The sequence below is a fragment of the Biomphalaria glabrata genome, chromosome 1 (genome assembly GCF_947242115.1).
Source record: "Biomphalaria glabrata chromosome 1, xgBioGlab47.1, whole genome shotgun sequence".
Lineage (NCBI taxonomy): Eukaryota > Metazoa > Mollusca > Gastropoda > Planorbidae > Biomphalaria > Biomphalaria glabrata.
Genome location: NC_074711.1, coordinates 2,419,326 through 2,536,450, shown reverse-complemented (window position 1 = coordinate 2,536,450; position 117,125 = coordinate 2,419,326). Strand labels below are relative to the sequence as shown.

Genomic DNA, 117,125 nt, shown 5'->3' with positions numbered 1-117,125 from the left:
TTTAAAATCTCTTTCTTCGATCCTCCTATAGTTATAGAACCATATAATACTAATAATAAGGCTAGTCTCCGAGTCCAAAGATTAGTGAGGAATGCAGTATTTCCCGTGGCTGCGCAGTCCTAGATTGACCTACATATTTTGCCACATCCAGGGCAAGCATAACCATTGTCCGCAGGTGGTCGATTTAGATTTTCTTTTCACCAACATAAGAGCAAGAAGTTATCTGATTTCTAAAAGAAACGAACTCTTCTATAACTCTTTTATAAAAATCTGCATCACTTTATTAATCTACTTAAGTTCCTATCTGCCTAGTCGGATGGCTTCGATCCATGGTCCTGCGGTAGACGAGCTGGACTGCCATTCGGTAGTCTCGATGGTCCTGTGTTCTTACCCAGCTCGCTACCATCCCCCGTCGTTCTGCGGGAGGTTTGCACTAGAAAGTAAAGTATCCTCAACTCTGAAGGAACATCAAAAAATATATATAACATTTTACAAACATTTTTACAAAGACAGGCTCTTTCCATCCAGACCTTCTAGGCTGACGCATTTTAATCTTGTTTAATTTTATGATAAATGAAATACTATCACGAAATCCTCATAAAACTATTAAAAATTCAAAGCATTAGGGTTTATTAAAAGAAATTTCTATAAATCAAATAAGAACATATAACTAAAATGTTATTTACCCTTGGTTAGGCCGATTATAGAATATGCATCCTCCGTTTGGGACCCCTCAACTCAAGAAAACATTAAGAAACTGGAACAGACACAAAATAGAGCAGTGAGATTCATAATAAACGAATATTCACATTTGACTAGAGTAACACCTTTAGTAAAATCACTCAAATTTGACTTATAAATTAAGTAACAATTATAATGGGTTGCCGGCCAGAAAAACCAATGACTTTGTGGGATTTGCTTGAGTTTTGGGTTGAGTTGCCTGTCTTAGTGTTGCAACAATATGTTACTGTTTTGGTAATTTGGTATGATAGACAATGACAGTTATATCCCTTTGTTTATGTACTCCCAAGTTATGAATGTGAATAGTCTGCATGCGTTATGATTTAGTCTTTCTTGAATTTGAGAGAGAGAGTGTGTTAGTGGGGTCTTGTTTGCGGTCCAGGAAGGTTGGACGGTTACTTCCTGGACTAGTGTTTGTGTATTAATATTTCCTGAGAGTTGCTGTCATTGTGTGCTATTTTTTTTTGGATATTTAAGTTATTCTTATTTCTCATGGATATCTGGAGTTGGAGTTTATTTAGTAATAATTTATTGTAATTAATTGTAATCCCTAATGAGCCAAGCAAGAAAAGAACATGATATCTTTTGGGGCTTCGTCTGGTCAGGTACCGTATCTGTTGTACCAGTCATTCGTCACTTTGGTCAGTCAGTCTACAAGAAAAGAATGACATTTTTGGAGCTTCGACCGGTCAGGTATCGTATCTATTTACCAGTCATTTGTCACTTTGGTCAGCCAGTCTGCAAGAATTCAGCCGGAGGGCATTGAACTAGCCTTATGACATTTTTGGGCAGGTGTCATCATTTTATCCATTTTTTTGCTTGTCGTATGCTTATTGTCACAACAAAATGTACCGTGTTATTAAGAGAGCACACATCGTGTCTTGTTATAAGTAATAACACAACTATTTATTAAAGCTAATTCTTACGTTTCAACAATGATTATCATAAACAACTGGATCTACACTATTATTTGGAGCTAGAAGATACGATTTTTTTTCTTTTCTCGTGAGCCAGCTATAATCTTCTTTTTGGGTACTGGAATTATTTCAGACGTCTTCCAAATGGAAGGTATTTTGTGCGTTTGCCAGGACTTGTTGAATATAGCACAGAAGATATAAGCCAGATGTTCCGCATATAGCTTTACAAGTTTTCCACTTAATTTGTCGGGTCCCGAGGCTTTGGCGGTGTTTATTTTTTTTAAAGTATTTTAGTCAATTCTTGTTTATTAAACAGTTCTTGAGATTGGTTTAGATTGCTGTTGTCAGACGATGCCAATAAATCATGGTGGTCTTTCTCAAAGTTGTGGCAGTCAAGCCGGCTGTAGAAATCATTTAATTCATTGACAAATTTGTTATTGTCAGCAACACACATTGGTTCGCGCTTAGGTACGTAGCCAGTATTTTTTTTCAAGCCAGACCAACAGGCCTTAGGGTTATTTTTCTTGGAAAGCTTTCAATTTTTTCCTTGAATTTCTCTTTTCCTTCAAATAATTTCTTTTTAAGGGCTTTTTTTTTTTTTTGCTGGGATGAATTCAGAAGAACTGCTCTTGAACATTCTTTTCTTGTATATAATCGCCTCCTTAATATCTTTGGTCATCCAGGGTCTTTTGTTACTGAATGTTTTAATTTTCTTCTTTGGTATAATCATGTTTTCACAGAACTGGATGTACGAATTAACGGTTGTGGTAAGTTCATCTATGTCATGGCAGTTGTTTACAAACATGTCCCAATCTGTTTGCCCCAGACAACTTTGTAGCTGTAAAACAGCGTCGTCAGACCGTGACTGGATGGACTGTACTTCGGGTTTTGGTGTTTTTAAAACCGGTTTGTACGTGGGTGTAAGATGGATCATTGTGTGGTCCGACTCTCCGAGGGGAAAATAACGAACGAGATGTGTAGGCCATTTTTATGTTGCTATAACACATGTCCAAGGTTTTATCGTGCCTTGTAGGACAATTAACAAATTGACTATATGTTGGCAAGTGTTGAGCTAACGAAAGATGATTGAAATCTCCCATAACTAGTCGACAGCATCAGGGCTTTTTGTTCCATCCACATGTACAATGTCTAGTATATGTTCTGTTGCTTTCTCTGTGTTGGCTGAGGGTGGTATGTACACAAGTATGACGTAGATTTGTGTAAACTCTCTCGGCAGGTAGTATAGCCTGAGATAGGACGTAGGACGTAATCATCTTCTTTTTTGAAGTAACGTCTGTATTATATAAGATAAGATAAGATTGTTACATAGTAGTTCAATATCAGTCGTTAGGGTTAGGGTTTTGATTGAAATGTTGTTAACACAGCAGTACTGTTTATTGACATAAATGGCCAGTCCTCCTCCTCTTGTTTTGCCACTATCTGTTGTTCTGTCTGATCTGTACAAATGAAACGCATTCAAGTCCACTGATATACAGATGCGGCAGTGCGCGGGGCCCTGGGCGAATGTCAAATGTGGGGCCCTGCGCTGACTAGATATTACGTACCATGTCAGGCTAATTATATCGTCCGCCTCTAGCACTGAATTTTTTTGTTACTAAAAATACTATCTTACGTAAGTACTGTACTATTGGCCTTTTGACTACATACACTCCAAATGTTCTCCAGTTTAACTTCTGGATCTGATAAAAGACATCTGCTCTTTGTGGCTAACATCAAGCGTGCAGTCAAGGATGACGAGAAAATATGCCATCATCGTTTTGAATTCTATATCCGAAGTACTGGTTGTGAGCCTCGAAGTTATAATTCGTCAAAGTTCTTGAATAGCTGGGTCGATTTTGTCAAGCATCTCAAACAAGCCTAAAAATTGGCTGTTGTTCGACGCATAACGTTTCTCTGTTCTCCCACGAAATGGGTTTTTTTTTTGGTCATTTTTTAATGCCAAGGTGAATTATTAAACAGTGATAGCCGCTTAGAATGTACAGGTCATACAATGCTGTCTTCACCGAAACGGTATTTCCAAACCAAAAATGTCATGTTAAGAGCTTACATGGTAATTGGTTTCATAAAGATGCCCAGTAATATTGAGCCACAGGTTGTAGTTTATGAGAACTGGTCTGGTTTTCGAACCTGACGGTGACAAGGAAATCTATCGCGGGGCCCCCCTCAGGAGCGGGGCCTGGGACGGTTGACCCACTTGCCACCCCCGAAGGCCGCTACTGCTGATATATATATACATCTGGAGCCCTTTCCTCATATGTGAGGCATATATTTGCACACATATCTAGAGATTTTGTTTTTTAATTAGTCTGCTTTTGCCAAGATTTAATTTTTCCCACTTGGGTGTCATCCCCAAATGGGTGTCACCCGGTGCGGACCTCGCATCCCCGGCGTGACGCCGCCGGCTTATTTTATCTTATAAATTACAGACGTTACTTCAAAAAGAAGATAATTACGTCCTACGCATTTCATGTGCCAGTCTAGTCATGCATGTTAATCAATGATTTATTATATTAGTAACTCTATGTCATAGCGACATAGACTTACAAATAAGTCTTTGCTGTATGTTTTGTATTGTAGAAGTAATCTGTAGCTTATGTTATTTTAATAACTCTGTTTTGCATTGTTAGAGTAATCTTCCCTGACTTGTGTTGTGGTTTCGTTTTAAAATGACAGCTCTGCTAAATTTAGAATTCAGAGATCTGCTTATAAACTTGTTCGTTATGTTCTAAGATTCTTAGATTTTGTTTGTTCAACATTTATTATTAGACAAAGATTCTAGATCTAGCTTAAACGTTCAAGTAGGCCTATTTTTAAGTTATTAATATTTAGTTAGTTGGAAAAAAAAAAACCCACTTCATAGTATTAATACATGTAATAATGTAACATTGACTTTGACACTCACTACACTTGACTACACTGTCTACAGCCAGTACAGCAAAGGCAACTTTAGTTTTTACTGTCAGTGAAGTCAGTGAGTTTACTTTAACTTAAATTTAAATTATTATAAATATAAAACAACGCTTTAATTAATTTTAAGACAAAAAAGTGACTGTTTAATTTTCTATTAAAATTCGTTTGAGAGAAAAACAAACTTACAAAGCAGGTCAAAAATTCAAAAAATTATGAAGTATCTGTGGCGGTTCTCAGTATCACTGAGTATGAATCCTCTGTGAATAAGGTTGTAACAACGGTTGTTCAAAACAAGGCGAAGCTCCTGTATGGTAAGGTCGCGATTAGGGATCTGATCTGACCTGGATAACATTCTCGAATCGCGACCTCAAACAGTTTAAAATGTACGTTTCAGTTCAGCCTGCTCTGTACCTGGAGAACAGGATGTAGAGTCTATGAAATCTATATTCATAACTGTTGCAGGGGTAATAAGTCTCATCAATGTGTAGCGCCAAGATTGCTTGGTTTCTCAGTTATATAGAAGTCTACCTGTTATGAAGAAAGAACAAAAAAAAGTGTTTAACTCAAGTGATAAAATAACCTAGTTTCTAGATCTGTATAAAAGGGATACTTAACATGTATCGGCTTTGTTTTCTATAAATTAGTATAAATGTAATGCCTTATCTACAACTAGATCTATGCTGATTTGCCCACTAAATACTATTCTATAGATATTAATATTATTTTATGGATTACAGACAGTATTTAAAACAAGTATTATTATTATATGCATTTCGGTCATCAATCTCTAATTGTCGTTTGTTTTCCAAGCTGATTCAGGCAACCCATTTCATTTTCTAAAGGCACGTAAGGAAAGATTAATTAGATCTAGATTCTAGATGTAGTCCTAGCATATGAAATTAGAGTGTGCTTCCATCTTTGTGTCCATCTGGGTATTTAATTAGTCTAGATCTAGGTTTTGTTTTTCTATTAAATTCTATTTGTAAATTATGGTTGGATGTTTTAGTCTATGTATTATTGCTACTTTTACTTTTTATTCTGTCCTGAATTGTATCTAAACTTATTGATTTATACTAATGGTGTTACTCCAATCAAACGTGAAGATCTAGATAATAAAACAAACCAAGTACCGAAAAATGTTGTCACAAAAACAAATTGACCCGTCTGACATAAACAACATTATCTGCACCAAACTAGATATATATAGAGTCTAGATCTAGATCTAAAATAATAATAAGGCTTGTCTTCGAGTCTGAAGAACAATGAGGAATGCATTAGCTCAGGAACAATAGTAAAATTATTTTCAGATGATTGCATAATATAAAGAATAATAAAACAATAAAAGATGCAGAAATTTTATAAAGAGAATTAGAGAAATGGGAATCAAATTGGAGCATGTCTTTCCACACAGAAAAATCTCAATTATTAAGAGTAATAAAAGAAAACTAAAATAAAAAGTACTTTCATCTTATTCATGGTAAACCAATCACACTGACTAAAACACAAAATACCTAGGTGTTTTAATAAATGAAAAGTTATCATAGAATCCCCATATTGATGTAATTGTTAACAATTTAATCAAAGCATTTAAGTTTTATTAAAAGAGATTTTTACAAATCAAACAGGAACATGAAACTAAAATGCTATTTAACCTTGGTCCGACCAATTTTAGGATATGTATCCTCTGTTTGGGACCTTGAACTTAAGAAACCTTAAAGAAACTAGAACAGTTGCAAAATAGAGCCAAGAGACTTATAACAAAAGAATATTTATATTTGACTACAGTAGCACCATTAGTAAAATCACTAAACTTAAGAGGTACTTCTGGACAGAAGACTTAAAAGTAAAGTAGCAAATACATAAAAGACAAAACCATAATTTACAAATAAAAATCATAACCTAAAAAAGTACTCAAAAAGACACAAAGATAAAGGCAAATTTCTTATTCCATATGCTAGGACTAAATCATAACAAGTGCCCCTTATTCCATTGTATAATTAGAGCTTGGGTTGCCTGAATCAGTAAGGTAAACCAATGACTAAGCAGAGTTTAAATCTCTTATTAACAAGCATAACTAGATTAACACCGATAATTCCGATATGTCCGATAGGACATAATTGTCTTCTGTTAAGACGGAACATCAAAAATTTATAAGATAAGATAAAATAAGAAAAGATCATTATATAAGCACTGCTAGTATCTTCATTCTTTGGGCACTATATGTTAGTTCCTTGGGCACTATATGTGAGTTCCTTGGGCACTGCTGGTATGTTCTATCATTGGGCACTAGTAGCATGTTCTATCATTGGGCACTACTAGCATGTTCTATCATTGGGCACTACTAGCATGTTCTATCATTGGGCACTACTAGCATGTTCTATCATTGGGCACTACTCTATGTTCATTCTTTGGGCATTATGTTTGTCCTTTGGGCACTGCTAGTATGTTCAGTATTGTGCACTGCTAGTATGTTTAGTCATTGGGCACTGCTAGTATGTTCAGTCATTGGGCACTGCTAGTATGTTCAGTCATTGGGCACTGCTAGTATGTTCATTCTTTGGGCATTATGTTCATCCTTTGGGCACTGCTAGTATGTTCAGTCATTGGGCACTGCTAGTATGTTCAGTCATTGGGCACTGCTAGTATGTTCAGTCATTGGGCACTGCTAGTATGTTCAGTATTGGGCACTGCTAGTATGTTCAGTCATTGGGCACTGCTAGTATGTTCAGTCATTGGGCACTGCTCTATGTTCATTCTTTGGGCATTATGTTCATCCTTTGGGCACTGCTAGTATGTTCAGTCATTGGGCACTGCTAGTATGTTCAGTCATTGGGCACTGCTAGTATGTTCAGTCATTGGGCACTGCTAGTATGTTCAGTCATTGGGCACTGCTAGTATGTTCAGTCATTGGGCACTGCTAGTATGTTCAGTCATTGGGCACTGCTAGTATGTTCAGTCATTGGGCACTGCTAGTATGTTCAGTCATTGGGCACTGCTAGTATGTTCAGTCATTGGGCACTGCTAGTATGTTCAGTCATTGGGCACTGCTAGTATGTTCAGTCATTGGGCACTGCTAGTATGTTCAGTCATTGGGCACTGCTAGTATGCTAATTCTTTTGGCTAGTATGTTCTATCATTGGGCACTACTAGTATGTTTAATCACTGGGTACTGCTAGTATATTCATTAATTGGTGGAAAGCGTGGTCGAGAGGCTAAGTACGCTTGAACTTGGCTTGGCTACCTATGAAGGGGGCTCGAGGTTCGACACCCAATTGAGCAGAGTAGTGTTTCATCATCATCATTGGCCTTCTTCAGTTGTAGAACGACTATGGTTCATCTCAGAGCACACTTCCTCATGTGGCTGTGGAGCCCTATTTTGTAGAGACACTCCTGTCCACAGATAGCGCAGGCTAAGGTGGCTTTTGCTTCAGTGGTAGAGGAGCTGGCCGTTTTCGGATTTTACGTTTTTCTTCCTGAGCTGAGACCCATGTACTTTCACTGTCCATAGCTTTTTTGGTCACTGTCTCTCTCCATCTGTTGCGGTCTAGAGCTATGGAAAACCTACATATCAGCATGGAAAACCTACTCCCAGATACCCCCTCCCTCACTGGCCCACAAAGGAGATTGGACCATAGCGCTCTGGGCATGCTATAAGCATGAAAGTAGCGCTATATAAAAGCTATAATTAATTGGGCGCTGCTAGTATGTTTTATCATTTTTAGTATGTATTATCATTGAGCCCTACCAGTATTTTACCATGTTTAGATTTAAAGTCAAATATATAATTTACTTCTCAAGCTCATTCTGAAAATGTGGCAAGTGTTTGACTGAGTGTAATTACGTTGAATGCCAGTCCTTTTGGGAAAAGTCATTGACTCTTAACTCGGTGGGGACATTTGAGGGCAACACAGCTTGTTGTGGTCACTGACTCAAAATCTGTACTACAGGCTTTGCAAAGCCCTGGACCATGGCCCCCCAATATTGACACTGTCATCATGGCTTCACACAACATAAAGCAGCGCTGTGGCACCCCTGTCATAATGCAGTGAGTACCGAGTCACATAGGTGTGGCTGGCAACAGTATTGCAGACTCATTGGCCCATGAGAGAGGGCTAATTCCACCCACTGAACAGGCTGTAAGTTTTCATCACGCTCTGGCTATAATTAAAAAAACAGAAATGGATAAGTGGTTTGAGTGCTAGGACAAATGCCAAAAAGCCTGTGGAGTCTGGGAGTGCATGAGGCGCTCTGACAGCACTTCCCCGAGGTGGAGGCTGCCCAGGCCTGAGCAAGCTATTATAGCACAGTGCAGCACAGGCCACTGTCCTGTTGGTTCATTTTTCTCTCGGCTATGGCCAAATTTAGATTCATGTTTATTCTGTTTGACTGCCCCAGACTTGCTGATCTCTGTCTCTACAGATCTGGGAAGCCAAAAATTCTCGAGCTGTATGTTGACTACGCAAGATAGCAGGGTTTCTGTCCAGAGCTTTCGCAAGAGAGGATTTAAGCCTCTCAAGCCTTCACTCAAATGGAGTTTTATGACTTGTTTTTCGAAAGTAAAGGCGGTTGGTCGTTGTGCTGGCCACATGACACCCTTATTTACTTTAGGCCCCAGAAAAAGATGACCTTTACATCATATGCCATATAAATTGCAATGTCTGAAAGGCAGGGGGGGGGGATATACATATAATGTCATAAGGCTAATTAAACTTAAATCTATACTGCTAATTAAGTTATCAGATACGAAGTTACCACTTCACTTCAGCTATCACATAAGTTGAAAACAATATTAATGTTTATGGTTTTAACTCTTCATATTTAAATGTCTCTATTAGATAATGATAATAAGTCTTTAAGTGCAATGACTGACTTATCTCACTATCTTGATAACTTTAAGCACATTTTTTTTTAATTGACATCATAGCAGTTATCTTATCTGGCCGAAATTTAGAACACTTAATGTTCCTGTTCTTATTTGAATTGAAAACTATATTTTAACATTATACTGTCATCTTGAAAGTCATTTTAATTTATCTGTGGCCATTGAGCATTCCTAAAATATATTTAGTTTATAATTGAATGGCTTAGACATCAGTTAGATACATTTATTTACTTCTAAAGTTGAGGAATAATTCTTATTGCGTGAGATATATTAAGCATTCTGAATAAATTAGAATTTTAGTTTTATCTTATAAAATTAGCCTATTATAAAATTAGCCTATTATAAAATCAGTAATCAGTAACTCTTACTGTGCAAGATATAAAATACTTTTGTAACAAAAAAATGTTTTATTGAGTCTTATTCTCTTTCTAAAAACTGAGTTTTAAAAAGGATTTAAAATAAATTGTTTCATGGTTAAAAAAAAATAAAAATGTGTCATATGTCTAGGTCATAGTTCACCTTTAATCAGTTGATTGCTGATGTGTGACAAAATTATGTCATGAGCTAGATTATATCTAAACACATCTCTGTCTTTAGGGTACATTACCAACATACTGTATAGGTTTTGTTTTCTTGTAGAGGTTTCAAACATAATGCTATATTTTGCTCTGTTTCTTAACAAGCATCTGTTTTTGGAAATGCATATTTGATAGAAGGATATTACAAATTTTTTTTGTTCAGCATTTTTGAGCTACCTAGACTTATGTGTAGCTGTTTGTTTGTTTATTCTATGAGTTTTTAGCATAAACCTTCATTACGTTAAGAAATACTCAATTTCATGTTTCATTTATTCATTGATAGATGCTTTCAATTCTAAAGTCGCAGCAATGATAGATGCTTCTAAAGGCATTCTTCTTCTTTATCAAAGTGATCCAAGTCAACCAGTAAAAGGTGATTGAAAATGAATTTTGAGATTTTGTTTTGTATGAATGAGTTTAGATGAAATAGAGTCCATGTTTTGTATGAATGGTTTTAGATGAAATAGAGTCCATGTTTTGTATGAATGGTTTTTAGATGAAATAGAGTCCATGTTTTTTATGAATAGTTTTTAGATGAAATAGAGTCCATGTTTTGTATGAATGGTTTTTAGATGAAATAGAGTCCATGTTTTGTATAAAAGGTTTTAGATGAAATAGAGTCCATGTTTTGTATGAATGGTTTTAGATGAAATAGAGTTCATGTTTTGTATGAATGGTTTTAGATGAAATAGAGTCCATGTTTTGTATGAATGGTTTTAGATGAAATAGAGTTCATGTTTTGTATGAATGGTTTTAGATGAAATAGAGTTCATGTTTTGTATGAATGGTTTTAGATGAAATAGAGTCCATGTTTTGTATGAATGGTTTTAGATGAAATAGAGTTCATGTTTTGTATGAATGGTTTTAGATGAAATAGAGTCCATGTTTTGAATGAATGGTTTTAGATGAAATAGAGTCCATGTTTTGTATGAATGGTTAAGACTAAACATTCGTTATTGTTTCTATGATATTCACTTATTAGAACTTTCTGTCCAATCATTATTAATTACATTATTTAAACAATAAAAAAGAATAATTTAGCTCAATTAAAAAAAAACTTTTTTTGTATTATAATGTGTTAAAAATAGCAAAACACTCTAATATATAAATGAATTATTACATATGCAGGTTTGTATATTGTCAAATGATGACAAACTAAATTGTAGATGTTATTTGAATGAAAGAAACATCATTGAAATCATATAAAGATGTCACTTGCTTATGTTGTTGTTTGAAAAAAAAAATGTTTTAATTAATTAAAAGATGTGACTCCAGCTGACTTTTTTTTTTTTCTCGTCAGGGTATGTTCTCTACCCACAGCGCCATTCCCCAGCTAAAACCGGACACTATCCTAAAATGTATTCAGGTGACTGAAGATCACCAGTGGTCACTGGGAGATTTGGCAGCTGGGCAAGATGGTGCTCATGATACACAGGAACTGGGTTCCTTGCTCCTCAAGTAAAAATTATTGCCTATATAAGTCTATATAAATTTATGCAAACATTGCTTATATTTATAGCACTTAGGGGGTTACCAAAGATTACAATCCAAATAGATATTTCATAAATGATTAACAGTAATAGTCATTCATATTAAAGTGTTGGGGTGTAGCAATGAAGGCATGGATGGTATTTATTATATCCCAATTTTGTGAAATTTAATTTAGCTAGAAATTATTGTTAGTTTTGATGATTTACATCTTAAGAACAGGGGCCAACTGTTGCTGGGCTAGAAGGAACAAAACTTAGAGATGTTGTTAGGCTGGAGGAACACAACTTATAACTGTTGCTAGTTAGGAGGAACACAACTTATAAATGTTGCTAGTTAGGAGGAACACAACTTATAACTGTTGCTAGTTAGGAGGAACACAACTTATAACTGTTGCTAGTTAGGAGGTACACACCTTGTAACTGTTGCTAGTTAGGAGGTACACACCTTGTAACTGTTGCTAGTTAGGAGGTACACACCTTGTAACTGTTGCTAGTTAGGAGGTACACACCTTGTAACTGTTGCTAGTTAGGAGGAACACAACTTGTAACTGTTGCTAGTTAGGAGGTACACAACTTGTAACTGTTGCTAGTTAGGAGGTACACACCTTGTAACTGTTGCTAGTTAGGAGGTACACACCTTGTAACTGTTGCTAGTTAGGAGGTACACACCTTGTAACTGTTGCTAGTTAGGAGGTACACAACTTGTAACTGTTGCTAGTTAGGAGGTACACACCTTGTAACTGTTGCTAGTTAGGAGGTACACACCTTGTAACTGTTGCTAGTTAGGAGGTACACAACTTGTAACTGTTGCTAGTTAGGAGGTGCGCACCTTATAACTGTTGCTAGTTAGGAGGAACACAACTTATAAATGTTGCTAGTCAGGAGGAACAAAACTTATAACTGTTGCTAGTTAGGAGGAACACAACTTATAACTGTTGCTAGTTAGGAGGAACACAACTTATAACTGTTGCTAGTTAGGAGGTACACACCTTGTAACTGTTGCTAGTTAGGAGGTACACACCTTGTAACTGTTGCTAGTTAGGAGGTACACACCTTGTAACTGTTGCTAGTTAGGAGGTACACACCTTGTAACTGTTGCTAGTTAGGAGGTACACACCTTGTAACTGTTGCTAGTTAGGAGGAACACAACTTGTAACTGTTGCTAGTTAGGAGGTACACAACTTGTAACTGTTGCTAGTTAGGAGGTACACACCTTGTAACTGTTGCTAGTTAGGAGGTACACACCTTGTAACTGTTGCTAGTTAGGAGGTACACACCTTGTAACTGTTGCTAGTTAGGAGGTACACAACTTGTAACTGTTGCTAGTTAGGAGGTACACACCTTGTAACTGTTGCTAGTTAGGAGGTACACACCTTGTAACTGTTGCTAGTTAGGAGGTACACAACTTGTAACTGTTGCTAGTTAGGAGGTGCGCACCTTATAACTGTTGCTAGTTAGGAGGAACACAACTTATAAATGTTGCTAGTCAGGAGGAACACAACTTATAACTGTTGCTAGTTAGGAGGAACACAACTTATAACTGTTGCTAGTTAGGAGGTACACACCTTGTAACTGTTGCTAGTTAGGAGGAACACAACTTAAAGCTTTTGAAGCCCAATTGAAATCTGATGCTAGAGAGGCTTTGCTTCTCTGAAACATTTTTACATGTTCTACTTTATCTCTTTGTTCTTTTCTTTGTTCACAGTCAAAGTATCTGCTTGAGAAAGTTACATGGATTCTTCAGCCAGTTAGAGTAAGTCAATAAATACTGTCAATTATATATTCATTCTGACTAATTGCTGCAAGAGGGTTGAATATATTTATATACTACATATAAATATATACAACTTAAATATCTTTTTTTTAAATTTTAGCCTTTCCAACTTTTAGCTTTGAAAATAAGTTACAAACCTGCTTTTTTGGTGAATTAATTTGATTGCATTTTGTCAAATAAATTAGTTTCCCTTCTTTTTTTTTGAAGATCTAGAAAATGCTGTCTTCATCTAACATGCCGTAGATCAACTTTGAACTCAATGAGAGTGGTTCCAGCATCTACAACTGAGGAAGACGGTAACTTTTTTTTTTTTTGTGTATTAAAAAAACATTTATGACTTTTTATATAGATTATATAGATTGAAGAAAAAATTATCCTATTTTCTTTAGGTAAAGGGCTAAGAAAAGAGTTCTATGGGATATCAAACATTTCCACATCCTAAAAAAGTAAAAGTAAATTCCCCTTTCAGACCTTGGAGTCTATAAGGCAGATGATGTAAAGGTCTTCTATTTCTGTGGGCTACGGTTAATGAGGGTGTCATGTGGCCAGCTCAACCACCAACCGCCTTTACTTTTCCCCAACTAATGTCAGGTACCCATTAGAGCTGGGTGGACTCAGAGGCGCCCAGAGATCAATAAAAATCCCAGGATTCAAACCCGGGACCTCCGGTTCAGAAGCTAAGCACTATACTGCTCAGCCACTGCACCTCCTTCCCCATCCTAAATGCTCTTTTATTTGTCAAAAGCTACAAACACATTCCATTATCAAGCAAAAATAGCTTACTTATTGTTTGGTATGTTCTTTGAATGTTGTTCTGATGGCCCTGATTTCAAAGCTAACCTGCCTCGCTGCTGTCATCTCCTGCCACTCTGCAGGAGGTTTGGACCATTCTGTACTATCGTCATGTCTGATATATACTCTGAAACCTTAAAACAAAACAAAATGTATGTGTTTTTTTTCCAGGCTAACAACTTATCATATTTTATTAAACGAAGCAGTATTTTATTTGTAAATCATTTACAAAAACTAAAGAAAGAAATGCACAACATGAATTGTCCAATAGTAGTTTTATAACTCTGCCATGCGCACCGCCATCCAGGCTAGTGCAGAGATGCGCACTGTGAGCGATTTCCGCCCAAGTTGAGAGCCAATATGGAGAGACTGTGCTAAGAGATGTTGTTGTTTTGTGTACCTGTGATGTCGTGTAAATAAATGTCTATGTCTCATTGAGTTGCCTCGCTTAAGTTATTACAATTCCAATTTTTCAAATACAATTTTGTTTTTAAAGACCTAAAATAGAATATAAATTAATTTTTCAGGAGGACTTCAAAGAAGACAGTCTCCTTCTGGCGTGAGCTACCTAGACAATAAGGTAAGGAGTAACGAGTGATCTAAGAGTAAACATTGTTAACCTCTTGTCTTGCTTGTTTTCTTCTGGTTTAGAATTCACAGTCCATTACTTATTTAGTAGGATAGCTATCAGGTCATGTGGTATTGATGGTCCGGGGTTCAAACCCTGCCTTCTGCCATTCCCCGTTGTCCTTTGGGAGGTTTGGGCTAAGATGTCATTATCTTCAAATGTAAAGGAACATCCAAAAGATGTAAAACACACCAACAAACTTATTTCTATGAATTTCTATTCATTTTTGTAAGTAAAGTTCTCCTTTCATATCTTGTGATATATGGGGCAGATGAAGTTTTAAGGTCATCTGTTTCTTTGACCAACAGTTAGCGAGCAGGGTGTCATGCGGCCAACATAAAGAGCAACTGTCTTTACTTTCCCAAACTTAAGTCAGATATCTATTAGAGTTTTGTGGACACAGGGCCATTAAAAATCCTGAAATTCAAAATCCCAATCTTCACCAAGATTTGAACCCAGGAACTCTAGGTTCTGAAGCCAAGTACTTAACCACTCAGTAATGGGTATATAGCATTTTTTTTAGGCAGCCATTGTTTTAGCCTCACTTTGCCGTAACAAGTTATGGTTTTTTATGTGCTTGGTTTGAAGGCAGAGCTTGAAAGAAATTTTAGCTCTAGTCAGACGTTTGACCTTCTCATTTTGCCATGAACACTCACACACACACACTCCATGTTACAGACAATATTCTTTCTTACGAATTACACAGTCAAATTAATTGATGAATAAAATATATAGTTTCATTACAGATCTAGATATTATATATCTTTAGTTCAAAGAAGTACTTGATATTTGAAATATTTTTGTTATCATTTACATGTTACAATAAAGTCATTTATCTAAAGTTAAATCACTAATTATCTCTTGAGCTCTGTCTACAGTTATGAATTACATGGTTGTGTGGTATGGGCTCTGAACTGTCATTTGGTGGTCTCAAAAGTCCCGGGTCCAAACACCTGCTGCCATCTGCAGTCATCTGTTGTGGGAGGTTTGGGCTAGGATGTAATTATCTTCAAATCTGAAGGAACATCCGAAACTTGTAAAACAAGTTTGTAAACAAAACCCTTACTCCTTCTGTCACTGACTTCCTGCAGGTGTTTTGGACCAGGATGTAATAATCTTCATTTCTGAAGTAACAATCAAAACTTATAAAACTAATGCACAAAATAAAAAGGAGCTATTTATATAACCTTGTTTAATAAATAAGTTCTTAGATTCTTCTTGAGTTTTTCATGGACTTTGTAAGGATTAAGAAGCATAAAGATGGCTTACATGTTTTTTTGTCAGAATTTGAGAAGCTTCAAGAATGCGTACATGTGTGCGGTGTATCCTGTACTGGCTGCTCCAGAACCCCCCATCACTCCCTCCCCTGCCTTCATGGAAACATCCGCCAAGGGTCATCTAGACACTGCCTCTCTGTCCAACTCTCTACACTACTCGGACAGCTCTTACCTCCTGCTGTCAGGTCGGCACACATCTTACTCCTCTCATGACAGTGGATGGGAGGAAGCTGAGGAAGCAGCCATCATTCCCATGGAGACTGTCTGTGAGCAGCTGCAGCGGGCGTTTGGGCTGAGCAAGACTCTGTTCCTTCAGTACGAGTCTCTCTTGATGAAATGCTATGCCAAAAAAACTCCTCAGAGGGTAAGATTTGATTATGCACATCTTAATTATCTAAATAGACCTAGCCTCTTTTTCTGTTTAAAAAAACAAAACAAAAGCTTTTCTTTTCCTTGATAGTTATTTTATAGTATATAATTTTTTTGCTGTAGACAAAATGAAGAAATTGAGGCAGTTTAGGCAAGCCCACAGCAAGATGTGGTTGCAAAGTTTCTGCTTTAATGCACAGCCTCCCTACTAATGATAAGAATGGTAATGTCTTCTGAAAATTAAGGATGAATGCAGTGTTTCACATGACTAAGCAGTAACCCAGTTACAATCTGCATATTTTTACGCATCTTGGGCAAAGCTGTTGTCCACCTGCGGTCTATTTAAGTTTTCTTTTTGTCTTTTAAGAAGTTTTCAATAAGTGCTTCAGGGTCTCAAATGTGTGTTCTATGGCCTTTGTGAAAGCTCTCCAATGGTCTTTTTCAGAGGCCATCTATTGCCAGCTACTTTCCTTTATGCCAGTGATGTATAGATCTAGTAGTGATTGGGATGTGTGTACCTCATATTTCAATGTTTTAATGGATGATTTTATTTTATTTTCTTATATTAATGATTACATTTTGATTTATTGAATATAGAAATGATGTATTCTTAATAATATTGCTCTGTATTAAAAAAACTGTTCTCACCAGTTATATTCTTTGCTAATGAACTGTTCTAGATATTAGCCGAAGAGTTTGCAGGTCAGCTGATATTATTAGAAACAAACAGTCATCCTTACTACACACCATCACACTTTCTGGTAGGTAGAATCCCCTTTATACAAATAGAAAGTCTTCTTTATTGGTAAACAATTTTTAAACCACTATTTTATTTATTCTTAATGAAGAAAAGCCATCCACAAGAAATTGTTTTGCGAGTATACTATTAAAATTAAATTAAATTGCTAAATTAAGTTATTATTTTCTCAATAAGTTTGACAGATAACATGGATTAACGTTCTACTCGAAACTTATTTTTGGTTTATATTAATTTTTCTTTAATAGAGCCAAAGCGGATACGATTTGTGGCAGAAACAAGAAAGATCACACATTTCTGAACTGTTAAACAAGTTTTGGCAGTATTCTCTCCCCTTCCCAGTAGATAATCAGGAACTAAGAGCCAACCTCAGTGTTGTACATGATGACTACGAAGTTCTGTTGAGGAAACTTTTAGAGTAAGTATATACGGGTTAGTGCACTCCTAATAGAGCTGGATAACCTTTTCTTTAAAAATCTAAACAAAGAATTTGGAAAACTAGTAACATTTAAAATTGTACAGTCTTAAAGCTGGGAAGGACGTTGGAAGAAAAAAAAAAATCACTTTCAACATTTTTTTTTTTTTTCGAAGGAAGTAAAACTACTGTTTTTCAAATCCTACTAATATCTCTCACTTTTGTCTGAAAATATCAAAACCAAAAGTCAACAACTCAAAACTACAAGTAAAATCTAATTTAATCATTTTGAGCTGTGAGCTGAAATCTGGATCATTCTAATATGTCTGATATGTCTGGATAGCTAAGTTGTTAGAGCATCATCCTAATAATACAAATGTTGAAGGTATGATCCCTGGCCAATTTTTGTTTCTCTTTATATGACAATGATAAATAAATATGAAAGTTTAGTTTGCTGTATTATTTAAAAACTTACTGGTAGGAATTTTTTATTTTTACTGTATGGCAAATACAAACTGATACAATTAACCTACACCATGGAGTGTTTCTATGCACATAACATTAAAGTGTTTATGAAAAAATAGACTTAAAATAGAGTATCATATAACACAGTAATGAGACCTAATTAATGATTAAAAAGTATTATACCGGTACTTAAACAAGATGACTTCATTTGGACATCCTGCAAGACTTCTTATTGGTGATGTACAAAATCAATGAGTCTTTAGATAGTAAAGCACCTCAACATCAGCAGTTTTGCCATTGTTGATAAGATACTAGATCAACATTTCCTCCATTCAGTCACAGTCTTGAAGCATCTCTTTTTAATTGGTGCAGTAGTTCTGGAGTCACATAGGCTCTGGTCCTAAAGATAACAAACAGTAAAACAAACTATATGTAGCTTAATTCCACTCAGTTAGCTATAGCTTCTAAAATACCACAGACAAAAATAAAAGTTAAATTGCCCACTAAAAGTTGATAGAAACCCCTAATAACAAGAGTTAGAAGCACCTACACCATGAATAAGACCAACATACGACATCAACAAACACTATGGCCACCCATTACATTACAGTGCTGCTTGACCTATACAGTCAACTTACACTGGTCAGTTTCACAAATAACAACATCTTCTTTTTTGAAGTAACGTCTGTATTATATAAGATAAGATAAGATAACAACATTGAGGGGTCATCCATGACAAAGGTCAAATGGAGTCATCCATACAATAAGTCACATTCAATATACCATAATAAGATAATAAGTGTGAAAAAACTAACAATTATCTGTTTCTTTTTGTCTTAGAATTGATCTGTTACTCATATGTTAAGAATATAAACAGCACATAAAATAATTTAAGCAGTTATGTCTAAGTATTCCACATTTAAGATTGACTGCTTTAAGCTAATTGAAAAATTCATTCTCTGAACAGATATGAGAGTCAGTTCAGAATAGACCACCAGATCATCGCCTCAGATGTATTTGTTCCTTTGTCGTCTGCATCTAGTCGGCTCTTGCTGGAATTTGCATTGAGATATGGCATTGTGAGTCTAAAAGTTGTACATATTTTTAATCCATATTCCAGATTGCACTCTGTAAAGATTCTTTTAGCTTTAGATGCCTATAATTTAGTTGTCTTTGTAGTTAGTAATTTTGAAGTTGTTTTTTTTTCTATATCTTTTGACCCAAACATAAGTCAGCCCTGTAAAAGTTTCTAACTGCAGCTGTACAGATTTGTCCTGTTAAAAAATATAATTATTCTAATTAGAATTAAAAATCATAAATTGTTTATTTGTTAATAGCTCTATAAAAAATATAGTTATTTTAATTAGAGATTAAATTAAAAATCATAAATTGTTTATTTGTTAACAGCTCTATAAAAAATGTAATGATTTTAATTAGAATTAAATTAAAAATCATAAATGGACCTCATTCACCAATCGTAAACAAACAACATTTAGCCACGTGGTGCTTTATCTCTTCTATATAATTTACGATCTCATGTTTAATTCATGATGGTTGTCACGTGACAGTTTTTTTTCATTGTTTTATCAATAAGATCACGTGACTAAATGTTGTTTGTTTACGATTGGTGAATGAGGTCCATTGTTTACTAGTACCTCTAGTACTTCTTTCACTTTCTGAATCCTACCTCCCCCCCCCCCCTTAATTTATGCTCTGGATATTTAAAAAAAAAAAGTGCATACCTTTGTTTTCATTTCTTTATATTTTCATTAAATGACAGAGTAAGTTTTGCAGGCATCATGTCATCTTCTATTGTATCAAACATGTCAGCATTTATATATTTAGCTAAGGAATTATTAGTCTAGTAATAACTGTTATAAATGTCTATTGCCTAATACTAATAGCAGACACGATATGCATTGATATATATACTGGTACATATATATAATAGCTAATTATCTTATGGCTGTATATTTCCCATGTAACGCTAAGGAGAAACTGGGATATGAACGTATATTTTGTGTGCTATTGACAAATGTCCTCTTTGATAATAATAATTATTATTATTATTATTATTATTGTTGTTGTTTACTAAAAATAAGATATTTTGTTTTCAACTGCAGGGTGAGTTGTATCGCAAGGTCATTCTGTTACATTGTTTGACAAGTGACTTCACACCAAGTATCGGCTACCTGACCTATATAAACAACTTGATGACCAGTATACTGCAAATGTTACCTGCCAATAAATCTTTGCTCATCATGGTGAAAAAAGAGGTTGAACTATTGTATTCTTTGTAATCGTTGTATTTAACTTCATTTAAACTATTAAATCAACCTAATTTAACTTGAATAAAAAAAATGATTTAACTTATTAAATAGACTTTTTTTTTAACCTTTTTAATAAAGATTAATTTACCATTTATATATACCTAATTTAACCTTTTAGATTCAGCTCATAAGACACTGTAGCATTCCTCTCCACTCGATGGAGATCAATGTAGGCCTACTAAGAATAGTTCAAATGGGCTTCTCTGTAAACTGTAAGATAAATATGCATATTAATCTTTCACTGCTTTAGTAATGGGCCAGTGCAATCCACTTCTAGCATAGATTGATGCAGTCATTATAGTAAGCCTGAACACAAACCTGTGATCTGTCAACGAGCTATTAAGTCTCCACAGACAGACGACAGACGATAGGTTGCCTTGTAGACATCACAGATCTCTGTTAAGGCTTACCATAATGATTGGTCTTGCATAGATGGACAATTGATGTTGATGTCCAGCTTCTCTTTGTTACAGTTTAATCTTCTCAACTCATGTCTACAAATTCTAAAAGTTCAAAGCTGCAAAGCATTAAGTCAGATGAAGTTATTGTTTCTAGAAAGCAATCCTGCTCATGGACTTGGTAAGATCAATTTTGTGGCATAGAAAATCATTTGTCTGAAACCATTGAGTACACATATTTTTTTTTATGTCTGAATGGTTTGTGTGTCTATTGATTCTGTATTCATTGATTATCCTTAAATATTTGTACATGTTGAATTAATCTTTTACTATTCACCTATCCCTTATTCTGTTAGACCATTGGGACACCCCACAAGATTTGTTGACCATCTTTCTCCAGTCCAGTCCTCTTAGTATTTTTGCCTTGTATAAAATCTCTTTCAATGGCAGACCAGTCCACGCCTTTATGTTGTTTTTTCATCACTTTCTATGTCTGTCTCTTCCTCTTTTTCCTGGTACTGTTCCCTAAAGGAAGGTCTTTAATGTTAAACTAAACAATGTCACGGACGCCTAATTTGAACTTCCTTGTTGCCATTTAAACCAAAAATTGAGCTACGAATGGAAAAGCTCAGAAAATTGATCCGCAGCGCTAACAAAAGCACACAATTTCTCATTTCACTTTTTGAACACGTTGCTTGTCAACTCTCCTTTATTCTGGATACAAGATTTGTTGACCATCTTTCTCCAGTCCAGTCCTCTTAGTATTTTTGCCTTGTATAAAATCTCTTTCAATGGCAGACCAGTCCACGCCTTTATGTTGTTTTTTCATCACTTTCTATGTCTGTCTCTTCCTCTTTTTCCTGGTACTGTTCCCTAAAGGAAGGTCTTTAATGTTAAACTAAACAATGTCACGGACGCCTAATTTGAACTTCCTTGTTGCCATTTAAACCAAAAATTGAGCTACGAATGGAAAAGCTCAGAAAATTGATCCGCAGCGCTAACAAAAGCACACAATTTCTCATTTCACTTTTTGAACACGTTGCTTGTCAACTCTCCTTTATTCTGGATACAGGATGCATCATCTATGCCTTCTGGGGCGTAGGCCACCAACCAGCTTCCTTCATGCATCTCGGTTCTGGCCGAGTCTCTCCAACTGTTCCCATGTCTTGCCCATCTGCTCCCAAATCACGGCGCCATGTATTCCTGGGCCTTCCCCTCTTCCTCTTTCCTTGGGATTCCAGGTTAGGGCTTGCCTTGTTATGTTGGTTGCAGGCTTGCGAAGGGTGTGACCTATCCATCTCCAGCGTCTCTGAAGGATAGCTACTTCAATGGGCTGCTGCTTTCTTCTTTGCCACAGTTCCTCATTCGAGATCTTGTCTGGCTAGCGGACCATAAATACAGAAAAATGCGAGCTGTTAATTCGTTTTTCCACCAAAGTTGAACAGCTTCAATTCTCTCTTGGCTTAATTTCATATCAAGGCAATTCACTTTTATTCATAATGATCTTGTTGGCCTAATAGCACTCTAAAACAGCGGTTCTCAACTTTTTAGGCTCGGCGACCCCTTTTTACAATTCCACACTCTGCCGCGACCCCCCCCCCCCCCAGCAATAGAAGAATAGACAAAAAAAAAACATTTTTTCGATTCTCTTAGGCGACCCCTGGCAAATTGTCAATTGACCCCCAAAGGGGTCGCGACCCACAGGTTGAGAACCCCTGCTCTAAGAGATATTCAGGTATCAAGGGTTCAAATTCTTTTTCAGCTAAAATTTTTAAAATCTAAAATTAACTAGCAGTGTCCATACAGAAATACTATACTATAAATACTATGAATACGAAACCTTTTATTTTCGAAACAAAGCGGAACACTTAACAATTGACAAAAAAAAGTTAAATAAATAACTTATTAAAAAGTCAACTTATCTAAATTTAAGTGCTTCTACTAAAAAAAATAGATTACTTTGTTTGAAATTTGTTTTAAATAGCTAAGGGCTCTCCACTCATTTTTTTTTTTTTTTAAGTGTTCTGTAATTATTTTCATATTTCCTCAATAACAAATTGAATTTTTTTTGTAATGATCAGACTGCCTGCTCTCTGTTCTGCAAATAGTTCTGTTATTGAAGCATCAACTGGCACCTCCCAACGCTCCACAGGAAACTTTAACTGAATGTGTCACTGCTACAGTGCAGGTGAGTCTGTCATGTCTGATGACATTTTCATTTCAAAATGTCATGGGATGCTAATGACATATTGACCTTGGAGAATCATACTAAACAAATATTGATCCTGAGAATTGTAAAAAAAACAACATATTGACCTCAAGGATTGATTTTGTTTTAAAATTTGAACAAATTTGAATCATATTTTGCTTTGTTTTTGTTTTTTTCGTTGCTTTACAAATATATATTTTTATATTTGTGTGCAGAGTATGTTTCAAAGATCTTATGACATGTTTAAAGTTGTTGCCTTGAAAGAATTGAATAAAAGTAGAACATCAGACATGGATCCAAGATTGGTAAGCCGGACAGAGCTTTCAGGTTTCTTTATTTTCATACTGTGTGGTAACCTGAGCTTTTTGAATTGTTTTGATTTATACATAATTGAAATGTTTAGGCTTTGTAAAGATCTCTCTCTCTCTCTCTATCCTTTAGTCTGTTGGACCGTTGGGGCACCAGGCAAGACTTGTCGACCGTCTTTCTCCATTCCTCTCTTTTTTTTTTTTGCCTTGTTTAGAACCTCTCTCAATGGCAGGCCAGTCCATTCTTTAATGTTGTCCTCCCATCGCTTTTTCTGTCTGCCTCTTCTTTTTTCCTGGCACTGTTCCCTGAAGGAAGGTCTTTGCGTAGATCTTGTAATGTGGCCATAGGTTTTAATCTTTCGTCTTTTTACAATAGTTAGCAGGTCGTCATGGGACAAATGAGGAAAAAACTATTTCTCCTGAGAGTCAACCTCAGTATATTTAAGTTGTTTTTTTAATTTTTAACTGGGAGTACTACAGTTTGATGATACATACATATTAAACATACATGAACAGTAGCACCAGGGACCAAGTTTTTAAATGAGAGAAAGTAGTGTATTAAATGCAACGAAAATAAGGGACTGCGCCGACCAAGGTTCGAACCAGTGACCCTGGAATTGACAACTCCCCCTAGCGATAACGCACTAAGCGAACTTAACCTCTAGACCATCGGAATGTCCAATAAAACATTCTTCTGATCCAGAGTCATTTCGCTCGTATGCAAATTACCACCCCAGTGGTCAATGGTCACATGCCCAAACTAGCTCCTCCCCCACCTCGCCACATCCGTTCACCAACAACTTCAATAGAGCCGACACAGACAAATGATGGCTCTATTTAATTGTGTATCTCTCATAATGACAAGTGAACAACATAAATACATTACATATAGAAGCTTCTATGAGTACTACAGTAACAAATAAAAAAATAAGGACTCAGTGTTTCTAATGTCAAGTAACAGGAAGGGAAATCAGTGCTTCTTTATTGGTTATTGTATTTTTCTGTGTACAGGTCAATGCTGTAATGGAGGATATTCAAGAAGATGTTGCAGGCTTTAAAAATAAATTTGAAGCATGTTTTGTCCAGTAAGTGCTACTGTCAAACTTTAATATGTAGACTCTAAAAATTTGAATAAATTTAGATGTATAAAATTTATATTTTGAGAAAGGAGTAGAAATATATAAGTAACATTTTGTAACAAACTTGGTGTTAATTGTTTTTAATATTTTACTTACTCACTATCAGATTTAACTTCAGATGCAAAATATTTCATACTTAGTTACTAGGATTATCATTTGCTTGTACATTAAGTTTTAGTGTATTATTGCTTAGTTTTTAAGCCTTAGATTTCTAAAAAAAAATTTCTTTATTTTGGCAGATTTTTTAGCATTAGTCAAATGGCAGCAAGGTCATTCTACCACTTACTTATGCTTGATGTAAGGGAGCTAACGCAGCATCGACATCAACATCAAGTAATCTTTTGATATTTTCAGCAGTAATTGAACTTATGATAGTAATTTTTTTGATCATTTATAATGGTGAAATGAGCTGCTAAATGGCTTTCAAGTTTGTTATTTATTCGTTTGCTGTTATGGTCAGATTGAAGTGTGCTTTGATGGTAGAGTGGTGTGACATTTACGTCATCAGAAAGGACGAATCTGACAATTGTAATGATTTGAAAAATATTATGAACATTTGAGTTTTTTGTCAATTATGATTTATGTACTTAAAGTTACTAGAAGGCAGATGTGTTGATTAAGAGATAATAGGAGTCTCATGTCTTAATAGTTGCCTAGATTTTGTTTGTTGTTTTCCAGACGCTAACTCAGATTGATCTCCAAATGCTTGGACTAGTTTATCGTCTGAACAAATTAGACATGCTGTGGAGACAGTACATACCACCACAGTGAGTTCATAGTTCCTCATCATAGCATAATTAGACTTGTTTTTTGTATAGATTGAAATTGAATTTTTTTTTATTCATACATATTGATATCACTACTTCCATTTTTTTTTTCTTTACATTTTCTCTTTCTTCCCTAGTGCTATTAGAGCATTGAATGGGTTGCCTGAGTCAGCCAGGAAAACCAATGACTTGGCAGAATCTTTAAGTCCTTGATTAAAATGCATGACTAGATTGACCTAGGAACATGCGTAGGATGTAATCATTTTTTTAAAAATAAAATACAAAGATGAGAGAAAACAGTGTTTATAGTAGAATGCTCATGTGGCGTGATGTGAATAAAACCTAGCAACAAAATGTTTGACATGTTTCGGATGTTCCTTCAGAGTTGAAGATAATTACTTCCTAGTCCAAACCTCCCGCAGGACGACGGGGGATGGGAGCGGGCAGGGTTTGAACCCGGGACCATCGATAAATCTGAATGACAGTCCAGCGCGCAAACCGCACGATCAGGCAGCCATCCAACAGTTTTGTTAAACTTTCTTTTAAGAAGAGCTTGTCATGTCTCACTTTGAGCAAAGCAACAAACTTGGCAAATTTTTTTAATGTAAGCTTGATGTGTAGGAATGCTTTTTTTATTTTTTGATAAATTTTTTAAATGAAAATGATACTACAGAGTATAAGTTTAATAGTAGCTATTGGTTTCACTTGCATTAGTGACTATATTACTCTATAAAGGAAATAATAGTGCAGGCATAATTGGTACCATACACAAATACCATTTAGTATATTTTATAATGACATTATAAAGGTATATATATATATATAGTGTTATAAACCTGGTGGTGGCACAGATGGGGGTAGTGGTGTGAGTGTAGTCAGCCGACGCAAATCGCCCCAGGCCAGCGCTAGACGAGCGGTCAACCGCGACGAGTTACGACGGTCGGCCGAGACGAGTGTCAACATGATGGTTTGGGAAGGATCGACGTCGTGAACAGAGCTCAGGAGCGTCACGAGGGTTGTAGTCATCTGACCAACCAGAATGGTTCAGCGACGTTCTGCCCGGTTCGAGAAGGCCAGTAGGGACCCTATATAAGAGCGGAGGTATCGCAGTCAAGACGGTTGAGAAAAGGGGCTTAATACAGCATGGTTCACGAGAGAAGGTTCACGACAGGGGTTCATAACACTGTCGACTACAGCACAGTTCAACTGTGTGGTTCTGTACGGAGCATTACGACGGTTCAGTGCGGAGTACTGTCAGGTACAGTTGAGACGGCTGGCGTCTTGATCTTGGTCTGCGATCGAGTCCGACACAACGAGCCTAGTGTGTGAAGTCAGTCCTGAACTGTTGAACCCAGTGCAAGCCCGGAACGAGACGGAAAGGCCAGTGCAAGAGTTAATACGGCAGTACGGTGTTATCGGAGAGATATTTGTACAGTGTACGTGTTGCCAATTCTACAGTATTGGCTGTTATTTATTCAACTATTAAAGTGTTACGTTACTTTGGAGCCCTGAGTTGTCAAGTTCTTTAAGTTGGTGGTGTATGGTGCAGTTTGCAGAGAACCTGGATAGCGAGATTCGTAACAATATATATATATATGAATAGATAAATATGAATTATTTATGTAAGGTAAATATAGAAGATGATTCTGTTCGATTGACAAAATTTGTCACAAAGATTTGAAAAAAAAAAGAAAACATTTTTATTGCCGAATTAAAGAGAATGTGTGTTTTGATTTTTTTTTCTTTTGCAGGATGCAAGTTTGGCGAGGTTATTTCCTCCCTTACTTTTTCCAGTGGCAGGATGCTCTGTCAGAATACCTTCAGGATGTTGTCTTAGATGCTGTGGCTAACGACACTGTAGGCCAATAACTTTTTTTTACTTTCATCACATGCTTAGAGATTTTTAAAAACATTAAATAGATATATTGACATTTCATTATTATAATAATTTTAATAATAATAATAATTTTATTTATAAAGCGCTGTTAACAAACAAAATGTAGGCTCAAGGCGCTGTAACAACATTACAAACATAAACACAATTGCTAGAATAACAGTTAATCTAAAAAAGTTTTAAACAAGTAGGTCTTAATGTTCTTCTTAAAAGTGGTATAGCATGTTGTCTGTCTGAGATCAATGGGGAGTGAGTTCCAAACCTTTGGTCCGTGAACTGAAAAAGCACGCAGACCGTAGCTTTTGAGGGAGAAACGTGGCACTACTAAAAGCGTTGAGTCCATTGAGCGCAGGGTCCTCTGGGGGACATATGGAGTAATCAGTTCGCTAAGGTACAAGGGCATCTCATTGTTATATATACACTGATGACAAAGTGTGGCGACCTTGTAATCGATTCTTGCTTTCACGGGAAGCCAATGGAGCGTGCGCAAGAGCGTAGTAGCAGAATCTTGTCTAGTTTTTTTAAGGACTATTCGAGCGGCGTTGTTCTGTATACGTTGCAGCTTGGCTATTTTGTCATCAGGTATACCTGCTAGCACGGCGTTGCAGTAGTCAAGGCGGGAGAGTATGAATGCCACAGCTATTCCAATTATTATTGAATCTTAAGTTAATTTTTTTTTAAATTAATTAATGCAGTAATACTTTTTTTCACCAATTTATCTTATCTTATCTTTTAAAGATGATTTTGTTTAATAAATATAAATCATATTAGATTAGCAATCTCATTGACAATCTAATGTCATATAGTCATCAATGATGTCATTGCAGTACAGATGTCAGAACTTGCAGCTGGCACACCCACTGTTCACCTACCAGCAAAGTGTTTCCTCATCAGACCGTAAAAGTTGTACATTCTCTTTGATCTCTTTCTCACCATCAGTCAATAGTGCATTTAGCTGTTTCACATCTCCATCTAACACCTCAACTCCACAGCAGGTTAGTTATACAAGTTTTTCTTTTGGACAGTTGTATTCAATTAGTTTAGCAGCCTCCCCTAGTTCTAGTTTCACATCTCCATCCGACACCTCAACTCCACAGCAGGTTAGTTATACAAGTTTATCTTTTGGACAGTTGCATTCAATTAGTTTAGCAGCCTCTCCTAGTTCTCAAAACAAACAAATACATATTCAAATGCTGTATTTAGTCTATATAATATCTATGTAATTAAACCAAAACCAATGCTGTGTTTAGTCTATATAATATCTATATACATAAGCTCCCGTAAGTGCTACAAAGATCAACTCAGGCGCAATTTTGCCCTCACTGGCATAGAGGAAAGTAGTTTGCAGTAGATGGAGCTCTCACCAAGGCTTCGGGACAAACATTCGAGACTCAAAGAAAAGCCATTTTTGAAAACATGTGAAACACTGCACTCATCCTTAATTTTTGGAATGGAAGACATTGCCATTATCTATATACATAAGCCAAAGCCAATGCTATGTTTAGTCTATATACATAAGCTAAAGTCTTGACTGTTACATTCTTTCAATCATAAATCACTGATTCTTTCTAGGCACATAATCTATTCTGATGCCGCTTTTAGTGAGTTATAGCCTTTTACATGAATTAAATTTCCCATCATTCAACTTCCCTTTTTCTCTTACTTTTATCTTAATCACATCAATCCTCTTTGTCGTTTGTTCATCTATAACACTGTAACATCTGTAACACTGTAACATCTGTAACACTGTAACATCTATAAAACTGTAACATTTATGATGATGTAACATCTATGATGATGTAACATCTATGACACTGTAACATCTGTAACACTGTAACATCTATGATGATGTAACATCTATGATGATGTAACATCTATGATGATGTAACATCTATGATGATGTAACATCTATGATGATGTAACATCTATGACACTGTTACATCTGCAACACTGAACATCTATAACACTGTAACATCTATAACACTGTGATATATATAACACTGTGACAACTGTAGCACAGAAATTCTCTCCTACCATAGCAAACTGATCTCTCCATGTATCCCTCAGAGAGCCCTGGACTCTAATTGTGCCCATGTTCCCCACTTACAGTTTGCTGACTTTTAGCACATGCACCCCATTGAGCTCAGGAAAATCAATTTTCACTACATTCAAGAAGAACCGGTTCAAAAGTTATTTTGTTACTTTAACTCTTGTATTATATTCTCATAGCTCTCAATTATTTTTGCTACCACCCCCGGTATAAACGAAATAATCGTTATTATTATTTCTTTTGTTTCAGAATTGCATTTGCTCAATAGAAGAATCCTTAACTCCTTTGTGTAACAGCCCTGAGCAAACCTGTGACCAAAAGCACCAAACATTGAGTGAGGCTGATGGAATGTTGAATGCGATAGATACCCAACACAAAGGCAACTTTGATACCATATCCTTGAACTTGGAAACCAGCCATCCCAAAGAACTCATCAAGTTCTCCATCACTTCCCATAAGTCTCTGCCAGACAATTTACACTTACTCAACAGACCAGACAAAGCAGGAGAGCAGTCACAAGACAATAAATTAGATCCAAGTCTCTTCCATACTCTAGATGCTTTAGATCACTTGGATTTTAGAAGAAGTACCAATGAGCATCAGAGTTACAGACCTGACTTGAACTCTACAACTTTTTTTCTCCCTAGCATAAATTTGGACATTTCTGATGATGATTTGCTGCAAGGTCAAGGTGATTCAGAGCTAGACCAGTCTGACAATGAAGACTTCAAATTCCCGCCTTTAAAAATGGTGACTTCTGGTGTAAAAAAAGATATTTTTAACTCTGATTTGTTGAGACCTGTGTTTTCAAAGTCCATGTCTCAAGACTCTTTAGCTGAACAGAAAGAAGCTCCAATTAATAATACTCAGGAACAAAAAATGACTCAAGATTTAATTGATTCTTCAGAGATGCGAAATATCCTCCATGCTGTAATGCCTATATCAGGATCAACGATCGATATTGTTGTCATCTTCCAACGGCTTTGTTCATTTAGTGGCGTTCTGGCAGCCACATACACAGGAGAAGTGAAACCCGTACAGTCATCGCAGATATTAGTTCAACCTGCGTCTGACCAAACAGAGGCTACCACAGACATACCTATGTATGTTGACTTCAAGAACGTTCAGTCCACAACAGATGACAACTTTCCTACCCAAGAACTTATTGAAACAATTACAATAGAGCAATCCATTTTAAAGCTGAAGTTTGTCATGTATCTGAGAGTTTTGAAGGTAAAAATAATTGCTAGCCATTAATAATCAAAGAATAAAAATAATTAAAGCTATTTCAAATTAATCATTAATACTCTTACTGATAGTGGCTGAGTGGTATAGCACTTGGCTTCTGAAATGAGGGATCTCAGGTTCGAATCTGGGTAAAGGCTGGGATTTTGAATTTGCCTCTGGGTCTACCCAACTCTTATGGGTACCTGACATAAGTTCGGTAAAGTAAAACAGTGGATCATTGTGCTGGCCATATGACATCCTCATTAGCTGTTGGCCATAAAAACAGATGACCTTTACATCATCAGAAGCCAAACCAACCCACACAGCCCCTTTTTGTCACAATGTTAGAGAAATTATGGAAGTCTTGACTTTTAGTTCAATTTTAAAATGGTTTGAATGCAGTAAAAATAAATATTTGATTTCATAACACTTTTTATTTTTCAGTCTGTCTGTCATCTTCTGACTGTCTATGCCACCAACTTGTTGTGTATGGATCTGTGCGCTACACCAAGATGTATTGCTAAAAAACTCATTGGCTTAAAGGTCAGAAAATCCTGTATGGTACAAGATTATGAGAAGAATGATATTCTTATCTTCTTATCTAATAAAATACAGACGTTACTTCAAAAAAGAAGATTACGTCCTTATTGTCAAAAATCTAGTCATGCATGTTAACCAATGACTTAAATTCTGCCAAGTCAGTGGTTTTACTGGCTGGCTCAGGCAACCCATTCCTTGCTCTAATAGCACTAGGGAAGAAGTAGCATTTGTACAAATTTGTCCTAGCATATGGGACGAGGAATATGTATTTATCTTTGTGTCTTTCTGAGTATTTTATTAAATTTTGTATTTGCAGATTATGGTTCAGTGTTTTATGTATAATTGCTACTTTACTTGTAAGTCTTCTATCCTTAAGGCTTTCTAAATGTAATGATTTCACTAAAGGTGTTTTGAAGGAACATATTTCTACTACAAGGCTATGGATCTGGGAGTGAGAAAAAGACATCTCATTAAAAAAGATTATCATCCTTACTTAAAATTTTGTTAATAGGATATTATATTTCCTTGTTCTCATATTCTTAAGATGACCATATTGAGTCAAGTCTTCTTATGATATCTTATATTATCTATTAAATCAGCGGTTCTCAACCTTTTAAGATTGGCGACCCCTTTTTACAATATCCCACTCTGCCCACACATACAGCAATAGAAGACAATAACAATCCTTATTTTTGATGGTCTTAGGCGACCCCTGGCAAATTGTCAATCGGGGTCGCGACCCACAGGTTTAGCACCCCTGTATTAAATGATAGACATTCCTTCAAAAAATAACAAAATTACCCCCGATGCCTATCAGCAGCCTATCCATACGTTAATTTAGTTGTGCATGTTTATTCGAATTCTGCCGTCATTGGTTAACTGGCTGATGATTACATCCTACGCATTTCATGTGTCCATCTAGTCATAGCATGTTAATCAGTGACTTAAACTCTGTCAAGTCGTTGGTTTTCCTGTCTGATTCAGGGAACCCATTTCATTCCCTAATGGCACTAGGGAAGAAGGAGCACTTGCTAAATTTGTTCTAGCGTATGGAATAAGAAATGTGCCTTTATCTTTGTGTCTTTCTGAATATTTTATTAGGTTTTGTTTTTCTAAAATGGAACAAGAGAAAAAAGATCACTTATACTAATTTGTCTTAGCATATGGTATAAAAAAATGTGCCTTTATCTTTGTTTTTATTTTTTATTTTTTTATATATTTTTGTAAGTAATTATGTTTTAGTGTTTTATGAATTATTGCTGTTAATTTTTAGTCTTCTTCCTTGGAATGTCTCCAAGTTTAATGATTTTACTAATGCTGCTACTCAGGCCAAATGTGAATATTCATTTCAAATCAATGCATTGATCCCCAGTTGATGGACATGATCGACAAATTTTACACTTCAGGAATGATCAGGACCTGCCGTCACCAGACAGAGACTGCTAATGACTGTCTGTTTTACTATGGTCACCAAGGGCAGTGGAATGAACGCCATGAGCCGTTGACACAACAGATGTGTACAAGGATTAACAATGTCTCTGCCTGTTTGGATATCCTGGAAGAATACCAGGCCAAACTTTTGGCGTCCATGACTTTGGATAATATTCAGATACCCCCTGCACCAGGGGGAGTTAACTGGGATAAATTTTTTGGGTCAAGTATTCCGCAAGGTAATATGGAAGCTTTTTATTTTTTTAATGCGATTTGGAAAAAATGTTAGTGTCGAACAGCTTTTTCGAGTTTCTGTAAAAGAAGAATGTCTAAAGTATTGATTTTTGTTTATCTAGTTCTGTTTTTAATGTAATAATCTGTATTTTATATGTGATATTTTGGTTATGAGGATTTTTATAAAAATTACCAATGAAAACCAACTCAAACTTATATTTTGATAGCCATAAGTTTTATTTTAATATGAAACTTGACTTACAAAACTTATAAATATACAGAACTACTTGAAAATATAAATGCCAATATTATTTAATTAATGGCATTTATATTTTCATGTAGTTCTGTATATTTATAAGTTTTGTAAGTCAAGTTTCATATTAAAAAACCTTTTTCTGTTTTCCTAAACAATTAACTTCAGATATTGATAGAAAACTTCAAAGTATTGATAGAAAGTATAGGATTAATTACATTATTGGATCTGACAATAATCATAAACATTACGTTAGCAGTAACCAGTTTTCCTGACCTTCTGCTCCTGTTTCATAGTCTGTTGGATCCTCTGGGACCCACAATGATCTGTCAACTGTCTCTTTCTATTCCTCTTGTCTTTTTTCTTTTGCCTTGACAAGAATCTCTCTCGACGACAGGTTCCTGTTCCTTCTCTTTTCCATCCCATTCTCTGTCTGCCTTTTCTTCTTTTGCCTGGTTATTCAATGGCATATCTGTCAAACAGATAAGTTGGAGGGGTTTGCTTTACAAGGTTGGAGAAACAGCCTATTCTGCTGCATCAAGTCAGGTTACTTGTGTTTTTTTGGTGTAAATACCCAGATAAAACTGTTAAATTTGTATTTTGCAAAATTATTTTTTACATTTTAAGATTGTTGTTTCAATTATTTCAATCTACACACATATTGATATCCAGTATTCCTTTTTTAACATTTGATTGGATCAATAAAATTATCTTATCTTATCTTAAATGATAAACAGTGCTATTTGGTAGAGTTTATTGTATTATTGGGAGGGACTTAAATGACCCTGTAGCTTTTCATTTCTCAAGAGATATTTTAAAAATGTTTTACATGTTTGGGATGTTTCTTCTGAGTTGAAGATAATTTACTTCATAGCTCAAACCTCCCACACGATGATGGGGGATGGGAGTGGGCAAGGTTTGAATCCGGGACTATTGATAAGTCTGAACGACAGTCCAGTGCGCTGACTGCATGACCAGGCAGCCATCCAACTAAAGAGGCAGTTCCTTGATACACAGTTGAGGTCACAGGTTGGGCATGTGTGATCACCAGGCGCTGTTGCACTTTCACCCTTCTGGTGTGTATGCCATCTTCAAATCCATGATCCAGCTATTTTGTCCTACCCCTAGAAATAACTTATGTTGGAGTGTTCATATGACTAGACCAATACATGAGATGAACTGCGCAGTGGTTTCCAAATCAGGGAGCTCTCCATATAGTTTTCTTTCTATTGGGGTGATTTGGGGCCAATGTCTTATACGGGCCTCTTGGTAAAGAGAGCAGTTTTGGAGGATGTGGTCGGCATTCTCTGGTGATACTCCACATGGGCAGATTTCACTGGTTCCAATTTTGAGCTTCTGGTACATGTGTTGTCGCATTCTGTTGTGTCCGGTCCTGAGTCGAAAGATTAGACGTTGGTCTTGTTGGGATAGCTTATAGTAAGCATCATCTTTCTTGTGATTTGGATGAGAGCTCGTCCATTTCTCATTTATTTTGTTTACAATTAATTTCTTCATTTCTTCTGGATAGAGTGCAGAGTTTATGACTCCACAACTTCCTGAATCTTCTCAAATACTGCCATTTTGTCATCTCTGCAATAAACCTAACTCTATTTTTGATTTTAAAAAAAAGGCATATGACTTACAATAATTTATATTAGCCATCATATTTTTAAAAATTTGTCTTGACTTCTGAAGAATTCTGGCCTATGTGGGCAGATGAAGAAGATACTAGGAAAGATATCCTAACAGAAAGTGTCAGTAAAGTTCACGTCTGCTGGGTGCAAGAGTGTAAAGAAATATTAGAACTACAGCGGCAACATTTAATGTTGGTATTGACAGCACAGTGTCGGCTCATGGCGTACAAGGTGATTAGTTAATGTTTGAATGCTTTCATTTTACTTTCAAACCCTATCTCCGCTGGCTGCCATTGAAAGTAATGTCTCAAATAATTTGAAAACTAGTAATTTTAGAACATATATTTATCTATGTACACAATTTTGAAAATTTGAAAAAAGTAAAGTACCCCTTGCAGAACTTGTGATCTATGGGGCAGATGATGTAAAGGTCATCTGTTTGTATGGTCGATGTGTCATGTGGCTTAAACGACAACCAACTGCCTTTACTTTTCCCCAACTAATGTCAGGTACCCATTAGAGCTGGTTGGTCTCAGAGGCAAACTGAAGATCCTGAAAGAAATAGTCCCAGTCTTCACCAGGATTTGAACCCAGGACCCCCAGTATGGAAGCCAAGTGCTTTATCACTCAGCCACCATGTCATGTATCCTGTATCCATTGGGGGAACCTAAGATCATCCTAAAAAATGAGGTATTCAAAATCCCAGCCTTGCCCTCAGTTTGGAAGCCACGCATTTACCGCTCAGCCACATTCCCCCCTAGAGAAATCATATAATCAAACTAAAAAAATATTGGCCTATATTATGCCTTACAGTAGGTACATCAAAAGTCAAAGAGATTCTATTACATGCTTATAATGTTGTTGTTTTTACTTATTTGTTTAGACTAATTTGTTCATTAAAGACGGCCTTGAATTCAATCTCCGACATTGGTCCGATAGTATGACTATCTCTTCATGTCTGAGTCCAGTGACAACATTCCTACAAAAATATCTGGATTCATTTAGCACCTGGCTATACCATGACTGCTTTCACAGAGTCTTAGAAAATATTTGGATATTTATTGTTCAGGTGAGTAGTTTACCTCTTAACTCTTTATATATATTTAATGTATTCCTGTTATTATATGTATAACTATTTATTACATATATCATGCATACATCAAATAGTCTAATATGCTATTTAATTCACATCAAACATGTGTTAGATTGTATTTGCAATTATTAAATTAGGAAAGTCTTGCAGTTTGTTCACAATGTCTAAATGTTTCCTTAATTTAAACCATGTTCAACATGTCCTTATATTGGTATATTGGTATTTAACAAGTGTATCAGCATAGCTAAAATAAAATAATAATAAAGCTTGTCCTCAGGTCTGAAGATTAAGGAGGACTGCAGTATTTCACATGGCTGCGCAGTCTAAGCTGTGGTTAGGGTTAGGGTTATGGTTAGGGTTACTACAAAACCGTAGTCTGCCAGTGGTTGGTTTATACGTTTAGGTTATGTCTGTCCTTGGCTATAGATTTACTTTTGGTCTCAAAGATGTATCCTGCAGCTTTTGTAATAAATCTCCAGCTGTCTCATATAGAGGCTGCCTGTTGCCAGGTGCTCTCTTCTATGTTTGTTAGTTAAACCAAGCTGGTACCTAAGTTGGTCTTTAAAAATTGGGGGGGGGGGCACCGAACACCTATCAGCTCACAAAAAAGCACTACCTTTGGCATATGATTTTCTGCTATTCAAAACATGTGCCCTGCACAGCCTAGATGTCAAACTATAAGCAGTCCCTCTATGCTGTCCATACTGGCATTTGCATTCGTTATTAGTATTAACAATCTTGCCAAGGTATGCCCATGATGGATCATTGGTGAAAGCATTCAAGAACCACTGCATGGTAGACGCTTATTGTTTTGGCATGCATTGCGATTTATTCTTTGAATTAAATTAAATTTTGCTTAAGTACATTATTAAAACTCATATTTAGCTTTGAAGTTAAGTGCATTGGTCTTATGAGCATAGGGAAAGAACATTTGATAAATGTCATTGATGTGAGCTGCACATTCAAATAGATTGAATGCCAATTACAATTTACGTCATCCTAATATATAACAGGATTTTGAAAGCCATGCTTCACAGTTAGTGAAGACTGGACATTCCTCTGGACCACAAGCTCATACCTGGATGCTGGCTATCATGGTGAGTGGGATATCTTTTATATATATATATAAATATATCCATAGTCTGTTATGTGATCATAGTTTTTTAAAAGCACTATATAAATTAAATAATTATTATAATGATAGCTGCTTTTTTTTTTACATTTTCTAGAGCTTATTGCTTATAACATCTGTAATCTATAAGATAAGATCGCTAATTTTGCAATTTAACATTCCCATAAGAAATGTATCTATTTTAGTTTGTTGTTTTTTCTAATTTGTTTAAATCACTTTCAGCATTTGATGAAGTTTATTCATAACAATGGTAAAGGCATCAACAGAGATTTACTTCTGTCTCAGGCTGTAAGTTGTTTTTTTTTTCATCCTTATTATTGTGGCTTGCTTGATCTTTTCTGGGTATTTTTCTGAGTAGAAATATAAGTGTTGTTGTATAGCTTAGTTTTATTTTCTGGCAGGATTGACTCATTAGACTTTGTAGACTGTTACCTAAGACGATGGAAAACTCTGAATCCAAACTTCTGCTGCCTTGTACTAAACCAAAGCATGGAAGACATTTCTGGAGTCACTCCAAAGCTTGTTACCCTTAAGTAATTTCTGGCACTCTGTACTACTTACTGGCTGCTTCCCTGATGCTGCTGATACCAAACTGTCTGTCCATGGAAGACATTTCTGGAGTCACTCCAAAGCTTGTTACCCTTAATTAATTTCTGGCACTCTGTTCTACTTTCTGGCTGCTTCCCTGATGCTGCTGATACCAAACTGTCTGTCCATGGGAGACATTTCTGGAGTCACTCCAAAGCTTGTTATCCTTAAGTAATTTCTGGCACTCTGTACTACTTACTGGCTGCTTCCCTGATGCTGCTGATACCAAACTGTCTGTCCATGGGAGACATTTCTGGAGTCACTCCAAAGCTTGTTATCCTTAAGTAATTTCTGGCACTTAGTACTACTTTCTGGCTGCTTCCCTGATGCTGCTGATACCAAACTATCTGTCCATGGGAGACATATCTGGAGTCACTCTAAAGCCTGTTACCCTTAATTAATTTTTGGCACTCAGTACTACTTTCTGGCTGCTTCCCTGATGCTGCTGATACCAAACTGTCTCATTTAACCCTAACCCTAGCCCTGGCTCTCTACTATACGATAGCATTAACTGTATATAAGAAGTCCTTGTATGAAGAGAAACTGCTCTACAATATGATGCTTTGCTGTTCTACTAAATGAAAGCTGCCAACCAAAAAATGTTTTTTGTTCATAATTCTGTGCATTTAGTACGAAAGTTAAAAGTGAGTTAGTTGAAACTTAACGGAACATTCCTCGTTCTAATAAAAGCACATTCCTCGTTCCATACGCTAGGACAAATTTGTTCAAATGCTCCTTCTTCCCTAGTGCTATTAGAGCATGGAATGGGTTGCCTGAGCTAGCCAGGAAAACCAGTGACTTGGCAGAATTTAAGTCATGACTAAATGCATGATATGTAGGACGTAATCATCTTCTTTTTTGAAGTAACGTCTGTATCATACAAGATAAGATAATATAAAAAGATAAAATAAACCTGTCCTATTTTTCAGAATCACGTTTTATTTCAACTGGAGCTCTACACTTTGTCCACCCTGCACCTTTTGGCCCTGTTTCAAAGCCTCATGGATTTTGTAAGTTCTTGAAGGAATTATGAAACTCATACTACTTTCCTTTTTAGTTCTTTTTTTTTATTTTTTTATTTCTAACAGCTGTTAAATAAATTATGTTTTTTTAATAGGGCTACTTTCATGCTTATAGCATGCTCAGAGCACTTTGGTCCAATCTCAGTTGTGGACCAGTGGGGGGGGGGATGTATCTAGGAGAAGGTTTTTCCGTGCTGCCTTTAGGCGCTCAGTAAACACAACTCTGCCCGAGTCGGGTGTCGAACCTTGAGCCTCCTTCATAGGGAGCCAAGCCAGGCCAAGTTCAAGCACACTTAGCCTCTCGACCACACTTCCCACATTTCGATGTATTTAGAAAAAAAAATATTTTATTTTAGCATGGAAATCTCCTCACATCTCAAACAAGCCATAAAAAAACTAGCAAGAGACCATGGAGAGTGGCGTGTTTTTATGGAGGCTCCATGTTCCATTAGAAACTCAAAGGAAAGATGATGATGATGATGATAATGTAGCTTGTGGATGTTAACACGATAATGAAGAAAGATTATAGTTCGTCCATCGTGGTTGGATGATAACCACTTTGTCATCCGAGGGGGCTGAGGACTTTGCACTGGGGTTCTGTTCCTCATCATGTGGCTGGTGAGATCTATGTGATCCCGAAATGTTCGGCTGAGCAGGTTATTAAAGGTGGAGCTAGTGTCATGGGCCTTGTTTTTCTTCTGCCAGTGTTGTTCTCTTTTCCTCAGCAACCTGTGTGCCAGTTTTCACAGCGCGACGCCATGATGCTCTGTCATGTGCCTCTGTCTTCCAGGTGGCTGGGTCTATGCTGAACGCCTTTAGAGAAGCTTTGAGGGTGTCCCTGAAGCACTTTCTTTGACTACCTTGCGAGCGCTTTCCTTCACTTAGTTGGCCATACAAGAGTCAATAGGGATGCGGTGGTTTTCCATTCTGCACACTTGTCCTGCCCATCGCAGCTGAGACTGCATCAGGATTGTATGGATGCTTTGCAGACCTGCTCTTTGAAGGACTTCAGTATCTGGTATTTTGTCTTACCATTTGACATTCAGTATTTTTCTTAGACATCTCATGTGGAAGTGATTCAGTTTCTTTGCATGTTTTCTGTACACTGTCTATGTTTCTGAGGCATAGAGCAATGTAGGGAGGATGATGGCTCGATAGATCCCTAGCTTTGTATTTGTGGTGATACCATGTCTGTTCCAGACATTTTTAGACAGTCTGCCATAGGATGCAATGGCTTTGGCGAAATGCAGGTCGATTTCATTATCAATCTTTCCGTTTCTGGACAATGTTCCATGAGGAACTCAAAGGAAAGATGATGACGATGATAATGTAGCTTGTGGATGTTAACACAATAATGAAGAAAGCATATATAACATTCAATAGCAGTAGAAAAACAGGCACATTATCTTGATCAACTTCACAGGCTCTTACATTTGTTATAAACTGCAGTCTAGTTTTTTTTTCTTTATGTACCTCAACAGCGATCTATCGAAGGTGACAGACTTACAATGGAAGAGAACGCGACTAGGCAGCCGCCTGCCATTACCCATCGGATCATGAAAGAGCTACAGTCCCTGAGGAAGTCATTCAGTGGAGCAGAGTTGATTCACTGGATTATAAAGAACCAAAATGTCCTTCCTGCAGGTACTATAGCACAGCACAAAAACTTCAACTAAATAAAGAAAAAAACTTGTTCAAATTAGTTTTTAAATGTTTTTACTGTAATGAAATATATTGTAAGTTATATCATCTGCATATCTGTTTTAATCAGCAGACTGTTTCCGTTTTAAGCCCAAAGTTAGGTTCCTTAAACACTCCAGATTTTTTTTTTATAGAGGTGCAACACTGAGTCCATGTTGTTGTTTTTTTGTCTATGTACAGTAAATATGTATACATTCCAGATATGCCCATCCCAAGCGAACCTTTGACTAAAAAAACAGCTCAGATTATATGCCAGAATTTGTTGGACCAAAACTTTATTGTGGAGCTTTCCACTGAAGCACTCAGTAAGTCTGTCGCTAGATGAATTAACCAAGTTCCATTTTAAAATTTATTTTTCCAACTGTTGGAAAATGTATTGTTGTTTTTTTTTTAATTCTAGCAAGAAGGACAACTCCTGTCTCATTTGGACAAACTGCCGAATTCACTTCCTATCCTGAACTCAGCATCCACAGTTCTGTCGCTCAGTACAATGATTATCTCTTGGAAGAAGCTCGTTACAGAAGCTTTACAGTTGCAAGTTTGACAACAGGTAAACTAAACGTTTCATGTACAGAAAAACTATAATTGCTAGAGCTACAAAATCTTTATGTGGAATGAATTAGAGATTTATAATTGTTTATCAAAATTAAATAATAATAATAATCAATATTGTTCTTGTAAAGGCACAGTGGCTGAGTGGTTATGCGCTTGGCTTCCGAACCTGGGGTCCTGGGTTTAAATGTCGTTTAAGACTGGAATTTTTAATTTCTGTATTTTTAGGGTGCTCCTGAGTCCACCCAACTCTAATAGGTACCTGACTTTATTTGGGGGAAAGTAAAGGCGGTTGATCTTTGTGCTGGTCACATGACACTCTGCTTGTTAACCCTTGGCCGAAGAAATAGATCACCTAAGCATTATCTGCCTTATAGATCGCAAGTTCTGAAAGGGGAGCTTACTTTCTTTTATTTTTATTGTTCTTGTGGAAATTATCTTGCGAATTGTGCATCACGCATTCCAATACTTTATAAGTGCACAAAATATAGGTTCATACCTCAGTTTCATTTCAGTTTCATTACATGCGAAGTTTACATCAAAAAGTTTTAATTATTTGTTACAAGCAGATGAGACTCTTAATCTTATACCAAACAGACTATACCAGATTATAAGAACTTTAATCTTGATTCAATAAATAATAATATGTCAATAATAACTGTGTTTACGTTACTCTATTTTTGGATCCTTCTCTATCTTCCTCTTTCAACACCCATTCGCACCGTCCCACATTCACACTATGCTGCGCACATAACATTGTTAACGTAATAACAGAGTAGGCCTACTTGTGCCTGTACTTGTTCATATGGTATCGTGTTGTAATCATATTAAGGAACATGGTGATATTTATTAAAGAACTAATGGCTAGTGCTCTTTTTTACCAGGTCAAAATTTCTCTTTGAAATATATCGAAGGGCACAGATCAAGAACTGCAACTCTTGAATCTCTCAACGCCGTGGAAAGCTCATTCGCAGAGAGGACCAAAGTTGTTTCAGATCAGGCAAGAGCTAACAGCGCACTCCGGGGAAGCCCTGAACCAGTCACAGGCATAGAGAGTCAGCAGTTACCTGTACAGTACAGTAACCTCACTCCCTTTTCCAGTCTGACAGATGTTCGGGCAGAGGACCATAAAAATACATTTATACCAAGTTCCAGCGTGTTTTACCTTGTGCGCCAGAGCGTATTCCTCCCAACGCAAGGTAGCCTAAATCAGGGGCCTTGTCAAACGCAAGCTACACTCTCAGAAACTGAGCATAGGATTAATAAACTGAAAGAGTCTTCAGAAAATCTGTCTCTGGTTGAAAAGTGTTTAGCCCACAAGATAAGCCCACTAGTTATTCTCTCTATCATTGCCAGTCGAAAGAAAGTGGACAGACTGGCCAGGGAATATTTAAAGCAGGCTTCTCCTTCGACATTGAACAAATTGAGAACAATATTGGATGAGCCGTCATTAGAATGCACCAGCTAATTGATGAATAAATATGACATGTACATGTAATAGCAGCACTAGAGTAGGCTACAATAGTTATTGAAAATAGAAGGTGATAATATGACAGATCATGTTTATTCATTATTTCTAATTTTTTTTTAAACACTTAAGTTCAAAGTTCACTTCAGTTGGATTATCTAGCTAAATATAGGCCTGTTGTCAGTATATTATTTATTGTAAATATCACTGGTTGTTATAATTATTTTTACATTTTACTGGTATTTTATATTCATTAAATGGTGATATTTTTTTTTTAGAATGCTAACATCTATACTCAAAGCTTTGTGTGATATTTCACTGTTGTTTCACATTGATTATATAAAGAGCTTCTAACAACTCCATTACCCTTACACTGGATACACATTCTCACAGTACTAATAGTTACCACAGATGTAAATTTTAGCCAAAAAAGATACTCTGCTTTGATTGCTATTCAGAGAAATGGGTATTTACTTTGACAAATTATTCATACCAAGTCTTTCTCCAACCGAATGGTTGTCTTTCTCTAGAAGTTGCCAATACAGTGCTGCTCATGCTTTGTAAAGATTTAATCACTGACTGGGTGATGACCATTTTTCACTCATTATCTTGCATCTCATCAGCTTACATCCTCTGATTGTCTTATTCACTTTTACATGTTTCTGTCATTCCTTCAGAAATAAAACCCAAATGTCCTGAACAATGGGGGGGGGGGGGGGGGGGGGTCAGGGTTTGAACAGAAGTGTGAGATATAGGTCCAGGCAGCCAACTGACCACCGGTACTATACTTAGTCTGAAGCAATTATCCAATGCCATGATTCAAATTTTCATCCTCTTAATTGTTTGATAGCTGAAATTGAACAGGTGTAACTTTGATTGCATATCATCAGATGCCATACTTGAGCATCTTGAGATAAGGACTTGAGGTGCTAGAACTGTAGCAAGGCATTTCACTTCTGAATTAGCCTGTAGTCAAATTTTCTTCTCCCAATCAAAGGGGAACAATCCAACACTCTAAGCTGTTTGATATTCTTACTAGTTGGCCACCTGGTTGTGCGGTATACACAATGGACTGCGGTTAGGTCGTCTCGATGGTCCCAGGTTCATACCCTGCCCGCTGCCATCCCATGTCGTCCTGCAGGAGATGTCTTTTAACTAGAAACACTAGACTTAATAACCATAAACAACGCCAGATTCAAATTCACAAGAGAAATTCTATTTACACACTTCGTTAAAACACTCGACACATAACATTGCAACACTCACTTCCCTTAGTCAAGGGGACTCATTCCAGATACCGGTACTCAAGTCAACAATTTGGGCTAGAAAGTGCATTATCATTTCGAAACATGTGAAACAAAACTATTTTAGTCTTTGTTTGGCCATTAATTATCTTAAGTGATGAGTGCAGTAGATCTAAAAAAAAAGAGAAAATGTGTTTGTTTTTTTTTTTTTTTTTCAATTCTTAAAAAAAATATATTTAAAGTGTATTTTTAACATGACCAAGTATTTATGCTTTAATGTGTTCTGTACAGATATTTGAACAAATAATTTATTTGATGTATTGAATGCTGTCTCTATAACTTTTTACTGTACATTTATTATGTCAGAGGATAAAGTGTCATGATATTTACTAGCTCTATATGGAGAGGTAGATGGTATTCTCTATGTGGTTGAATTCACTTTAAATATATTTCACACCAACACTATTTGGCTGAATATTTCTTGTTGATTTAATCCCGGTGTGTTGTTGGACACCATTATATATTTGTTCAATGGTAATTTTAAACAACTGTGATATAAGTTATTTCAAGATCATGTAATTTTGTACTTTTTTATGTACCGTACTTCCATTTTGTTTTTTAAAATAATTTGTTTGTATATAAATTGACAATGATATTAGCGATCAAATGTTATTATCAACTAATTCAAGTTCACTCTTTGTAACTGAATAATGATTAATTGTCAGGTTTGTTTTTAAGCCTTGGGCATGTCTGCTTGGGCCCTTGCCTTTTTTCAAATGTACTCATTCATACCTAAGAATGAGCTGCTGATAAAAAATTCAATATAAAATTTAATATGATGAAATATATACCCATCCCTTAGTCTGTCTCTTTCTCATTCTGCCACTTCTTTTTTCCTAGTACTTTTCCGACTTTTCCCTATAGGAAGGTCTTTGCAAGCCCCAAAGACCTTGTAATATGGCCATAGAGTTTTAGTTTGCGTTTTTTTACAATAGTTAGCAGGTCATCGTGGGGTTCAATTGCTGTAAGACTAAGACTGCTTTATTGATCCTTATGGAAATGTGTTGTGATTACATCGACTCTTTTCTCATAAAAACAACACAACAACTGTCTCTTTGTTTTTGATGCGGTCTTTAAATGTGATGAAATATTTACAATGTACAAAAAAAAAAAGTGAAAACTTATTAAGTTATGATTCACTGGCGGTAAATATATGTAGGTATGTTCAATGGACACACACTATTTCATGGGCTGGTGCTGCTGATACAGGCCAATGTTCCATCTCAACATCACTGGGTAAACAATATGCAACATCTAATGTCCGTTCATTAGCTCCCTGTAGAGACACCAAAGACGAAAGTCCCTTGCAAAACTGCTTACTACAATTAAGCAGGATGGCTGCCTGGTCATGTGGTATGTGCGCTGGACTGTCCTTCCCCTGTTGTCCTGCAGTAGGTCTTGTCTAGATAATCTTCAACTCTGAAGGAACATCCGAAACATGTCAAACAAACTATGGCTGCAAAATGACTACTTAGTTGTAGTCAACAGTTCAAATGTTTACCCTTAGCAGAGGTATAAAAAAGTGATTTTACCAGAAGAGGGAAAAAGGCCCAACAAAGAAATCACAATGTAGTTACCAGACTGTGCACACGAAAAGAATTGTTGTATTCTCTCTCTATTTATATACATTTATTCACTTCATGACTTTAAATCTCGACTTTTTTTTTTTAACATTCAAAAGTAATAGAAGTAAATTCATAGATGTAAATAAAGGAAGAGTGTCACATTAATGTCAAGTTCAATCCCATGGGGACATGTGTTCATGTTGTATTACTTTTTTATTTAGAGGTCATTATCAACTTGTTTGCAGCATCTAATGTATTACAGATGTTACTTCAAAAAAGAAGAATGTCAGTGAATCATAACTTAATATGAATTGACTTAGGAAGACTGTTACTTAGTGGTACATTTCTGTTTTTCTATACATTAAATCTGATCTTGCAGCCCGGAGTTTATGTAAGAGCAGAGCATTTTTATCACTGCTTATTTTGTCCATAACTATCAGTCTTGAAATGTGACCCCGCTAAAATCACTTGTATGTAATTTAGTTTACTTTGGTCAAGATGTCCATGGAATAGTTTGAGTGCAGTGGATGACCAGAGACTTTCTGAGAGTCCAGGCCTGCTCTAGAGTGCTCCACTGTGCTTTGTTGGTATTGCCTTTTTGGCCGATTTATCTAGTTATTGTGACGTTTTGCACAGGCCGCCAAGTATAGTTTACTTAAATCCAAGGAAAAAATAAAATTACACAATAAGAATGAAGCTAGATGATACTAGCGTTAGATTTCATGATTATCCTAGTGAAGAGATAGAACACAAATGACAGAAACTAAATTAAGTACGCTTGAACTAGGCTACAGATGAAGAGGGCTCAAGGCTCAACACCCGACTCGAGCAGAGTTGTGTTTACTGAGGGCCTAAAGGCAGCACAGAAAACCTTCTCCCGTATACCTCCTCCCCCTACTGGTCCACCAATGAGATTGGACCAAAGCGCTCTGAGCATGCTATAAGCATGAAAGTAGCGCTATATGAAAAACTATATTTATTATTATTTATTATGTGATCAAACTGACTCACACTTTTATCTGGTTTACACTGTAAGACCATGACAGACAAACATTTGGGTTAGATTGTATATGTCTTAGGAGATTTGACAAATTCTTTATGACTTTTAAGTTGAGGATCATTTGATTTTTGTTTGGCTTTTTGATATGATAATGACTTTAGCGTTCATAAATAAACCAGAGTAGCCTTTCCTTCATCCAAGAATGAAACAATAATAGAGGAAATATGTTTCATAGTCTTGACTTTGTATATAATTCAGCTTCAGACATTCCTATAGAAATGAAGATTATTATGTCATGGCCCAAGCCTCCTGCAGAGCTGATTTCCAAACCTAAGGTTATCTTGTTGATAGTCTGAAGTGTATCCCTCACATCCAGGGAGTCATTTAACTGGGAGGTGCTTCAAAGTGTTTGACATTTTATTTTTTTTTATTTTTGCTTTCATAGCCAATGTATATACTCTAATTAATGTTAACAAAGTATCTAAATTAAATAATTTTTTTTCAAGATATATTTTGACTGTTTCTTTTTTTATTTTATACACAATTACAATGTGTTTGAAATGTTACAAAATGAAAGATAATGAATGTATTGGGGGAAATCTAAAACATTTCATTAAGAGATCAATTGATTTTATTTCATAGATTGAACACACTTTATTTTCCATGGGATTTATATATACCAGTGATGCCCAACCAAATTTGGCCTGTGGGGCATTTTGATTTCCAACACTCATGTCGCCACATGAGAGAAAATATACACAGAAAATTAAATGAGAATTTCCATTAGAAACCCATGGATCTAGTACATAAACTAATTCCTAAGAGTTTCCATTTCATGTCTTATCAGGTGATGACTGGGATTTAGAATCTTGGGATTTTTGAGGGCGCTTATGAGTACAGCCAACTCTAATGGGTACCTGACTTTAGTTGAGGAAACTAAAGGCAGATGGACATTGTTCTGGCCACATGACACCCTGCTCATTAACCATTGGCCAAAGAAAAAGATGAACTTAACATCATCTGACCTATAGATAGCAAGCTCTGAAAGGGGAACTACTACTTTATATATATATCCTTTAAGTCCTTTTTTAATATCTCATTGGTTCTATTTATACATCATTGGTGCTCAAAGAGTAATAAGAGGTCTTGATGCATTTTTTGTATTAATAATGCTGTACGAAATTTGTTTAGTACTGGGTATGGCTAAATAAATTGAGAACAAGTCTTAACTAAACAGATTCCTGGTTGGAGGTTGTCAATATTTTATTCAAGATTTGACTTGTAAAACATCTCAGCACTGAAACCGCCCAGTCCCCCTCACCCACCCCAAGGATCAGAATTTACTGAGTGTTCTATAGTGTCATTAAAGCCCAACTAAAAATTACACTTTAGAATTATTTTCAGGTATGTTATATCAACAACTTATAAAGATATTTTGCTTGAAATATGCATGTCTTTTATGAACAAAATATTAGTGTTAATTAAATAAAATTGTATAAGGCTGTGTGTAACTGTAATGTATCAGTAGAGCTCTTTAATATTACTAAAACTTGTCTGCAATGAAAAACCTGAAATCATTATACAGGAAAAGTTTTAACAAAACAATTTCATAAATGCTGCTAATTAAAATGCCACTTTGCGACACTGAAAAACGGCCTTCTTGACATGAACTTTCATATGTCTTTTCAGTTTTGCTTTCTCTGCGGTGGCATAGTCGCAAAGAACACACCGCAAAGTTTTGAGAACCACGCCATGGTTGGCCATGTGCTTTTTCAAATTCTCTGCCGATTTGCCAGTGTAGGGACAAAGTTTGCAAAAGAATGGTTTAATATCAGTGTGAACGTAAGAAATGTGGTTGTTAAGTCTGGGCTTAAATTTGCAGCGGTAAGGGCAGTAAGGGCAAGAGAGGGGCTTGTCCTCCGAATGGCGGTGCACATAATGCTTTTGAAGGTCATATTTCTCGACACTGGCGTAGCTGCAGATGGTGCACATGAACTTTTTAACCTTACTGTGTCTTTCAATGTGTCTTTGATATGATGTCTTGAGTCGGCACATGTAGCCGCATACATTGCAGGTGTAGGAGAACTTTCCGAAATGGGTCTGCATGTGAGTCCTCAGCTCTGCTGGGGTCAGGCCAGCGAAATCACAATAGGAGCAGAACTGAGTTCTCTCACTCTTGTGCTCTGCAAGTGCATGTTTCTTTAGTTCAACCACTCTATCGAACTGGCAGTCACACTGCCTGCATTTATAGGACGCCTTGAGTATGTGTTCCTGGGCTTTGTGTTTACGCAAGATAAGCTTGTCATGGGTTGTATACTCACATATGTTGCACACATATTTATTAGGCGTCTCGTGTATATGCATATGCCGCTTCAAGCTCATGCCTGTTTTGCATGCGAAAGGGCAGAGGTTACATTTAAATTCTTTCTCAGAGGAATGTTTAACAAGGTGCTTCTTTAGCTGGTCCTTTGTGCGACATTTGTATGAACAAAGGTCGCATTGGACACGCTTGACTGGATCGTGTATCACCATGTGATTGTTTAAATGGGTGGCCGTCTTGGCCTTGAAGCCACACTGCGTGCACAAGAATGGCCTGTCTTCATTGTGAGTTCTTCGCAAATGTTGCCTAATGTCCTTAGTTGCCGTGCCACACAAGGGACAGTTTGTACGACCCTCTTCATCATGAGCTGACGATGAGAGATGCTGTGCCAGCTCATCTGCCGTTAAGCAAGAATAATAACATTTACAACATAAAAGGTAAGTCTTGCTATCATGCTGGGTTTTCATGTGAGTGTTAAGCTGCCTTTTTCTTTGATACTGGAACTCGCACAGGGGGCAAGTAAAATATTTCAGCACTTTGTAAATGTCATTTGAGCCGACGCTGCACATTTTCTGGCTATGCCCCAGCTTATGAATGGAAAGACTCAGTTCCAGTTGAAAAGCTTTGTTACAGTACCTGCAAATAAAAGGATTTCTTTCTTTATGCTCTTGCTTCTGGTGCCTTTGGTAGTCTCTTTCCGTTTGAGAAATAAAGGCACATTTGTCACAGGGGTAACTACTCAAAATTTCTTCTTCTTCATCTGACATCATTTCCTCTTTCATAGGGAATTCTTCTGTAGGAATTATGGGTAATGTTAAAATAGTCTTATCAGGTGCACTTGCATCAAGAGGTGCATCTGATTTAGGATAAATTTCTTGATTACTTTCATCTTTTATTATCTGTATAGTGTCCACATTTATTACACTTTTGCTGTCTTTTTGATGGCTTGTAAGATCTACAAGCATCTCAGGATTAGCATTCTCTTGTGATAAACTCCCTTCCACCATCTCTTCGGGAGCTCTTGGAAGCTCAACTTTTATTACAGGGATATCCAGCATGCTAGAATCAAGCTGTATGTTCAAGTGTATATCATCAATGGGAAGACAAACGTCAGAATCAGTTTCAGTTGTAATCACAGGATTTTGATTTTGGGTGGCCATTCTTTGTAAACTTAAATGAGTGGAGAGCTCCTCCAGTGTTTTAGCCAGGATCTCCGGTGTGATTTCCTCACCATTGTTGTAGATAATAATTACCTCTCCGTCTGTTCCCTCTGTTGCTTCTTCAACTTGAAATTTATATTGAAAACAATCACTGCCTCCTTCGGCCATGTTTTCAGTTTCTAGGGAAGACTGCCAACTTTAAAATCTGTTGAATAAAATAATAATGTGTCAATTCAGAGCTTTATTTTTGAAAATTAATGTGTGTTATTTTAGACTGAGAATAAAAGTCTGTACCAAATAGTTACGTCACTGGATTATAAAGTAGTAAGTCTGACTATGAGGAATTTAACAGTGTGCATTTACAACATTTTATAAATGACGTTATTTATCATGAAACTAGAACATATCAGGATACTCAGTGCATGTTTCATTTCATGGATTTACACCAGTCCGTGCGTGACCTGTGTTGACATAATAATTACGCATTAAAAAGATTATTATTAGAACTTTTATTCATTGTAAATAAACATCTCTGTGATCAAGTACTGAAGAGTCTAGTTTATTACATTTGCCACAAATATAGATCTAGATCTATAGAAAGTAGTAATTAGAATATCTCTATGTCTCTTAGGTTAGTAGTTCAATCATTCAATCTAGATAAATAATTAATTCTAGACTCGATTTTCCTCCACTACACTACTAAGTGCCACTAGTCTAGTAACTAGTCTATTAGTATTCTAGTATTAGTATCTGTATAGTTATAGTACTCAGTAGTACAGGCATGTCAAACTCATTAAGGTGTATGGGCCACATAACAAACTTACTATGACCTGAGGGGCCGCAGCCCAAAAAATCAGTTGCAAAACAGCCTACTAGTTTTATGTAAATTAGGAATAATGCAATAGAATACAATAATTAATGGCATACACCTGTCCCTTAGTTAAATTTGTAGTACTATTGGCTAATTAAAAAATACTTTGATTACGCATTATTTTCTTTGTCCTAATGCTTGACATCTTTTTTGGGATACCATTTTATTAATGTCAGGTTGAAATTTGTTTGCCACTGACGCTTTCATCACAGATGACAAATTTCGATCAAATAATCTCGAACGGTGAGGTATTTTTGTAGTTTTTATTATGTAAAAGAACTGCTCACAGAGATATGTGCTTGCAAACATAGCTAGAATTCTGGCTGCAAATTTCCACAATTCAACAATAACTGTACAATTTTGGCACAGCCATTTCAATGTACTTTGATTTCAACTAAGAATCTGACTGCTATTCTACCAGCTCTAGTTGCACATTTCCAGCAGCATTTTCAGAATCAAATGAGAATGGAGATACAAAACACGAAAATTCTTGCTCTTATGTAACGAAGTCACGAAAACGGTCATTGAAAGCATCTACTAATGATTCTAGGTGTAAGACATTCACCAAATGTCGCAACGGTATTTAACCTTTTTACTTCATATATATATTTGGTTTATTCACAGTCCTAATTTTGCTTGAAAGCATTTCACATGATTACACGCAGTTGTGACAATTTTGTCTTTACTTTGAAGTTTCAAATTCAAGTCTTGCAGGTGACCAGTGGGATCAACTGCTAATGCCAAATCCAGAACCCATTAGTCAGTATGGAAATGTTTAACAGGTTCAACTTTCATGTTCAGAAGCAATACGATTTCCTCACACAGTGCAAACAATGTCTTCAATATTATATGTCATGAGAACCAGCGGACTTCTGTGTTGTAGGGAACACAATCAAATTCATGTCCAGAAACATAAAAAATTGGCGAGCATTAAAACCACGGGCACGAATAAAATTGAGAAGCGATTGAAAACGGTCTTATGACATGTTGAAATTGTAATTGTTGTGAGCAGAATGTTTCTTGGTGAATGATGCACTGAAAATGAGCAAATTAAAAATTATCATCAGCCTCTCTTATTTTTGCAAGTAACTTTGCATCAAAACCATTTCATTTCATGGTTGGTGCACCATACCTTGTTAGACTAGATAGCTTTACCAAAGATAAATTGTACTGCATTATCACCTCCTGTCATTTCTCAAAAACATCCTCGCTTGTTATCTTCTTATCTTATATAATACAGACGTTACTTCAAAAAAGAAGATGATTACAATGTCCTATGCATCATGCATTTAGTCATGCATATTAACCAATGACTTAAATTCTGCCAAGTCACTGTTTTTTCTGGCTAGCTCAGGCAACCCATTCCATGCTCTAATAGCACTAGGGAAGAAGGTGTATTTGTACAAATTTGTCCTAGTATATGGGACGAGGAATGTGCCTTTATCTTTGTGTATTTTGGAGTATTTTATTAAATTTTGTTTTTGTATTTGAAGATTATGGTTCAATGTTTTATTGTATAATTTCTTTTTTTCTTTTGAGTCTTCTGTCCTGAAGGCTTTCTAAATTTAGTGATTTTACTAAAGGTGTTACTCTGGTTAAATGTGAATATTCGTTTGTTATGAATCTCACTGCTCTATTTTGTGTCTGTTTCAGTTTCAGTTTCTTAATGTTTTCTTGAGTTGAGGGGTTCCAAACGGAGGATGCTTATTCTATTATTGGCCAAACCAAGGTTAAATAACATTTTAGTTTTATGTTCTTATTTGATTTATAGAAATTTCTTTTAATAAAACCTAATTCTTTGTTTGATTTTTTTATAGTTTCATCAATATGTGGATTCCATGACAGTTTTTCAACACCTAGGTATTTTGCATTTTTAGTCTGTGTTACTGGTTTGCCATGAATAAAATAAGTGGAATTAATTTGTTTTAGTATTTTTGTTACTGACATTTTTCTGGGTGGAAAGACATGCTCCAATTTAATTCCCATTTCTGTAATTCATCTTAGAATTCTCTTTGTAAAATATCTGTAGGTGTCTTGTGTTTTTTTATTGTTCTATATATTATGCAATCGTCTGCAAATAATCTGACTTTTGTTCCTGAGGTAATGCAATTTGATAAATCATTTATATAAAAATGTAAATTAAAAATAGTAGTGGACCTAACTCCTAAGACTGTTCCTTGAGGTACACCTTTGTTTACTGTTATCTGTGTTGTCAGTGTTGATTTAGATTTAGAGCCATTTATTATTACAGTTTTTAGTTTAGTATAGTATTACCAGGCTCAGAGTCTTACCTAGACTCCTAACTCCTAGACTATTAGAGCAGAATTCCCTGGCCCTAGATTTACTGATTTAGACATTTTTATGTTAGATTTAGATCTATTGCCATAACTACTAAAGTGTCCAAAGTAAACTAGAATACTAGATCTAGATCTAGTGACTAGTCACTATTATACTATATTTATATAGATCTAGACTACATAAATCTAGTCATAGAATTCATAATCATAGATGTAGTTGTAGACAACGATCATCGATGTCATAATGATAATGTAGACAATCTTAGATGAATCTACTACCTACATCTAGAGTCCCTAGAGTCTAGTCAGTAGGCAGCCTAGTGACTAGTATCATCTACAGATTATCTTATTTTCAACACCGAACTAGGAACATCTAATTCTAGATTTAATCATTTTAGATCTAGACTCTAGAGTAGATCTAGATCTAGAGATTTATCTAGAAGAGATGTCGATTTCATTTATATTTTATTCGTTTGTATTTTTTGCCTCCCTTAGATCTGATTTTTGTTTTTTCAATTATCAATATTCAGTACTGACATTATCTTTTTGACTACCAAAAAAGATTGAGATTTATTCTTGATCTACATAGCGACTAGATCTATATAGACTTTTGTTTAAATGTCTTAAATTTGTTGATATGATTTATTTTAACAAATATGAAAATCAATAGATATAAATTACATTAAAGATGCAAAATTATATCTTTAATTAAGGTATAAATCTAAATTCAGATCTATATTTTTAAAAATCCTATTAATTTTAAAGTTTGTTCTGTGAAATAGTTGACGTTATTTAAAATAGTTTTCTGTATTTTTTGCAGCACAAAATATTGATTTAGATCTAAATACATACAACTCGTTCCCTAAAGTCTATGTGATCTACGTTTACAAGAAACGCCTGGCCTTTACGATAATTCTTCTAAGATCTAGATCTAAATCTAGATTTTTTGATATTCATTCAAGCCTTAAACTACCCAACACTGAGCATGCAATTTGATATACGAAGGTAAATCTAGATATTCTATATGATAGATGTTTACTGTTAGTGTTACTAGATCTATAACTATAATAATTACTTACAGTACAGTTACAGTACACTCAGCCTCAGCACTGTGACAGTCGCTAGAGTCACACTCACAGTCACACTACTCACAGTGTAAAGTAATACTTAGATCTACTATATTAGTACAAATAGTAAGCCTATGGTATGGCCATGGGCTGGCTGTTCAACAAGGCTACAAGGCTGTTGAAAGTGTTGTAGGTTGTAGAGTCTATAAACTATAATAAAATAGAGTAAAGTGCGAAGTTCAAGCGCATTAAGCCCTCTGGCAGCAATTTTCAAGTTTGGATATTTATAGCACCGTAACGGTCTAACCCATGAAAAAACTGATGGTATCTCTGAATTCCTCGTCCTTTTTTCTATAAAAATAGATTGGATTTAATGTATCACTAGGCTTAGTTAAAATTAAATACGAGTTCAAAGAGGTGTAGGGTAGGTATCGCTAAGCGGATTTTTCCCCAGTTAGTAAGTTCGAATGGGTTGATGGAAGGTTCGAACAGATCAAAGAAAATATATCTAAAAACATGTTTTAATATTTAATTTTCACTATAAAGTCATTTTCTTTTTACTCCAGTGCAAGAACATCATCCATTGCACCTTTTCCCACCCTCCACAACTTCAAATAGTCTCTTTAAGCTGATGAGCAATCAGCCTTAAGCTCATTACCCATTTCCTTCACTACCGGGTAGTAAAAAAGAATAATTCCACACCTCTTGAGTTTGACCTCACCATGAACTTAGCCTTTACAAGGAAAAGGAAATAGTATGTGTCTTAAGTAAAGAAAAAAGGTGCATGAGCAGTAGCAATATAGTAGTAATTTGGTAAACATTCAAATAAAAAAGTTTTAGCAATAAAAAGTGAACTGTTCGAACCTCTTGACAAATCGGGGCTGCTTGAACTTCGCACTTTACTCTAGATCCTATAATAATGATGAGACATTCACATTATTTATAAGAAGATCTAGACTAGATATCTAGATTAATTCTAGACTCTATATAGACAATCTAGATAGACCTAGAGTGGATGATCTATACTTTATACTTAATCTATAGTCTTCTTTAGTGATAGTCTAGATCTATTATATATATATAATCTAGATTCTAATATTATTACTACTAGACTTTATATAGATCTAATACTAGTCTAGTCAATTTAGACATACAAGACTTTAACTACACTATCTAGATCTATGTCATAAAATAAACTTGGTAAAGCTAGATTTAGATTTTTCTAGATTTTATTTAGACACTAGATCTAGAAAAATAGACCTTGAATCTAGACTCATAGAGATCTAGATTCTAGATCTAACAAACACATTTAAGAACTATTTGACAATGTTACATGATTCAGTTAGCTGCCTGGTCATGTGGTAGAGGACTAGATCTATCATTCTATGTCAAATTTGTCTATGTACACTGGACTGTTGTTCAATGGTCACAGCGGTCCCAGGTTTGCCACAGGGAAGCCACCATCACCCACTGTTCTCTTGAGGTTGGGGCTAGGATGTAATTGTCTTCATATCTGAAGAAACATCTGAAATGTAATTTTTAAAAATGTCTATTTCTAGATTTTTAACTAGATAATCTATTATACTAGAATAATAAAGAAACTAGTTTTAGATCTTGTCTAGTTTCTATCTAGATCTAAACTTACCAGACTTGTTTGGTTAGATCTAGTATATCCCAGTACATCACATTTATTCCACAGACATTATCAGGCTGAATGATGATCAATATTCAGTGATCATAGTTATATTATTATTGAAATATAATATATATCATGTTGTAGAGTAGAATTCTTAATCTAGTCTAGATCTAGATCTTAAAAATAAATTTTTAGGTGGGCATATATAATATATATATATATATATAATATATTGAATTAGGCACTAGGTCTAGATCTTAGATTTATTAGTTTTAAGAATTAGTAAGTAGTCTTTTAGATTCCATTCTTAGAAGATCTATAATCTATGAATTAAAGGTTAAAGGTAATTCTATCTAGATCTAGATATAACCATAGTGTTATGGCAATGCTTTCTGAATGGGGTGAACGAGACAGCTGAAGAAAGCTACAAGCGTCGTCGAAGGTGAAAAGATAACTCAATGGTTTTGTCTGTGTGTGATTTGATAAAATATGTAGGTCACTTCTAGGTGTGCTTAGCCTCATAAAATACTGCACTCCTTCATAATCTTCATACTCAAAGACTAGCCTTTTTATCAGTAGTGTTAAAGCTTATTAAGGACACATAACTTGGGCGAGGCAGTCTGATGAAACTTTCAATACACTTAGAAAAATCTACATTGTATAAAATGAGCATGACAACACGTTTATCACATCGTCAAACTAATTGTTGTACGAACATAGATTTAAAAAAAAAATATTTTTTTGCTGTCAATAAATTTACTTTTGAAATAATTGGAAAATTTGTGAAAATGTTGTTGTTACTCATTTGATTGAACTCAATTATTATAAACAAACACAAAAAAACCCATTAAAAATGCTTTTTTTTAATAAAAAAAAGGATACAAAGCTTATACGAAGTGTAATTGTATCAATTAGTTTGGATCAGTCATGTAATTAAATTTGTAATAGATATAGACTAACAGCAATAAATCTGTGTGATTAAAGATATTTTTACAATGCTTTTAGCATTCTCAATGCGCTATGATCCTATCACTTTGTCTAAACGAATAGGGAATGTGGTATCTGGATGAATTTTACCATGTTCACTTTTCAAATGCATAAAAACGTGGTACAACTTGAATTATACAACTCAGGGCTCAAGCCTCCTCGACGGGACTAAATCAACTTATACCACCACATCTGTCAAGTGCAATTTCTTTTCGTTGTTCGATACCAAACAAAATAATTAATTACCAATAGTTAATTAACTACTTGGTTAACTGTTTTATTGATTCTTGTTTTATCAGGTACCAGAAATAATTTTGCAAAATTTCAGCTTGATCCGATATTGGGTGTGGGAGAAATAACATGTACAAACTTTAAACCAGATAGAGTTAGTTAATGTCACGATCATCAATGGTGTTGATGTCACAATCTAAGATGATGCTACTGTCACGATCAGACTTGAACTATATTGCACCATCAATGACCGTGATTGCCGAGGATCTTGAAATGATCTTTCGATAAGATGATCATATAGAAGTAGACAGATCTATGTTGATGATACGATCATATAGAATGTTGCCAATTGATAAGAGGATCATCTAGGTCTAGGAGTTACAACTTGACAAATATGATCTAAGTACGATCTAAATTCAATGAAGAAACTTCTCTTCGTTCAAAAACAATTACTTTAATTAATAACTTGAAAACACTATACACAAATAGTTACAATAGTTAAATGTACTTGAATAACTGATCTATTCAATAATATATCTGAGTCTTGATACGAATAAAATATATATTCTTAACTACATACAAGTTAGATCCTATCTCTACAAATATTTACAACCGACTTTAGTACATCTTTACACTAACACCTTCCGTACAAGACTGACTGGGAGCTACACGCTTCATCCGGGCTTTAGAGCGTCATCACGTGATCAACAACCTTCTCTTGCAAGACCAACCAATAAATGCAGCCCAACATAATAATTAATATTTTGAAACCAATGAAGTTCATTTCGAAACTGAAAGTAATACAAGGCTGGTTTTTCCCGAGGTAATTGACCTTGCCGGCAGACCTTGGCTGATACAGTGTACGTGACAGTTAAGCTTTGTAAAAAAAAACCATAGAATATACATGACATTTTATTATCAAACGCAAAATATAATAATATAATATAATAGACCTATGCTAATGCCGATTGTCTACTATATAAGAGAAAATGAGACCTTTATCTTGATATGCACTAGCCAATCATTAACTGCCTAGCAAAAAATAAGATTTGTATTTGTTGTTTTGTTTTTTGGATAAAAATGTTCCCTCTGTTAACTTAGGGTTATACGTTTTCTGTTGTTGACATGGTGCTACTGTCGAAATGAATTTGGAAAGCTTTTGATTACTGCGCTGAAAAATAAAAAAGAAACATTTTTACTCTTCTTCTAACTTTATCATCATTGTAATGGATGTGACCCCCATATTGTTTTTCTGCAAGTTGTTGCTAAACGTGTGGCTGTGTTGGCTGGTAGAGAGAGGTGTGCTTTATGAGTTCAGAGTTTTGTCATCAATTGTTTGTAACATATACAAGTTCCAATTAGTAGACACAAATGGTATTGATTGCTTATGAGGAACTGAATAATTAATCCACTTTAGTAAGCCAGTGACTAGGACTAAATGGGTTTCACTAACTTAGATCACAACTGTATCTGACTATATATGTAGATATAGATTTCTTTAGATGTGTTTTACAGCTAGTCAAGTGTTTCCAGCTTAAACTCTACATTTATGTTCAATCTGATATTCTTGAGCTGAATAAGTGTAGGCGTATGTTTTTTTTTTTTAGAAACCATTTTTTACATATAAAAATCTGTATGCTTTAGAAGGCTTGCAACAAATGCAACTTTTTTTCTCTGGACTTATAGAAATCAGGATATAATCGCTAATAGAAATCAGGATATAATCGCTAATGTACTATGCTTATGAAACAAATGCAGTTTTTTATCTCAAGACTTATAGAAATCAGGATTTAATCGCTAATGTACTATGCTTATGAAACAAATGCAACTTTTTATCTCTAGACTTATAGAAATTAGAATTTAATCCCTAATGTACTATGTTTATGAATGAAATTTGACACTGGTATTTAGTAAATATACCATTGAATTTCATTCCCACTTCTTTACTTGGATTTTTTTTTTTTTTGAGATCTTCTATATTTGTTCTGCACACACTCTTCATTGTTTTGATATTACCGATACAATGTTATTTCGTTTTTTCGCCTGATGATTAAGTTGATATTGCTGATAAAGTTAACAGGTATGTAAAAAAAAATTTTTTTAACTACCCAGGGAACAAACACCATAATACTAATCTAAGTCATGACTAATTATTATTTTTTTATTCTGTATATCTTCTAAATCACCCTTTTCATGGTCTATGATGTTTATTAATTTAAAGTAAAGGGGAAGGGTGTTTTTTTAATTTTTGCTTATAATCAGTTTAAAAAATGTTTAAGCATGAGCTAGAATTTAACGAAATCTGCATTTTTAAATCTACTACAGACATCCTGAGATCTAGATCTAGATAGATTATAAAGAAAATAGATTATAAAGAAAATAGATTATAAAATGTGTATTACATGAAATTTAAGAGATGTAGATCTAGAGTCGATTACTGTGTGGATAATGTTTTAAAATTTCTTTTCTCTAGATTTTTCATTACTCTTTTCACTCAGAGCTGTTAAGATCAGTGTAATCACCTCGACGACTAGATTTCCAATCATCGACTATGTCAAAGAAATGCAAGCGCATTGTTCATGACCTGGAGGTTGTGAAAGCTGCTATACATGACATCAAAGTCAATGGAATATCAATAAGACAGGCAGCAAAAATTCACAACATACCTTCGTCCACCCTGAATGACAAAGTGTCAGGAAGGCAACCGCTTGTTCCTAATAGGTCCCTGTTGACCAAGGAAGAAGAGAACAAGCTGGTCCTATGGGTTATAGAGCTATTTAAATGTGGCTTTAGAAAAAGTAATGAGGAGGTGCGGGAGACTGCAAGGGCCATCATTGCTGCCCGAAAAATTAATTCTGAAAGTCAAGAACAGATACAGCTACCAACCAGACAATGGTTGCATGGATTTTACGCAAGGCATCCGGAAATTCCACGAATAACCATCATGGACCTTCAAAGAAAAATGGAGACTATTTCACCGTCTTCAGTGGAATTATGGTTCAAGAAACTCCAAGAAACAATCAATTCTATTGATCCCAGCATCTTGTCCAGCCCCAACAGAATTTTCAATGCTGATGAGATGGGCTTTCAGTTTGACACAAAAAGTAACAATGTTAAGGCTTGCAAGGGAAGTAAAAATGTTTACAAAATCAAATCCGATACCCAAACCCAGGTCACTGTACTAGCTTGTTGTAATGCAGTGGGGCAGTACATCCCCCCTTTATTAATATATCCCTGCAAAGAAACTCCCACACATAATTTACTTGAAAACTTCCCAGAGGCACTCCTTCAATTGTCAGATAATGGATGGATCACATCTGCCTTTTTCTTCTCCTGGTTAAAACATATTTTTATTCCATCAACAAACCACCTTCCCAAACCTATCATACTTCTTGTTGATGCACATACCAGTCATACTTCCTTTTTGGAAATCTCCCCCATCTGTTCCCAGAACAACATCATCCTGCACTGCCTCCTGCCTCATGCTAGTGACATTATACAGCCACTGAACCAGGCATTTCTTAGCATTTTTAAACCAGCTTGGTCTGATGCTCTCAAGCAACATGTTGCAAACACTGGCAAAGGTGTTAAACTGGAATCTTTTGCTGGAGTCCTGAAGTCTGTATGGAACAAAGTGACAACACCAGAGATAGCCGCAGACAGTTTCAAAGCAGCTGGGATTTTCCCTTTAAATCCAAGCAAGATAATAAACAATAAAAATCTTTGGTTAAAACAAGCTTACTCATCTGAAGCAACAGAAGATGACATTCCAAAGTCTCCTTGTACATCTCTATTTCAAGCTCCAAGTGAAGCCTTCACTTTTTCAGAAGCACAGGAGTCTACATCTCCTGTACTGCAAGAGTCCTCTACACCTACTGTACCACCAGAGACCTCTACACCTACTGTCCCACCAGAGACCTCTACATCTTCTATCTCACTAGAGTCCTCTACGTCTCCAGTCCCACCCGAATCCACCACAGACTGCTTACCATTAAAATTGGAAGACTCATGTGAGATCTCTGCATCCTTAGCTCTAGCTGAGACCTCAACATCTCACTTTGCCTCTAAATTATCTCTCGATGACTCTACATCCCTAGTCTCACCTGATTCCTTCACTTCTGAAGCCTCCTTGGAGAACCCTATCTCTACCCCTATGACAATCAATGTTCAGCAAATAGATGCACTGAAAGAGCATTCTTATTTTATTTTTGAGGAGATGACAAAAGCTGAACTGTCCATGTTTTTTTCTAGACTCACCAATCCCCAAACTCAGATATTCTCTAATCCCTACCATGAAGAGAAATTTAAACATTTTCTATCTTTGACTCACGCAATTATTCAGGCCTGTAAAGATTCAGAAGATCCACTACCTAAAACCACACTAACTCAAGAGAGCATTTTCAAAGTGCCCACATTGAAAGAAAAGGGGAAAGGAGAAAGCAGGAGCCCTGTAACAACCCCAACCTTACCCAGCAGTGTCAATGGTGAAGAGCTCAGACTTGCCTCAAAACGAAAATCGCCAGAAAAAGAAGAAATGGATAAAAAGCGGCTTGCTAACAAGCCGGGAGAGAAGAAACAGAGAAGAGCGGAAAAGGAAGACAGAAGACTGTTAAAAGAACTTAGAAAGATGGAGAAAAAGAAAAGAAAGGCAGAGCGAGCGAGAAAGAAAGCCAAACGGAAACAATTGAAGAGGGCCACATCGCCGCAAGATAAAAACTGTGGCTCTGATCTAATAGTTCAGAGAGATATGGAGAGTAAAGTGGATGTTTTGAAGGATGCGCTACTAAACAAATCTGATCTGAATAATCTAGCAAATGTAGACAAAAAACACTTAAGTTGTACATAAATCTCTCATTATTTTTTGACATTTAATATCTGTTTTATGGGTTATACATTTGTAAATATATGCTTTATATATAAACAAACCATGGGTTCTATTTTTTTGTTTGCTTATATTCTTTTTTTTTGTTGTTTAAATACTAATAAATAAGTGTTGTTTTTTTTTGTTGACTTGATCAGTTAAAATTCACCTTCACTGACAGTAACTTTGCTTTACTTAGATCCAGATATCATGCTAGGTATTTTGTTTTACACAGATATAGATACTATGCTAGGTATTTTGTTTTACACAGTTCTAGATACTATGCTAGGAGTAAACCTGATCGCTCTAGATCAGTGATTCCTAAAATGATCTGTGGTTAAAATTAATTTGGCAGTACCTGAGCATAGATCTAGATATTACGCTAAATATTTTGCTTTACACAGATCTAGATACAATGCTAGGAGTTAACCTGATCTCTCTAGATCAGTGATTCCTAAAGTGGTATGTGGTTAAAATTAATTTGGCAGTACCTGAGCATAGATCTAGATATTACGCTAAATATTTTGCTTTACACAGATCTAGATACAATGCTAGGAGTTAACCTGATCTCTCTAGATCAGTGATTCCTAAAGTGGTATGTGGTTAATTAAAATTAATTTGGCAGTTTCTGAACAAATGTCCGCACAAAGTTTGGTATAGAATAATAACACTGGGAAGTGTGATGCTGGTTTCAATTCTGTATCTCTAAACCCTGTATTGAAATAAGACGACATTGGACTGCATGTTCCCATAACATTTTTTAAAATTTATTAACAAGTCCAATAGGCTGTACAAATCATAGTAAAAAGAATTCCACTGAGCTTTATACTGTACAAAGATTGACCAAAAGGCTCATTGTCTAGAAAATTCTTAATGCTGATTGCTTAAATGCATCTGAATTTTCCATACAGATGACGAGTCTCTAGGAAATGCAGCGTTACTTTTTGCTTATCTTTATGTCATATGTGTAGAAGAAATATATTGCCAAGAATTTATTTGCTAAATGTTTGGAAACCAATACAGAGAGGGAAACATTGTCTACTCAACTGAAAAGATTTTTAAATGCAGAAGGTATACCCTCGGCCAATTCCACTAATGCTCTGGCAATGGTAGAAAGTTACAAAGGCTTTTTAAAAATAGCTTGAACAAACTACACCAAATGTTTTGGTACATTGCATTATTTTTGAAAATCATGTAGTTAAAAAAAAATTTTGGTGAACATTCGTACAAATCACTAGATTATGTCATAAGAGCAGTTAACAAAAGACAAAAGTGAAAGACATGCCACCAATGAGAGATGCTCAATGTCATGAATATGTAATGGTTGGTTTTCTAAAAGTGCAAGATTAAATCAATTTCATGCATCTTAGATTCAGTGTTGGAATTTCTGCATATTGCAGCACAAATTAGTTTTAGTGAAGGATCTCTTAAGGATGTCTTTATAGTGCTTGTATTGACCCCCTGGGGGTGCTGTCCTGCACACATCTCCCAGTACAAAAAGTTTTTGGGAAGGCGATTGTCTGGCGTGCAGACTACATGTTCCGCCCATCGAAATTGGGACCTTTTTATGTGGCATTGATCTGTTCATGTTTGACAGCTGTAGGATTTCAGCATCTGGTATGTGGTCAGACCAATGCACCTTATGAATTTGGAAATAGGGGCTATATCAATGGTGACAGGTCAAAATGAAAAGCCGATAGGGCTAAGAAAACGAGCATTATGTTTTGAAAACAAAAGTAATTTTTAAAAATTTTTTTGACTCGTGTAAGAAAAAAGCAACAAAGTGAAACATCAACTTTATTATATTATACAGACGTTACTTCAAAAAAAGAAAATGATTACATCCAGGTTTAGAAGTTCAAAGAGTTCACAATGCATTTGGTTTCAATTAATACATTAGGATTGTCTGACTGCAAGATGTCACTACGAGGGTGGCTGTGTAGCTGTTTAGAGAAGTGGACTTTGTGCTGTTGCACTTAAGAAGCTTGTATGTCTGCCTGTCGTGTGAAGTCTGGCTGCCTGAATGGTCCTGGTTTCCAAATCTACCAAGCTCCCACCATGCCCCACGATTCCTCGGGGAGGTTTGAGCAAGGATGTAATTACTCTCAGTTCTGAAGGAACTTCCGTAACATGTAAAAAAAAAAAAATTTTTACAAAACACACACACACTCAAATGAGTAGACACAAGCAAAGATTATAGAAATAGGCATTGGATTGCTTGACGCGTAGGACGTAATCATCTTCTTTTTTGAAGTAACGTCTGTATTAGATAAGAAGAAAATCAAACTGAATAATTCATCAACTTGAACTAGCTAGGGTTTACAAAACAAACTGAACTACTGCCTGGCTGAGTATAGTGTCCCGTGAACACCTCATCTTATTGCTTTAAATGAATTCCTTTGAGATGGATTTTTTTTATTTAGTGGATTGCCCTTGACCAATGTATGCGCAGCTTTTTACTTTATGTTCAAGAAGTGATGGCCCATGAAATAATACAATATTTTTACAGCCATTTGTCGGAATCTAGACTGACATTCTTCGATATAAATCTTTAACTCTGAACTCAATAGAAATCAAGATAAATTGTCAATAAACAGTATAGATTTATGATATTTTACACTAGTACTTAGTCAAATATTTTGAAAAATTCATCATATAATATGATCCATTCATCTTTTCGTTTATTTTTTTCTGCTTAACTACTGTAAACTGACATTCGTGATATTACCGGTACAATGATAATTCATTTTTACTTTGACGACTAAGTTCTACTTGCAGATTAAGTCAGCAGGTATGTACATTCTTTTTAACTCCAGAGAAAGTAAAGCACTTTGGTCATTGCCTAGTGTATAATAACCTGTTTATGCTTAAAAAAAATAAAGGTTATTGGTTGATTTTACACATTTCAATTTAATGGTTTTTAAAATAATCTGGGCTTTTTATGTCTAATGTAGACATTTAAATATTTAGAAAGCTTCTATAGATCTAGATCTAGATAGAATTTAAAGAATATAGTAGATTTTAAAACCTGATAGAAAGTAGGGAGATAAGTAATTTAGAATAGATTAAGGTATGGATAATCTTAAATATATTTTTTGTTCTAACTTTAGATAATTCAACGTCGTATCCAATAAGAGCCATCGAGATCATTATAATAATCTGGCAATCTGTATTGGTCCAAGTCTACCATGTCTTCAAAGAAATCTAGAAAACGCATTGTTCATGATCCCGAAGTTTTAAAGGCTGCTATGGACGATGTCAAAATCAAGGGGTTCTCAATGAGAAAGGCAGCCAAATTTCACAACATTCCTTTGACTACCCTGCATGACAAACTGACCGGAAAGCGACCTATTGTTCCTAACAGGTCCCTTTTAACTATTGGTGAAGAGAAAAGGCTGGTCAAATGGCTTTTAGAGCTATTTAAATGTGGTTTTAGAAAAAGTAATGAGGAGATTCGGGAGACTGCAAGGGCCATCATTGCTGCCCGAGACAATAGTTCTGAAAGTCAAGAACAGGTTGAGCTACCAACCAGACAATGGTTAAATGGATTTTACAGTAGACATCCCGAACTGCCATCAATAACCACCATAGACCTTCGAAGAAAAAAAGAAATTATTTCACCTTCTGCAGTGGAATTATGGTTCAAGAAATTCCAAGCAACAATCACTTCTATTGATCTCACCATTTTTTCCAGCCCCAGCAGAATTTTCAATGCTGACGAGATGGGCTTTGACTTTGACATGAAAAGTAACAATGTTAAGGCTTGCAAGGGAAGTAAACATTCATACTATAACGCATGCATCGCCCAAGCCCAGGTCACTGTGCTAACTTGTTGCAATGCAGCTGGGCAGTACATCCCCCCTTTATTAATATATCCCTTCAAAGACACTCCCAGACACAGCCTTCTAGAAAACTTCCCAGAGGCCTTCCTCCAATTATCAGATAATGGATTGATCACATCTGCATTTTTTTCTTACTGGCTAAAGCATATCTTTATTCCTTCTACAAACCACCTACCCAAACCTATCCTACTTCTTGTAGATGCACATATCAGCCATACTTCCTTTTTGGAAATCTCCCCCATCTGTTCCCAGAACAACATCATCCTGTACTGTCTCCTGCCTCATGCTAGTGACATAATACAGCCACTGAACCAGGCATTTCTTAGCACTTTTAAACCAGCTTGGTCTGATGCTCTCAGGCAACATGTTGCAAACACTGGCAAAGGTGTTAACCTGGAATCTTTTGCTGGGGTCCTGAAGTCTGTATGGAACAAAGTGACAACACCAGAGATAGCCTCAGACAGCTTCAAAGCAGCTGGGATTTTCCCTTTAAATCCAAGCAAAGTAATAAAGTCTAAAAAGCGTTGGTTAAAACAAGCTTACTCATCTAAAGCAGAGGATGACATTCCCAAGTCCCCTTGTACATTTCAAGTTCCAAGTGAAGCCTTCACTTCTTCAGAAGCACACGAGTCTGCATCTCCTGAACTGCAACAGTCCTCTACAACTCCTTTTCCTCCTGAGTCGATTACATTTCCTGACCCAACTGAGTTTTCTACACCCTGCTTACCATTTAAATTTGAAGCTACTTGCGAGACCTCTGCATATAACGCAACATCTCAATTAACCTCTACATACATATTCTCACTTGACGGCTCTACATCCCTAGCTTCACCTGAGGTAACGGCATCCCCAAGCCCTATCTCAGCCCCTGGGTCGTATAGTGATGAACAAATAGATGCGCTGAAAGAACATTCTTATTTCATTTTTGAGGAGATGACTAAAACAGAGTTGTCCATGTTTTTTTCTAGACTGGCTCACTCTGGAAACCAAATATTTCCTGATTCCCTACGCGAAGAAAAATTTCAACAATTTAAAGCCTTAACTCATGCCATCGCACAAGCTTTTAAAGTTCCAGAAGATCCATCCCATAAAGCCGCACAACACCATGATACCATTTTCATAGTGCCGACACTGGAGGAAAATGAGCTAGAAGAAAACTTGAGCCCTGAAACAACCCCGACCTTACCCAGCACACTGAATGGACGACATGCATCAAAAGAAAAATTGTCAGAAAAAGAAGAAAAGGAGAAGAAAAAGACGCACACTTTTCATGATATTGAAGTTTTGAAGGCCGCTATAGAGGATGTCAAAACTAAGGGATTGTCAATAAGAAAAGCAGCCAAACTTCACAAAATACCTTTAACCACCCTCCATGACAAACTGACAGGAAAGCAACCTCTTGTTCCTAGAAGATCGCTGTTAACTCAGGGGGAAGAGAACAGGCTGGTCAAATGGCTTAATGAGCTTTTCAAATGTGGCTTTAGAAAAAGTAATGAGGAGGTGCGGGAGACTGCACGGGCCATCATTGCTGCCCGAAATAGTAATTCTGGAAGTCAAGATGAGATAGAGCTACCAACCAGAGAATGGTTGATTGGATTTGTCACAAGGCATCCAGAGCTCTCACTTGCAACACCCATGTCCGTTGTAACTAAAAGGCCCCTTGTTTCACCGTCTGCAGTGGAATTATGGTTCAATAAATTCCGAGAGACAATCAATTCTATTGATCCCAGCATCTTATCCAGCCCCAACAGAGTTTTCAATGCTGATGAGATGGGCTTTGACTTTGACACAAAAAGTAACAATGTTAAGGCTTGCGAGGGAAGTAAAAATGTTTACGAATTCCAAACCAGTAACAAAGCCCAGGTCACTGTGTTGGCTTGTTGTAATGCGGCTGGGCAGTACATCCCCCCTTTATTAATATATCCCTGCAAAGACACTCCCACACATAACTTACTTGAACACTTCCCAGAGGCACTCCTTCAATTGTCGGATAATGGATTGATCACATCTGCCTTTTTCTTCTCCTGGCTAAAACATATTTTTATTCCATCTACAAAGCAACTTCCCAAACCTATCCTACTGCTTGTGGATGATCACATCAGCCATACATCCTTTTTGGAAATCTCCCCCATCTGTTCCCAGAACAACATCATCCTGTACTGTCTCCTGCCTCATGCTAGTGACATTATACAGCCACTGAACCAGACATTTCTTAGCACTTTTAAACCAGCTTGGTCTGATGCTCTCAAGCAACATGTTGCAAACACTGGCAAAGGTGTTAAACTGGAATCTTTTGCTGGAGTCCTGAAGTCTGTATGGAACAAAGTGGCAACACCAGAGATAGCCTCAGACAGCTTCAGAGCAGCTGGGATTTTCCCTTTCAATCCAAGCAAGATAATAAGCAATGAAAATCTTTGGTTAAAACAAGCTTGTTCATCTGAAGCAACAGGGGATGGCACTCCAAAGTTACCTAAAGCAGCACAGGACCAGGATAGCATCTTAATAGTGCCTACATTGGTAGAAAAGGGGCAAATAGAAAAGAGCAGCCATGTAACAACCGCAACCTTACCCAGTGGGGAAGAGCTCAGACTTGCCTTAAAACGAAAATTGACAGAAAGAGATGAACTAGAAAAAAAGGGACTGGCTAAGACGTTAAGAGATAACGAAGAGAAAAGAGAAGAAAAGAGACATAGAAGACTTTTTAAAGAACTTAGAAAGATCGAGAAAAAGAAAAGGAAGAAAGAGCGAGAAAAAAAGGAAGTAGAAGGAGAACAATCCAACAAGGTCACACGTCAGTAACACTGATCCCATGGTTAATAGATAAATGAAGAGTGAAGCTGATGTTTAGGTGATGTGTCACCCATCGTAGACCTGCAAAATGTTTTATCTACATTATGTAACATAGTATGATAGCAACTTATTTACACTATCCATTCTATGTAGTAGCAAAACTCAGCTAAAATATTGTTTATGAAAAAATATGAATAAATATGAGTTTTATGTATATCTCAAGCTAAATGTTGTAGATAAAAATGAAAATATCTGTTGTATATAAATCTACACATTCTGTGTTCATGTCTTTTATTACTATATAGAGAATGAAATCAAAATGTCTCTTGTATGGGTCATAAATAATGTAAATATCTGATGTATATTAAAATAAATGTTTTGTTGTTTGTTTTCTTTGTTCTCTTTTTATTATTCAAAATTACAATTGAATTATCAAGCAGTTTATTAATTTATCAAATATAATTCTCCCTTAATATGTGTGCTCTTTGCTTGACACAAGTCTAGATGATAATAATAATAATAATCTTTATTTATCCATAAGGAAATTTGTCTTACAGTTTGTGCATTACACCAAACAAAACATGGTAACTAAAGAAAACCAAAATATACATTCACATCCGACTCACTCATAATGTACATGGGAATTGTTTATATAAATAAAGTTGCATTGTATTTAATGATTTGATTTCCAGGGGAACAAAAGAGTGTTTGTGTCTGTTTGTCTTTGCTATCGGTGTCTTGTATCTCTTTTGTGATGGTAAAATCCTGACCTTAAGGTGATTTTTTATTTCTAAAGTCCTTTTTTTTTTTACTTTCTTATGAATGTTTTTCTCAAACAGCGGCCCAAATGGGGTTAGTATTTTTGCCAATGACCTTACCAGAAGCATTTAGGATTTTTTTTTATATGTTCAGATTGCCATTCCAGGCAGTGATATTAAAACTTAAAGTGTTGCAGATGTGAGCCTGATGATAAAACACTAAAGCCTTTTTGCAAAAATTAAATGAGGACAGTTATCTCAGTAATCGTAATCTTTGCTGCCCTTTTTTGCTGATATAATCAGTATTTGTTGCAGAATTTTATTAATTGTCCAAGATAGTGCCAAGAATTTATGTGGTGCTATAAAGATGTGGATTGGATAGTACCAAGAATTTATGTGGTGCTATAAGGATGTGGATTGGATAGTACCAAGAATTTATGTGGTGCTATAAGGATGTGGATTGGATAGTACCTAGAATTTATGTGGTGCTATAAGGATGTGGATTGGATAGTACCAAGAATTTATGTGGTGCTATAAGGATGTGGATTGGATAGTACCAAGAATTTATGTGGTGCTGTAAGGATGTGGATTGGATAGTACCAAGAATTTATGTGGTGCTATAAGGATGTGAATTGGATAGTACCAAGATTTTATGTGGTGCTATAAGGATGTGGATTGAAAGCCTATCATAACCCAGGTGCTATGTCTAGATTGAAGTATTGTTAATTATTGCAAGTTTCATCAAAGTAGCCAGCTTTACTTTTTTTATAGAGATAAATTTAATTATTTTATATTCAAATTATACTATAGACAGTTTATTGCTGAGCACCAATTACAGAGAGTAGTCTTAGCTAATAGATCTAGCCCATTAATTATATATATGGCAATTATAAATTAAAGCAAAAAAAAAATTGTGTTGTCTTATTTGACTGCAAAAGGAATATATATGGAAACAAAAGGTAACCAAGACTACTCCATTTGAATGGCTGGTTATGCTGCACTCTGAAAGTTCATTGTAAGAATCTAGTGGTAGTGGGTTATGGTTATGGATAAAATGGCAATGGGTTAAGAAAGCGTGAACTGGCATCATGTTTGGAAAACAAATCTTAAAAGTGCATCATCTTTTCCCTTTAACCTAAATTTTTTTTTTTTTTACTCTGGTGTAAGAAAAACAAAATTTAAACTATGTATAACATTAACATCCAGATTTACAATTTCAGAGAATATAGTTTTTTTTTTATTAAATGTATTACAATTGACTGCTCATTGTTAATTTAAGGGTGGCTGTGTAGCTCTTAAGAGATGTGTGCTTTGTAAGTTGTTGCACTTGAGACGCTTTGATGGGTGTCTGGTTGAGATGTATGAGGTCTGGCTGTGAGCTTGATGGTGCTGGGTTCCAACCCACTATCCCCTGCCCTACTGCGAAACGTTTGGGCAAGTGTGGAATTATTTTTTAATTCTGAAGGTATGTCCAGAATATGTAAAATAAGGCTGACGCACGCTCAATTGACTGGACACAAATAGTTCGGATTGGAGTTCATATTGTATCGACAAGTAAACTCTGCACTCTATCCAGAAGAAATGAAGAAATTAATTGTAGATAAAATAAATGAGAAATGGACGAGCTCCCATCCAAATCACAAGAAAGATGATGCTTACTATAAGCTATCCCGACAAGACCAACGTCTAATCTTTCGACTCAGGACCGGACACAACAGAATGCGACAACACATGTTCCGGAAGCTCAAAATTGGAACCAGTGAAATCTGCCCATGTGGAGTATCACCAGAAAATGCCGACCACGTCCTCCAAAACTGCTCTCTCTACCAAGAGGCCCGTATAAGACATTGGCCCCAAATCACCCCAATAGAAAGAAAACTATATGGAGAGCTCCCTGATTTGGAAACCACTGCGCAGTTCATCTCATGTATTGGTTTAGTCATATGAACACTCCAACATAACAATGAGAACGATGAAGAAGAAGAAGTATCGACTGGAATAATTAATTCACTTGAACAAGCTGCTCAATATGAAATCAGTTTATCAGTCACTTAAATCGAAACTGGAGAGCTGACTAAAACTGCTTTACTAAGTTTTTTATTTTAATGAATGTATTCTTAACATATATGAACACCAATTAGAAAACACGATTTGTTTTTATAAATAAACAGCTATTTACACATTAATAGACCAGACTACACATTTCGCTTTTCTCCCTGCTATCTATATATTATATGTAATAATAATAATGCAAGACACATAGACTGCATGAGCAGATTTACAGAGAAGTGATATTTACATTTTTATTTAGGACAAGATAAATAGACATTCAAATACAGCTAATATTTTATCTACAACATTATAGCAGACTTTTGCTATTACATAATATTTCTTTGCATTTATAAGTTTCTATGATACTTTGATACAATCTAACAAGGAGTTTCTTTGTTGATTTATTCAATTAAAATTCACCTTCCACAAATATTCTTGACATTAGTCTAGATCTTAGGATAGGTGTTTACCTGATGCCCTTTGTTTATTTAGAGTGATAGTGCTAACATTACACTAGGGGCCCTGTCCTGGTCCAATGATAAATGATGGCAAGTTTGGTCAAATGGTTTTGATGAATCCACACCCAGGTCAGCTTTGGATGGCTGCTTGGTCGCGCGGTTTGCGCGCTGGACTGTCGTTCAGATTTATTGATGGTCCCGGGTTCAAACCCTGCCCGCTCCCATCCCCCGTCGTCATGCAGGAGGTTTGGACTAGGAAGTAATTATCTTCAACTCTGAAAGAACATCCGAAACATGTCAAACATTTAACAAGCTTTACTTTGTCTCTAGAGCTAATTGTAATAATTTCCTATTCAAATGTTAGTGTAGCCCCAATAACAGAGAGTATCCTCTAGCTGATAGATATAGGTAGAGAGCCCAGTAGTTATCTATTGTGCAATTTATGAATTATAGATGGAAACAATAAGGAAGCTAAGGCTAATCCGTTGGAATGGCTGTTAATACTGCCCCCTGATTGGAAGAAAGCTTGAACTGGCATTATGTCTTAGGAAAGGAAACTAAAATGTATAACATCCCTTCGCATACATTTGTTTGACTCCGATGTAAACAAATGAAAACTACCTAGATGTCCATGTTTAAAATTTCAGTTAGCTGAAGATGAATTTAGTTTTTTTTACTGCATTTACAATGAACTGCAAGATGTCACAACAAAGGTGGTTGTGTAGATCTTTAGAGAGTTTGCTGTGTACGTTGTTGCACTTGAGATGCCTGGAAGGCTGCCTGGTTGTGTGATATGATGTCTGTCAAGACTCATTTTCTCTCTAATATACGTATGTGTAATACTAAATGTACCCAAGTCCTGGGCAATACCATGACGACACATACAACGACAAAATAAGATTCAGAATGCCAATTCACAGACATATAACATGTTTAATCACATTATCTGCACTATAATACAGAATCAGTTCAGACATTTGAAATATCCAGTATCGATTAAAAATATACCAGCTTAATATTCCATAGACTGAATAGTGACAACACAGAAAAATAATTAGAGTCTACACTTAGACTATATCTATATCCAAAAGTCCAACTGTCCTGGACTAGGAACAAAACCACACTGCCTTATTATGAGTTACATTATCTTCAACAAAAACATTTCACCAAGTAAAAACAACCCAAAAACAATAACAGTTTTGAAGTCAACAACCTGAATTGCCCCCCCTTCTCCTCTACAGTAAACAGGAGACCCAGGCTGACCAGAACTCAGTCCTGACAGGAGTTTGCTGTGTAAGTTGTTGCACTTGAGATGCTTGGAAGGCTGCCTGGTTGTGTGATATGATGTCTGACATGTGATCTGGGTGGTCCAGGGTCTGCTCACCCCCATAGCCTGCCATCTTATTGGAGGGTTGGGCTAAAATATAATAATTTTCAATTCTGAATTTGCATAAACAAACACACATGCTCCAATGAGTAGACTCAAATAGTATGGGAATAGATAGGGATTGGATTGCATGTTATATCAAACTGAATACCATAATCAATCCACTTGAACAAGCAAGTGAATATAAAACAAAAAGCATTCCTAACTTTGATCAAAGCTGTATATCTGTATAAAATTGCTTGACTGACTATATTGTACTATATAGACCTATTTTTTAAAACTTATCTTCTTATCTTTTATCTTATCTTGAATGATACAGACGTTACTTCAAAAAAGAAGATGATTACGTCCTACAAATCATGCATTTAGTCATGCATATTAACCAATGACTTAAATTCTGCCAAGTTACTGGTTTTCCTGGCTAGCTCAGGCAACCCATTCCATGCTCTAATAGCACTAGGGAAGAAGGAGTATTTGTACAAATTTGTCCTAGCATATGGAACGAGAAATGTGCCTTTATCTTTGTGTCTTTCTGAGTATTTTATTAAATTTTGTTTTTGTATTTGAAGATTATGGTTCAGTGTTTTATGTATAATTGCTACTTTACTTTTGAGTCTTCTATCCTGAAGGCTTTCTAAATTTAGCAATTTTACTAAAGGTGTTACTCTAGTCAAGTGTGAATATTCGTTTGTTATGAATCTCACTGCTCTATTTTGTGTCTGTTCCAGTTTCTTAATGTTTTCTTGAGTTGAGGGGTCCCAAACGGAGGAGGCATATTCTATTATTGGCCTAACCAAGGTTAAATAACATTTTAGTTTAATGTTCTTATTTGATTGATAGAAATTTTCTTTTAATAAACCCTAATGCTTTGTTTGATTTTTTTATAGTTTCATCAATATGGGGGTTCCATGATGTTTTTCATGTATTATTACAACTAAGTATTTTGCGTTTTTAGTCTCTGTTACTGGTTTTACCATGAATAAGATAAGTGGAATTTGTTATAGTTTTTTTGTTACTCTTAATAACTGACATTTTTCTGGGTGGAAAGACATGCTTCCAATTTGATCACCAATTTCTGTAATTCATGTAATTCTCTTGGTAAAATTTATGTATCTTGTGTTGTTTTTATTGTTCTATATATTATGCAATCGTCTGCAAATAATCTGACTTTTGTTCCTGAGCTAATGCAATTTGGCAAATCATTTATGTGAACTTGATTCCTTGCACCCTTTTTCTTTCTGTGGCATTTTACGTCTCGAGAGACGATCTTTTCCCTTTGCAACTTCTTGTGTGACTAAAGAGGCCAATCCTTGATACACAGCTGCGATTGCAGGTTGGGCATATATAATCAACAGGCGCCGTTGCATTTTCACCCTTCTTTCTGCTTCTGTTGTGTATGACATCTGCAATCTGTGACCCTTTCTTTATGCTCTCTCTCCATGTGGATCTGTCCAGTGCCACCTCTTCCCAGTTGCCAGTGTCGATTTTGAAGAGCTTCATGTCGCGTTTGCATACATCCGTATAACGTAAAAGTGGGCGACCAGCGGCTCTCCTGCCTTCTATTATTCACTGCTTAACCCTTAAGGTGCTGAGCTGTGTTACATTTTTGACATAGCGATACAATGCTATTTTGTTTTAACTTGGGCGACTAAGTTCAAGTTGCCGATACAGTCAACAGGTATGTAAATTCTTTTTAAATTTCCTGCAGTAAAAAGCACCTTTGTCAATGCTTAGTACCATATTGTAGGCTATTTATGCATCTACTTAAAAGAATCTTAGTCTATGCTGTTTATTCTTGTAAAATAAATGGATGGTTTTCGTTGATTTTTTACTTTTTTTTTTCCTTTTCAATGAAGATGTTTTAAATTCATACAGGATTTTGGGAAACTTCATTCTTATGGTTATTATAAACATTTAGATGGCTGCTTGAGATCTAGATCTAGATAGAATATAAAGAAAATAGTAGATATAAAAATGTGATTGTTATCCTAGATTCAGATATGGATAATTGTTAAAAAAAAATATTTTTTTTAAACTCTAGATTATTCATCATCATATCAGACAAGAGCTATTAAGATCATTGCTTACCTGGAAATCTAAATTGATCTAAGACTACTATGTCTTCGAAGAAATCTGCTAAACGCATTGTTCGTGACCATGACCCTGAAATTTTGAAGGCTGCTATTGACGATGTCAAAATCAAGGGAATCTCAATGAGACGGGCAGCTAAATTATACAACATACCTATGACCACTCTGTATGACAAAGTGACAGGAAAGCAACCTCTTATTTATAATAGGACCCTATTAACTAAAGATGAAGAAAAAAAGCTAGCCATGTGGCTTTTAGAGTTGGTCAGATTTGGTTTCAGTAAAACCAGCTTAGAGATTCGTGAGACTGTACAGGCCATTGTTGCTGCGAGAAAAAATAATTCTGAAAATGAAGGGCAGATAGGGCTACCACACAGACAATGGTTGTATGGATTTATGAATAGGCATCCAGAACTACCACCAAGCATTGACACTCGAAGAAAAAAGGAAATTGTATCCCCTTCTGCCGTGGAATTATGGTTCAAGAAATTCCAAGAATCAATGGACTCTATTGATCCCACCATCTTTACAAGCCCCAACAGAATTTTCAATGCTGACGAGATGGCTTTTGAGTTTGACACTAAAAGTAAAAATGTTAAAACCTGCAAGGGAAGTAAACATGCTTACAAAATGACACCCAATACGCAAACCCAGGTCACTGTGTTGGCTTGTTGTAATGCAGTGGGGCAGTACATCCCCCCTTTATTAATATATCCCTGCAAAGACACTCCCACACATAACTTACTTGAAAACTTCCCAGAGGCACTCCTTCAATTGTCTGATAATGGATGGATCACATCTGCCTTTTTCTTCAACTGGTTAAAACATATCTTTATTCCATCAACAAACCACCTTCCCAAACCTATCCTACTTCTTGTAGATGCTCATACCAGCCATACATCCTTTTTGGAAATCTCCCCCATCTGTTCCCAGAACAACATCATCCTGTACTGCCTTTTACCTAATGCCAGTTGCATTATACAGCCACTGAACCAGACATTTCTAAGCTCTTTTAAATCAGCTTGGTACAAAGCTCTCAAGCAACACCTTGCAAACACTGACAAAGGTGTTAATCTCAAATCTTTTGCTGGAGTCCTGAAGTCTGTATGGAACAAAGTGACAACACCAGAGATAGCCTCAGACAGCTTCAAAGCAGCTGGGATTTTCCCTTTAAATCCAAGCAAAATAATCAAGTCTAAAAAGCTTTGGTTAAAACAAGCTTGTTCATCTGAAGCAACAGAGGATGACATTCTAAAATCCCCTTGTACATCCCAATTTCAAGGCCCATCTGACGGCTATGTTTCTTCTCTAGCACCAGATTCTACATCCCCGGACTCTTCCAAGTTATCTACAACTCTTGACCAACCTGAGTCCACTACATCCCCTGCTCCCTCCAAGTACACTGCCTCTCTTGACTCACCAGAGTCGTCCACACCACTAAAATTGGAAGACTCATGCGAGACCTCTGCATCCCTGGCTCTAGCTGAGACCTCAACATCTCACTTTGCCTCTAAATTATCTTTGGATGACTTTAACTCCTTAGTCTCACCTGATGCCATCACAACTGAAGCCTCATTGGAGAACCCTAGCTCTACCTCTATGACATATAGTGTTCAACAAGTAACTGCCCTGAAAGAACATTCTTATTTTATTTGTAATGAACTGCCAGAGTCCTCTTCATCCAGCTCACCATCAAAAGCCCCAGCCTCTGCTTCCTACCCAATACTGACTTCGTTAATTCTACCCAAGACCTCGGAGAGCTCTACAGTCTCACAGAGCTGTATCCCTACCTCTCTAGCTGAAACCTCAACATCTCACTCAGCCTCTACACATATATTCTCCCTCGATGATGTATTCTCACTCAATGGCTCTACGTCCTTAGTCTCACTTGAGACCTCCACAAGCCAAGGCTTATCGGAGAACCCTATTTTATCCTCTCCATCCTATGATGATCAACAGATAACTGCACTGAAAGAACATTCTTTGTTTATGTGCAAAGAGATGACAGAAGGTGAGCTGTCAATTTTTTTTGCTAGACTCACCAATCCCCAAACCCAGATCCTCTTTGATCCCCACAATGAAAAGAAATTTCAGCGCTTTAAAGCCTTAACTCGCTTCATTGCACAAGCTTTTAAAACTCCAGTAGATCCATCCCCTAAAACCTCACAAGCTCATGATAACATTTTCATCCTGCCGACACTGAATGAGAAGGGGAAAATGGAAAACGGAAGCCATACCCTAGCCAGCCCAGTGAAAGGAAAAGAGTTCAGACTTTCCTTATTAAAGAGAAAATCATCAGTGGAAGAAGACATAGAAAGAAAAGAGGCTGGCTATAAAGGGAAGTGGAAAGAAACAGAGAAGAGAAGAAAAAAGAACACAGAAGACTGAGCAAAGAACTTTCAGAGATAGAGAGAACGGGAAGGAAGGAAAAGCAAGCAAGAGAGAAAGCTGAACTAGAACAAATTAAAGATCACCAGATTGAGACAAGTGTCAAAGATACAGGGACATTAGTTCAGAGAGAGGTGGAGACTGAAGTGTCTGTTTCGAGAGTGCATTGGACAAATTGGACTTGATTACTGTGACAGTTGCTTAGAGCTTGTAACATAGAAACACAATGCAAAATATGTACTAGCAGTCACTACATTGTTGTTGTTGTTTTTTACATGTAAATAATTATTAGTTGTATTTAAATCTTGAGTTGCCGTATCTTTTGTAAACAATAATATAAGTTGCATATAAATCAGCACATTATGTGTACATTACTTTTTCTGTTGTGTATTTATTAAAAAAAATTTTTAATCTTTGCAAAAAAGGGCAGCAAAGATTACGATTACTGAGAAAACTGTCCTCGTTTAATTTTAGCAAAAAGCCCTTGGCTATGTTTTATCACGCTCACATCTGCAATATTTTAAGTTTTAATATCACTGCCTGGTATGGCAATCAGAACATTAAAAATCAAAATAAACTTCAAAGAATCCTAAATGCTGCTGGTAAAGTCATTGGCAAAAAAAAACAACCCATTTGGGCAGCTGTTTAAGACAAACATCAAATAAAAAAAAAGATTCTAGAAATAAAAAATCACCCTTTGGGTCAGGATTTTTTTTTTATCATCACAAAAGAGATACGAGACACCGATAGCAAAGACAAACAGACACAAAAACTCTTTTGTTCCCCTGGAAATCAAATTATTAAATAGAAACTATCTGATATAGCCTTTTTCACCTGTAAATTATGAGTGAGTCTGGTGTGAATGTACATTTTTTTTTAAAATTATGTTTTGTTTGCTGTATTGCACAAATTGTAAGAAAATGTCCTTAAGGACAATAAAGATTATTATTATTTTTATAGTTCATAAATGTACAAAGATCTGCTGCACCCTTAAGTAGAGAAAAAAAAGGTTAAGGTTCAATTTTCTTTTGGACTGGTATTCTCTTTCTTTGATTCCCATAAAAAATACACTCTAATTACAAGGCAGTCTCTTCTGTTGATTTAGTTTATTAAAATAACTTTATTCAGAAATAGCTTGGAAAAAGGCATATTTAGTTAGGTCAATATTAAATATGCATTCTCTGTTTAGGATCCATCAACTCAAGAAACCTAAAAGAAACTAGTGTAAATGCAAAAAGAGCAGTAAGTTATATAACAAAATCATACTCACATTTGATTAGAGTAAAATCACTAAATTTAGAAAACACTCCGGGACATAAGAATAAAAAGTAAAGTAGCAATAATACATAAAACACAGAGCCATAACTTACTCATAGGAAAATAAAACCTATTGAAATACTTAGTAAGACATAAAGATATAGACACATTTCTTATTCCATGTGCCAGAACAAATTTGTACAAGTTCTACTTCATCACTAGCGCTATTAGAGAATGAAATGGGTTGCCTGAATCAGCCAGGAAAATCAATGACTTGGCAGATTCTAAGTCACCGATTAACATGCATGACTAGATTGACACATGAAATGCGTTGGATGTTATTTTCTTTTAAAGTAGGATTGTAATCTATTGGAAGAAGGAATTTACCTTATACAAATAAGTCATTGAAAACAATTTGCAATGGTAGGCTACTTAAAACATTAGTCTGAGTTATTACAAAGATCATGATAATTGAACTTGTAATGATTAATATAATCTTATCTTATATAATACAGATGTTACTTCAAATAAGAAGATGATTATGTCCTACACAATGGTAGGCTACTTAAAACATTAGTCTGAGTGCTTATAAAGATCATGATAATTGAACTTGTAATGATTAATATAATCTTATCTTATATAATACAGATGTTACTTCAAATAAGAAGATGATTATGTCCTACGCATCATGCATTTAGTCATGCATATTAACCAATGACTTAAATTCTGCCAAGTCACTGGTTTTCCTGGCTAGCTCAGGCAACCCATTCCATGCTCTAATAGCACTAGGGAAGGAGTATTTGTACAAATTTGTCCAAGCATATGGGATGAGGAATGTGCCTTTATTTTTGTGTCTTTCTGAATATTTTATTAAATTTTGTTTTTGTATTTAAAGATTATGGTTAAGTGTTTTATGTATAATTGCTACTTTACTTATAAGTCTTCTATTCTGAAGGCTTTCTAAATTTAGTGATTTAACTAAAGGTGTTACTCTAGTCAAGTGTGAATATTCGTTTGTTATGAATCTCACTGCTCTATTTTGTGTCTGTTCCAGTTTCTTAATGTTTTCTCGAGTTGGGGGGTCCCAAACAGAGGATGCATATTCTATTATTGGCCTAACCAAGGTTAAATAACATATTAGTTTTATGTTCTTATTTGATTTATAGAAATTTCTTTTAATAAACCCTAATGCTTTGTTTGATTTTTTGATAGTTTCGTCAATATGGGTTAGGGCAGTTTTTCATTTATTATAACACCTAGGTATTTTGCCTTTTTTAGTTTGTGTTACTGGTTTACCATGAATATGATAAGTGGAATTTGTTTGTTTTAGTTTTTTTGTTACTCTTGATAACTGACATTTTTCTGGGTGGAATGACATGCTCCAATTTGATTCCCATTTCTGTAATTCATGTAATTCTCTTTGTAAAATATCTGTGTCTTGTGTTGTTTTTATTGTTCTATATATTATGCAATCATCTGCGAATAATCTGACTTTTGTTCCTGAACTAATGCAATTTGGTAAATCGTTTATGTAAATTAAAAATAGTAGTGGACCTAAGACTGTTCCTTGAGGTATGCCTGAGTTTACTGTTATTGGTGTTGATTTAGAGCCATTTATTATTACAGTTTGTTCTCTCCCTATCAGAAAATCTTTAATCCACTGATGCAATGGACCATCAATGCCAAAATATTTTAATTTTTTTTAAGCAAGCTATGGTGGTGACTTTTATCAAAAGGTTTTAAAAAATCTAGTAAGATAGCATCTACTTGCTCACTGTTATCTAAACCTTTTAAAAATCATCAATTAGTCCTATTAGTTGTGTTTCACATGATCTATATTTCCTAAAGTCATGTTGGTATGAAGTAAGGACATTATGTTTGTCTAAGTGGTTTATGATGTTGCTACATATTATGTGTTCTAGGATTTTACATGTGATGCTGGTCTGTAATTTCCTGGGTCTGATTTTCCTCCTTTTTTAAATAGAGGGGTGACATTAGCTTCTTTCCAGTCCCTTGGTACTCTGCCCTGGTTAAGAGATGCCTGAAAGAGTATTTTGAACACTGGTGCTAGCTCATTGCTTAGTTCTTTTGAGTAATTTAGCTGGAATACCATCAGGTCCAGATGCTTTAGTAGGTTTGATGTTGGCTAATAGTTTTTGGATTCCCTTTTCTTGTACTTCTATATCTCCTATGTTGTCTACTTGGTTCAAATTAAGTATGCATGCCAAGTCTCATAAATATTGGTCCAGGCCAGCTTTAAAGTTTCTATAGAGATAGTTTTCATTCTGAAGAGTTGAAAATGAATTTAGTTTCAGTTACTGCATTACAATTGAATGCAAGATGTCTCTACATAGGTGTCTGTGTAGCAGTTTTAAGAAGTGTACTTTGTAAGCTGTTGCACTTCTTGGAAGGCTGCCTGGTTGTGTGGTATGAGATCTGGCTGTGATCTCAAAGGTCCTGTGTTCCAAACCTCTCCGCCATCATCAGGATGGTTGGGCTAATAATTTTTTATTCTGAAGGAAAATTTAAAACATTTGAAACAAAACTAAACACACATGTGCTTCAAGGGGTAGACACAATTAGTATAGGGATAGTATTCATGATTATATCTATTCATATGCTAGGACAACATTTCTACAAATACTCCTTCTTCCCTAGTGCTATTAGAGCATGGAAAGGGTTGCCTGAGCCAGGCAGGAAAACCGACTTGGCAGAATTTAAGTCATTGGTTGACGTGCATGACTAGATGCATGACGTTTAGGACTGTAACACAACTGCTGGTGGGTTTCATGAGTGTGTAGTTATATTGTATTAATAGACATGTTCAAATCTCTCTTGGTGTTTCTTACTTCCGCTAGAGCAAATGTCTCTCAGAGCTTGTTACAAACACACTGCACTAAATACATTGAATGAAGCCATTTGAAGGCAGACAATACCTTTATTGAGTAAACATAATTTGGCTAATCCAGCCCCAAAGGCATAAATATCGTAATCATAAAATATAGTTAAATCACGACTCCAAGTCAGAATAAACTCGTTGTTTCTACAACATGCAAACTAGCATATGCTGTGCGTCCTTACTCTACGAGGACCAAAAAAACTATTGTTCATTTTCTTTTGCGTCTTGACCTATTTATTCACTTTTTTTTTAGCTCTGTTCAATCTTAATGTGAAGAAATGTTGATTTCAACATTTTTTTTTTTTTGGAAATTATAGTTTAACATTATAAACATGTGTCTGTACCTAGACTATGTGAAACAGATGACTTAATTGCCAAACTCAATCAATCAAGATAAAAATGTCAATAAACAATATGGGTGAATGATATTTTACAATAGAATTTTGTCAAATATTTAGAAAGTTTTACATAATAGTCAATCATGTTGTTGGGTTTTTTTTTAAAACTACATCTTGGTACATTTATCACAATACCGATACAATGCTATTTCGTTTTAACTTGGGCGACTAAGTTCAACTTGCAGATAAAGTCAACAGGTATGTACATTCTTTTTAACTTCCTGGAGAAAAAAATCACTTACTATATTTTAGCCCGTTTTTATGCGACTAGTAAAGAAGCCTTTATTCTTCTTAGTCTATGCTGTTTATTTATTTAAAATAAATGGAAGATTATTCACTGACTTTTAAAACTTTCAACTTAAATAAAATGTTTTAAAACCAGCCACAATATTTTGAGAGTCCATTCATATACCGTATATAAAGCTTGTAGAGATCTGGATCTAGATAGATGATTATAAAGAAATTTAGATTTAAAAATATAGAAGCAATCTAAGAGATGTAGACCTAGATTTAAGATACTTTTTTTTTTTTTCTATCTCTAGATCCTCCATCGTCATATCAGACAAGAGGCGTTAAAATTTCTCAGAATTCTAAATTGATGTTAGTCTACCATGGCTCCAAAGAAACGTGTTTATGACCATGATACTGACGTTTTGAAGGCTGCTATAGACAAGGTCAAAGTCAACGGAATGTCCTATAGAAAGGCAGCCGAATTACACAACATACCTATGGCCACCCTGTATGACAAGGCAACAGGAAAGCATCCTGTTGTTTTTTGTAGGTCCCTATTGACTAAAACGGAGGAAAAAGGGCTGGCCAAGTGGCTTTTAGAGTTGTTCAGATTTGGCTTCACTAAAAACAGCATGGAGATTCGTGAGACTGCACAGGCCATTATTGTTGCAAGAGATAATAATTCTGAAAGTGAAGGCCAGACAGTGATTCCAAACAGATCTGAAAGTGAAGGCCAGACAGTGCTACCAAATAGATCTGAAAGTGATAGCCAAACAGAGCTACCAAACAGATCTGAAAGTGAAGGCCAGACAGTGCTACCAAATAGATCTGAAAGTGATGGCCAAACAGTGCTACCAAACAGATCTGAAAGTAAAGGGAAGGTAGAGCTACCAAACAGACAATGGTTGAGTTCATTTTGGGCTAGGCATCCAGAACTGCCCCCTAACACAGACCTTCGAAGAAAAATTGACCTTATTACACCTTGTGCAGTTGACTTGTGGTTCCAGAAATTCCACAAAGCAATCGATGCTATTGATCCCAGCATCTTGTCCAGCCCCAACAGAATTTTCAATGCTGATGAGATGGGCTTTCAGTTTGACACAAAAAGTAAAACTGTCAAGACTTGTAAAGGAAGTAAAAATTCTTACAAAATCACTTCTGATAACAGTACCCAGGTCACTGTGTTAGCTTGTTGTAATGCTGCGGGGCAGTACATCCCCCCTTTATTAATATATCCATGCAAAGAAACTCCAACACATAACTTAATTGAGAACTTCCCAGAGGCACTCCTTCAATTGTCAGATAATGGATGGAACACATCTGCCTTTTTCTTCTCCTGGCTAAAACATATTTTTATTCCATCAACAAACCACCTTCCCAAACCTATCATACTTCTTGTTGATGCACATACCAGCCATACTTCCTTTTTGGAAATCTCCCCCATCTGTTCCCAGAACAAGATCATCCTGTACTGTCTCCTGCCTCATGCTAGCGACATTATACAGCCACTGAACCAGGCATTTCTTAGCACTTTTAAACCAGCTTGGTCTGATGCTCTCAAGCAACATGTTGCAAACACTGGCAAAGGTGTTAAACTGGAATCTTTTGCTGGAGTCCTGAAGTCTGTATGGAACAAAGTGGCTACACCAGAGATAGCCTCAGACAGCTTCGAAGCAGCTGGGATTTTCCCTTTAAATCCAAGCAAGATAAGCTCTAAAATTCCATGGTTAAAAAAAGATTCTTCAAAAGTTTCAAAATCCAACTGTACCTCCCTATTACAAGTCCCACCTGAAGGCTTCATTTCCTCTGTTGCACTTGAGTCTACATCTCCTGTCCTATCCAAGTCTTCTGCGTCACCTGAATCCACTACATCCCCTGTCCCACCAAGGTCCCCTACATCATGCTTACCATTAAAATTGGAAGACTCTAGTGAGACCTCTTCATCCTTAGCTCTAGCTGAGACCTCAACATCTCACTCAGCCTCTATATACATAGTATCTCTCGATGACTCTACATCCTTAGTCTCACCTGAGGCCTCCACATGCCAAGGTTCATCGGAGAACCCTATCGCAGCCCCTACGACATACAATGACCAACAAATAACTGCACTGAAAGAGCATTCTTTTTTTATTTGTAATGAGATGTCAGGAGGTGAACTGTCCATGTTTTTTTCTAGACTCGCCAATCCCCAAACCCAGATACTCTTTGATCCCCTCCATGAGAAGAAATTTCAACAATTTGAAGCCTTGACTCGCTTCATGGTACAAACCTTTAAAGCCCCAGAAGATCTATCACCTAAAACCCCACAGAGGCCTGATAACATTGTTATGGTGCCCACATTGAAAGAAAAGGAACAAGGAAAAAGAGGGTGCCCTGTGGCGACCACAAACTTACCCGGCAGAGTCAGCGGCGAAGAGCTCAAAGACGCCCTGAAACGAAAATTGTCAGAGAAAGTGAACAGGTTAAGAGAAAAGAAACAAAGAAGAGAAGAAAAAGAACAGAGGAGACTGTTTAAAGAACTTTTAAGGATAGAGAAAAAGAAAAGGAAGGAAAAGCGAGCACGAAAGAGAGCTGAACAAGAACAATTAAAGATCGCCACATTGTCACACGTCCTAGATGGTAGCACTGATCCAATAGTTAAGAGAGATAGTGAATTTGAAATGGTAGTTTTTGAGGAAGCAATTGACAATTTGGACCTGATTAACGTGACAGTTGCATAGAGCATGACATAGAAACTTCATTTACTTGGAAACACAATGCAGAACATATACTGGCAATCACTACTTGTATGTTGTAAATAGAAATGTAAATAAAAATTAGTATATAAAAATTAGTATAGAAATCTTTAGTTCTCTTTTGTAAATACGAATGGAAATATCAATCCCTTGAATATAAATCAGCACCTTCTGTTATCAGTTTTTTTCTAATCTGTTGTATATTTATAAAGAAATATAAATGACTTTTGTATGGGTTATAAATGTATAATGATCTTTATATAAAAACAAAGTGAGACATTGTTGGCATTCTATCAAGAAAAGAGTAAAATTTGATGTTTTCTTGATGATGGAAACACTAAGTTAAATATGACAACCTCATTTGAATGTCTGCTCCTGTGTAGCAGAAAGTTGATTGGAGCAAATATCTTAGGCCTTTGGAAACAGGGGTCTCTATCAAGTGGCGGTAGTTCAGTGATGATAAGGCAAATCTGGTTAAGAAAACTTTGACTTTCGGTCGTAGGGGTGCTGTGAGAGTTTGCTTAACCAAATCCCCCCCCCCCCCCACCACTTTTCACAGTCAGCAGCTTATTTTAGGTGAATATATAGAGATAGGCCAGTCATTCTCCCATCAAGTTGATACTTTAAACAATTATTTATTGTAGCTAACAAACAATGCTCAATTAGTAAATTAATTCTTGGTAATTAATTATTTCGTTTGATATTAAATAAGGGAAATAGCTTTTACATTATTGGTAGATATAGTTTAAAGGACGGAGTTCTTCCACTTTAAATAAGCGTTGTTGGTTTTTTTTTTAAAGTGATTTTTTTTTTTTATTTTGCTTGTTTTGTATTTTATGTTGTACAGCCCTCTCTCTCCACTGTACCTTGAAGGATGACTTGATAGTGAGACATTACTGTTTCCCTAATTTTTATGTTAGCTAGAAACAAAACAATATGTACAGCATCCTGGTTTTAAAATATAGTTGTGAATTGATTTTTGGTTCAATCACTGCATTAAACTTAAAGGGTTGAGTTCAACTTTTTTTTTCTTTTAGCTGCTTGTAAAACACACAGATTGATTGAACTTATGTGGTATATAAATTCGTATAATATATATATAAATTAGATGCATCGGTATATAAATCTCAATTTAATTTTTGCAAATAAAAATGGAAATATCTGTAGTATGTAAATTACCGGTACCATATTTGTATTTTATTTTGTTGTAAATTTATAAAGGAATGCATTAAATCTTTTGTATGAGTTGTAAAAGTATACATATCTGCTTTATATTAATGTGTAAATAAAACATGCATTCAAATATTTTTGTGTGTTATTATTTTTTACATAGCTTATATCAACTCACTCTGTCTGTCTGAATGGCCGAAATCTCAAATCAAGTTGATATTTCACACAATTACTTCTTTTACCACAAGAATCAATAAAAAAAAATTAGTTAATTTAACTATTGGTAATAAATTACTTTGTATGGTATCTCAAACAAGGAAATAAATAGTACTTGATTGAAGTGGTGGAATAAGCTGAAATAGTTACTTGTATATTAGGCTGCCATCCAAGGCTTAGAAAACACAAACGTGACAGAAACAATAGATAACTATACAATCTTCAGGGACACTTTGCTAGCTGAGTTGTTACCGCGTTGGCTGAGAAGGCTTTGGCCCACAAGTTAGAATTCAGGTCGTTCCCTTTTTTTAAAATACTTTTACAACATGATCACCCAGATACCCAGTTCTTTCTCTCACTTTCAAACTGGTCCAGACAAGTGATAGAATCATAGCGTATTCAGAGAGCTAAAAGCATGAAATTGGGCTAAGCAAAAACAAATTGGAACCGGTAAAAAAATATTTCTAATTGCACAAATTATTATTGTTAGTCTAAATCTATTACAAATTGAATTACATGACTGATCCAAACTAATTAACTCTTTCTCTCCTAATTGACGATACCAGCGTTGATTCCACCAGAATGTGGTAAATAATTACGGAGAGAAAGAGTTAATACACATTTATATAAGCTTTGTTTTTTAAAAAGTATTTTTTGAATTTTGCTTGTTTTTAAATGTTATGTCTTCCACGACCAATCACGTATCAAGCTTAAATTTTGCACAATCATTTCTTGTACCCGGTACCTGACAAAACAAGAATCAATTTTTAAAATTAACCTATTAATTAATTATTGGTAATTAATTATTTTCTTTTGTGTCAAACAAGGGAAAGAAATATTACTTGACAGACGTGACAGTAAAAGTTGCATTAGTCCTCTTTATACTTTTGTGTTGAGAATCAGCTCATCTCTTAAAGGTTTGAGACTAGAAATAGCCATGAAACCTATTTTCATAAGCACTTAGCTGTTTAGATCCATTACAAATTTAATGACATTACTGACCCAAACTGATTGATACATTTAATGTAAGCTTTGTTTTAAAAAAAAAATTATTTGTTTATATTTGTTAATAACCTAATTATTTAATTCCACACTGGCTCTTAGCACCTCCTCCACTAAAGAGTTGGTTGTGAAGTACTGCACTCCTCCTTCCAATTTGTGGCCAAGCAAATACCATATAAGCTCTCTTTTCCATTTAGTACAGTCTGAAGTGCAAACTTAAGGAGGAAAAAGAACTCCACATGATTTAAATATTGATTCCATAATAAAAAAAAAAACAACAATTTTAACAAGAAATTACATGAACTTAGGTGCCTCACAGAGTAGCAGTAAAGAAATTAGTATGAAATGTTGATTACCCAATACCTAATTGCACTCAATGAAACATTATTAGCACATGCACATGCTAAACCACTTAGATAAGCATAATATCCGTAATGCAAACCCTGAGCCAATATCATCAAATAGAAAAGCAAAACCTAATAAAATACTCAGACACAATGATAAAGACAGATTTCGTATTTCTTATGCTAGGACAAATTTCTACAAGTGCTCTTCCCTCTTGCTATTATTGCATATTATAAGGTACAAGTACACCATAGGAATGATGAAAAATGTCAAAGTAGATTTTTTTTTATACATTAACCATTTCTCTGTAGTTTAAAATTTATTAATTTCATGCAAATAACTCAACATAAGAACTTCAATATATTTTTACACGTTGGTCGGTGTGTATTGTTTACCTTAGTAACCCTTACTAAGAAAAAAAACGAAAAATTAAACTAAAATTGCGATACGGTAGCTTGTAGAATCATATATAATGTATAAATCATGCATAATAATAATGATAAGACTTGTCTTCAAGTCCGAAGATTATTGAGGAATGCAGTATTTCCCGTGGCTGCGCAGCCCCAGGGCAAGCATAACCATTGTGATTGTCATTGTCCGCAGGTGGTCGATTTAGATTTTTTTAGATCTGCGTTTGTCCTCGGCAGCAGATTTTCTTTTGGTCTCTAATGTGTATACCGCGGCCTTAGTGAGTGACCTCCAGCTGTGTGATACGGTATATTGTGTAGGTAAACCATGGAACAACCATTCAAATAATCATTGCAAAGAGACGCTACTCTTAAAATATTGGCGAGTTTTGGTGGTTTACGTTAGTGACCTGGAATCTGAGTATAGATCTAGCTCTAGCTCTAGAGACTAGAATCTAGATCTAGATCTAATATTTTTTTCGGTGCCAATGGTGTGTTTGGAAATTTAGCATCATTATATCGGAATTTTTCATTTGTTTTAAATGATAAAGCAGATACATCTAGATATAGATCTAGAAAGAAAAGAAAGCTTTATAAGACGATATAATGATATACTTGAGATAGCCTAAGCCAGGCTTAAGGCTAAGCGGCTAAGAGTAGCTCTGACTGAGTAAGACTAGAAATACTAGATCTAGAATAAGTTTTGAAAATAATGTTAGCGCCTAGCCTCTAGGTTAGAATGAGTAGATATACAATAATATTACTGTGATATGATGTAACGATCTAGATCTAGATGAAAATTCTCAGGTGTTACCTAATATCCATAATGACAATAAATTACAATGAATGGGTTTTTCTTCAGAGAATATAAGGGGCAAAAAATCCAAATAGACCAAGAATGTGTTGTAGACCTAGATCTAGTATAGTAATCTAGTTAATTATTTAGCCACTAAGCAGTTGTCCGAAGGGATATATTATACAATAGGTCTATATATATAGAGAGAGAGAGAGAGAGAGATCTAACTCTTTGATCAGTTATTATAAAAAATCAATTTTTGACTAACTTCACAGAAAAAAATAATGAAACTTTAAAAAAAATATTTTTTTATAATAGAGTAAGACCTTATAATAGAGGATAAGCTTTATGTTTCAAGTCATAAATAAGCCTACAAAGCTCAAAAGCATTGATTGGTTAAGACATTTGGAACTAGCATTATGTTTGTGAAAACGTTAGAAGCATCACTGTTTCCCTAACCTAAATTATTTTATGTACCGTACCTTTAATGTTTCAAACAAATAAAGAGCATCCAGGTTTTAAATATCAAAGAGTTGAAAATTTGAGCTTAGTTACAATTACTGGATTACAGTTGACTGCAAGATGTCACTATGAGACCGGCTGTTGTTACCTTTGAGATGATTGTAGCACATTTGCTTGAATGAGTAGACACCAGTGGTAGTTCTAGATTTAATTATGGTTTCATATATTTTATTATTCTGGATAATTAATCAGCTGGAACTAGCCATTGAATATGATACAAAGCACATTGCTTCGATCCTAACTGAGGAAAACTGCATGATTGACTATATTCTCCCATGTTCAACCACTGATTTATTTTTAGTGCAAATAGATATTTAGGAATGTGCTTTTGTTTTACATCAAGTTGGGCTGTTTGTATTATGACCTCTTACTTTGCATAAGTAGCTCTGACCAGAGGCAGACTGGGTGTCAAAATCGGCCCAGGCATTTCTTTGTAATCCTGCCCATAAATTGTATATCATAATGATATAAGATAAGATAATATAGATCAACCGCCTTAACTCCCCCCCCCCCCCCCCCCAAACCAATGTCAGGTAACCATTAGAGCTAGGTGGATCCCGAAATTAAAAATCACAGTATCACCAGGATTCGGAAGCCTAGCGCTTTACCACTCACCATCGCGTGTCTTGTCTAAGGATGTAGGCTATTATATTGTTTCGGAAAAATGTGTTAGATTAAATTAGTACTATAATGTAAAAGATTTTTTAACACGACGCTCATAAGTCACTTTTATAAGATACTATTATAGAACCTCAATTTAATACGTATCATATTAGTCATAATGACATCCTTGAGGTGGCCCTACCGGCCCGATTGGGTACCGGCACACCGGGCATTTACCCGAACGCCCATATAGCCAGTCCGCCCCTGGCTCTGACCAGTCTGATTCTTGAGATGTATAAGTGTAGGCACATTTATTTTCTAGGAACAATTGTTTTTCTTATTAAAAAAAAATGTCTGTAAGTGTGCGGCAGATGTAACATCTTATACCTGAACTAAATAGAAATAAGGAGAAATTATCAATATTTAGTTTTACATGTGCCTGATGTTCCTTAGATTTAAAGATTATACATCCTAGCGCAGACCTTGGGCATGACAGGTGGGTATGGCAGCTGGCAGAACCATCGAGACAACAGTCCTGCGCACTTAACACAAGACCAGGCAGCCTTCATAATTAATATTTTACACTAGCTATTTCTTAAAGATTTAAGAAAATTTCACAGTATCATTATCCACACATCTATGTTTAATTTTTAACTGCTAAACTTCTAAATTTGTACCGGATACTATACATCAACTTTACTTTTTACATTACCGATATAACATTATTTCGTTTATTTTTATTGGCTGACTATGTTCAACTTGCGGATAAAGTCGACAGGTATGTAAATTTTTTTCTGCTAGACAAGAAGTCATCCAAGTCACAAGCTAGCTAGTATATTTACCTTGTTTATGAAATTGTGTCAAATTCTTTTCAATCTATACTGTTCATTCATATCAAATACAATGGGTGGGTTAGGTTTTTTTTAACCTGATTTTGTAATAATATTTTTTCAATAAATTAAAATGCTTCAAGAGATCTAGATCTAGATAGAATAAAAAGAAAAATAGTTTGTATCCACATTGTAGATATGATCCAGAGATATAGACCTAGACTTGATTTAGATCTAGAAGCAGACTATTAAATTTTGTTTTTGTTTTGTTTTAACTCTAGATTTTTCATCCTATCAAAGTAGAACACTTAAGATCATCACAACCAAACAGAATTTTTAATTGGTCTACGATGTCCTCAAAGAAATCAGCTAGGGGCATTCGTCATCATCATGACATTGAACTTTTAAAAACTGCTATAAATGCTATCAGAACCAAAGAAATGTCACTTAGAAAGGCATCAAAGTATTACAATATTCCGCTGACCACGCTGCATAATAAACTGCAGGGGACGAATCCCTTAATTTCTAAAAAATCCCTTCTAACTATGGATGAAGAGAACAATCTGGCTAAATGGCTTATGGAGCTATCTAATTGTGGATTTGGAAAAAGCAATAATGAGGTTCGGGAGACTGCACGGGCCATCATTGCTGCTCGTAGCAATAATTCTGAAACTCAGGAACAGATCGAGCTACCAACCAGACAATGGTTGCATAGATTTTACAACAGGCATCCAGAAGTGCCTTCAAAAACCCCAAAGTACCTTCGAAAAGAAAGGGTCACTGTTTCACCTACTGTGGTAGAATTATGGTTCAAGAAATTCCAAGAATATATTTGTTCTATTGATATCACCATTTTTTCCAACCCCAACAGAATATTCAGTGCCGACGAGATGGGCTTTGTCTTCAACACAGACAGTTGCATCGTTGAGGCATGCAAGGGAAGTAAATGTACTTACAAAATCAAATCTGATACCCAAACCCAGGTTACTGTACTAGCTTGTTGTAATGCAGTGGGGCAGTACATCCCCCCTTTATTAATATATCCCTACGAAGAAACTCCAACACATAACTTACTTGAAAACTTCCCAGAAGCTGTCCTTCAATTGTCTGATAATGGATTGATCACATCTGCCTTTTTCTTCAACTGGCTAAAACATATTTTTATTCCATCAACAAACCACCTTCCCAAACCTATCCTACTGCTTGTTGATGCTCATACCAGCCATACTTCCTTTTTGGAAATCTCCCCCATCTGTTCCCAGAACAACATCATCCTGTACTGTCTCCAGCCTCATGCCAGCAACATAATACAACCGCTGAACCAGACATTTCTTGACACTTTAAAATCAACTTGGTCTGATGCTCTCAGGCAACATGTTGCAAACACTGGCAAAGGTGTTAACCTGGAATCTTTTGCTGGAGTCCTGAAGCCTGTATGGAACAAAGTGGCAACACCAGAGATAGCCGCAGACAGCTTCAAAGCAGCTGGGATTTTCCCTTTAAATCCAAGCAAGATATTTAACTCGGACAAACCAGTACTAGTATTAAGAGAAGCTTGTTCGTCTGAGAGACAAGAGGATGACATTCAAAAATCACTTTGTTCCTCCGCATCTGAAGCACCGTCAGATAGCTCATCAGCCTCAGTACAAGTTCCACCTGAATCATGTACAGCTCTTGTCTCATATGAGTCATTTAAATCTGTTCCATCCAATTCTTCTGCACACTTTGTCCCGCCAGAGTCATTTGCATCTAGCTCACCATTTGATTCCCCCGTCCCCAGTAAGGCCTCTGCATCCTACTTTATATTGACATCTTCAGTTGAACCCCAGACCTCAGCCCTATTGTCATCTAAGAGCTCTACATCCTTACCTGAGGTCTCCACATCCTTAGTCTCACCTGAAGAGAAACATATCTCCCAGAAAAAGAAATATAGTCTTCAACAAATAACTGCACTGAAAGAGCATTCTTATTTTATTTTTGAGGAGATGACAAAAACAGAGCTGTCCATGTTTTTTTCTAGACTTACCAATCCTGAAAATCAGATCTTCTCTGATTCCCTTCGCGAAGAGAAATTTCAACAGTTTGAAGCTTTAACTCTTGCTGTTGAACAAGCTTTTAATCCAGAAGATCCATCATCTGAAGCCCCACAGAACCAGGAAAACATTTACAAAGTGCCCACATTGAAAGAAAAGGGGCAAGGAGAAAGCACGAGCCCAACCCATACCTTACCCAGCAGAGTCAATGGTGAAGCGTTTAGACAGACCTCAAAACGTAAATTGTCAGAAAAAGGTGAAATGAAAAAAAAACAACTGACTAACAAGAAAAGAAACAGAAAATAGAAGAAAAAGAACCCAGAAGAATGTTTTAAAAACTTAGAAAGATAGAGAAAAAGAAGAACAGAAAGCAAGAAAAAAAATTAAATGAGAACAATTAAAGAGGGCGACTTTGCTACAAAACAGGAACATGAGAAAGAGATTGACAGAGAGTTCATCACATGACGTTGATTTCATTCAAGTCATTTAAGTGTCTAACATATGACTTATAAGACAATGTTGCACATCAATGGCATGCTTTCTGTTGTATATAAAAATGGAAATATCCACTGTATATAAATTATATGTTATCTTTTTGAGTAAAAATGACTGTTATTTTCTGTTAACAATGTACAGAGAAATTTAAAAATTTTTTGTATGTGTTGGAGATCTGTAAACATCTTCTGTATATAAAGTTAACAAATTTAAAAAACAAATTGTGTTTTGTTTTTTTTTTGTTAAATGTCAGAGTTTGTTTCTTGTATAACAAAAATATGATTCAAATAGCCATATGAATCCACTAGGAAATTTTAAAGAATTTAATGTAACATACCTTATAGCATCTGCTAAGTTCTAATTATTAATGATCATCATAATCCTCATCAGGAGGCATGGTGGCTGAGTGGGAAAGTGCCTGGCTTCCAAAACAAGGGTACCAGGTTCAAATCCTGGTGAAAATTGGGATTTTCACTTTCAGGATCTTTAGAGCGCCTCTGTGTTCACCCTGCTCTAATGCGTACCTGACATTGTTTGGGGAAAAGTAAAGTGGGTTGGTTGTTGTGCTGGCCACATAACACCCTCAATAACCATGGGCCACAGAAACAGATGACTTTTACATCACTTGCCCTATAGGTCTTAAAGAGAAATGTAGTTTTGGCTACTATAATCATCATCCAGCTCCATTGGAGTGATAGCTTGAGAGGTTCAAATCCTCTCTTGCAAAAGCCCTGGACAGATATCCTGCTGTAAAACATGTAGTGCACCATACAAGTTGAGAATTGATAATTTAATTATTTATGATGGCTCATAATATTGTTTGGAAAAATCTATAACACACCCTAGGCCAACTTTACTTTTTTTTTTTTTCAAAGAGATTTCATATACATACTTAACATTGTAGCATATAAAGATGTAGATGTAGACATTTATACTTATCTGTAGGCCAATTTGTGAAGTCTAGGCAGATACAGTGGAGTTTACTTGCTATCCCATTGCAAAATGAATACAGAAATACTAAATTTATTAATGCTACCGGTACGCTGTTAGAAGCGTGGTCGAGAGGCTAAGTACGCTTGAACTTGGCTTGGCTTGGCTACCTAGAAGAGGGCTCGAGGTTCGACCCCCCGACTCTGGCAGAGTTGCGTTTACTGAGCGCCTAAAGGCAGCATGGAAAACCAACTCCTAGATACCCCCTCGCCCCCCTCTGTTCCACAAATGAGATTTGACCAAAGCGATATGAGCATGCTATAAGCATGAAAGTAGCGCTTTATAAAAAGCTATAATATACATGGCTGATAAACATTTACCATATTGCTGAAATCTAATTGGAAGAAATTGGTTGTGATTTTTGTTGTGTTAGAAAATAGGGACCAGTCAGTGTCCAATGGGGGCATTGAAAAAACATAAACTTTATGGATGCTTGCCATTGTGCTTAAGAAATCTATTTAATAACATCCCATTGACAGTTAAAGCAGATTACTTTACAGAAGACTCTATCTTCTGAAGATTACAATGCCCAGTACACATATAAATAAGATTATCTTCTGCAGAGTACAATCATCTCTTTACCATTTCATTTCACATTTTGGAAAATTTACTTTTATCTTAATTAATCTCATTATGAGCAACATATTCACACAAAATTTTGGTTAAAAAATACCTAAGCCCAACAATATGTTAAGGTTCCTCCAAGGTCTTAGTAATTATCTTACTAAATTATACTGGATGGTTTGTTGGTCGTGTGTTATACACTCAGAACTCTTTTTTTCGATGGTCCCAGATTTGAACCTTACCTCTTTCCCTCCTGTGGGAGGTTTAGTCTAGGACTATTAATCTTCATTTCTGAAGGAAAGTCTGAAAGCTCAAAATTAAGTTTAACATTAAAACTTCTCCCTGCCAATAACACTACATTTCATGAAAAAAAAATATCAAGAAAATTAGTTTTGGTAATAAATCATTAATGACCTATTCTGTTCATAATATAATACTCTCCAACTGGAGAGCTATCACAAAGGCCGTGGGCGACCATTTTAATCCCAGCAGAAACCCCTTGTAAAGGACAGGTGCATAAGATGTAGAGAAAACTAAGAGGACAATAGTTTTGCATCAGAATCGGAAAATTATGCAGGTCCGCAACTGGGTTTGCATAGCGGTGTGAAACACTACATTCATCCTTTATGTTTAGAATCAAAGACATTGCCAATATAATACTCTATTATATAGAAATGATAACTGCCCGCTGCCATCCCCTGTAAACATGTGGGAGTTTAGGGCTAGGATGTAATTATCTTCAGAATCTGAAAGAACATCCAAAACTTGCAAAAAAACATTTTACAAACATTGTTGATGTGGACTCATTTTTAATCTTTACCCCCAAAAAAATGAAATTTTGCTGCGGCTGATTTTAGTTTTGATGGTTAGAATGTTAAATTGTTTTCTTTGATAATCTCAGAAAGCTCGAAATGATTACAGATTGTTCATTTCATGAAAATGCATTTATCTAGTTGATAACGAATTCTGTCTCTTTGGTTGCCAGATAACTAAAATATGATTGATGAAAATAAATGACCAAATAACGTCTTTTTAAATTGACATGTAGTAGCTAATCAAGGTGCAGAGTTATCATAAAGAAAAAACTCCACATGAATAATGGCTACAAAAATTTAAAAAAAAAATTTTATAAATATAAACAAGATAATTACTTGAAAAGTAGCATCAAAAATATTTAAACATTAAAATGTTAAAATTGAAATAGCTTTTTGTTCTTGTTGGTCAATGTTTTCTGACAAAATCATTGGTTTCTTAAATAAACAAAAACAAAAATTTTTAATGATACATTTTTTGGGGGGGGGGAAATTACCCTTATTTTAACAATTTTATTTAGGGTAAACAGAGCAATGTTCATTACATATTAATCTGTGCAAAAATAAATGGTTATTATGTAGAAATGTTTTTCTTTATATGCATTGATTATTAAGTTGTTGTTTTTTAACTATTGGACATAATCTGCATTCAAACACAGGTGTGTGTTCTGGGTATTTACTTAGACTGCCATCAAGTGAACTGTCTTCTGTAGAGTCTAATGCATTGACATAGTAGCTTGAAACTGAAACCAAACCAAAAAAATTTCCACCATTTTCTGCTTCTTCTGCCTATGTAGTAGCAATATCTTCATTGATAATTTATTTGCGCCACTCATGCCCTTCTTCCATACATGATTTTGGTTGGAACTGGATGTTGTCTCACCATTTTAGTCTATTGTACAAGGTTGTTGATAATGTTTGCTGTGCCTTTGTTTAAAATACATAAGAAGTCTTATGCAAAAAGTATAAACCTAATGCAAGCAGCAAATTTTTTAAACTGACTTTAATTGGCAGCCTAATAATTGCATGAGATACATCTGCAGATTTTTTTTCCAGAAAAAAAAAATATTTGATAAAAACAATTATTAATATTCTAACAAGGTTCTTCCAATAAAAACACTAATTGTGGAAGGTTTTTTTCATAGAATTCACAAATCAGTTTAAATAATAATAATAATAATAATCTTTATTGTCCGTATGGAAATTCGTCTTACAATTTGTGCATTACACCAAACAAAAAACATTATAACTATAAGAAACCAAAGTGTACATTCACACCAGACTCACTCATAATTTACATGTGACAAAGTTTATACCAGAATGCTGTTTAGTTATAACAAGCTTCTATGAGAAATCTGAATTGTTTCTCCTCTATTTACATCGCTACTGGTTCTATGTATTTGTGTGAAACTTGGATCTCAACATCTGGCAAAATATTGGTCCCCATACAGATATTTATTATCGTTACTTCCTGGAGTACTTAAAGAATCATGAGTTCTAGCACCAAGGTTTAAAGTATTTTGGACAAGAGACTAATATCCTTGATTTTTAAGTCATATTTTTCATTCCATCATAATAAAATTTACTCAGTACATTACCAGACATGCTACATACAAATATATTTTTCTCTCTTGTTCACATAGTGTTAGATAACTTAAAGACTTGTTTTGGTTTAATCTCTTATTTACATCTTCAGGTTTGACATCTACCGCAAGGTGCCTAAAGATCTTACACAGCCTACCTTAACGGGAGCATTAATTTCAATATGCAGCTGTCTGTTTATGACCTTTCTTTTTGTATCAGAACTGAAAGAATTTTTAACAGTAGATGTGTAAGTTTTTTCGTTTTTACTTTGCATAAAAAAGAATCCAGTGCGTAACTTGGCTTTTTTTTTAGGGCTTTTGTGCAGCGCAGCTTTCATGCTTACAGCATACTCTGTATGGTCCAATCTCCTTTGGGGACCAGTTGTGAGAGTGGATATCTGGGACAAGGCTTTTTTGCTACTTTAGCATGGAGGCTTAGAGGTAAAGTGCTTGGCTTCTGAACCAGGGGCCCGGGTTCAAATGCTGGTGAAGACTGAGATTTTTAATTTCGGGATATTTAGGGCGCCTCTGAGTCTACCCAGCTCTAATTGGTACCTGACATAAGTTTGAGAAAGGCAGTTGGTTGTTGTGCAGGCCACATGACATCCTCAATATCCGTGGGCCACAGAAACAGATGACCTTTACATTATCTACCCTATAGACTGCATGGTATGAAATGGGAAACTCAATTAAGGTGCTCAGCAAACACAACTCTCTTCAAGTTGGGATTTAAACTTGAGCTCCCAAATTAGGTAAACAAGCTCTAGCAAACCATTTTAGACTCAGCCAACCATTTTAGACTCTCAGCCAACCATTTTAGACTCAGCCAACCATTTTAGACTCAGCCAACCATTTTAGACTCTCAGCCAACCATTTTAGACTCTCAGCCAACCATTTTAGACTCAGCCAACCATTTTAGACTCTCAGCCAACCATTTTAGACTCTCAGCCAACCATTTTAGACTCAGCAACCATTTTAGACTCAGCCAACCATTTTAGACTCAGCCAACCATTTTAGACTCTCAGCCAACCATTTTAGACTCTCAGCCAACCATTTTAGACTCAGCCAACCATTTTAGACTCAGCCAACCATTTTAGACTCAGCCAACCATTTTAGACTCAGCCAACCATTTTAGACTCTCAGCCAACCATTTTAGACTCAGCCAACCATTTTAGACTCTCAGCCAACCATTTTAGACTCTCAGCCAACCATTTTAGACTCAGCCAACCATTTTAGACTCAACCAACCATTTTAGACTCAGCCAACCATTTTAGACTCAGCCAACCATTTTAGACTCAGCCAACCATTTTAGACTCTCAGCCACACATCTCCTATTTGATGTAGCAAAAAATTAGGAAAGCCCAATGAGAAGAAATAGAATTTAGCACCAAGCTTTCAACAGCAATTGTTCTGTAATATATCTTTTACAAACAAAATTAACCATCATTGGTTTTCCCTAAAAAGAAATTTGCAGAGTAAAATATGAATTGAATATTGGCAAGTTTATAACTTCTTTGTTAATATTGACACCAGTGTTGAATGAACCCATACGTCCTAGGTATCTTAAGTTTTTGGAGTTTTAGTTTATTATTCTGTATCAGTATCTCTGGTGACTTGTCTTAAATATCTGGGATGCCAGCAATGAAAAGATACTTTGTAATAACCAAATTAATATCTGAATTATTTTTTGGAGAAAGAGACAGTAGTGGTTAGTGGGGAAGTTAAATTGTCATAGAGCATTTGATTAAGGTGGAAAAATGTGCATCCTGCTGACATTTCTATGAGATTTTATGCTCTGATTTCTATTACTTGCTCCCCAGGCAAAGTGTTTTGACTGTTGAGGACCCTGTGAAACACTCTGAGAAGATACCAGTCTTCATCAACATCAGTTTGCCAAATATGCCTTGTGAATGTAAGTTGGTGAATGATTTTTTTTTTCATGTATTTTTCTGATTTATGCATAAATTGTTTCTACCCAATACGCTCTATGTAACTCTTTATGTAGAAACAATCTCTTTGTAGCAGTAAGCTCTGTTTATCAGTTTGCTCAATGTAGTAGCAACAATCTCTCTATATTGGTAACCTCTATTTTAGAAATTAGCTCTCTTCAGCATTAATCTCTATGTAGCATTAATCTCTCTGTAGTAGTAAGCTCTATGAAGCAGTAAGCTCTGTGTAGCAGTAAGCTCTCTGTAGTAATACCTTTTGTGTAACACTAAGCTCTGTTTAGAAACAGTGGTAATCTTTTTAAGTAGAAATAAGCTCAGTTTAACAGTAAGCTCTATGTACCACTAAGCTCTATCTAGCTTCACATGTTGGATATAAAAGAAAACAGCCTGCATACAATCTAATGTAGTTGTATTTTCACTTTGCAGACATTGGTCTTGACATCCAGGATGACATGGGTCGTCATGAGGTTGGTTTCAGAGACAACACGCACAAAGAACCTTTGAATGATGGGAAAGGGTGCAGATTTGAATCTCATTTTTTGATAAACAAGGTATGTTGTTTTTTTTTAAAGAAATTGTTTATACAAAGTATTTTTTTATTACAAATCTTAGATCAACTCTCTCTCTTTGTCTGTCTGGTAAAATGTTTGTACACATTATTTTTCCCACACCCAACCTTGGATCAAGTTGAAATTATGCACAATTATTTCTTGTACTGGAGGCTCGGTGGCTGAGTGGTAAAGCACTTGGCTTCTGAACCAGGGTCCCGAGTTCAAATCCTGGTGAAAACTGGGATTTTTAATTTTGGAATATTTGGGCGCCTCTGAGTCCACCCAGCTCTAATGAGTACCTGAAATTAGTTGGGGAAAAGTAAAGGCGGTTGGTCATTGTTCTGGCCACATGACACCCTCGTTAACCGTAGGGTATAGAAAGAGATGACCTTTGCATCACCTGCCCTATAAACCACAAGGTCTGAAAGGGGAACTTCACTTTTTTTTTATATTACTTGTACCTCACAAAACAAGAGTCAATAAAAGAAAAAGTTAACCAATTAGTTAATTAACTCTTGGTTATTATTTTGTTTGGTATCAAACAAGGAAAAGAGATTTTTTTTTTTTGTACTTGAGAGATGTGGTGGTGTAAGTTGAATTAGTCTCCCTAACGGAGGCCAGAGTTCAATTCAAGTTGTACAACCTTTTTTTTTTTTTAAGAAGCAATCACTGTAACATTCACACAGATACCCCCTTCTCTCTCCCCCTCCCACTTGTCCCAACTGGTCCAGACAAGTGATAGGGTCATAGTGCATTGAGAAAACTAAAAGCATGAAAGTGCACTAAACAAAAACAATTGGTAAAAATATTTCTAATGGCACATATTTATTATTGTTAGTCTAGAGCTATTACAAATTTAATTATATGACTGATCCAAACTTATTGATACAATTACACTTAATTACACACACCCACATTCACTCAGATACCCCCCTTCTCTCTCCCCCTCCCACTTGTCCCAACTGGTCCAGACAAGTGATAGGATCATAGTGCATTGAGAAAACTAAAAGCATGAAAGTGCACTAAACAAAAACAATTGGTAAAAATATTTCTAATGGCACATATTTATTATTGTTAGTCTAGAGCAGGGGTGGGCTAATTACGGTCCGCGGGCCACATGCGGCCCGCCGGAGTGTTTTATGCGGCCCGCTGTCACCTACAGAAATCAGGTGTGCCCACAGTATATACATATAAAAATGCAAATATTAAAAATAATATCTGTATAAATTATTGAAACTGTCTCATTATAAAAAGTTTTAAGTAAACGAAGATTATGCTTATTGGCTATACATCAATACACTCAATTCAAAACAAAATCTCTTGAGTGTTGGGTAGGCTTGAAACAAGATGGCAAGTGTAACAACTGATGGAGCTCAATCTTTCACTGAGAAAAATAGTTTTTTTGTGGGGGGGGTTTAATATCCCAACCATTAACTCTAAACTGGAAAGTTTGCACAAAGCTGCATAAAATTTCAAAATTTCAGCACGACCCTGTAGCAATCGAGCTTATTAAAGCTAGTAGAGAAGGCAAATGAGAAGAATATAAAATATCAAGGACGAAATTGTTATATTACTTATAGGACATTGACTGAGACCTTGTTACCAATATTTCTAATGAAGAGTGGAAGAAAGATTTCATGTTTTATATGAATTCCATTGCAATTGATTGCTTGCATATGAAGTGTAAATGCATGTTAAATCTTTTCAAACAAGGCTTTCCCATTTCTACAGGCAAGCAAAAGAAAATAGCTTTTGTAATTTTCCTTTGCTGAAAGGTGAAACTACTTCTAGTGAAATGATTAACAGTACAACGCTTATTAAGATCCCTTAATTGTGCAATTTATAAAAGCAAATTTTAAGACGTCAAGAACCAGTTTTCAATACCATTCTGCTCCAGAGGACAAAGCTCCAAGCAAAGAGAAGTTCCTGTCAGTATTTCCACGGGACTCTTATGGGTGCCAGAAGCTATATTTCCACACTTAAAAAAACTTTGCTGCTATTCACACTATTTGGGTACACATACATCTGTTCTTCTTCTATATATATATATGTGTGTGTGTGCGGCCTGCCATTCCCAGATTGTTTTTAATGCGGCCCTCGATACAAAAAGGTTGCCCACCCCTGGTCTAGAGCTATAACAAATTTAAGTACATGACTGATCCAAACTTATTGATACAATTACACTTATTATAAGCTTTGTTGTTGTTTTTTTAAAGAATTTCATGTGTGTGTGTTACTGTACATAAATGCATAGGAGGATCTAAGTAATACTGATATAGCATTTATCTAAAATTTTGTTTTGCTTCATAAGGATGGCTGCCTGATCATGCGTTATGTGCCCTGTACAGTCGCTCAGTCATCTAAATGGTCTCGGTTTCATACCCCACCTGCTGCCATCCCCCGTCATCCTGCGGGGGATGTGGGCTAGGATGTAGATTGTCTTCAACTCTGAACATCTGAAACATGTAAAACATTTTACAAAAACAAGTTCTGGATATCCCTTCAGATATGAAGACTATTATGTACTAGTCAAAACATCCTGCAGCCTGGCTAGAGATGGAAGCAGGCAGGGTTCAAACTCTAGACCATTGGGACAACAGGCCAAATTGCATACAGCATATACCATTCATGCCCAGGCAACTTTTGTCTGTAGATGTTTATTTTTTTTTTTTATATAAAATTTATCTCCTGGGCATTGCTTTGAAGGTTTTCAAGTTTTGAAAATTAAAAAAAAATACTTAATAGAATTATTTTTGAATTTTATTTTATTATTGTTGATTGTTGTATTATAATTTGTATGTTACAAGTTGAAAATTGTTTCTAACTCTGCATGTACTTGTCCCCAGGTACCTGGCAACTTCCACATCTCGACACATTCTGCTCACTCTCAACCCCAAGATCCAGACATGTCTCACATTGTCCACAAACTCAGGTTTGGTATGGAGCTGGAGACTGGCAAGGTCAGGGTCATTCCTTGTTTGGAGTAGGAGTTGTTTATTTCTTAGAATTTTTTTTTCATCAGTAGAATCAATGTTTGGTGATAGAATCATCGTTTACTGTTAGAGATGATGTTACGAGGTTGAAACCTTTAGGTGTTTAAATAAAAAAAACAACTAGAATATATGGGTACCTGGGAAAAGTAAAGGCGGTTGGTCGTTGTGCTGGCCACATGACACCCTTGTTAACCATAGGCAACAGAAACAGATGACCTTTACATCATCTGCACTATAGACCACAAGGTCTGAAAGGGGAACTTTTTTTTTTTTTTTACTGGTCTGATTAAAATAAAAAGTATAAATTTTGAACTAGAGATCTAGACTATAGAAGTTAAAGTCCTTAAGGGACTGCAGGCACGACATGGCCTAAATTGTGCCGATGTGCCTAAAACCAAACCAAACCATAGAAGTTAATTTTTAATAATTTTATTGCCAAAGGAACACATTTTTTTTTAACTATTAATTTGTTTTAAAGAGATAAAACAAATATGAAGATTTTTTTAAAAATATTTATACTTTTTTTAAAGATTTTTTTTTTAATGTGAGATTTTTTGCCTAAAGATAGTGGGTTTTTTTTTTTTTATATTTTTTCTTATGTTCATATGACCAAACTCTGCAGAGAAACTCTGAAATCTTTTATTTTGTAAAATAAGCTGTAAAAATATAAATCAATCACAATTTATTTTTATTTTTTTGAGGTAATGGAGCCATATTTACTATTTTTGGAAAAAATAGAATTATGGTTTATAGCCTAGGCTATTACTATTTATTATCTTATATTAACAAAAGTATTCAAGTTATTCCACATATATTTTAAAAACAAATGAATTTCTAATTAAAATTTCATATTAAAGCGTAACAACTGGCATAGAGTATTTTTAAGTTACAAATTTTGTTTTTAACAACCATAGTTATACTTTTTCCTCATTCTCATTGTTATATTGGAGCGTTCAAATGACTAGACCAATATATGAGATGAACTGGGCAGTGGTTTCCAAATCAGGGAGCTCTCCATATAGTTTTCTTTCTATAGGGGTGTTTTGGGGCTAATCAACCATTTTTTAATACATTTTCTGGTTGCTGATTCTTGTGATGTATTGTTTCACTTTCTCTTTCAGAATGTGAGAGGATCTTTCAATCCCTTGGAGAATGTGGACAAGAGAACTGGTAACCGTAAGTATGTTTAATTACTTGAAACTTAGTCAAACTCGCAATCTCCAAGGTGCAGTGGAGGGAGCATGAAGAAAGGGCCGTCCAAAGAAAATCTGGCTGGAAAACATAAAGAATGGACCGGCCTCTCTCTTGATATCCTACTAATAACATCTGCTGTGGAGTGGAGGGATTACAGCCACCCCCTATGACAAAAGTCAAGAAACAAACATGATGAGAGAGAGTCCAACAAGAAGATATTCTGTCAGTGAAAATTCAGGATTTTAGTTCCTTTTATATTTAGAAATTAGTTCCTTTTATATTTAGAAATTAGTTCCATTTATATTCAGAAATCAGTTCCTTTTATATTTAGAAATTAGTTCCTTTTATATTCAGAAATTAGTTCCTTTTATATTTAGAAATTAGTTCCTTTTATATTCAGAAATTAGTTCCTTTTATATTTAGAAATTAGTTCCTTTTATATTTAGAAATTAGTTCCTTTTATATGTAGAAATTAGTTCCTTTTATATGCAGAAATTAGTTCCTTTTATATGCAGAAATTAGTTCCTTTTATATTTAGAAATTAGTTCCTTTTATATTTAGAAATTAGTTCCTTTTATATTTAGAAATTAGTTCCTTTTATATTTAGAAATTAGAACCATAGTTTCATTTATTGCTTTGATCTGACTTGTTTTGTTGCATATTTATTAAAATGAAATCAATGTTTGCAGCTTTGTCTACGCATGATTATATCCTACGAGTTGTGCCATCTGTCTATGAAGACAAACGAAACAACATTCGCTACCCATATCAGTACACATATTCCTACAGGGTAAGCCACGTTCATATCATCCTATGTTGTTGATTGTTTCCCTAACCATATAAACATAATATCTTTATAATTGTATACCAATAGGTATTGATATTTTTTTGTAGGATCTGATGCAAATGGGGCATGGAGGAGTCGTGAGTCCTGCCATCTGGTTTCGCTATGACTTAAGTCCAATAACAGTTCGATACACTGAGAAACAAAAACCTTTATACACATTTTTAGTTATGGTAAGCTATAATCTTTTTTTTTTGTAAGCTGAAAAAATGTAACAATTTACACCAGACAAAGTTTTCAGTAAAGATTTTGTCACAATTGCAATATGCCAGTACTTTTAGTTCTGACCTCTAATCGGTTGTATTGCAACAGTTATCATTCTTTAAAAATTAAATTCACCAGCTGAAAGAAGTATAGAAATAGAGAACGTTTAGAGCTATCGGAAATTTCTAAAATGAAAGTTTCATCCCGTGATCGCAAAACATCTCTGGTGACATGTTGAGCATGTCGTTATTGACTTCAGGATGTCATTCAACAGAAAGGGAACTGAAACATTGTGGGTTAACCTGCACAAATACCACATTACAGTTACCCTTAAAGAACTCATCAAGAGCGTATACTTTGTGGCAAGGCTATTGATATGGTAGTATTCAACTAGATATAAAAAGAATGATTTAAAACAACAGTTTAGTGACACAGGCATTGCAGGTGGCATGAAATTGGGACAAAGATATTAAAGCTGGGATGAAGTTGGAACAAAAAACAGGAGAAATATCTTGTTAGGTTGAAATCAATTTTTTTCGTTTAACAATGAATTTGATGACATGTCAGAAACCATCTCTGTTGACATCATAAACCATCTCTGTTGACATCATAAACCATCTCTTTTGACTTCATAAACCATCTCTGTTGACATAAATCATCTCTGTTGACATCATAAATCATCTCTGTTGACATCATAAATTATCTCTGTTGACATCATAAACCATCTCTGTTGACATCTTAAATCATCTCTGTTGACATAAACCATCTCTGTTGACATCATAAACCATCTCTGTTGACATCTTAAATCATCTCTGTTGACATCATAAACCATCTCTTTACTTTTGTGAATGTCTAAACAAACTTTTCCTTTTTGCATTTCTTCATTGCTGATACATTTGTGTGCATGTGTCCACTTTTTGTTCTCAGATCTGTGCTATCATTGGTGGAACCTTCACTGTGGCTGGCATCATTGATGGTCTTATCTTCTCCGCTTCCGAAATCATCAAAAAAGCAGAACTGGGGAAACTGAGCTGATTTGTCCATGGCATTATTTCTTTTGTTCACCTTCTCACTTTTCTATTTAATTAATTGTGTTTTTATGAGGACCAATATTAGATCTTTTTTTTTTTTTGTTGTTGTATTTTCTTTATAGCAAGGAGCCAGTACACACACCATAAAAATTGTAATGGAGCCGTATGGCTTTAGTTTTGTTGTTACTTTAGTCATAAATAAATTGTATTCTATCATATTTATAAGCATTGTTGGTTTCTCTGCTGATATAAAAAGAAAATATTTTTGTATTATTTACATCAGATAGCTTGTTACCTAGATGTATACTTGATGTATGGCCGTCAGATTTTGAAATGTTGATGTCTAAGACAAAGAGGGTAAAAAAAGGTTTTCTTATTTGTTGTACTACCTGTTTTTGTTAAGGTAGGTGTTTTGTGAAAATTTCTCTGTTTATGAATTATGTATAGCTTAGAAGCAAGTATTGATAATTAGCAGTTTTGTTTGGGAATATGGTAAAGCTCAGAATCTAAGGGTGATAGTTGGCAGCAATTTTTAAAAAAAATACACAAGTTTTAGCATAAGGTTAAAAAGTTAAATATGTGGCAACAATAATCTTTGACTAGAGCACTTGGAGGAAAATATTTTTTAAATCTTTTTTTTTAATTACTTAAAGGAAAACTAAATTTAAACTTCATTTTTTTTAGCAAAAAAAAAAATATATATATATATATATTGTCAGATTATATTTTAATTTTTATTGATTTAAAAATAAAAAATATGTTAATATTGAGAGACTAATGTTATGTTGCTATAATCTGACTGCTTTGTGACACGGCATAGGTTAAATCTTAGTGTCGATACAAATCCAGAACTATTTTTTTTTGTTTTTAAGCAACATTTGCAGTCTCTTGTTGAACAGCTTCTGAAACAAAATGTAGTGTCTTGATGAACAGCTTCTGAAACAATATGTAGTGTCTTGTTCAACAGCTTCTGAAACAATATGTAGTGTCTTGTTCAACAGCTTCTGAAATTTTAGTTTAATATTAATTGTTTCTATGTAAAATAGGTGATAGTTTTTAATATGTACTAACAGATTGGAATCATGCTATTTAGTCTGTTGCTCATGTGGATGTGAAAAGATATTTAAGTTACAGCTACCCACTGGAACCCCGTTAACATCATTCTCTATATATATATATATTGTCAGATTATATTTTAATTTTTATTGATTTAAAAATAAAAAATATGTTAATATTGAGAGACTAATGTTATGTTGCTATAATCTGACTGCTTTGTGACACGGCATAGGTTAAATCTTAGTGTCGATACAAATCCAGAACTATTTTTTTTTGTTTTTAAGCAACATTTGCAGTCTCTTGTTGAACAGCTTCTGAAACAAAATGTAGTGTCTTGATGAACAGCTTCTGAAACAATATGTAGTGTCTTGTTCAACAGCTTCTGAAACAATATGTAGTGTCTTGTTCAACAGCTTCTGAAATTTTAGTTTAATATTAATTGTTTCTATGTAAAATAGGTGATAGTTTTTAATATGTACTAACAGATTGGAATCATGCTATTTAGTCTGTTGCTCATGTGGATGTGAAAAGATATTTAAGTTACAGCTACCCACTGGAACCCCGTTAACATCATTCTCTATATATATATATATTGTCAGATTATATTTTAATTTTTATTGATTTAAAAATAAAAAATATGTTAATATTGAGAGACTAATGTTATGTTGCTATAATCTGACTGCTTTGTGACACGGCATAGGTTAAATCTTAGTGTCGATACAAATCCAGAACTATTTTTTTTTGTTTTTAAGCAACATTTGCAGTCTCTTGTTGAACAGCTTCTGAAACAAAATGTAGTGTCTTGATGAACAGCTTCTGAAACAATATGTAGTGTCTTGTTCAACAGCTTCTGAAACAATATGTAGTGTCTTGTTCAACAGCTTCTGAAATTTTAGTTTAATATTAATTGTTTCTATGTAAAATAGGTGATAGTTTTTAATATGTACTAACAGATTGGAATCATGCTATTTAGTCTGTTGCTCATGTGGATGTGAAAAGATATTTAAGTTACAGCTACCCACTGGAACCCCGTTAACATCATTCTCTATATATATATATATTGTCAGATTATATTTTAATTTTTATTGATTTAAAAATAAAAAATATGTTAATATTGAGAGACTAATGTTATGTTGCTATAATCTGACTGCTTTGTGACACGGCATAGGTTAAATCTTAGTGTCGATACAAATCCAGAACTATTTTTTTTTGTTTTTAAGCAACATTTGCAGTCTCTTGTTGAACAGCTTCTGAAACAAAATGTAGTGTCTTGATGAACAGCTTCTGAAACAATATGTAGTGTCTTGTTCAACAGCTTCTGAAACAATATGTAGTGTCTTGTTCAACAGCTTCTGAAATTTTAGTTTAATATTAATTGTTTCTATGTAAAATAGGTGATAGTTTTTAATATGTACTAACAGATTGGAATCATGCTATTTAGTCTGTTGCTCATGTGGATGTGAAAAGATATTTAAGTTACAGCTACCCACTGGAACCCCGTTAACATCATTCTCTATATATATATATATTGTCAGATTATATTTTAATTTTTATTGATTTAAAAATAAAAAATATGTTAATATTGAGAGACTAATGTTATGTTGCTATAATCTGACTGCTTTGTGACACGGCATAGGTTAAATCTTAGTGTCGATACAAATCCAGAACTATTTTTTTTTGTTTTTAAGCAACATTTGCAGTCTCTTGTTGAACAGCTTCTGAAACAAAATGTAGTGTCTTGATGAACAGCTTCTGAAACAATATGTAGTGTCTTGTTCAACAGCTTCTGAAACAATATGTAGTGTCTTGTTCAACAGCTTCTGAAATTTTAGTTTAATATTAATTGTTTCTATGTAAAATAGGTGATAGTTTTTAATATGTACTAACAGATTGGAATCATGCTATTTAGTCTGTTGCTCATGTGGATGTGAAAAGATATTTAAGTTACAGCTACCCACTGGAACCCCGTTAACATCATTCTCTATATATATATATATTGTCAGATTATATTTTAATTTTTATTGATTTAAAAATAAAAAATATGTTAATATTGAGAGACTAATGTTATGTTGCTATAATCTGACTGCTTTGTGACACGGCATAGGTTAAATCTTAGTGTCGATACAAATCCAGAACTATTTTTTTTTGTTTTTAAGCAACATTTGCAGTCTCTTGTTGAACAGCTTCTGAAACAAAATGTAGTGTCTTGATGAACAGCTTCTGAAACAATATGTAGTGTCTTGTTCAACAGCTTCTGAAACAATATGTAGTGTCTTGTTCAACAGCTTCTGAAATTTTAGTTTAATATTAATTGTTTCTATGTAAAATAGGTGATAGTTTTTAATATGTACTAACAGATTGGAATCATGCTATTTAGTCTGTTGCTCATGTGGATGTGAAAAGATATTTAAGTTACAGCTACCCACTGGAACCCCGTTAACATCATTCTCTATATATATATATATTGTCAGATTATATTTTAATTTTTATTGATTTAAAAATAAAAAATATGTTAATATTGAGAGACTAATGTTATGTTGCTATAATCTGACTGCTTTGTGACACGGCATAGGTTAAATCTTAGTGTCGATACAAATCCAGAACTATTTTTTTTTGTTTTTAAGCAACATTTGCAGTCTCTTGTTGAACAGCTTCTGAAACAAAATGTAGTGTCTTGATGAACAGCTTCTGAAACAATATGTAGTGTCTTGTTCAACAGCTTCTGAAACAATATGTAGTGTCTTGTTCAACAGCTTCTGAAATTTTAGTTTAATATTAATTGTTTCTATGTAAAATAGGTGATAGTTTTTAATATGTACTAACAGATTGGAATCATGCTATTTAGTCTGTTGCTCATGTGGATGTGAAAAGATATTTAAGTTACAGCTACCCACTGGAACCCCGTTAACATCATTCTCTATATATATATATATTGTCAGATTATATTTTAATTTTTATTGATTTAAAAATAAAAAATATGTTAATATTGAGAGACTAATGTTATGTTGCTATAATCTGACTGCTTTGTGACACGGCATAGGTTAAATCTTAGTGTCGATACAAATCCAGAACTATTTTTTTTTGTTTTTAAGCAACATTTGCAGTCTCTTGTTGAACAGCTTCTGAAACAAAATGTAGTGTCTTGATGAACAGCTTCTGAAACAATATGTAGTGTCTTGTTCAACAGCTTCTGAAACAATATGTAGTGTCTTGTTCAACAGCTTCTGAAATTTTAGTTTAATATTAATTGTTTCTATGTAAAATAGGTGATAGTTTTTAATATGTACTAACAGATTGGAATCATGCTATTTAGTCTGTTGCTCATGTGGATGTGAAAAGATATTTAAGTTACAGCTACCCACTGGAACCCCGTTAACATCATTCTCTATATGCCATTTGTAAAATCTATCTATTATTTCACCAGTATTTCATTATCTACTGTACGCTCAAAAACTATTTGTAATTTTTTTTTACAATATATTTTATAAGTGCACTTTATACTCTCATTCTGTTTATGTACAGACAACCTTGACCTTTCATAAGATGATCTATAAATAATGCATCCACACTCTCTGTAGGCCTTTAGTTGTTACCCACAACATATTGATTAATGTGATCGGACAACTTTTAGTATGAGGTTTTTTTTGGTTTGAGAAATTTCTTTAAAAATTATAATCTATTGTTAAGGTTAAGTACATTATGTCTTAGATTATTTTCTGTTTAAATGCTAAAACTTAAAATGATCATCAAGGAACCAGACTTCAAAGTCAATTTATATAGCAAATTAAAGTTAGATCTAAAAAAAATTCTCTCATGCATGAGTAGTATTGAATGTTGGTTACAAATAGTGTACTTTCAGTAAGTAGTGTTAAAGAGAACTGAATTCTGTTTTATATATACTGTAGACTTCACCTTCACTTATTCCTTAGTCTGTTGAATGATTGGGGTACCACACATGATCTGTCGGCTGTCTCTCTCCATTCCTTTCTTTGCCTTGACTAGAATGTTTTCAATGACTGGTCCATTCTTTGATGTTGTCCTCCCATCTCTTATCTTATCTTATCTTATATAATATAGACGTTACTTCAAAAAAGAAGATGCCTGCCTCTTCTTCTTTTCCCTGGGACTATTCCCTGCAGAAATTGTTTTAATTTTTAGAAAAATCTTTTCCTTTTTATTTGATAAAAATGTAAAGTTTTTTCTAATCAAAGAAATAATGTGTTGCTGCTTTTTAGTCATGAGGCTTGGGTTTAGATCATGTCTGCTGCAAGATATAAATACTATTTATATATACTGAACCTGAGAAAAGTGGTTCTCTAGGCTTCCTGTCTATCATTCAACAGTCAATGTTGACCTTATCTTTAACATGATCTTAGTTCAAGTTCAAGCCATAGAATAATTTCTTTTGTCTCTTGGCTAATCTTCTTCATTAGTTTTAATGGCACAAATTTATCTATTCAATTCTAGCTTGACTCTCGCAATGAAATGGTAATTTTTTATATCTGCATTAGTTTACTAAGGACTGTATGCCACTGGCTATTGTCAAGTTCATATTTCTAGACTAAGTTTGGAAAGTGAACTAAATTGGTTGTGTTCAGAAATATTGTGACAGATAGCTTAAAAAATGTCAAGTACATTATTGTTTTAAAAAGAATTGTTTCAATAGTGAAATAAATCTTGTCTTCTGCTCTAAACCTTTTTTCCCCCTCTTTTCATTCAATTTTTTAACATTTTTTTTTTCTTCTTAGTTTTCTTTTTATCCTCCCTTTTATCTCCCTTTAAGTCCTGCTTAAAACGCATTTATTTGTTTATCTCCCTTTTAATCCTGGTTTATGTTGTATTCATTGTGATAGGGATTTCTTCCAAGTTGTTTTGACATTTTCATATATAATTATGTTTTGTGACTATAGGACCATCTGACTACAGACGTGTATTATCTGAGGCCAATCTTTATGTGCCAATGGGTTATGAACAATAAGTTACAGCGTTCGTTCATTTTGAAATTTCATTAGAGGTATATTTCAGCCAAACCTGATATTCCAATTACGTTTTACACCCATGACCTTTGAAAGAGAATAAGAAATGAAGAAACTCCTTAAAGTAAACAATCTCTTCAACTGTCAATGTATTTGACCTATTTTTTTTTTTTCATTATTTTGATATGGATATAGATAAATCTTATTAAATATAAAAAAAAATAAGACAAGACTCTTTTTTTGTCAAGTAATGAGATAATCAAAACAATAGCTATCAGTCAGTTTTATCTTTTTTTATATTTTCATTTTGACATTATACACTGACCTATATGTCGATGTTGTAATTTTACCCCTAAACTTATTGCTATACAAAAAAAATGCTCTTTTATGTTTTTTGATGTTTGGATAAGGATTTTTTTTGTGTTTTGGGGATTATTTTATGTAGGCTGCTTGCATTGTTCTTGTTTTTCAACTATTTTTAATGGGCTAATTTTCAATTATGGAATTTGATCTGACCAACTAATGCCAGGGGTGCTTCAATTCTAATATTAGATATCAAATGTTGGATTAACCATTTTTTAACAAATTTAAAATTTCAAAGATACAGGACACTTTTAATGTAGTTTTAAATGTGTGAATGTGACCTTCTGAAATGTATTGTAACCAGGTGACTACACAAATGTTCTGTAAATGATAGCATAATGGCGTTATGAGCTAATGAAGTACAATGTGACAGAGTTTGAGCCAATATGACAGTTCAACACTTTGGATACAAACAGTGAGAAAGTTCTAAATACGAATACATTTTGAATCATTGAGATGAAATGAATAGATTAAAAAACATGCAAGTTGGCCCTTTTTTTTCCAAAACATGCTGGATCACATTAAACACTGGCACTTAGCAAAAGTAATTTGTTTGGCTTTTTCTTTTATCTCTACAAATTTTGCACAAAGCATCTTAATATAGTTTTTGAAAGTGTGCCAAAATATTGCTTGATCTTAAAATGAATGCATCAAAATAGTAATAAAAATGGAGGCAAATTATGATTAGACATTTTAGTCCCAAGGGTATTGCTAAATTAGCTGGCCAATTTATAATGTTTTTTTTTGGTCATATTATGAGAAAATGTAAGTTAAAGAAACTTTTTGGTTTGGGGTTTGTACATTCCAACCTAGCTTTGCGTTTCAACATTTTGTTAAATAATAAAGTGCAAGTTTGTTACATTTCTTTATACTTTTGAATTATTTTTATTACAAAGTTGATATCAATTTATTCTGTCTGTCTGTCTGGAGAAAAGTTTTGCAAACATTATTTCTCCATGAACATTATTTCTCCATGAACATTATTTCTCCATGAACATTATTTCTCCATGAACATTATTTCTCCATGAACATTATTTCTCCATGAACATTATTTCTACATGAACATTATTTCTACATGAACATTATTTCTCCATGAACATTATTTCTCCATGAACATTATTTCTCGGATCAAGCTGAAATTTTGCACTTGACAACACAAGAATCAGTTTTAGAAATTGATCAATTAGTTAATTAACTATAGGTTGTTTGGCACTTCTGAGCTGTGTTATACGCAGATAAATCAAACAGAGGTAACACTCAAATAACGAAATCCAACAACGCAGGCGAAAGGCCAAAAATATAGGATAGTCTATGCTGATAGTGAATGTTGAACAAGCCGTTAAATAATTATGAAGGGAACCATCGAATGTCATCAAGCTAAATCTCTACATCATAACACTTCCAAAGTAGTCTGTTTACATTTTGCTATTCTTCCTCAAAGCCTAGTCTTCTTTATACTAGTCATGTCATTGTCTTTAAGTCAAAACTTTTTCTATTTATGAAACAAATAACTAATTCCTAATTGTTTACATTTAATCCATCAATACTTCTATATGTTGTGTCCCTGTTGAGTTTATGCATAGATGTGAAGTCAGGTGCTGTAGCAATGAATGATGTTTACATACTACAGCTGGAATAAAAAAATGGTGAATCAGATATAGCAACATAAAGGAAAGTCTGAACAAGGTCATCCACCATGAACAATATTCTGATACTCGCCACGGGTACTTCTGTTATGTCTCATGCCAGAATTTCAGTCTTGGTGAATCTAAGTCATTGAGCTCTTGATAAGCAGCTGACAAAGCATTTACCTACCTTTGTGCTCCTTTGTGCCTCATCTTCAACGAACAACAGTTTAAGTTTTGGCTTTAAGTCGAGCCATGTTAAAAAGGTTTCCACTGAATCTACTCTGGATATGAACTTCATCCTCCAGGGATTTAAAGGCGCTGGCGATTACAACCGAAATGAAAATGCCGAATAGTGTTGCGGCCAGAACATATCCTTGTTTTATCCCGAAATTGAGTAAGACTGGCCTAAAGGCGGAGTTGGCGATTTGTAGGCCTACAGAGCCCTGCATGTTTTCAAGAAACGCTGGCACTAGTTTCCGTAGCTTTTTTAAACAGACAATTGTTCTCCTTTACAACAAACAGACCGCTTTTACTAACTTGGTCATAAGGCTAAGTCGATAAAAGTTTTTATAAGGGAACTTTTTTTTCTTTGCTTTTCTGCTAGGTAGCTGTCGCAAGGAGAAAAAAAATTATATTTCACTGACATCTGTTCTAGATCTACAGGCCCTAAGTCTAACCTCGTTTTGATAAGATCAGCCCTTTAGTAGTAGGCCTACTCTTGCCTTTCCAACAATGCTTAAAAGTGAGATAGGCCTACATCTGTAATTGTTACAATCAGAGTGGTCGCCCTTGTTGTTGTTTTTTTTTCGTAAATGTTTGCATCTATTAAACCCAGATGGGACCCAACAGTTTGTGGCGTGACTTCAGGAAGTCATGCTTTCCAGCTTAACGGTTTTTGCAGGAATTCCTCCGGCTGCTTTCCAATATGCAAGCTTGTCAGTGGCTGCTCTCAATTCCTTTACAGAGTGCGTCACTTCAAATTTATCTCAAATTTGCAAACGGTTATTAAGATAGCATTTACGATCTAGTAGAGTTGGCATTGTGATCTACCCATAATTCTATTTGCAGAAGCGTAGCCTACTATCACTGATGATCATTTCATCTTTTGACTTACATAAAGTAGTAGGCCTACACACTAGTTGATCCAATGGCTTTTTTCATTACTCTGTCAACACAAGATTGGCAAAACTCTCTAAGCATATCTGGGAAAATAGTAAACTGACCATAGCAAACAAAATGCTAATCTACAAAGCCTGTATAGTGAACAATTTATTTTAGAGAGAGAGCTAGTCAACATAGGTGCACCAATATGAAACAGTTTTCACTAGCGCTTCCTGTAGCTTATAATGTGAATCTCCTAAGGGGGATCTTGTTCCTAATTAAGTTTTGAAACTGGCCAGCCATAAACACAGCATATATGCTCTTTTGATACAGTGGTTTTATTAAAGCTTTCTAAGAAGTGTAGGAGCATCCACATACTTAAATCCGGCCCTGAATAAGCTTTATCTTTTTTATTGATCGTAATAATGATGTTGAGATGGATTCATTTAATGACTATTTAATAGGCTTTGGATGCTTTTACTTCTACTATCCCCACTTCATAAATCTATTTGATGAAGATTTGGACTTTGTCTACCGAGGAATGACATTAACAAATCTTGAGAACTAAACTGTATACCAGGCATGTCAAACTCATTAAGGTGTATGGGCCACATAAAAAAAAAACTTACTACGACCTGAGGGGCCGCAGCAAAAAATCAGTTGCAAACAGACTACTGGTTTTATGTAAATTAAAAACAATACAATAATTAATGGCATACCTGTCCCTTAGTTAGCTAAATTTGTAGTAGGCCTACTATTTGGTAATTAAAAATTACTATGATTACGCATTAATTTCTTTGTCCTGATGCTTGACATCCTTTCTGGGATACAAGTTTATTAATATCAGGTGGAAGTTTGTTTGCGACTGACACTTTCATCATTGACGACAAATTTTGGTCAGATAATCTCGAACGATGAGGTTTTTGTGTAGCTTTCTCAATGGAAAAGAACTGCTCACAGAGATCAATGCTCGCAAACATGATAGCTAGAATTCTGGCTGCAAATTTCCGCAATTCAACGCACCTTTCTGGGTAAATAACTGTAAAATTTTGGCACAACCAATTCTAAATACCGGTACTTCGATTTCAACAAAGAATCTGACAGCTATTCTATAACTTTAGTTGCACATTATCAGCAGCATTATCAAGAGCAAATGAGAATGGAGACATAAACAACGAAAATTCTTGCTCGTATGAAACGAAGTCACGAAAACGGTCATTGAAAGCATTTACTAACGATTCCAGTTGTGGGACATATTTACCAAATGTTGTAGCCGTATTTAATCATTTTAGTTCCTGACACGTTGAGAAGTGAACTCGATTTTCTCCTCATATTTGGTTTATCCACAGTCGTAATTTTGCTTGAAAACACTTCACATGATTAGGGGCCTACACGCAGTTGTGACAATTTTGTCTTTAGGCCTACTTAGAAGTTTCAAATTCAAGTCTTGCAGGTGAGATCAACTGCAAATGCTAAATCCCAAACCCATTCGTCAGTTTGGAAATATTCAACAGGTTCACCTTTCATGTTCAGAAACAATACAATTTCCTCACGCAGTGCAAAAAATCTCTTCAATACTTTATGACATGAGAGCCAGCGTAGTAGGGAACACAATCAAATTCGTGTCCAATGTCATCCAGAAACATTGAAAATTGACGAGGATTTGAACCACGGGCACGAATAAAATTGACAGCGACTGAAACCGGTCTTATCACATGATGGAACTGTAATTGCTGTGCGCAGAAAGTTCCTTGGTAAATAATGCACTAAAAATGAGCAAATTTAAAATTAGCATCAGTCTCTCTTATTTTTAGCAAGTAGCTTTGCTTCAAAACTATTTAATTTCATGGTTGGTGCGCCATCCGTTGTTAGACTAGCTAGCTTTACCAAAGATAAATTGTAGGCCTACTCAGGCCTACTGCAATATCACCTCCTGTTATTTCAGTTAAGCATAGAACAGAGCTCAAGTAGCTCCTCATGTATCTCAAAATTCCTGTCACAAGCCCTTATGAATGTAACCAACTGTGCTACACCCGTTACATCAGTTGACTCATCGAGAGCCAATGAAAAGAATTCAAAATCAACTATTTTGTTCTTTAATTATTCATGCAAGCTGACTGACTTGTCATTTATTCTATCTGCCACAGTGTTCCTAGTTAACGCTATTTCTTTGAATGCTTTCACCTTTTCTAGACAAATTACTTCGGTTTTAATGACAAACTCCTTAATAAAATCACCTCCACTAAATGATTTGCTATGGCTTGCAATTCAGTTTGACAAAACGTAACTTGCTTTCA

At 35.3% G+C, this 117,125-nt stretch overlaps 3 protein-coding genes across 13 annotated transcripts; 2 read left to right on the top strand and 1 right to left on the bottom strand.

Annotated features, from left to right (window-relative positions):
* Positions 1-4,325: 4,325 nt before the first annotated feature.
* Positions 4,326-42,689, top strand: LOC106062685 (uncharacterized). Of its 6 annotated transcripts, none has more exons than XM_056005097.1 (31): positions 4,326-4,392; positions 10,333-10,422; positions 11,350-11,507; positions 13,245-13,292; positions 13,521-13,609; positions 14,633-14,685; positions 16,018-16,374; positions 17,060-17,140; positions 17,385-17,554; positions 18,984-19,095; positions 20,140-20,292; positions 20,820-20,925; positions 22,826-22,932; positions 23,169-23,258; positions 24,273-24,346; positions 24,640-24,733; positions 25,079-25,167; positions 26,919-27,024; positions 27,889-28,056; positions 29,361-30,344; positions 30,783-30,881; positions 32,251-32,548; positions 34,492-34,661; positions 35,314-35,499; positions 36,537-36,620; positions 36,878-36,943; positions 38,173-38,253; positions 39,747-39,909; positions 40,167-40,271; positions 40,367-40,516; positions 41,403-42,689. In XM_056005097.1, exons 3-31 carry the CDS (start codon positions 11,353-11,355, stop codon positions 41,984-41,986), a joined length of 5,022 nt encoding a protein of 1,673 aa, XP_055861072.1. In that variant the 5' UTR covers positions 4,326-4,392; positions 10,333-10,422; positions 11,350-11,352; the 3' UTR covers positions 41,987-42,689. The 6 variants fall into 6 exon arrangements, with proteins under 6 accessions (XP_055861072.1, XP_055861027.1, XP_055861278.1 ...); XM_056005052.1 differs by having other exon boundaries at positions 4,357-4,477; XM_056005303.1 differs by lacking the exon at positions 4,326-4,392 and adding an exon at positions 4,614-4,650 and having other exon boundaries at positions 41,433-42,689.
* A 4,683-nt stretch (positions 42,690-47,372) lies between these two features.
* On the bottom strand, positions 47,373-53,040 carry LOC106062686 (gastrula zinc finger protein XlCGF58.1-like). Its single transcript, XM_056005943.1, has 2 exons — positions 52,787-53,040; positions 47,373-49,540 (listed from the first exon to the last, which is right to left on the bottom strand). The coding sequence occupies exon 2, from the start codon at positions 49,501-49,503 to the stop codon at positions 47,479-47,481; it is 2,025 nt and encodes a 674-aa protein (XP_055861918.1). The 5' UTR covers positions 49,504-49,540; positions 52,787-53,040; the 3' UTR covers positions 47,373-47,478.
* Positions 53,041-53,318: 278 nt separating this feature from the next.
* Positions 53,319-112,963, top strand: LOC106063552 (endoplasmic reticulum-Golgi intermediate compartment protein 1-like). Of its 6 annotated transcripts, XM_056005750.1 has the most exons (9): positions 53,335-53,508; positions 97,052-97,186; positions 98,759-98,850; positions 99,314-99,438; positions 102,285-102,398; positions 103,553-103,607; positions 104,315-104,415; positions 104,520-104,642; positions 105,601-112,963. In XM_056005750.1, the coding sequence occupies exons 1-9, from the start codon at positions 53,489-53,491 to the stop codon at positions 105,706-105,708; spliced, it is 873 nt and encodes a 290-aa protein (XP_055861725.1). In that variant the 5' UTR covers positions 53,335-53,488; the 3' UTR covers positions 105,709-112,963. The 6 variants fall into 6 exon arrangements, with proteins under 6 accessions (XP_055861650.1, XP_055861519.1, XP_055861448.1 ...); XM_056005675.1 differs by lacking the exons at positions 97,052-97,186; positions 98,759-98,850; positions 99,314-99,438; ... (3 more) ...; positions 104,520-104,642; positions 105,601-112,963 and adding an exon at positions 90,743-93,588 and having other exon boundaries at positions 53,319-53,508; XM_056005544.1 differs by lacking the exons at positions 97,052-97,186; positions 98,759-98,850; positions 99,314-99,438; ... (3 more) ...; positions 104,520-104,642; positions 105,601-112,963 and adding an exon at positions 82,147-85,875 and having other exon boundaries at positions 53,319-53,508.
* The last annotated feature ends 4,162 nt before the right edge of the window (positions 112,964-117,125 follow it).

Excerpts from the sequence above, each read along its gene's own strand:
- LOC106062686 (XM_056005943.1), bottom strand. The coding sequence starts at position 49,503 with ATGGCCGAAGGAGGCAGTGATTGTTTTCAATATAAATTTCAAGTTGAA.
- LOC106062685 (XM_056005097.1), top strand. The coding sequence starts at position 11,353 with ATGTTCTCTACCCACAGCGCCATTCCCCAGCTAAAACCGGACACTATC. Across the intron at positions 35,500-36,536 it reads TTTGGATATTTATTGTTCAG|GATTTTGAAAGCCATGCTTC; the intron begins GTGAGTAGTTTA and ends AATATATAACAG. Across the intron at positions 39,910-40,166 it reads CCAAAATGTCCTTCCTGCAG|ATATGCCCATCCCAAGCGAA; the intron begins GTACTATAGCAC and ends TATACATTCCAG.
- LOC106063552 (XM_013220996.2), top strand. The coding sequence starts at position 64,474 with ATGTCTTCAAAGAAATCTAGAAAACGCATTGTTCATGATCCCGAAGTT.